At 40.3% G+C, this 144,179-nt stretch overlaps 1 protein-coding gene across 1 annotated transcript; it reads left to right on the top strand.

The window, feature by feature from the left end:
• The first annotated feature begins 49,481 nt into the window (after positions 1-49,481).
• On the top strand, positions 49,482-143,300 carry LOC126419329 (uncharacterized). The gene is made up of 6 exons (XM_050086514.1): positions 49,482-49,604; positions 65,422-65,641; positions 99,174-99,303; positions 117,183-117,318; positions 140,311-140,367; positions 141,589-143,300. The coding sequence occupies exons 1-6, from the start codon at positions 49,602-49,604 to the stop codon at positions 141,730-141,732; spliced, it is 690 nt and encodes a 229-aa protein (XP_049942471.1). The 5' UTR covers positions 49,482-49,601; the 3' UTR covers positions 141,733-143,300.
• The last annotated feature ends 879 nt before the right edge of the window (positions 143,301-144,179 follow it).

The raw sequence follows: 144,179 nt of genomic DNA, 5'->3' as shown, positions 1-144,179 counted from the left end.
TTTCGTGAGTGAATATATGTATTGCGGAGGTACTGTGAATATCCTGAGTTCCTTAGATAAATATCTGCAAGGTGATCTTGGTTGTGCTCCAGCTATTATTTTGATTACAGACTTCTATGCAATGAATACTTTCCCTCTTAATGACGAAATATCCCAAAATATGATGCCATATGAAAGCAGTGAATGAGAACAGGCATAGTAGGCTAATTTAATGATATGTTCATCACCAAAATTTGCAATAACCTAATAGTGCAAGTAGCTGAACTTAACCATTTCAGCAGATCATCGATGTGTTTCTCGAAATTCAATTTCTCATCAATGCACACACCCAGAAATTTTTAGTATTCTGCCTTAGCAACAGATTTTCGTTCATAGTCTGTATTTATCAACGATGTTTTGCCATTTACTGTACAGAATAGTATAAACTGTGTTTTCTCCAAATTTAGTGATGGTCCATTTGGAGAAAACCACTTAATAATTTTCTGAAAGACATTATTTACAATTTCCTCAGCTGATTCTTGCTTCTTGGGTGTGACTACTATACTTGTATAATCAGCAAAAGAACTAGCTTTGCATCTTCATGAATATAGAGTGGCAAGTCGTTAATATATATTAAGAACAATAAGGGACCCAACACTGAACCCCCTGGAACACCATTCTTGATACCTCCCCAGTTGGAGGGCTCTGCAGGTTTTTGCAGACTATTTGTACTGTTAATTTCAATCTTCTGCATTCTTCCAGTAAGTATGAATTAAACCATTTGTGCACTGTCCCCCTCATACCACAACACTTAAACTTATCTAGAAGAATTTCATGATTCACATAATCAAAAGTCCTTGAGAGATCACAAAATATCCTAATAGGTGATGTTCAGTTCTTCAATGCATTTGATATTTGATCAGTGAAAGCATATATAGCATTTTCTGTTGAAAAGCCTTTCTGAAAACCAAACTGACATATTGTTAGTAGGCCTACTTCATTTTATACAAATATGTGATGCTACTCCTAAATACATTACCTTTTCAAGAATTTTGGATAAAGCTGTCAGAAGTGAGATTTGGTGGTAGTTGTTAGCATCAGATCCATCCCCTTTTTATGCAATGGTTTGACAATAGTTTATTTCAGTCTGTCTGGAAAAATACCCTGTTTCAGTGAGCTACTACATATGTGGGTGAGAAACCTACTTATTTGTTGGAAACAAGCTTTTGGTACTCTGTTGCAAATGCCATCAATCCTGTATAAGTTTTTACTTTTGAGTGAATTTATTTTTTCCTAATTGCAGTAGGATACATGGGTTGAGTTTCAGTTTTATCAAATTGCATAGGTACTGCCTCTTCCATACACTGCCTTGCATTTTCTAACGAAGAGCTAGATCTTATTTTCTCTACAACATTTGAAAAATGACAAAATGTTTTCTACTTCTGACTACTTGTTAACAAACTTTTCATTGTGTTTGATAGAAATACAGTCTTCCTGTGCTCTCTGTTGCCCTGTTTCCCTTTAAACAATATTCCAAATTGTTTTAATTTTATTATCAGATGTGCTACTCTCAGACATAATGCACATACTTCTGGACTTCTTAATAAATCTTCTTAATAAATTGCAGTAGTTTTTACAATGTTTCACTGTTTTGGGGTCATTACTCCTCCTAGCTATAAGATACATTTCCATTTTCTGTTTACAACATAATTTTATCCCTTTAGTAAGCCATGGCTGTTTACATGGTTTCTTACAATTATATTTCACTGTTTTCTTAGGGAAATTGTTTTCAAATATACTCACAAAGGTATCATGAAATAGGTTAAATTTCAAATTAGCATCATGTTCCCTGCATACCTCATCCCAGTCTAACTGTTGCAAGCTTTCCCTAAAATTTTGAATTGTTCAATCATTAATGGAATGCACTATTTTGGAGGACTGTTTTTAATTAGTGTATGGAGCTATATCATATACTGTAACTAGCTGTGCATCATGATCAGACAGATCATTCTTAAGAGGAAAAGTTTTTCTATGATCAAATTTATCTTGGTCTGTGAAAACGTTATATATCAGTGTGCTGCTTTCCTGTACCACCCGAGTAGGCAAATCAATAACTGTTGTCAAATAGAAAGAACAAAGTAATACTTCAAGGTCAAGCTTTCTATCGGTCTCTTCCAGAAAATCGACATTGAAATCCCCACAAACAATAATTTGCTTTCCTTTGTCTGACAGGTAGCACAACAAAGAATCCAATAGGGACTTGTACATGGCTACAATTATAAAGGTGTCATTGTTTAGTTTAAGCTCACATGAACATGCTTCTATACATTGCTCCACGGAAAATTTTTTAGTTTCCAAATTTTTCACACTATGACTGATTTTAACAAATATGGCAACTCCTCCTCTCTCCATAGTGCTCTACTTACATGTGCTGAAAGCTTATATCCACCTACTTTTATCATTTCCATACCTGTGACTATGTGATGTTCAGACAGGCATAGTACATCTATTCCACCCTCAGTTTCTAAATCTTCTAAATAAACAATAAGCTCATCTACTTTGGTTTATAATCCCCTGATATTCTGATGCAATAAATCAACGATATATTTCACTGTGCTTTTATACAAATCTTATGACATACTAACATTATTTTTCGCCGTACTGTTATGAGAATCTTGTGATATTATCACATCTCTAGTACCTGCCTGTCTGAACTACTCATTAAGCTTAAATTCAATCAGTGTAGGATGACTGGACACTGATCTTATCCTAAACAAGTACTCCCATGACTTTCAGTGCTACCCCTTAAAGATTTTGCTATCATACCAACAAATTTACCCTTCCCTTTCCTTTTGAGATGAAGGCCATGTCTTGTGAAGTCCCATCAATAAGAACCAAACCTGGCCCTGATGAAGTAGCCACCCAAAGCAATTGATCTAGCTCTATATTGACCCTCCTGACAGAGCTCTTCAATTGGGGCTGGTCATACCACATGAAAGCAGGAACCAAGCCAACATTTGTATGGTTCGTTGCAGATGCTATTTTTATCAGGTCACACTCAATATTGTTGCCCTGATCCCTTTCAATACTGTTTCCCTCTCTATCCACTACCACAACATGATCCTGCTTTGTAAAACCCTTCCACAATGATCCTACATCCTCTGTCACTTGGCTAAGACATGCATGGGCTTTAAAATACTTGTGACATGTTACCTGTCACCTAATTTTTCCTTCTTGGTCAGCATGTTGGTTGTGTTACGAAGTTGTGTGCTGTTGTTGTTTTACATAATACTTAATTCTTAATCTTTCCAAATTACTAGTTTGGTTCTTATAGTTAAGTAGTGACATTTGTAATGAAACCTACATAACGATATTTTAATTTTTTTGCAGACCCATGTGATAAGGAGAAGGGACAGGATGATAGGACATCTGCTAAGACGTGAGGAAATGACTTCCATGGTACTAGAGGGAGCTGTAGAGGGCAAAAACTGTAGAGGAAGACAGAGATCGGAATACGTCAAGCAAATAATTGAGGACATAGGTTGCAAGTGCTACTCTGAGATGAAGAGGTTAGCACAGGAAAGGAATTTGTGCTGGGCCGCATCAAACCAGTCAGTAGACTGATGACCAGAAAAAAAAAGTGGACATTCTAACTTCTTCCACATTTTTCCATATTGTCTGATGTTTGTTCCATATCAGTTTCTGTTTGGCCTATGTGCAGTAACTTAAGGGGACCTTGTATGTCCTATGCCACCATTGTTAAATTATCGAATTTTGTGACGATTATCTTGGAAACTTTTTGAGACACCAACTTACAATTTTCCATAATTAAGGAATGCACCTTTCTAGACACTGAACTAGAATTATTACTAAAATTGTATTATGGGGCATGTTATTTTTTTTCAAACACTCAATTTTTTGACAGAATTTTGTAAATAAATGAACATAAAAACAATACGACTCAGGATACTTTAATTATTCTAGTTCCATATGTGTTGAATCTCACACTTGGCATGCTGTGAAAATTTCATGTCTCTACCATCAGTACTTTTTTAGAAAACGGGTCATTTACTGCAAAAAATGTAGTTCAGTGATACTGAGGTTAAAACCCTTTTTATTAGAAATTGTTATACAGACTTACATTTTGCATCTTTTATGCACTAGAATTGCCTTGGTACATAGTGTGTGTCTTCTTCAGAGTCACAACAGCCCAATGCTTGCCTCCGCTTTTCTTTCTTGCTTCTCTTTTCATTCGCCAAACAGCTAATTCTACTTCACATACACGAAACTAATTCAGTTCCCACAGTCCTTTAGCTGTGTTATGTCCAGACCTTACCCCTAACTTCTCCAGAACCTTAAGTCCTTCATAGTTCCCACCATTAAAAATTATTACAGCATCAGACACTGCTAACTTTAGAGTCATGAGGACAACAAATACCTTTTTAGGCACACGGCACCACACAAAGTTTAACTTCACCACCACAAAGACAGCAAGAGGCATTTTCAGAAAGAACTTGTGCAAGGATTTGCAGATCAAAAATGACGTTGTCCATAATATCATTACTCTTACCACTTTCACCGATTTCTAAAGTTACTGTCCTTTTCAATGCACTAGGGGGCGCGGTCACTTCAGAAACATTATCGTGGTTTCCATCACTGCTAGTACACATGTTTTCAAGTACTTCAGAAGAAAATGCAGGTCTCACGTATCTGTTACCCGCAAATTTGCGTTTCTTGAAGTTACTTTTACGCTTAGTCACTTTATTTAGCTATAAAAAACAGTAGAAGTTAGCTTACCACAAAAATACCCGATAATCACCCTACATTCAACTAAAGCTAGTATCAGACACAAAGGACTGACTTGTTTATTCTTAACGCCAACTTCTGAGACATAGCAGTAGGCACAAAACAAAGCAATTCGCGGCCTTCTACGCCGTGTACTTCCCAAAATATGACTGCTCAACTGCGGCAGTATATGCGAAGCTGCGAAATTTGACAGTCACATGCTAACACTTAAAATATTATTTCAAGGTCTCACAATTGTCTGATTTTAACGTATTATATACCAAAATATTCAGGAAAGTCAAAAGTACATTATGGAGTAGAAAACAGAAATGTCAAATTTCAACGAATTTCACATAAAATGTCCCAGCTTTATTTGTTGATCGGATTGTGCTTCAGCAATACATGGGTAAATATCTGACTGTGAGCCATGTGTGTTATGACTAGTGATGTATGTTGGACCCCTGTTATCACAATTCGAGAATACACACAGAATTAATCATAGAGGCCGATTCATGTTACGCATCAATAGAACAGAATGGACCATCAGTCATCATCAGCGTCATCGATTGTCAAGATCATCATTATCAATATTAATGACTTGCCACTCTGTATTCATGAAGATGCAAAGCTAGATCTTTTTGCTCATGATACAAGTATATAGTCTGCAGCATGTTGGAAGGCAACCCAATTTTCAGTCATTCTACGTATTCGACTCTACTAGCCACTGGCAGCCAATAATATTCATTATCTTTCCGAGCTGGTAGCAGCGAGTTATAGCTAAACAGCGAAAATCTCGCTCCTGCATGTCGCACTGTTGCCGTACTTCGCGACAGCCGAATTATTCATTCAACTGTTAGTTTTTTTGTATTCGTTTCTTTCCTGTAGCAGTACAGGCGTGAATGTGTTTCTGTATCTGTAACATTAAGTTCGATTTTTAAAAAGAGCGAGGTGATGGCAATAAATGTGAAGTCCTTTTCAAGCAGGCGAGGAGGATTACTTACCGCATTTATAATTTTTTCAAATATGTATTTAAAACATGGTGTCCTGCTATTGGCGTTTGAAAGCAAAAGAATGGACTCCAGAATCATGTGGTGTTAGCAAGAGAGCTGTAAAGAGAATTGCAAACTAAAGTGTCAAAGCTGTAGGAACCACAGAAAAAGTTGGTTTCGTGTCGCCTGCAAAACATCGAAATAGCAAGGAACCTGTAACACAAATTGATGGCTTTAAAAACGATGTTTTAAAGTGCTCCTTGTGACTGATGAATACCTGACATCACAAAAACGTGTTGCAACTATGCATGAAAAAATTAGCTTGAATGATAAGTGCTTTGTCAATATAAATAATTTTAAAAGACGTTGGTTCCTGATGTGTTAAGAAGAGATTTTTTAGTTCGAAGAAGTGACACAGGTGCAGCACAAATTATATCTCATATAAAGGTTCACAATATAGAAGAAGGAGGTAGTTCGACAGTGTATTACCTTGATGAAACATGGGTGAATTAGAATCATTCCAGAAAGACCTGCTGGAAAATGAGTGATGGTACTGGCGGTCTTAAAGTTTTCATAGAAATAGGTTCTCGTATAACTATTCTGCATGCTGACTCTTTGTCTGGTTTTGTGTCTGAGAGTAAACTTGTATTTTCGTGTAAGAAAAACAGCAGTGACTACCATTCGGAAATGAACGCTGACGTGATTCATACCTTGCTTCGAAGTCGGCCATTTGCAATTATAATTCAACTGTAATGGAGAAAATACAAAGGATAAACACCAGAAAAGGGGATATTTTTCCCTGGCTTAAAGATAAAAATATTAAGCACAGTATAAACCAGGCTATTGCCACTCTCCTGCACCTCGTTAATTTATACAAGTCATGTGACAGAATGTACAAACTTGACTTCCTTGCACGTGAATGGGGCACACAGTTTTACGCTTACCACCATGTCACTGCCAGTGTAGCCCTATGGAATTAATTTGGCCAAAGGATAAAGCTGTGTGGGAGAAAAAACACATTCAAGATAACATTCACTGAATTGCTTGTGCATGAGGCAATATACATCATCCCACCTGTAGAATGGGCAAAGTCTGTGTGGCATGCTGAAAAGCTTCAGAAAGAAGCATTTGACAGGGGTGTGATATGGATATAAGCCTTGAACCTATCATTGTAAATTTACAATTCGGTTGTTTGGAAACAGATTCAGATAGAATTGACAGTGGTATTCCTATGTAGACTTTAGAACAAAGTAACAATATTTCTTAAAGACTTGTGGTCCAAAAAATGTGTTTGTCATCATATCAGTTGCGTATATAGTGATGAGAACTTCCTAACCTTTTTAATTAGGACTTTGTGTCCTTTGAATTATGCAGGCTATAACGTTCAACATATTTTCCCAAGGAGATGTTAAACTTCTCCAACCATGTTGTATGTTCTAATAACATGCGAGAATGTAGCTGAATAAATTCGTCAAAAGTCTGATATTTCCACATGTAAACTCCTGCCATTTTCAAGGCACGAATTAGATAAGGCCCTAAAATGATAGTAACTGTAACCTGCGGAGATATCAGTCGTTTTCGATGTTATCGGTCACCATTCCCTGGAGTTATTAGCAGATGATGGCTAATTGTTTGTTTGTTCAATGGATTAGAAATGCAGTCTCAAACTATAATGTTGAACGAGTTAGTTTACAATCATAATACCCATTAACCGCGAAAAATATGACAACTTACTGACCATTTCTATGCCAGTCTTTTCATTTGTCTTTTCTACAGCTAATTCTTTTTTATGTACAGTAATTACACTTAACTACACTCAAACACATCAACACACACACCTTAGACTCATTTTTAAAAATTCTATTGAGTAGAAGCAGTTGCCAAGCAAATGTAATGATTTAGGTTTGTGCTTGAAGTTAATTTTCTTGTGTATTAAATTTTTACTTATAATACAATTAAAATCTCAAAAATGATAATTACTGCAACCAGTTTCAATGATCTTGTCGTTGGATAATTGCCATGGCCACCATTACCGAACTGCATTGCAGTGGACAACAGTCAGGCTTATCTGCCTACGGTGCATCGTATTATACATTCAAATCTATAAGGGAAATATTAAATTTGAAAACCAATTTCGATCAGCTCTGTAGATTTACTCCGTGTGACATCGGGAGGAGAGAACAACTGGCGCAGCTTTGTGATTTAGTATTCCTCTTGTGACAGCTGATCGAAATTGGTTTTCAAATTTAATATTTCCCTTATAGATTTGAATGTATAATACGATGCACCGTGGGCAGATAAACCTGACTGTTGTCCACTGCAATGCAGTTCGGTAATGGTGGACTTTGTTTGCCCTCTCTCTGCTACCACAAATTCGCAGTTCTCATCCCTCTGCTGCTCCACCCCTATGCTTGGTAGCGCTGTCTTACGTGATGCGAACTGTAGTAATCACACACAACTAACAGGACTCAGCTGAGGATATTGTAAATAATATCTTTTAGAAAATTATTAAATGGGTCTCTGCAAATGGACTCTCAATGAATATCGAGAATACACATTATACAAATTCTGAACAGTAAATGGCATAACATCATCGATAAATATAGACTTTGAACAGGGTCTGTAGCTAAGGCCGAATATTCAAAATTTCTGGATGTGTGCACTGATGAGAAATTGAATTGGAAGAAGCACATTCATGATCTGTTGAAATGGTTAGGTTCAGCTACTTACGCTAAATTTTGGTGGTAAACATATTAATAAATTAGCCTTCTATGCCTACTTTCAATCGCTACTTTCATATGGTATCATATTTTGGGGCATTTCGTCATTAAGAGAGAAAGTGCTCATTGCACAAAAGCGTGGAATCAGAATAATAGCTGGAGCCCACCCAAGATCACCTTGCAGACATTTATTTAAGGAACTCAGGATATTCACAGTACCTTTCCAATACATGTATTCACTTACGAAATTAGTTATTAATAACCCATCCCAGTTCAAAAATAACAGCGAAGTGCATAGGTAGATTACTAGAAGAATGGATGATATTCACTATTCTGTTCAAATGGTTCAAATGGCTCTGAGCACTATGGGACTTAACATCTGTGGTCATCAGTCCCCTAGAACTTAGAACTACTTAAACCTAACTAACCTACGGACATCACACACATCCATGCCCGAGGCAGGATTCGAACCTGCGACCGTAGCAGTCTCGCGGTTCCGGACTGCGCGCCTAGAACCGCGAGACCACCGCGGCCGGCCACTATTCTGTGTTAAATCTGATTTTGGCATGGAAAATTCAGCCACTAAAATCTTTGGACTTTGCCAAATAGCATTAAAAGTCTGTCAAATAGCCAACCAACATTTAAAAGCAAATTAAAAGAATTTCTCAATAACAACTCCTTCTACTCAACAGATGACTTTTTAGATATTAAGTACCACCTACAACAAAAATTAATTATATTGTGTAAATTGTGTAAAGAAAACAATGTTGTATACATGATCTATGGAACATGTATTAATGAAATGGAATGCAATGGTGGAGGGTTCACACTAGACAGAACAGACAAGAAAACTTCAGTTGACCTAGCCCAGTACTGAAAGGTGAAAGTGAAGTTACGGTACAAAAAATGATAAAAAGTAGGAGTACAGTGTTGGACTTAAGAAACTAACAACAAATGAAGTTTATTAATAGCCAGAGCAAACTTCACAATACATCTACTTGATCAGTTTTGTACAAAAAAATTCTGAAAAATGAAACAATAATTCAGAAGATGGACATTTATTTGCTAGCGAAAATATTAACATTTGAACACATCAAACAAAATTTATTTTAAAATTTAAAGAGCTTGTTTACTTTATCCATTATTTTTTCTACTTAGCAAGTAACATAAGAAAACTACTCTATTTTTCGCCTTCAAAAGAGAGTACTTTTTCACTTAATCAAAGGTTATTTAAGGAAAAAACGCTTCATCAATTTATGTTCTTATTTATACACAGTGCAGACATCAGCTCTGTTCAGTTATTATAAAACCGAAATCATTTTTCGCTTTCAGATATCTGGCCTACCCTACGGATGAACACTCAGTGAAAAAACTCTGCAAATCGTTATGGAATATCTGTATTTTACCGCGAAAGCAAAGAAAAGAATAAAATAGACCAGAAAGAAGAAAAAGCACCAAATCCACTACTATAAAATATTTGATCAGGTTTACATCCACAACTAACCAACAAATTTATAGACCAAAAATCCTCTTCATTTGTTTGTAATGTTCTTAATTTATTCCACTACCGGTTTCTAAGGTTTAAACTTCATATTCAGATGCTACCAAACAATTAATAAAACATGAATGTGAGGCAGTTGGGACAGTCAGACATTGGGGACCACGCAAACAAACACATGGAAGCGTAGGACCAGTAACAACATCATCCACCTAGACTGTACAGCATGGAAGACTTGTTTTATCTGAGGAGACTTACTGCATTTTCCATGGGATAGACACAGATACTAGCCTGGTATTTGTTTTATCTGTACTGTTTTCGTCCTATGCACAGCACAGTACTCAGGGCCAGTTTCTCAGGGTTCACGTCATATCTCCTTCTGTTGACATGGGACAGGGTGTTGCCTGGTCATGAGCTAGACAGTGTAGGCAGCAGGACCAGTGAGTAATATTTTAGTTTGTGTTGTTGCTGTTGTGGTCTTCAATCTACACACTACGCTGTTCTGTTAGAACCTCCTCCCCCCCTCCCCCCACACACACACGCTTTCACCAATTGCCTTAATGTATCAGAATGTGTCTCATCAGCCTATCCCTCCTTTAATCAAGTTATGCCACAGATTTCTTTTCCCCTCAGTTCTATTCAGTACCTCTTCATTTCCTACTCTGCTGTAGCACCAGATTTCAAAATATGCATTACATTGGGCTATTTGTCACCTTGGCATGTCTTACTGGGCATTGTAATGTATGTTTTTGGTTCAAATGTGCCTAACTGTGTATGAATCTAATTTAAAGGTGCCTAACTCGATAAGGTTGCAACATAGCATGGATTGCTGTGACCATGTGTGATGCAGATTATTTTTGTTTTCAGATATGTTGTATATTGACCTCATTTGCCAGCACAGCAGAGGACAAGAGTTTTGGGTGGGATGTGGTGCCTTGTCGAACAGCATGGTCGATTCCCCCACCACCAGAGATTCTTTCAAGTTGAGTGTTGTGTTGTTTTTATTATGTATATTTTGTTCCATTCTGTACATCTAGTGGCTCATTGAAATGAATGATTTGTAGGCACACATGGAGTTACACATCAAATGACACCAAAATGACATCTTATCATGGGCAAATTACAATTTTTTATCAAAATATTATTTGAAGGTTTATAAAGAGCGGTTTGAAGCACCGTGCTACTCTGTATGTTAACCAAACATCTCATGTTCTTATTGCACTGCAATTTCTTTGAAATTAGTTCTACTTTGATGTCATTGGTTCGAGTAGATAAGTCTTATTGTGTGGCATATTTATCACTGATTGTTTCAGAGTAAGTTAATCTCTGTGAATTTATATGACAGAAATAAAAGATAGCCATTATGTGACAAGCGCAAGAACACAATAAAAACTGCTATTAATCTTTGCAAATAAATTAAAATGAAGCTGGAGTTAAATAATATCATTAAAATGCAAACGTTTTGAGTTATTGCTGCAGCTCTGTGTTATTTAGTATTGGCAGTATTCAAGTAAGACGTTGCATCTCTGCAACTGCCTGACAACAATCAACCTTAGGCTCATGCTGTATTGCACGTTCTGATATTCTGAAAAAATAAATTATTAGCCTCCTAACATGTAGTGGTGGTAAAGATACACAAATAAAGATTTTAAGAGCAAATAAACATGTATGCAATGTAAGACCAGAGTAAGTAATTGCATAAAATCATTCGACTGTTTCACAGTTATTAATATTTTTAACATAGAACAAAGTAATGATATACATAATAAATCGATATTGTTTTTACATACAATTACATTCAATGATAAATTTTTATGTACATTTTAATGTACATGTCTTTTATGAACCATAGGAGTATTAATTCCTTGCACTGTCTGTAGTTGTATATGAATAAATATTGTTCTCCCCAGGGCAACTAGTTCAATGACCCCCTGGAATTATTCTTGCACGAGTGCACATCGTTTTTGTGGACAGTAATTTCACTAGTACTGGTTCTGCTCTGTCACAATTGATCACCTTTTTTGCATTTGTGAAAGACACTTTACATTAGCCTCATTTCATTATTGCAGTTTGTATTGTCTGCTTTTCAGATCGTTGATGATTGGCCAAAACTGATTATATTAATTGAGTGTCCAAAGTTTTTGAAATTTTTTAGATATCAGATGACATTGGATATTATTGATTATATACATTCTTTGCAGAGTAATTTTGTTTATATGGTCACTGTATTCTTGACTTCTGACTCCCTTATACATTACAATTACCGAAAACAGTTTGGCAAATTTACATGCCACAGAAAGATATTGACTGACTCCCCCATTCAGGTTACAAGCAATGGTAAATACCGGTTGCTACTAAAAACCCTGCCTGGAGTCTTCAGACGGTGAATGACTGAACTTTAAATAATAATGACCAAGTCCTTTACAGATTACGTTACTCCAGTTATTACAAATGAGTTAAGAAATCAACATTGTTCCATTGTGGTTACGAAAACACATTTGTTTCATCCAGAACATTGCAACATTTCTTTGCAAAATTGTCTTTTGTATACCAGATACATGAATGAATTAAAAAATCTTTGCCAAAAAAAGGTTTGGTAAACAATTCATACCGAAAATGTTTGTGGGAGTACAAAGTTTTTACCATCTTAATTCCTAAATACATAAATTATTCTTCGTTAGTTCTGTGTGAGTACAGTGTAGTGCAACAGAAGTCCATGGTTCGACATGTGTTCGGTCAGTGCAGTGAGATGGCTGGACAACAAGAGCATGCACTCCCTCGGCAATCAGCTGTTGAGGATGGCTCTGCCTTCAGAGATGATCGGCCTGTCTGGTTCCACACGCTTCGTCTTTTGCTGTGATTGTTGCTGTGAATACACAAATTAGCACCAAACCAACATTACAGGATTGACATTTTATTAGGAATAGTGGTTTAACAGTAAATAAGTTTGGTTAGGCTGCATTCATTCGACAGTTATTCTTGTGTGTGAATAAATGTTTTCGTATTTAATATGAAGATGTATTTCAGTCCAAGTTTTGCACATGTTTAGGTCATAGGAACTCATTGTTTTCAAGAACCTACACAAAGCATCACTTTTTGTTTTGGCACAGCACTTCTAACATTCCACATCGTCTGGAGACACTGCGGTGATGGTTCATAGCAGACTTGTAGGGTTGTAGTGCTTTAGGTTTTCATGGTTGGTGAACCTGTCGTTGCAGCGTTCAGATGCATTATTTTTAACTGACATTGTCCACCTCTCGAGTAAATACAGCTTGTTTCCACTTGCATGACACATTTCCAGTCACTTTTCCGTCATGCATAATTCTTCAGGTATAGACATGTAAGATGAATCATTACTCAACTAAACACTTAGCTGGATAATTGAAATCACTGATAATTATATCAGTCACTTGATTTCTGTGGATACGCAGTTTTTGTCTGTTTGCATCACACTCAGTCTAGCACTTGAATGGATTGTTCTTGCAATAAGTATATAAATTTCTGCATACGTGAACATATACACAAAATATGACATACACTGCCTTGTTACATTTTTTCATTTACAATGCTTTGAGCTTTTGTTATCTATGATCACATGAGTAGTAATGTAGCAACCCTTCACGCCGAAAACTTGAGCATTTGGTTATTCTGGTCTAATTCTCATTGTTTTACACTCATTTGTACTGGTTTATTCTGCAAAATACTATCACATACAGGACATGGCTACACCCTGCAAAGCTTCGCTGTAATGTACAGAAAAGTCTTGAGCCTGAATGAACAGTTAAGAATATACATACAAAGCATACAAATGTTCACAATTAGGTCAAGTCTCATCCTGGATGAAACATAATTACAAGGAAACTGAAAATCAGAACAGTGTGATTAGTAAGTCTAAATCATAAACAAAAAATGTCCTCAGACCATGTGATAGTTGCTTACCAAGGGCTCATATTAGCTTAAAATTGTTGATATTGTTCCCATACCATTGTGACTCCTGTGTCAAAAACATTGAGATATCTGTGGTTTTAATTACCACCTCAAAGTTAAAATAAACATTACACACAAACAATCACATAAACATAGAAAAAACTTAAAACCACTGACGAATATACATAGATACTAATTAATAAAACACAGAAATCATACTACTACTATTTAAAAGAGTAAAAATTTTGCTTCTTCTGTCAAACGACATGGTATATTGATGTTCATTTCTTCAGCAGTATTGAAAGGTTTCAAATCACAGCGCAGGTATAATCCTTTCACCATTACAGTTCTTGAGTTTGTAAGAAGGTAGCAAGCTTCATGTGGTATCTTTACAATCAAGCATGGTCCTGTGTATAACATCTCCCACTTTTTGTTGACTCTTTTTAGACTAGAGACTTTTGACTTGGGGACTGCAAGCAACAGGCTGCTACAAGGGGATAAGAAGATCTCTGTTATCCACCACTTTATCGTCCATTGTACCTCTTTGGATATAACCTCTTTCTTGCTCCAAGGGACAGAACAGATAACTCGAAAATATGCCTCATGTGGTTTAACTTGCATGTCATAAATGTATCCGTTTATTTTTCACGGTTTCTCCGAGAATAACGCTGCTGCATAATGTTTTAGTAGTTGTGTGAGATGGTGTCACTGACTTTGGTTGAGACAATTCGACTCAGTGACCTTAGAATCGATATCCTCTTTTATGACGTCTATCTGATTCTCGCTGTTCTTGGTAATCCTGCATGTATTCATAGGTGATGGGCATAAGTAACATATAACCCCTTAAAATACTGTCGTTGCAAGGTGGTTGTCTTTATCATTGCCAGAACTACAATGCATCCTTCATTCTTTAGTGAACAGACAGCACGAGATAGTTCTATTTTTGCATCCGTTTCTCTCAAAAATTCCCATCCCAAGATACAGTGAACCTCCAAATTCTTTACAATTAGGAGCGAGCGTTTGATTGCTTCATTTCCTCTTGTATAACAGCTACACCTGTTTCTGGATTCATTGCATTCGTCCATGTATGGGTCGGACAATTTTGCAGTTTTGCACCAGCAATGATGGTAACTTACGTACCTGGTTTATGCACCTGAATAAGTCATAATCCATCACGGATCCACTCGCACCAGTGTCGATAATGATATTCATGGTCATTCCATGAATAGTTTCCTTCGTTATATATAGCACCAGTTCGTATTCACTTACTACAGTTGCATGTATCAGTACGCAATTCCTCCTTCATGTCCAACTCCTAGTTGTACCTGGGCATAGATACATTTATTCGACAATTGCTTGACACTTGTGATGTGTTGCGTTGGTGTTCTTCAACAACATCAACAATCTTAACACTATGAGATTGCTGCTGCATGTGCAGTGGCATCTCGTTTCGTGACGGTAACCACTGTTGTTTCTGGTTAGGAGATGGCATTGGTATAGTTACAGCATAAAGTCAGGCGCCGACATGCCAGTCGGGAACAAACGAGAAGAGACAGCTGTGACAAGAGATCAGCCAATTGCAAGCTGACCAGACCTCCCTCCAGAACAGCTACGCGACAGCAGTTGCATCTATGTGAAGAGGTCATAAGGATCAAGACCGACTGGGGCGGCCCAGTTCAACAGTAGCTTCAATATTAGAGACCTCAAGAGCGTGTCAACTCTCGTCACTTGCTTGTACTGTACGTGTGGCACAGACTTAGGATTTTCCATAAGTACTGAAGAAGATTGATTATTTTATATGTCGCCCTTTGCTTGCAACACATCTGCGTAGTTGCCAAAGTTAAGTATTGTTATTTTCTTTTTGTAATAAAACTCATTAATACGACTGGTTTGACTGTTTGTCTAGCGATCCGAGTATGCAGGCTTCCTAGACACTGCATATTTGGTAACGAGGTGAACGAACACCATAGTGACAACCTGTTACCAGAGACGAAGGCCGCCACAGATACTCTTTTGTTTTGTCATGGGCTTTTGTGTTCTCTGGCGCCTTAATTCTACCTTGTCTTCCTCTGCAGGGGTGTGTTTACCTGTTTTAACAGTGTCTCTTACAGTGTTTTTTCTAGTTACAGTTTTCAGGTAGGTGTTGCAGAAATTTCTTTGCTTGTGTGCTTATTTTTATTGCTTGCATTGTCTGTTTATAGCATTTGTCTATTCCAAAATGAGAAACCCACCTCTCCCACTCCTTGCAACGCAGCTAACATAGATGTTTCAGTTTCAGATGCAGCAGATCGCAACTCTTCTTAACATAGTACAGTAGTTACTGAGGAACCAAACCACTAACACTGCGCAACAAGCAACTGAAGCTCCGAGTGCCGTACTGACATTTCGCCATCTTAATGAAAAAGAAGAGTAGTGGTTGCAGCGGTATGAAACCCACATCATTGCTCACAAAGTGCTGTGAAAGTGCATTACTTTTTGTCAACGGTAGGATGTGCGGTCTTACGCCTCGTTCAGAAATTGTTCCCTAATGCCCCTCGGAGTGAACTGGTATGAAACTTCCTGGCACATTAAAACTGTTTGTCAGACCTAGACCCAAACTCAGGACCTTTGCAACAGAGTGTGTGCTGCAGAGTGAAATCTCATTCTGGAAACATCCCCCAGGCTGTGGCTACACCATGTTTCCGCAATATCCTTTCTTTCAGGAGTGCTAGTTCTGCAAGGCACACAGAAGAACTTCTGTGAAGTTTGGAGGGTAGGAGACGAGGTACTGGCATAACTGAAACTGTGAGAACAAGTCCTGACTCGTGCTTGGATAGCTCAGTTGGTAGAGCACTTGCCCACCAAAGGTAGAGGTCCTGAGTTCGAGTCTCAGTCCGGCACACAATTTTAATCTGCCAGGAAGTCTCAGGTTGTAGATTTTTTAACTATTATGACCAACAAGCGAATGTGGTGGCAACTAGGTACCAATTCTTCCATTGCAAGCAAAGGTCAGAACAAACTTATAGTGAGTGGATAACAGATTTGCAGGGTATGACTAGGAAACGCGAATTCAGATGTATTTGTGGTGCTTTACATTCAGATGTGATGTTGCATGATGCGATCATGTACTGTGTACCTGATGTCAACCTTGGAGAACAGATTTTGAAACAGTCACATCCATCATTTCAGCATTCTCGATCAGTATGATTCAGGTGCCATAGCAGCCGATATATTTGAGCAGCCAACAATTTGTCAGGTTGAGTCGTCCCTTGCTCACGACCAGCCCAGTAGGCAACAACAACTCATGGGCACCACCCCGCATAAACAATTCTCTAAATGGGCGATCAAAATTAAGTCATGCCCTTGGTAATAATCATGTCTCAAACGCCAAGACTGCCTGTCCAGACAAGCACAGTGTTATACTTGTGGAAAGAAAGGTCACGTGCAGTCCATATGTTTGCAATGGAGCAAATGTAAAATGTAAGTATCTGCCCACTCACAAAAATCTACTCAAAAGGCCCATGTAATCAATGCAGTGCATTCAAAATCTACTGCTGTCATTAGCAAAACTAGCAAGCAAACAGTTTCTTCAGTGCTATACCAGCTCAACAGACTTTTTGTTCATTTGCATATTAGCGCAAAATTTGTGAAATTTAAGTTTGACATGGGTGCCTCTGCTGCATTGCTAAATCTTAATACATATGAACTCCCCATGCCTGTGTAAAACTAGCATTCCCTGATGGCTTATAATATACAAGACATTCTCGTTCTTGGAAAATATACTTTGCCTGCCATGTATCGCTCTCATATGTGGACTGTGACTTCCCTTGTGCTACGCCGGCTGGGGTGGCCGCCCGGTTCTAAGCGCTACAGTCTGGAACGGCGCGACCGCTACGGTCGCAGTTTCGAATCCTGCCTCGGGCATGGGTGTATGTGATGTTCTTAGGTTAGTTAGGTTTAAGTAGTTCTAAGTCCTAGGGGACTGATGACCTCAGAAGTTAAGTCCCATAGTGCTCAGAGCCATTTGAACCTTGTGCTACAGTCACGCTATTGCGGGAACAAATTTGGGGTTCATTCGTTTAATTTGTTTGGCTTTCAAATTCAGGAAATTGTGTTGTCAGTGGCTGCACTCAATGCCAAAGACAATGTAGCTCGCTTGCTGAAAGAATTCCCTGAACTCTTTTCTGGAGGTTTACGCAAGGCTAACAGTTTTGTTGCACATATTATTATGAAAGAAAATGCTCAGTCGAAATTTTTCCGGGCCAGAACTGTTCCCAATGCATTACAGGAACATGTAGTTGCAGAATTTAAAGAATTGTAAGATAGCAGAGTTATTGCGCCCATACAAGCTAGTCAATGGGCAAGTCCACACGTTTTGCTCCCCAAACCTTCAGGTCACATTCGCCTCTGTGTTGACTTTAAGTCTACCGTCAATCTGGAAACTGTAACTGACACTTATCCATTGCCATGCCCAGAGGATATCATGGACAGATTAGGCGCTGGACGCTACTTTCCTAAAATTCATCTATGCGACCCATATCTTCAAATACTGCTCGGTGAAGAATCTCAAAAAGAGTGAGTTGTGAACATTCATTTGGGCTTGTTTAAATATTTGTGTTTGCCTTTTGGCAGTGCTTCCGCACCCACTATTTCCCAACGGTATTTGGAACAGCTTTCGGCTCAAGTTGTAACACCATAGCTCTAATGCTGTACTGATTTATTTTGCTTTTATTTCATTTAATGTTACATTGCTGTGCTTCTGTAAATGTGTTTGTTTGTATAGATAACACAAAACTGTATACTCCTTTCTTTGTAAAAACTTTGAGTCATGGTGTGATTCTATGCAGTGTAGTATATTGTCATTTAAATGCTTTGTCCCATTTGGAGGGAACAAAACTTACTGTATATGATTGTAATTTTGAATGAATAATTTTTGGTAGAAATGTCAATATGTGCAAATGTTCTGTTTTATTTAATGTATTTGGTTGCTGTTATGTAAACTGCTGATCCTCACTTAGGATTCTTAGTTATTCTGTATGTAAAAGTTGTTGTGGTTCCCCTCGGGAACGGAACTGTGTAGCGCGCACAAATTGTGGCTGGCCTATGTAGAAAAGGTGGAACTGATAGTCAGTCAGGGACAAGCTACAAGTCGGGGACGAGCTACCAAACTGTGCACTGTCATGTAAATGTTGCATATCGTGATGGTTCCGAGAGAGGCTTTTCCTGCCGCTTTCCAATGCCTCGGATGGATGGATAAATAGCTGGAACTATTCTGAAATTTGTAACTGTCGTCGCCACCAAGAAATGACAGAATCCAGCAATTCTGTCTGCGAATCCACCTACCAACAAGCAGTTGCCATCACATTGCACAATCACTGTAACGTAATACTATAATGATGTACAGTGAAGGATCAGCTTAATGGATGTGCTAATGTACTCAAATATAAGGTAATTTATATCTGAATTTATGTACCTACCTTGATTTTTCTCCTTATCGCAACACCTCTCAGGTTCCTCTCCGTTTGAACTAAAGTAATTACCGAGTATCCCTACTGAAAGAACATTTATGACCAATGTTATGCTAATTAATGCCTCTTGAACTTAGTAAAAAGGAAGTTAAAGTTAATGTGGCAAGAGAGTGAGTTAAAGTAAACGTTGTTTGCTGAAAATAATTTTCCTATTAAAACTGCTTATTAAAGTGCTGTAGCCAAATGCAAGATTAAAAGTCCTTAAGACTGAGGCTTCTAAAGTTTTGCTTAGCAAATGATCACCTTGATATCTGTAGTAAATTAAGAAAGGTGAGTCAGTTTTTTGCAATTTTGTCAACATTGTGTTTCGCTGTAGTAAAAGTGGAAAACTGCAGTTGTGAAACGTTATATACTCATGTTTGTTAAGTGTATGTCTCTCTTGTGTATAGCAAGTGCATATTAATAATATAACAGGATCCACAGTTTGTCTATTGTATTAATGCTGGGTAACAAGTAATGGGAAGACCACTAATTATCAAAACCATAATTTCTTTAAAGCCCGAAAGTAATAAGGTGTTTCGGTATCTCTTATAATTTTGCAAATAGTTTGTGCTGCTCCAGTTGTTAGCTTCAATCCTAAAACATATGTATGTGTCAGAGTTCATTGCACTTGCGTGTGACAAAGTATAGGTTGTGTTTATCCATTAAAGTTACTAATAACTATTTTCTTGAACGAGAATGTTAATCATTCTCTTGCCTAGTTAGGCTAGCGACCGTTTTCTTTATCAGTTAAACAGTGCAGATAGGCAAAATTTTGTTTGTTACTGTTCAAATATTTACGTAATTCTGACTTTCTTTTCTGATAAGCCACCTCCGTTAGATGCAACACGGTCAACATAACAAAATTCCTCCCAGAGGGTAACACTGCTCTGTTGCTTTATACCATAATTGCTCTAACTAAATAGTTCTGTTTTGCATACTGCCTCCAGCTTCGAGGTTATGGTATAGCAGTAGCGGACGATAGTGTTATACGTGGCTTTTCCGTGACAGGACTATTTGTTCTGTTGGGGCATGCTACGTAATAAACCAAACTTTGTATTTGATCGAATAAGCTACGTAAATGCTGTTGTAGTGTTATAAAGTAGCAAACTGTTCAAGCTATTTGGACGATATCGTCGTGGCAGGTCGTACACATGAAGAACACATTGCAAATTTGCGTGCTTTGTTTCGTGTGTTATCTGATGCACGACTAAAGTGCAGAATGGACAAGTGTGATTTTTTTGGACCTGGGTTGCAATATCTCGGTCATGTCATAAACAATCAAGATGTAAATCCTCTTTAGTCACATTTGTTAGCCCTATGTGACCTGCCAGTTCCTCGCAATGTCACAGAATTACAGTCAGTCTTAAGGAAAATGAACTATTATATTCGTTCATACCGAGTGCTGCACAAATCGCAGTTCCATTGCATCGCAAGAACGTCCCCTCTGTTTGGACAGATGAGTGCCAAGAAGCTTTTCAAAACCTTAAAGATTCACTGCTCAGTGTTCGATGCTTGGTTCACTTTGATCCTGACAAACTAGTTGTGTTGCAAGTTGACGCTTCCTCTTATTGAATCGGTGCAGTGGTTTTGCACAGAATTGGTCATAAAAACAGGCCTATTGCTTTCACATCAAAAGCGTTGTCCAAAGCTCAGTGTAACTATTCAGAATATTTCAAATGGCTCTAAGCACTATGGGACTTAACATCTGAGGTCATCAGTCCCCTAGAATTAGAACTACTTAAACCTAACTAACCTAAGGACAACACACACATCCATGCCCAAGGCAGGATTCGAACCTGCGACCATAGCAGCAGCGCAGTTACGGACTGAAGCGCCTAGAACCGCTCGGCAATAACGGCCGGGTGTAACTATTCAGAGAAAGAGGCATTAGCTACTGTGTATGGTATCACCAAATTCCACCACTATTTGTATGGCAGAAAATTCTACTTAGTGACGGACCACAAGCCATTGCAGTCCATGTTTTATCCGAAGAAGCCGGTTCCTGTACGGACAGCCCAAAAATTGCAAAGATGGGCTTTATTGTTGTCTCAATACCAGTACGAGACTGTGTATCGTCCGGCGCTCAGTATGGTAATGCGGACGTACTTTCACGTCTTCCGATTGGCCCTGATACGGACTTTGGCGCTTCTGCTGGATCTTATTGTCACATCGATACTCCTGATTCTGAACTGCTTCACTCCTTTCCTCTGATCTATTGGAAAATTGCACAGGCCGCGGAAGCTGATTCAGATTTGAACATTTTGCTAAAATATATTCGCACATCTTGGCCTCGCTCACTGCGTAGCATAAAGAACTCTGTAGTGCGCCGACACTTTGCACGTCGGCATAGCCTCCTATGCAGCAAAGCGTGATTCTTGTTCAAAATGACAATGGACCGTCGCGTGTGTGGATCCCCAAATCTTTGGAAAAGAAGTGTTGCAGTTACTTCACCAAGGACACTGGGGGATTGTTCGTACGAAACCGATAGCACGTCGACACTGTACTTGTCAGGTTATGGATACCCAAAAAGAACAGGTGACGTTACAGTGTCAGGTATGTGCGGCAAATCAATCCACTCCGCCACAAAAATTCTCTGCTTGGCCTAAGTCGCAATCACTATGGCAACGTGTGCACGTAGACTTTGCAGGACCTTTTTTGAACACTCGTTGGTTGATTATAGTAGACTCTTATATCATGTTTCCTTTTGCTGTGTCAATTAACTCGACAACGTCACGTAGCACAGTTCAGGCGTTGTCTTCTATTTTTTGCCCGAAGGTTTGCCTGAAGTCATAGTGTCGGGAAACGGCCCTCGGTTCACGCCAAGTGAACCTGAAACATCGGTGAATGCAATGGCATACAGCATCTGACTAGTGCACTGTTCCATCCACACAGTCTAACGGCGAAGCGGAACGCTTTGACAGAACCTTCAAGCAGCAGATGGCCAAATTTCGCTCCAGACACACCAGGGATCAAGCATTGCAACTATTTCTCGTCTCCTATCGCTCGCATCCACGAAATGGACCACCGCCGGCGGAATTGCTTCACAGCCGACACCATCGGACACTGCTCCACTGCTCCACCCTCCTCCCCATCCAGCGCCGAAGGAGGGCCGCAAGTATCGCTTCGCGCCGCATGATATTGTGTTTTCAGTGTTTTTCAGCAGCAGCAGACGGTGGGCGCGAGGCGAGATCCTTCATCGACTTTGTGCTTTCACGTATATCATTTCAGGCCCAGACGGATTGCAGCGCCGACATCACAATCAAATTCGCCACTGTAATTTGCCCTACTGTAACTCTTCCGCCAGATTCACGGATCCCAAGGACAGCGTGGCCACAGCAGCCGCCAGAGGGTGTCGTCACGACACCGCGGGACGACCCCATGGAAACAGAGCCTTCGTTTCCTCCGCCTTCTCTCGTCCTACCGATGGATCTGGACCCGCCCACGCCGCAGCGGCCGACACCTTCTACATCTTCGTATGGAACTCAGTAGGTGGACGCATACCCTTCTGGGCGTTTTCCGTGGGACATTTCCATCAGAGTACAGGCCGGATGGCGGGGTACGACCGGAAGTCTGACATCCCCTGCAGCCACAGTTTCCGGTCCATCAGAGCGTCCACGCTCCTACCCCTCCTCCCGTTGTCGTGCCCCATATAAGACGACCGTCCGTCACTTGGGGGGGGGGGAGGGGGGGAGAGTAGGAAAGTTATTGTGTAAAGGTCAATCGCCGACACACCAGGCGAGATTAGGCAATAGCACACTGAGAGGACCTTCATCCAGGATGACAACGTGACAGCAGCAGCCCCTGTGTGAAGAGGATATAAGTGCCGCGACCGACTGGTGGCAGCCCAGCTCAGTAGCAGCTTCAAGATTAGCGACTTTGAGAGCAGCGTCAACACCAGTCACTTGCTTGTACTCTCTATGTAGCACAGACTTGGGATCTTCTGTACTGAAGAAGACTGATTGTTTTCTATATCGCCCTTTGCTTGCGACACATCTGTTTCATTGCTAAAGTTAAGCATTGTAATTTTCTTTTTGTAATAAAACTCATTAATACGACTGGTTTGATTGATTGTCTAGCGATTCGGTATGCAGGCTTCCTAGACGCTATAGTTATTACACTGACATTATTTACAGCATGTTTTTCTGTCCTATGGTGGATTCGACAACCAGTTTACTGGATCGCTTCTCTGTCTGGGGTCATTCATCTCATGCATGTTTTTAGCTTGGTATTGGGCATTACAACCATCTTAATTCCACCTTTTTATGTCAATATTACCGTTTCCATTGCGAAACTGATTACAGTCCAATCGGTTGTTCTGATTGTTGTTATAGTGAGGTTGATTTACATGCCTGTTTGGTTGATTACCGTTCCATGTACAGTAATCATTACCTCTCTTTTGACTGTTCTCATGTGCACTGTTGGCATTCTGGTTTTTGTTTTTATTGTAGTAGTTTTGACCGTTATTCACTGTGTCGCTTTCTCTTGGATAAGATCGACCAAGTTATCAATGGCCATAAACAATTCCAGATCCATATCAGGCAAGTAGAATAGTTTCCCACATATAGCAATCGGTAATATACCTTTTAAAATTCTTAAAACGTCACGCAAAGACATGGGGTTATCCCAGTACCGTGTTTAGTTCAAGTACTTTTCAGAGTTCTTGCACAGGTTTCCCCGCTTCAGGTTGTACGGCTCAGGATTATAAACTTGTTTTCTTAAGTAATCTTGTGCATACTTCGACCAGTTGTGACCCAAAAATTCCTTCTCAAATTCGAAAAATGTTTGGCAGCTATCGGTGATCTCCATAGCCCACAGAGCTTCGTCGCCAGTTATAAATCAGATCACGAACTGGAACATTTGCCTTTCAGTCTGTGATGTAGGCAGTACATTCCAGAAACTCTTAATAAATATCATCGGATGCACAGCTTTCTTCTCTCCCAAGAAGATTTGGAACTGGCGTTGTTTTGTTAAAGATTCCTCATGTTTCTTATATGTTGGCACCACAGCTCCAGCGCTCGAAGCGCCGACAATGCGTTCTTCGTTACACAGGTTGTACCTAACAGCAGCATTGCGATTTAAATTCTCGCAACGCGTAACATTGATCGGACTATTTCCACACTGATCACTCCTATGTGGAGTCTCAGTAATTTCTCGATATCTACTGTCATTGTTCTCACGCTCTTCCCCAGGCATAAGCTACGGTATTTCATGCCCATCATGTGGCAGTCGTGTACTATGTTCGTTTTCCTCGCAACTCGCTGCGGTATTCATATGTTGCAGAGTCGCGGCTACTTCGGTTTCAATTTTTCTATGTAAGGTGATAGACAAATAATCAACAGTCGTCATATTATATTTAACCTGTTCTTCAAGCGTTTGATGCGCTCCCCCTGAGGTAATGACTAGTAAGTCTAGTTCGCTAGCTTCGTTAGACAAATCTTTGTTTTGTGTAACATGTTCTTTGACCTGGGTGCCCATTTTACCTACTTCATCTTTAATATGGTCAAAGATCCGCTTATCAAGCGCATCGAGTTCCTTATTGATCTGTACTGCTAAACTCTTGTCTCTTTCCATTTCTCTTAACCTTTCGTTTTATTCGCATTCTAGCTCCTTAATCCTTTCCCTCTATTCTCTTTACCTTTATTTCGCCTTCTCTTTCACCTTGCATGCTTGTTCTTTATCAATTAGCATTTCCTTTAGAGAATGGATTAACGTCGAGAAGAAGTCGTTCTGTACAACTGTAGGCGGTATCGCATTTCCTGCCGATCCTGTGTGTTCGGCATTGACCTTGGCGTCAGCTGATCTGGCGCCTCTCTGTGTTTCTGAAGTCTCCAATTTTGAAGCAGACAGACATTCAGTTCCCTAATGCAGACGCTTCAGTTTCCAAAACTTGGGATTCCAGGCTAATATCATCTGTATCAGTACATGGTAACTCCCTGATACTCTCACTCTCCTCTAAATCTGTAGTATTGTCACCTTCCACTCTACACTTTCCCTTACACCTACTCATCTTTGATGACTAAGTACAAAGCACACAGTACATATGCACAAACATAAAACAGAAAACACAAAAAATAGTGTGACACCGGAATTGTTGCAATAAACTGAATAAAAACTTTTCCCCCCTTTCTAAACCCACTCCCACAGCACTGCACTATTTGCAGCAAAAAGAAATGCTTTTAGGAAATACGTACAAACACAAATCACTTATTGCATGCCCTCCCACACACTAGCTGCATATATCCGTGAAGCTTGGTGGGCATACAACTTTCTCCTTACCTTGAACTGCTGTGTTGCAAATTTTCTCTGAATCTGGATTAGCAATCCCTCCACTCTCTTGTATAATCCTCACCAGTCAGTAATTATCTCATTGTTGTAGTTGACCAGATACATGAAAGAAAGTACAATAACATTACAATAAAGTACAAAGATTATGTAATCTAACCACAAAAATATTTCGACCCCAACGTTGGCTGCCAATGTGGTTTTTTTTTTATTATGTATGTTGTGCTCCATTCTGTGTGTCAAGTGGTGTGCTTTAATAGTGTGCATATGATTTTTAGGCACATATACGAACAGCTACACAGCAAATGACGCCACAAACACTAAAGCGACAATGCAACTTGTCACAGGCAAGTTACACAGTCTTCTTTTTTATGGAAATGTTATTTGGAGGTTTAGTGCCTGCAATATGAACACATAAGGAGCAGTGTGAAGCACTATACTAGCTTGTCTGTTAACAAAACTTTCAGGTACTTTTTTCATTGCAGTTTAATTGAAATTAACAGTGTTTTCATGTCACAGGTTCACACAGAGAAACTTTATTGTGTGGCATATTTATCACCGATCATTTCAGAGTAAGTTAATTTCTGTGAATTTACGTAGCTCAGATATAAGATGTGGCGAGCACAATAATTTAACAAAAACTACTATTAGTGTCTGCCAATAAATTAAAATGACACTGGAGTTACATAGTGTGATTAAAATGCAAACTTTTTTAGTAATTTCTGCAACTCTGTGCCATTTAATATTGGCAATATTCAGATCAGACGCTGCAGCCATGCAAATAGCTGACAACAATCAATCATAGGTTCACACTGTATTGCGGATTTTGATAGTCTGAGAAGGTAAGTTATTAGTCCTCTAATATATAGGGATGCTAAAGACACATAAATAAAGCTTTTAAGGGCAAGCAAACACATGTATTCAACCAAAATGCAATATAAGTACACTTACAATGCCTCTCACGTCTATCCTCATCCAAGACCAATGCTAGAGTAATAATTACACAAAATCATTCAACTGTTTCAGTTAATATTTTTAACATAGAACATAGAAGGATATACATAATATATCGATATTGTTTTTAAATACAATTAGGTTGAATGATAAACGTTTTTGTGTACATTTTTATGAACATCTTTCAAGAATCATAAAACTCTTAATTCATTGCACTGTTTGTAATTTCATATGAATAAATATTGTTCACCCCAGGGCAATCACTACAGTGTGTCACTCATAATGTGAGAGGGCAGAGGGAAGTGAGCACTACCATGGCCAAGATGGGAACTTCTATGGAAGGTGCTGGTCAGTCAACTGGAGAAATCAAAAGTAGCACCATCTTCCAGAACCCTGTGCCAGATCCATGGTCATAACATGTGGCGCATCATTGGTAATCTGTGATGGACATGGGTGTCTGTGACAATGGCTGAACTTGGTGGTTCAGGTTGTGCGTGGAGATGGGCAGCTAAGTGGAAGTCTGGAACTGTACTAAACACAAGCCAGAAGAGACCATAGTGTACCAATTGCCGGAATGACACAAAGCAGCGAGTTTTGGGCAAAGCCAACAGCAAGTGCAGCAGTGACTCTTAGGCAGAGCCCATAACACCCATAACACATAGTTCAGCTTAATGCAGAAATAACATTCATTACTTTGAGGCTCAAGAGTAGAAAATTTAGTCAATGGCTAAATAATCATTACATAACCACTGCACATTTCGTAAAAGAAGACCATAGAATGACAGATATTGATCATTAGGCATGTGCAGTTTGTATTAGCGATTAGTATTTATCTTGCAAAGAGGTATTTTATTCCATCTGTGTTTTATCTATATGTTAGCTGCATTATGATAAGTAATAGATTTAACAAATTGTATACTATGGTAATATGGTGATATCCCATCAGCATTTCAGGGTATGAATTTTTCACTGGGTATAATAAGATGCCAGAGTGCGAATTCACGACTAAGGGGTTAAATAACATGATAGTTGTGATGAGTGAAATTGCGTCACTGGCCATAGACAACAGGTCCTATTACATTAATTTCACAAAAACCAGGTACTGTGCTTGATGACATGGCCACTGAAACAACAATGAGATGTTGTTGTTGTTGTTGTGTTCCTCAGTCCAAAGACTGGTTTGATGCAGTTCTCCATGATACTCTGTCCTGTGCAAGCCTCTTCACCTCTGAGTAATTAGTGCAACCTATATTCTTCTGAATCTGTTTACTTTATTCATCTATTGGTCTCCTTCTACGATTTTCACCACCCCCCCCCCTTCCATGGTACTAAATTAGTGATCCCTTGATGCCTCAGAATGTGTCCTACCAACTGATCATGTCTTCTAGTCAGATTGTATCTCAAATTCCTCTTCTCCCCAATTCTATTCAGTACCTTGTCATCAGTTACATGATCTACCCATCTAATCTTCAGCATTCTTCTGTAGCACCATGTTCTCAAAGCTTCTATCCTTCTCTTTTCTAAACAGTTTATTGTCTATGTTTCACTTCCATACAAGGCTACACTCCATACAAAGTCTTTTAAAAAGGACTCCCTGACACTTATATCTATACTCTATGTTAACAAATTTCTCTTCTTCAGAAAAGCTTTCTTGTCATTGCCGGTCTACATTTTATATCTTCCCTACTTCAACCATTGTCAGTTATTTTGCTTCCCAAATAACAAAACTCATTTACTACTTTAAGTGTCTCATTTCCTAATCTAATTCCCTCAACATCATCTGATTTAATTCGACTACAATCCATTATCCTCTTTCTACTTTTGTTGACATTCATCTTACATGCTCCCTTCAAGATACTGCTCATTCTGTTCAGCTGCCCTTCCAAGTCCTTTGCTGTCTCTGACAGAATTACAAAGTCATCAGCAAATCTCCAAGTTTTTATTTTTTTCTCCCTGGACTTTAATTCCTACTCCAAATTTTTCTTTGGTTTCCTTTACTGGTTGCTCAAAATACAGATTGAATAACATCAGGGATAGGCTACAACCGTGTCTTGCTCCCTTTCCCATCACAGCTTCCCTTTTGTACCCCTCAACTCTTATAACTGCCATTTGGTTTCTAGCTTATCTAAAAGTCAGCTTGCGCAAATTGCAGATCAGGTCAAAAATCAGTCTGTGCAGTTAAAAACCGAGGTTGCCACTCACATGATACAAGAGTTGCGAGATGATCTGGAGACCACAACTAACACGATCTCAGACATTAAAACCACCTGTAGAGGTATTCCTGAATCTCTAGAGAAACTGACTTAAAGCTTTACTACTTTGTAATTAGAGGAAGAAACTTTAAAATCCACACTTCAGCAGGTAGTAACCCAAACAGAGGCTCCTTCCATTAATAACGAAAGAAAATTATACGAATTTTTAAAGGAAAAGGACAAACAGATTGTAGAAAGATTAGGATCAGAAATGCAGAAAGCCTTGCAGCAGACTATTACGAAAGTGTATTCTGAACAGAGTATTTCTGCAGAGGCAGTTAAAGATGAATTAGGATTAATACAAAGACTTTGAGATAAGATTTGCTTAAATGGCAAGAAGATGTCTAAATTCACCTTAATGATCAGACAAGGAACATAGAGAAAGCATTAAATGCAGTAAAGCAACAGGTTAGGGATGACACATCCCAGGTAGGTCAGGTAACAGAGGTCTATGATGATTATCATAGTCCACAGTCCAATTAAAGTACTTACTTTGATTAACTGCACTCTAGTAATCTGTCGCCACATACCCATACAGTAAGAGTATGGCGGTAAAGCCCACTCTTTTTTCTGATTTACTGGAAGAGAGTCGCCCTAAACACAGGCAATTTCAGGTGTTCATAGTGGAAAAGAAAATTGTACAACGTGTTACTTTTATTAAATCTTTTAAATATTTATTGCCCAAGTCGTGCTCCAAGCACCGAAACATACAATCAATCTATCGTAGGTTTTGTGTAGGGTGGATCCATCCCCCAGGCAGTTGCAAGTGGAGAATACTTTAACTCATGTGAACAGTTTGAAAATGCGTTTCTCGTCGAAATATTGGTCTAAATGTATTCAGGAGAGACTGCAAAAAGAATTATTCGATCTAGAACCATGTAACACCAAACAAGGAAGCCTAAAGAGGTAATGAAATACCTAAATAAAACTTGCTTCTTGGATGAAGCAATATCCTACCAAAATGTATTGCATATTTTGAAAGGTAAATCACCGATCAGCATCAGAGAAAAACTAACCCACGACCTTGAAGCTAATATTTCTTGTCTGTGCTATACTCGACTGATTTAATAAATGAAATTGTTAGCTGTATCAGTAACAACAATAATAATTATTGAAAAGGAAATGGCATGAGTCATGCCATACCTTGGTGACAGTAGTACACCAATAACTATGGGAGAGTAGCTGACAGTCACACTCACTTTGTCACTGCTGCCAGCTCAAGTGTCAGATGGTATTGGATGTGTTAACGAAAGTTCTCCAAATAATATACAGAGGAGGCGATCTGATGATAGATATCATCCTGGCTATCAGAATAACGATCCCTGGAATAACCGCAATAGCAATAATCAGTGGTGTTCTGGTGCATAAAATCAATAATTGTTTCTGTAGGTCACAAAAATTCAAGCAACCAATGGCATCCTAGTCAGAGAAGGCAGTCACCTATTAATGTAAATGACATTTACCAACAACCGAATACTGGGTCATTCACAATGTTGATATGCTCTGGCGAAATCAGAATCCAGCAATCATTGTTGTTGAGATCACAGAGGAGATATTTCCTGTGACTATAAGTCTAACAAACTAGACATGGCCTCATTTAGCCCCCCAATAATGCCCATGGAATGGAGTGAGGGTAAAGTCAGTCCATTGAATAACCTGTTAAGATACAATGATGACATAGTTAACGAAAAAGTATTGACAGGTACTTGTCATAGACGTTCTGCAAATTAGATAGGTAGTGCAAGCCTACATTTGTTTGTGTTGTGAGAACTATTCCTACTATTATTTTGATAGAGGCAAGAATTATGACTGTGATATCTCTAACTTTATTTAATGAAATAATTAGTGTAGAAATTACCCACCTACCCTGTGCAATATTGTAGAGTGGTTAGTGCAGCAAGTGGCAAATCAAAGCTAGTAAAGATACAAATACAGACTGATGCGAGAATTGGAAATGTTATGATGAAATGTATCTTTCTTGTGGTTAAGGATTAAATAGAAACGTGTATCTTTGGACTTCAATTTCTTGGAGAGCAAACTCTCAAGACAGTCAGGAACATGCCACAAATAGATGGAAAAATTACTGCAGATCTGATTGAAAGAGCTGGATGTCATAACAAATAACAGTTAAAGATTATACAGACAAAACATAACGTAACCAACAATTTTTCTGAGTCTAATTTTTCAGCTTGGGAAAATGATAATGCTATTTACAAATAAGTTTTAGAATGCAGTGAAATTTCACAACAGCAATAGCAACTTAAAGAATTGTGCTGAAATATGCATGAGTGTTTGATTAACAAAAAGCAGGTGTGGTTAACATTTATGAATACCTTATGGAAGTTAATCCACATGAAACATTTTGTAAAAACAATTATTCTATCCCAGTGTCAAAGGGGCAGGCAGTAAACAAGAAAATTAGACACATGTCAGAGTGGCAAGTCATTGGACCTTCACTCTCTCCCTATTGTAGCCCACTTTTCACAGTAGATAAGTCAGATGGAAGGTACACTTCATCCTAGATGCTAGTGGAATTAATCAAATTGCTATCCCTGTACAGAGGTGACCAGAAAACTTGAGGAAAATCTAGAGAAATTTCATGGTGTTATGTTTTCGTCTAGCATCGATATGCGATCTTCATACTGCAAAGTCCACTTTCAAAATATTTCCTGAAGGATACCGCCATCATATTTGGTGAAAGATCCTATCAGTATTGTATACTAACATTTGGCCTTAATGTTAGTTCTGGGGTTTTATTACTGCACTTGATACAGTGCTTGGACCTGACGTATTGAATAAAATTGCAGTCTGTGTTGATGACAACCACATAGCCATGCATACTTGGGAGGAACACCTTGTACTGTTGGTTTTCTGGCCTCACTTCCAACCTACCAAAATCAAAGTTTGTCCATAGCGACATTAAGGTACCAAAACCTTATTTCATCTGTCAAAAGGTCAAACCCTAAAATCAAGGTAGTAGAACAGAACTCCATCCAATATTACTTACAGGACCACTAAAAATATTTTGTATTGACCTTACAGAATCCTTGGCCTCTGCTCATAGAGGTATCAAATATATAGATTGGGTGAATTATATATTTTCTAATTATATCAAATTCTATCAAGTGAAATACACTGCTGATACACCAATAATTAAGTATAACAAACGACTATATTTCCATGGTGGAAAAACCTACAGTTACATTATCAGGCACTGTGTCGAATTTTACCGGTAAAAAGTGGGAGTAAGTTTTCAGAGATTAACAGGTTATGCAGATTTTAATATCAAAATTTAACGCCCAAACCAACCCTTTAGCCAAAACCTTTCGATAGTTTAATCAGTTCATGGAGATATATGCACCCAATAAACATACCAAGTGGATAGAATTCCTGGGAGTTTTTGAAGAGATAGTAAACCACCTACCCTTACATTGTGTACCATATACCTCTCCTGATGTGAGGGGTAAAGAAAAAGAAAGAAATTAATGGCTAGATCTTATATCACATTTGCCTCAAACTGAAATCACCTGGGACGAGAAAGTGAAAAAAGTGTTAACCTGTATTGTGAAAAGTGCAGAATTAAGAGAAAAACCAGTATGATATGAAACTAGAAGGAATACATAGTTACTCTGCAGGAGAAAGTTCGTTATTGAAAACTCTTTACAAATCTTCACTATTTCTAAAGAAGGACAAGAAATGATAGAAGATGTATACAGAACCTTTTCACATAGTTCAGATTGTATATGATAACAGTTATTTGTATCACACTAGCAAAAGGATTAAAAGCCTTTAATCATGCTGAAACCTTAAAAAAATACTTTCCTTTAGTATATGTAAGCCATCAAAAGGTGAAAAGCAAATGATAGGCTCAGGATTGCGCTTTATCAGCTCACTTACTCATCATTAAATAGGTTTTGAACTATGACAAGTAAGGTAAAATAAATGTGAACAGCAAATGTCTAACTGGTATAAAATGAACAATCTCCTATTTTTCTCCGAGATACTCTGGTTATATTTGGGGTATGTTAGTAATAATATTATTTTATAAGTAACTAGGGCACATTAGTGGCTAGTTACTGCTACTCAGGAGGTACTCACTTGTTGTGGTAAGCAAAGATTTGTATTGCGACCGCTGTAGTTTCAGGGTAGATTCATGATAGGGAATTGGAGTCAAATGACATGGCCCAAGTAAGTAATTAGATGCAGTTTGGTCGAAAGTATGGAATTTTTTGAGGAGATGAAAGTGTCAACCCTCCATAAGAAATGTAATTTAATTGGTGGAGTGGATGCCACACTATCTAAAAAAAGAGAGAGAAGAGTAATATTGTCTACATTAGCTAAAAAATAAGTAGCAGCGTTGTTAGATATCTGAATGAATGAGAAATGCAGTGGCAAATACCTGTGAAAATAGGAAATTAACTGTGTTAAGTAAAAGAATAAGTATGTATACTCTTGCCTGATGCCTTAGTTATACACGTTGGAGCAAAGTTTAGTCATAGTTCTTGTGTGAAAATATTCCATTGATATTCTATAGTTAATTTGCCCATAATAATAGTAAGGGAATAGAACTAAGCACTATGGAAAACGTTTAACTTACAAAATACAATCAAATGAGGTATTTGGCGGTTTATTTCTAATCAAGTAACTACCTCAGGTTAATGAATGGAACCTGTAAAGGCAATAATAAAGAAATTTCACAACAGACTATTTGTATCAGTAATATAATTAAAATTAAAGAGATTTTTAGTCATCAAAATTACTGAAAATGAGCTGTACTCTTTGTAGAAGGATAATATAACAGGACAACAGAACTCTATACCACGAACTTAAAATGATCACATTCCAGTGAAAATCTTGGCCACAGAATGGGCTGATGAAATACAATCCTTAGACGGGTAATCTTGCCTTGAGTCTTATATATAGGAGGTGATAAGAAATGGTCAATTCGTGTTATTCAGTAAATAAAATAAGATATTTGGTATATTGCACGTATGCTTCTGAATGACATTTAAAGAAAGTGTTTTTCACACATTAGCAATCTCTTACTTACTTTTTCTGCCTCTCAATAAATGAATGAGTGGCGTTTCTTGCTAAGTGTGGTTGACAAGAACACTATATGTATTAAGTTGTGCTCCTGTCTGCGTGAAATGAGACACAAAAATCATCACTTAAGTTAATCGAATCATCTCCTCACACAGAGAAAGAAAGTAATAATTAACCAAAAAATTTGCAACACAGTGTAAAGTCATCGTATGAATCCTTAGATAAATATTAAATTAAACTAAAAATGCGTGAGGTGTAATTCAAATAAAGTGTTCTGAAAGTACAGCAAGGAGGAAAGAATTAACTTATTTTACCCATTCTAAGCAGTTATTTACAGTCTGTGGTGAATAACAGGTGAAACAGTAGTAGTTGGTGATGCAAAGTATCTGTGTTGCATACTGAATAAACTACATGACAGCAAAAGTGCGTTCCACTTACCAGTGCTGATGTGTTATGGAGGTGGATAGCAATTCCAGTCACAATAGGAGTCATCACATCATCCAGAGAATTGTGACAAATGCTGTAAAATCCCTGATACCCACCCGCTCACCCCCCCCCCCCCCCCACACACCCACACCCACCCACACACACACACACACACACACACACACACACACACACAAACATACACACACACATCCAGAATATTCACTGAACTGATGCTATATGTGAGCACCAGTCACAGTCACTCTGGCAGCACTGCACCATTCAAACTGTGCAAGCCCATTTTCGTGGGGATGCTGCATCTGATTCCTACGTTCTCAACATTCCACAGACTGACAAGAAGAGTTTTTAAAGCTGATAAAATAATGCAAACAATGGCCAGACACATTGTATACTGTCCCTGTGTTTAATTATTCCTAGGATGGTCCACAACTAATAAAGAAGATTTAAAAACCTGAAGACCTTGAGGTACGTTTTCCACATGTTTCGAGTAATCTGTCTGGATGATCCTGGCTTTGATGACCAGTTCTGGGACATCATGACGTCATGTCTGCAGTCCTATGGACTTGGTCCATCACCTGCAGTGACCTTGTCGCCAGTCCTACTCATTTGAAACCCCTAATTAAAATTTTACTAAACGATGTGACTGACCCAAGTCTGTCCAGTTGTATTTTGATCTTACATGTTAACTAATCAAAAGAAGTGAGTCTAATGTATAATTGTTGTTTGTCCGGTTGCCTGACTGTTGTGACTTTACGAAATAAGAATATTGAAGATAATGATGCAATGTAGTAAAAGTAGTCTTTCCTTTTATCTACATGCATCTTAACCATGTGTGGATTTGATAACAAAAACAATCAAAAACTTAATTTCTACCCATGGATATGCATTCACTTGAACTTTTTGTTTGTTTAATGTACTAAATATTTATCTGTCCTGGACAAATGGAATTAGTGATAGACTTTTAAGTTTGATATCGACACTTAAATATAATTTCCTTGCCTCAGTCAGAGGGGGCAGCATAATGATATATCAGTATTTTTTCTTGTCTTTCTTGTGCTAGTAAAATTACTAATATAATAAATTCATTATGCACTGAGCCATTAGTCACAAAGAAAGGTGTCAAATCTATAAAATAAGATTCCATAGAATTCCAGAATCTGGAGGAGTGCATTTAAATTACGATGTCTTTGTGATATGACCTCTGCCTTTTTCCTTCAGTCATTTCCTTCATTATCTTTCCTCCTACTGACCTTCGTCTCTGTAAACACATATAAGTGGGAATAATTATTTATTTTGTTCAATTAATGACTCTTGTTTTATCATTTCTTGACAGTAATTTCTTTAGTATGTTGCTGACATGTTCGCAAGTGGAAATGTGGGTGACTCTTGTTGCATGTGAGCGAATAACTGGCTTGGATGATATTTGTTAAGCCATCATTGCAGCCATCTCATGGAGATAAACGAACTGTAGGTTAGAGCCTGCATATCATTTGATCAAAAAAAGTCTTATTGCCCAGTGCAGATCAAATTAGCCTAGTTGGGATGGTCCAAATCTTCATGGTCACGAAAATATGGACCCCAGCAAATTATTCCGAAAGACCAATATTTTGTGTCTCACAAATGTTAATCCATAGGTTTTTCGTCAGTTTAACCTTTCCCCTGCTAATTAATGTATGTTAAACAATCTGTCAAAAAATATCATACAAGGCAGTCACATACTTCTGTAACTTTTCTCTCTTTGATTTGTATCTTGGTAGAACCTTATTCTCTGATCTAAAGACATAGAATATTCTCATATGAGCTGTATGGCTGAATACTTGCAGACTAAGGGCACTGCACAGACAAATCGAAGATTTTTAACTTAATAAAGACAGTGAAACAAATGCCAAGACTGTATTTGCACACACTAATTTCTCATTTCATTTATTATTATCCTTTGCTTCATTTACATGATATGGGAATTGTCATAATACTGTCCAGAATTTGCACAGCAGAATATTACAAATTTCTATTAAATACATATAATTTACATTACATTGAAAATTAAAACAGTGAATTAAAACACATAAAATTAACATTATATAATATGTTGAAAATTAAAACATAGAATTAATGGGTTGTTATTTTACCATTTTAACATGTACCATATGTGATGGATTTATATATACTTAGTACATTTTGGAAAAAAACATATTACACATAATTTAGAGTTAAAAGAGTATAAATGAGACATAGAACTGACAATGAGAACAACATGATATTGACAATACAACTATCAATTAGTGATTTAAGGATTCAAAATATTCCTCTATGCTATAAAAACATTTATTTATCAGAAACTTTTTTAATTCTGACTTAAATTTTCTTCATCTTCTGTTCCCCTGATGCAAAGTGGCGGAGAATTATAAAGCTTTATTCCATAGTGGCTCACATGTTTTTGAGTTTTTGTTTTTCTTGTTCTTTCTACATGCTGGCTCTTACCGACATGTGTATTGTAGTCATGAAGATCTGAATTTACATGTAAACTACCCAAGTGTGTTCTTGATTGCAGCATGCTTTTTAATATGTACAAAGATGGTATTGTAAGTATGTTTAGCTGCATGAACAAGGGCTTGCAGTGTGTTTGTGGAGAGCTGTGTGTAATAATTCTAATGGCCCTTTTCTGTAATTTAAAAACATCTCTCAAGCGACATTTAATTGCACCCCAGAATGTTACTCCATAGGATATAATAGAATCGAAATAAGTCATATAAACTAATCTTGTAAACTCTGCACTGCAAACTCTAGAAATTATTCGCAGTGCCAAACATGCTGAATTGAGTTTTTTTGGATATGTATGTGACATGGTCTTTACAGCTCAAGTGTTGATCATTGTACATGCCCAAAAATTTTGTAGACCAGACTTCCTCTATTTTATGGTCACTCAATGACAAATGGTGATCATCTTTCTCTTTTACTTTACCATACTGTACGTAATTTGTTTTATTTGAATTGAGTGTTAACTTATTATGGTAAAACCACTGTTGCACACTCTTCAGAACCTTTTCAGCTGTAGTGAATAAGGATTTGCTGTCATTACCTATAATTATGCTTGTATCATCTGCAAATAACATAATTTTTGATGATCTGTTGGGCCTTTCAGTGTCATTTATATGATTAGGAATAATAGGGGGCCAAAAACACTACCCTGAGGGACAGCTACTGCTACTTTCTTAGCATCAGATACTCACTTTATTTTTTGCTTATTATGAGATAAGGTGAGGTCCACAACATGAGTTCTATCTTGGAGATAGGATTCAAACCATTTCCTCCCAATTCCTCTGATGCCTATTGCCTCCAGTTTGTCAAGGAGAATGTGATGATCTACTGTATCAAAGGCCTTGGAAAGATCTAGGTTGATTCCTACCACACATTTGTTACTATCTAAATTTCTAATAATTTCTTCCATATAGGCCTGTATAGCTGTATCTGTGCTGTGACCTGTAGGAAACCATGTTGATTAGAATTTAAAAGATTGAAGGTGTCAAGGTAGCTTATGAGTCTAATTTTCATGAGTTTCTCAAAAATTTTTGATAAAGATGAAAGGTGGGATATAGGTCTATAGTTTTCTACCTTATGCATATCCCCACTTTTTAATAATGGTTAAACCTTAGAAATTTTCAGCCTTTGGGGGAACACAGCTTTATTGAATGATAAATTGGCAATATGTACCAGTGGTTTCAAGACTTGTGAGGCGACTTTTTTTATTATTTTCGCTGGCACTTCACCCAGTCCTGCAGACATTTTGGGTTTCATACTGTTAATTACTTTCAGTATTTCATATTTATTAGTGGGACTCATTATCATGCTACTGACTACTTTTGGTGCTGTTGTTTTCTCTTCTTCGATAAAGCTCTTGTGTTGAGTGGTACTTAAGTAAATAAATTAGTGAAATCAAAGTGATGTAGAAATTAGAATATAAATGAAAAACTTGGTTTAGTTTAGAGAGTTACATACTGGCAAACAGCGGGCAGAACAGCAGAACAGAAGAGACAATGACTGTGAAGTCAGCAAGCTCCACATAAGCGGGCACTGTCGATTCAGCCGTCAGGGTATCGCCCGACCGGCTCACGTGTTTCTCAGTTGTCGCATGTGAGCAAAGGCCCTCGCCTACATCCCAAGAGCCAATGACCGACGTTAAGAAGATTCTTCGAGAAGCTTTTCAACGTGACAGAAGAGGCAATGACCATGAAGTCGTTCACCTCCAGTAAACTGAAGTGAATAAATACGCGAGACGCAGTGGGCCTGACAGACAAGAGACGAAGAAGACAGTGAAGAAGCGTAGCAGTAGTTTTCCGTCAGTTTCGGTGCTCAAGACCATCAAGCAAAAAGAGGCTGCATCATGCACAGACGCACCAAGTCCACCGCTGTAATGGAATAGCAAGCAGCAGCCTCGGCGCCAGAAGACAGAAGTTAAAAGGTATTTGAAGTCTGATTTTTACATACCCGGGTGACTCGTGAGGATGGGAAGGAGACGGCCTCACATCATCAGTCACCTGTGAGCTGGGATGAACATCTGACAGCCGAAGACTGGCAAGCGGGAGTCCATTTTTCGAGTCCAGGACACTGGCCTTCCCCCTCCACGCCGTTCCGCTGGCCGACGCACAACACACGCGGCCACTTAGAGAAGAGAAACACTGGGACGCCACATCCAAGGTATCACCATCCGATGCACGACTTCGCTCGCAATAATTAAACGGGCCACCTCGCGCTGCGTGTCTCCAGTCAGCTGGGCGAGACGGCGACAAGAGATACACACCGCTACCCATAATCAGACGCCGCCGCCGCTGCCGCAGCAGAAGGCTACGCAAACGACACAGCTGCTGTTCTCCGAACCAGAACATCCAGTAAGATACAGTTGTACGAAACTTTCAATAAAAGTTATCTTATGTAAAAATGCTGTTTCATTCTACCTCATACCCGAGCCAAGGAAGAACCCACCCTGCCCACATGTTGTTAAGAGAGAAAAATTGATTAATTTAATATTTTCACCCTGACATAATGCTTTAGAATGCTCATCCTGACAATTGACTAGCATCAAAAGAGAAAACCCAGTTACATTTAGTAGCAGAAGTGCTACATTTAGTGTCACAACTGTTACATTTGTTGTCAGAGAAAAAACCCTTGGCTCAATATGAGGTGTGAATGACAGTCACTAAAGGTCCACAGTTAGTATCGTTTAATGTGTGAAAGAATAGGGGTTCGCATAGAAGTCTTAAAATTTTCTTTATTTAGAGGTGTATTCTCTCTCATAATTTGAAGAGTTTGTCGAAAATTTTTAAACATCTTTTTCATTCAGTGTAGTAAGATTGTGTAACTAATAGTTTGTAAAATGATGACACGAAATCGTACAAAGTCAGAGTTAGCACCACAAGCGGTTTCTACTAAGGAAGCTATTCAGAGCTTAGTTAATCAGATAGCACAGCTTAGAAGTGATAATAATGCATTATTTAAACAGTTCAGTGAGGTTAGGCAAACCAGTTCAATCCCTCCCACCCTAGATTCCTCAGCAGCAGCCTTGGAAACTCCTTTTTCAGGTAACCCTGGCGAAGACATAACAGCCTTTTTTGATGATTTAGTAGCAGCTGCAAAGTTAGGATCATGGTCAAATGAACAGCTCTTACAAATGACAAAGTTAAGATTGCTGGGTGAGGCTAAAGCACGCGTATTATACCATGAAGAATTACGGAATGCTCCAACATTTGAGGAATTGAAGAAAGGATTGCTTAAACGTTTTCAAAAACAGAACAGCTGTAGATTTTATAGGGAACAGTTAAACACTATCACTCAGCGGCAAAACGAGTCGTTAGAAAGCTTTGTAGATAGGACTAGAAAAGTTAATATTAACACCTATCAGTTGACAACTAGTGATGAAGCAAATAAATTTATTTTACAAGAGGCAGAAAATAGAGCTCTGGATACATTTTTACGTGGGTTGCCTCCTGAAACATCCCGTCGTGTCAGGGCAGAGTTCCCAAAAAATTTTGCGGAAGCTGTATCTGTGGCGACGGCTTTTGAAGAAATTGACATTGCCACCAGATACAAGGAGAAGCGAAATGTATTTTCAGCAGGAGTATGATGTTTTAGGTGCGATCGACAGGGCCATATAGCAAAAAACTGCAGACAACCTCAATGCACTAATTGTCACAGAATAGGTCACACATTCAAGGAATGCAGGTCTAAGAAAGTTTTTGGAAATAGAAATCAGTTAAACTCAAACGGGAATTCGGAGCCGCCGCCAGGCGTTCCCAATAAAATTTCATGCCATTAAGGCGAATGTGAAGGAGGAATGCTGGTTATCTGCTGCCTTACAGGATAAAGAGGCAAGGATACTGGTGGATACAGGCGCAAACGTATCAATAGTGAGTAATGAATGCATTGGAGAAAAGAAATATGACCCTCCAAGGTATAGATTGAGTGGAGTAGGAGGAGGTACAGTGAAGTCATTAGGATGTACATCACTGATTTTCTATATTCACAGTGTACAATTTCAAGAAGATGTAGAAGTGGTAACAAAGGTAATGCCGCAAGATTTCCCTAACCAGAAGGCGAAATCAACTACACAGCATGCAACGTCCTTGAAGGTTGATTCGCGGGATAAGATACCATCTGGTTCAGGAAAACTTTTCTGAATGACCGTTGACCTCGAGGTACCTACAGATACAATATGTCTAATAGAGCCCTTAGAGGAAAATGAGGAATTAGAGGTATCACATTGTTTTGTACGTAGAAGTGTTGTACGGGTTCAAGACGTTGAGGGAGAAAGAAAAGTACTGGTACATATTGACAACTTCGGAGTGGAGGACAAAGAGTTGCATAAGGGAATATCAGCAGCTACAGTCAGTACTTTTGAAGAAGAAGATTTCATTTGGTCAGATATTGATAATGGTCAGAAACCAGACGCCTATAAAACCGCATTACGCCACAAGATTGAGCATTTGAAAGGAAATGATAGAGACACGACAGAAGCAGTTTTAGTTGAGTTCCAAGATTTATTTAATGCAGAAGGTCCATTGCCAGCAACAGATATCACACAGCATAGGATCCCAACAGGAAATAGCCCCCCAGTTTATAGGAAGCCTTATAGAGTTCTGCATCACTTACAGCCAGTACTGGATGAATTTTTAGAACAGCATCTAAAAGATGGAATTATAGAATATTCTGATTCGCCTTATAATTCAAATATCGTGATTATTCCAAAGAAGTCTCCCAACGGTACGAATCGATATAGATTTTGTTGTGACTACAGGCACCTTAACAAACAAACTATCTCAGATGTTTATCCTCTTCCAAACATTACAGATATCATTGACAGTTTGGGTAACAGTAAATACTTTTCAACAATCGATTTACGTAGCGGATATCATCAATTGGAAGTTGCACCTGAAGATAGGCATAAAACAGCATTTTCTACCCCTGGAGGCCACTGGCAATTTAAAAGAATGCCTTTCGGTTTGAAAAATGCACCAGCATGTTTTCAAAGACTACTCAATGGAGTATTCCGAGGACTCAAAACTCAGCAATCTTGTGTATATTTAGACGATATTATTGTATTCTCCAGAGACATTAATGAACATGCTGTACGTTTGTGTAATGTTTTTCAGAGACTTAGAAAACCTAAATTAACACTAAATATGGAAAAATGTAGTTTTGCATTAACAGAGGTTACATACCTAGAGCATGTCATTAGTAAAAAAGGTATTAGAACAGATCCTCGATTAATTTCGGCAGTCAAGGACTTCCCAATACCACAACGCGTTAAGGAAGTACAAAGATTCATTGGTCTCTCATCGTATTACCGAAAATATGTACAAAATTTTGCTGAAATTGCCCAACCCTTAACCCAATTATTGAAAAAGGGTGCAAAATTTCATTGGTCTGAAGATTGTGAATCTGCATTTCAAACCCTTAAAGATAAGTTAACACACAGTCCAGTATTAGCCTACCCAGATTATAATAAAGAATTTATTTTATCCTGTGACGCAAGTGGTCATTCAGTAGGAGTTGTTTTGAGTCAGAATATTAATGGCGCGGAACACCCCATAGCTTACGCTTTGAGACAACTAACAACAGCAGAAAGAAATTATTCCACAATGGAGAAAGAATTGTTAAGTGTTATTTATGGCATCAAATACTTTAAATGCTACTTGTATGGTAGGAAATTCAAGGTTATTACAGACCACGCAGCTTTAAAATGGTTGCTTGGGTTAAAGGATCCATCTATTCGCCTCACCCGTTGGGTCCTATGTCTTTCCGAAATGGATTTCGAAGTTATCCATAAACCAGGCAAAAAACACATGAATGCAGATTGTCTAAATCGGAAAATAGCACTTTTGGGAGCAACAGGCCGAGATACTGAGGACTGGAGAAAGGCACAAGATGAGGATACAGAATGCAAAAAATACGCAACTCAAAAGCAATTTTGCTTTGAAGATGGTGTATTATGCCGTAAAACAAAACTTGGACCCCGAATTGTTGTTCCCCAACACCTTAGACAAGAAATAATGGCAGAGGCCCACGATCATATCCTTGCAGGACATGGTGGACAGCAGACAACCGAAAGTCGTGTAGCAGAGCGATTTTGGTGGCGAACCAGAAAGCAGGATGTTGCGCAGTACGTTCGTAATTGTATTGCGTGCGCACAACGATCTGAACTTTCTCGTTCAAAAATACCCTTACAGAGGCTCCCCGAGGCTTCATGTCCATTTCAAATCTGTGGACTGGATCTCTACGGGCCATATCATAAAACACCTGCTGGTAATAAGTATGTTCTTACAATTATAGATCACTTTTCACGCTATCTAGCTATGGTGAGTCTCCCAGATCAGCAAGCAAATACAGTTGCCCAAGCTTTAGTTAACAACTGGATACTTAAATTTGGCATACCTGAAGCTATTATCACAGATCAGGGATCTAATTTTACGTCTGAATTAATGAAACAGCTATGCCACTTACTAAAAATCCGTAAATTACGCACAACTCCGTTACACCCTCAGTGCAACGGACGCACAGAAAGAGTTCATCGGACAATTGGCAAGATGCTTAGTTATTATATTAACGAACAACATTCTAATTGGATACATATTTACCAATAATTGTGTCGGTATACAACGCCAAAACGCATGAAGCAACTGGCATGTCACATTATGAAGTAGTCTATGGGAGAAAAATGCCGTCCCCTTTTGATGTAATCAGGCAGAAAAACGGAAAAGTCGGCGAAACAGTAAGATATTTCAGTCGAATGATGAAGGATGTATGGAAAAAGGTTCAAAAATCTAATACAAAGGCTTTGGAACGACAGGAAAGATTAGGTAATGTCCAAGCTAAATATCCAAATTACAAAATCGGTCAGTGGGTGATGCTGTCAGCCCCATACATTGCGAAAAGAAAAACGAAGAAATTTGTAACAAACTACAGAGGTCCTTATCAAATTATTGAGATCACATCACCAGTCAACGTTAAATTTCAACTGCACACCCGAACTACTATTGTCCATGCAAGTCGGTTAAAACCTTTTAAGGGCGCTCCAGATGTAATTCCTTCAACAATAGTGTCTGCTTTTCCGAAGGGTGGAGGAAGTGTCCGAAAAGGAAAAAGAGTGGCCACGCTAGCACAACATACAGACATGGCACCATACAATCTTTGACCAAGGGTGCGAATGTCCTAGTGGAATCATAGTAGACTGTGGATAATATACAAATGTAATTAATAAATAAATGGTAATGGTTTATTTTTTAAGAAAAAAAAGTTGATTATAGAAACATGTTGATCTTGTAGTTAACAATGTATTTCTTCTTTTCTTTGTTTTTGTTTTTACTAGGTTGATAGGTCCATAACCACATTGTTTGCTTTATTCAGAAAACGCCATGCAAGCATTTCCTACACAAAACCTATCCTACCTCAATGACTCCCTTGACAGTTCCCTTCTGAAGTCATTAGATATGTTCATAAACTCGCACAGCAAGGCAAAATTGATACCATTGTTATGATGCAACATGTCTTAAAATTAAAAAGTGAACACAAAACTAAAATTATAATGCTAGGAACGGGTATATCTGGAACCTTTGTGTTGGTGTTTCTGCTTTCTACAGTTTTCTTTTATTTAAGACGAAAAAATAAGCCAAATAATAATATACCACTTCATCAAATCCCTGTTAACTGGATACCACACTCTTAACTGGTGTACTTCAGTGGTTACTTTTGAGCATTAGTGTATTAATTTTGTTTATTGTACTTAACTCTTTACTAAACAGTCTTATGTTAAAGTAAACAATACTGTAGAATAGATATTCTTGCATTAATATAGGTAGATTAAACAGGTGTTGCTATGTAATTTTCTAAGTGAAAAATCTATTCTTGTTTATTCATTGTCATCAAGATTTGTTACACTTATTATAACCATTTATGTGTGAACTACGTGATTCATGAGCATACAGTGCTTTAGTAAAGTGATAAATTATTTTCAACATACTTAATGTGAAGCGTGTGTAATCTTCTAAGTCGAGAGTTTTCATTGCTTCTGTTAGTGCTTTTGCCGTATGAAGAGTGGAGGAATGTTGAGTGGTAAATTCGAGGGCGAATTTCTCCGAAGGGTGGAGGAATGTTGAGTGGTACTTAAGTAAATAAATTAGTGAAATCAAAGTGAAGTAGAAATTAGAATATAAATGAAAAACTTGGTTTAGTTTAGAGAGCTACATACTGGCAAACAGCGGGCAGAACAGCAGAACAGAAGAGACAGTGACCGTGAAGTCAGCAAGTTCCACATAAGCGGACACTGTCGATTCAGCTGTGAGGGCATCGCCCGACCAGCTCACGTGTTTCTCAGTTGTCGCATGTGAGCAAAGGCCCTCGCCTACATCCCAAGAGCCAATGACCGACGTTAAGAAGATTCTTCGAGAAGCTTTTCAACGTGACAGAAGAGGCAATGACCGTGAAGTCGTTCACCTCCAGTAAACTGAAGTGAATAAATACGCGAGACGCAGTGGGCCCAACAGATGAGAGACGAAGAAGACGAAGGAGTGAAGAAGCATAGCAGTAGTTTTCAGTCAGTTTCGGTGCTGAAGACCATCAGCAAGAAGAGACTGCATCATGCACAGATGCACCAAGTCCGCCGCTGTAATGGAGTAGCAAGCAGCAGCCTCGGCGCCAGAAGACAGAAGTTAAAAGGTATTTGAAGTCTGATTTTTACGTACCCGGGTGACTCGTGAGGACGGGAAGGAGACGGCCTCACATCATCAGTCACCTGTGAGCTGGGATGAACATCTGACAGCTGAAGACTGGCAAGCGGGAGTCCATTGTTCGAGTCCGGGACACTGGCCTTCCCCAGCCGCGCCGCTCCGCTGGCCGACGCACAACACACGCGGCCGCTTAGAGAAGAGAAACACTGGGACGCCACATCCAAAGTATCACCATCCGATGCACGACTTCGCTCGCAATAATTAAACGAGCCACCTCGCGCTGCGCGTCTCCAGTCAGCTGGGCGAGACGGCGACAAGAGATGCACACCGCTACGCGTAATCAGACGCCGCCGCCGCCGCCGCCGCTGCCGCAGCAGAAGGCTACGCAAACGACACAGCTGCCGTTCTCCGAACCAGAACATCCAGTAAGATACAGTTGTACGAAACTTTCAATAAAAGTTATCTTATGTAAAAATGCTGTTTCATTCTACCTCATACCCGAGCCAAGGAAGAACCCACCCTGCCCACATGTTGTTAAGAGAGAAAAATTGATTAATTTAATATTTTCACTCTGACATAATACTTTAGAATGCTCATCCTGACAATTGACTAGCATCAAAAGAGAAAACCCAGTTACATTTAGTAGCAGAAGTGCTACATTTAGTACCAGGAACTGTCAGGTACACTTAGAAAGTAGTTGTTAATGTAATTGGGCTAGACTTCCTTCTTTGTTCCAATGTTATCACTAGATTTAAGCACAATATCCTGGTCTTTAGAGCCTTTTCCTATTTCTCTTTTAACAATTTCCCATGTGGTCCTTGGTTTATTGTCTGACTTCCTTATTAGTCTATCGTTACTTAATACTTTTGCTAGATTAATTACCCTTGTATATACCTTTTTGTAGTTACTAACATATTTTTGAAATTGGGGTCAGTATTAGTTTTCATATCAGAGTTTAGTCTTTTCATAGTCTAGGAAGAGTTGTTAATGCCAGATGTGATCCAAGAATTTGTGTGTCTATGGATGGATGAGCTGATTTTAACGAATCTTTTTGGAAAGCATATTTCAAAATTCGTCGTGAAAAGAGAGGAGAAAACATTGTATGCAGCATCTGTATCAGTTTGTGCCAATACTTCTCCCCAAGACTGGTTAGTCAGTGTGATACCAAACTGGTTGCAGTTTTTGGGAGAGAAAATTCGCTCATACATATGATGTACTGTTTTTGTATGTATTGGAACTGTGAGCACTTTAATAATAAATGCATTATCATCAGATATTCCTAGATCAATATTCAAAACTTCTGTATCTGGGCTTTCTATATTTAAAAATATATTATCTATAAGTCTTTTTGAAGTGTTTGTTACCCTTGTAGGACTGTTTATATTAGAATATAGGTTGAAACTGTGTAGAGTATGGAGGAATTTAATTTTAAATGAACTATCTATCAACATATTGACATTAAAGTCCACACATACAATTATTGATGACTTCTCATCGCGTAAGATGCTCAGTAGTTCTTCAATCTTATTTTAAAAAATTTCTGGGTCTATACACTCACATGAGTGTTATTTTCCTATTTTTTACATTCGTTTGCACTGCCGTTGTCTCAAAATGTTTTTCTATACTCAGGAGTTCAGCTTCAGGCCTGTTTTTAACTTTAATATCTGATTTTACATAAATGCAGACACCCCCATTCTTTGCTACCTTCCTATAAAAATGAATAACTAAGGTATATGGTGAAATATTAATATAATTTTTCCACCAATGCTCTTGAATACAAATACAATCAACACAATATTCACTGGCCTCAATCTCGAGATCTAGAATTTTATTTTTGAGTCACTGTATATTAAGGCTAAGTAATTTTAAGCTGTTGCAACTCGGTTGAGGGGAACTCTTACTTGTATTGTCTGGTGTCAACGGTTTCTTCGTGTTGAGGCTGGGTTCCAAAAATCCTTTAGGGACACAGGTTTCCTGCATCTTGTATTTCTTTCTTCTGGATGTGCTGCAACTTTTGATGCTGGAATTCCTGTTGTATTTGATGACTCGCTGGCCATAAGCACATTTCTTGCTAATGATGCCGCTGCATAGTCTGTAGCTGTTTCTGATACTGTTGGAGCTGTTGTGGAGGCTTCATTTGCTTCAGCTACTTTTGTGGCAAATGAAGATTCTACTGTTGGATCTGTTGCCGGTGAATCAGTTTCATTTTTATTTTGGTGAATTTCAGTTGCTGTGATGGGTGGGGGTAGTAGTATGGTATGGCAATTCTTGTCTTCAACTACTAACACTGCATTAAGTATTTTTCGACTAATGAATGCTTTTTCAAGTTTATTTCTGTGTAACGCATGCCTGGTAAAATGATTTCTTTCTGAAGATGGTACATTCACATACGTGGCATTCAGGAAGCTTCTGCATATTTTTTCAAATTTTCTGTTAGTAACAGCGATTTCTTTTTTGACACAAGATTTTTCCATCAGATCATGTATTTGTGGTATACTTGCAACATAGAAGTTCACATTTGTAATTTTCTGTAGTGTGCTTCTTAGCGCTCTTGTGGCGAGTTTACCCTCATTCCTATAAATGTCATTAGCACCCCTGATTATTAAACAGTTTCTTCCAAGCTCCAAAAAATGTTCCCAGTTTTTTAGAATTTCACTCAAGGGAGAGCCTTGTTTCGTTATTCCATGACTGTCCGAGAGCATGTAAATATCTTCTTTGTTCTTCTTACTTGTGGTTGTCATGTTCTCATGATACGTGTGTTCCCTGCTATTTATAGTACCGGCTTTAGACTCATCACAGGTTAAAAGTTCAAAATTATTTGCTACTGGGAGACTGAAGTTGTTCTCGTTATGGATAATACGATGGAACTTTATAGGCCATATGAAGTTATTATTTTGCCCATTTACAACAGTTTCACTACACCCTGAATTGACTTCTATCACTTTTTCAAGGTTCTGTAGATACGGTTTGGCTAACGTAAGGTCGTATTTTAATGAAGCAGTCACAGAGTCTTCTCGATATTCCTTTTGTAAACACAATATATCACGGTAACTACAGTGCACATTTCCACTGTAACGAGTCATGTTTCTTTCTTCTAAAGTATTTAAACACTGTCGATGGATCCATTTTTGAGACCATGGGAATAATTTAACACCATTTTGCATCGTCTTACTACATTTTACACACAAAGGTTGTAAAAATCGTAATTTTCCGCGGATCTGTGATGTAGTATCTCTCTACGCGCCACCGCCATCTTGGTGTTAACAAAATGTTGTACCTCTTGGGCAATGAAGGGATGGAAGTGTGCATGCACGTTTTCATTGCATACTGCAGTCAGCTTAGAATATTGCAGATGGAAAACAAATGAGATAAATAAATGTACATCCGATTAGTTGAGGTTCCCTCGATATGCAATATACACAAAAAAATTAAATGACAAATTGTGATGATTTCAAGATGTTGGTATTAATTTTTCTATCATCAGCAGTTTATTGTTGTTGTAGCCTTCCGTCAAATTAGTTTGATTATGTTATCCGCGCTAGTCTACCTACGCAAACCTCTAATTTCTGTATAGGGTAACTGCTGCATCGTTCTCACTATGGTGAAGCCTTTCCCACACTCACATCACACCTCCTCTTTTAGCCAAGTTGTGCAATAAAGGTCTTTCCTCTCCAATTCAATGCAGTACGTCTTCGTTAGTTATTCCATCAAGCATCTGAGCACAGCGTGTTGTATATAAGGTAGAAAAGTCTAGATAGGTTTTATTGGTAGTCAGATACTTCCCTTAAAAACGTAGATTATTAGTTAGCAACATATGAGTGTAAAGAGTAGCTGTCACGAAAAAAATTGTGACATGTGATGGGATGCAAAGAATTCCAATGATAATCAGAACGAAGGAAGAGAATATCCTTGATAATAACTCTTTGCAAAAACACCTTCATCACGTGTCGTAATTTCAAATATTTCGCGGGTGTTGCTGTTTATGTTCGTAGTGTCTGCTAGATATTGACAGTTTTGAATATGGTGAGTTATATAAATACATTTTGTGCAGAAAAGTGCATCTAACGTACACCTTTCGGGAAGTGTGTTGCTGGTTGCTTAGTAATACATGCCTCAAGAATTTTTTTTACTGTAGATGTTAACAGATGTGAATTTGATTACATGTAAAGTATATGAATTCGATTATGCATACAATATTGGTACATTGGTCAATAGAAGCAACTGTTATATATCGCTTCCAGATGTATTTGTGTGCAAACGAGTGAGAAATTCTGCATTTTCATTAGCGACTTATCCTAGATTGATGTGGTGTCCTTTTGCATATCATCGTAATGATATATGAGAAATGTAAATATTAGATTTTTAATTTAGTAGTTTTCGTGGTGTGATAGATTGAAAGTAGTGTACGCATATTGCATGAAGCTTTGCTTTTTTGCGCCTCTTATGTCGAGCATCACTTGCCATAAACTAGGAACTCGGTATCCGAAATATTGTGGATAAAAATCTCATTATGTGCATGTAGTTACAACACACACAGTTTCATTTATATGCGTACATGCCAACTGTTCTAGCCTCCCCTATTTAGCTTGTCAGATTTTGTTGAAATTCGGGGTAGTAGAGAGTCCAATACTTACCATTGGATGTAATTTCACAATTTTTTAGCTACTGATATGTAATACTTGTGCCGTTGCACTCAAGTTATGGTGGTCAGAATGGCGTGCGCAACACTGATTTTTTTTCTTTGTTATTTTTGACGAAAGAGCCCATTGTATTTGAGGATTATTTCCCTGTGAAACATTTTGCATCATTTGATTTAGTAATTATCTGTAAAAACAATTGCGGAATTCGAGGTTGAGTAGCCTGGTTACAACAGCCACTCAAAGCTGAGTAAACATTGGTCAGATCCTATAGCTTCCAAATTTCCGTCTTTAATTTTTTGTAAACAAAAAGCGATACGTAGAAATGCAAATTACTTCGCTGTTAACAAAACACAGCATTCTAGACATTACAGTAACATAGTTTCAAAACTAGTCCTATTTAAGGTCAGAAGGGTTCCAAAAACATTCACATCAAATTTTACTTCCTTTTGAAGTCCTGTATCTCAATAGGAACATCTGTTGTTATAGCTTTAATGTCAGTTTTAAGCAGCTCCTTTTTTGTATCAGAATGTGTAATTTGTTTAAAGTGGAAGCTTTGGGAATAGTCCTTAAATGACAGTAATGCTTGCAGAAATGCATTTGAGAGTCAAGATCTAACTTATAGTGGTATATGAACTTTTTTCAAGACTGTTTCATGTTGCTTTCCAAGGTAGGCTTGTATGTAAGTTATTGTTTGGATAGAAAATAAAGTTGGTGTGTCGTGTCATTCTCCACTCAATCTTTTTTTTTTTTTAAAAAGCTTTGCATTCCCATTCCCAAAGGCCACATCTATTATCCAGACATGTTCAGTTATGGATGGGGCACTATACTCAGGCTCCCAAGCATGCAATGGATGGCTTAAGTGAGGAGCTTTAGCCTCTGGTGGGTATCTTACTGGTTCCCAAGCCTGCATGGCCACAACCTGATATGAAAATGATTATTACAACAAATTAAGCTTGGTTACCGACTATTGTACAACAGCATCTAAAAAAACTGCACTGACAACTTGCTGGTAGTGGCGAATGCAGTAAGAGTTGTGCCACTATTTCACCAGGTTCCAGGTTTTCTTTCATCACTTTCAGGTATTAAGTTTAGTACTCTGGTACAAAATATTGGGTTGGAATATCTGCAACTCTTCCTGACAATTTGTCAACATATCTTCAATAGAGAGCTGCTGTACTATTAGTGTAACTCAGTTATTTTAATCCAGAATTTAAATTAAGTGATTCCCCAGGATCTACATCCCCACACACTGAAGGAAGGTAAATTTCTATTCATACTTCCCCTGGGCATTTGTCACAGCACTGGAGCATTCTACACTGCAGTGCTGAAAGACCCACTAAAATTTATGGTCTGTTTTGTCAATGATACTAGATAGTATCGTTCTACATTTTGGTGAATGTTGCACACACAAACTGAATACATCCTGGCAGAGCCAGCAGTGAAACACCATTTTGTTTTATAGAAGGTTGGGGTACACTCTTGTTGTTGGTGGCAGGTTGGGGTGAGGCAGAAGAAACTTGGTAGCTGTGAAGTTACTTTATCACACCCAGCTGTTCATAGTGCAACGGGGCACACATTAGGTAATGCTGGGCGGTGAACTTCGGCTCACCTGCCCTGACAGTGTATCATGGAAGTAGGATTGTGGCTGCTATTATGCTTAGCATGACCCAGGTTTTACATGACCTTGCATAGTCAATGGTCCCAGTCATGTCTGAGCAGTGTCAGGGCTGATACTGTAGACTGGTGTGGCCTGCTGAGTCCCATCTCACAATGGCAAGTAATCAGTGCAGGAGTCCAAGGAGCATGGATGGCTGGCAGCACCTCAGTGGCTTTGTGGGCCACAGTTTGACCCTTGACTTATCAGGCCACAGCTGGACCCCCGTGGCAGGTAGCTGCATCAGAAAGGAGGCAGAGTGGTGGCAACCATACAGCAAAGGCTGACACTGATGGTTACTGCTTGACAACTCTCCACTTACACACATGCCCAGCCTGGTCAGACAGCCAGTAGGCCTACTTATTCACACCCAAACGGTATTTTTATTGTTTTGCAGCTGCATGTCAAATTGTCCTGGGTTGTGGTAGCTGACCTGCAAGTAGACAGTGATACAGTCAGTAGTGTGGCACAACAGTGGGTCAGCGTATTGCCATAAGTGCCCCACTTTCATAAGTGCCCCACTTTATGGTACCAAGCCCATATGCCTACACTTGTCCCGTTACCATTCTAATGTCACAAAATTTTGTAAAAGTTATTTCTGCACCAAACTTGTGCATATGACAGTTCCATTATATTGGCCAAGAGTAGGCCTAGCCTCATCTGCTTCTGAATTTCTTTGCTACCAGTTATGACATAGTCTTTCATGTTGTGGAAAAGTTGACAGAATTTGTCATCCTTAAAAAACCGATGACTGGATTCTTAATTACCTCAGAAAGAGCACCCACCTTTGTTATTATCTGGCTTTGTTTGAAAGTCTGTGTGATTTTTAACTTTTTGTGTAGGCCTATTCTTTTTGAGACACTGAACTTGCTTCACATCTTGTTGACAGATCAGCTTGGTGAAATCAAAGAAAGAATCTGCAGCTTTGAACATTTATTTAAAATCCTCATCTTTTTCCGTCAATTCTCCAAGCCAATCTGTGAAATCCTCCAGTTTTGGCAACTGTGCAGCTCAGAAGGATTCCAGCTACCAACTGAAAAAATTTCTCTCATTGGTTTGTCCACATGCCTGAGTTTATAATTTGCATAATTTATTGAATCTGGAATGTATACTTCCTGAAACTTCATTGGTGAGGCACCAAAATAAATTGAGCCAGCATTAAATGTTTGTGTACTGGTTTTCATTTAGACATTATCATCACAGTCAGACAAAGATTACAAACAGTCACCAATTTTCTGTTGACTGTTTTGCCACAGATGGTGCACAATTTCAAGCCAGAAGCAACCGTATGGTATCTGAAAATATGCAAAACTTATCAACTGTGTGCTGGCTAGTTAGCCTAAAATTTTTTGAAACTTGATCTGGTTTCAGAAGGGAATTGCAATAAGTGTCTTCGAGAAACGTAATCATTGTCAAAGGCATAGTAGTGATTCATCATCAGATTTCAAATTTGTATGAGTTTCCAGTATTAGCTTTTCATAATCATTGAAACTTCGAACAAATTTCAGTTTCTTTTCCAAAGTAAAAGGGTGATTTGATAACTCAGATAAAAAAGCAACAAAAAGTGTTTGTTTCATAAACAACACGCCTTACTTCTTGATGTAGTTTCCTCTGAGGGTTATATGCCGGGTTGCAGCGATCCTCCTGCTGTTTCATCCCATTGGAAAAATAGATTCTGTAAAATTCTGCTAAATATTCGTTGACCGCAACTATTACTTCCTCATTTGATGAACATTTCTTCCCAGACAGCCAAAGTTTCAAGTTAGGGCATAGGAAGAAGTCACTTGGGGCTAAGTCTAGTGATTAGGGTGGATGAGAAATCAATTCAAATCCCAATTCACACACTTCACCATTGTCATTGCTGATTTGTAGGATGATGTGTTAGCTTGGTGAAAGAGCACATTTTTGTGTGCCAGCCTTATTCGTTTTCCAGCTAGTGCAAATTTTAAATGATTCAACTCTGAAGCATAATAGGGTCCAGTTATGGTCCAGGCTATTCTGTGTAGCCTGTGAGGATTATGCCATAGGAATCCCGTAAAATAGTGGCCATCATCTCACATGTTGACAATATGGTCTTTGCTTTCTTCAGAGCATTTTAAGGCTTTTTAAAGTGTATTGACTCTGATGTGTAGTGATGGATCCAGGTTTCAACAACAGTCACAAATGAGCGCAACAGTTTTTCCAGATTGTGATTAAACGTCTCTAGAAATTGTATTGAAAGGTTAGGCTGGATGCGCTTTTGGTCAACTGTGAGCAGTCGTGGCACCCACCTCGCACACAGCTTCTTCGTAGCCAGCTCTCCATGCAGGATATTGTGCACTGCTTCTTTTGAGATGCCGACAATCACGGCAGTCTCTTGAATTTTAATTGGGCAGTCTTGCATTACTATATCACTGATTTTGTCAAGGGTTTCATTTGTGGTGTCCTCAGGTGGACAACTGGAGCGCAGTTTGTCTTTGGTGCTTGCCTGACCATGTTTAAATTCATTACGGCATTCCAAAAGTAAATGGAATTCAGTGACGGTGAGTCTGTGTGAACTTCATTGAATTCTGTTTTAATTTGTGTGGCAGTCCAACCCTTAAAATGAAAATATTTAGTAACAGCGTGAAACTCGGTTTTCTCCATTTTCAGTTGCAGTCGACACACTAACCAATTGAGACACTGCTGCACACTGTTGAAATTTTTTATAGGATCTTTCAGATAATCAAGCTTACTAACCATGAAGGGCAACAGAAATGTTCCATTCATTAACGGCAATTTACCAGACTTATCAAACCACCCTGTATGTGTTAGCAGATGACATACAGCATTGTTATGAATTCCAACAATGCAATTTGATAGTTCATGAGTATCAGTATTACCTGTCTCATCGTGGAAGTTCCTTTGCTTTATCCACAAAAGGAAGCAGTTAAACAGCAGTCCTATGTTAACAGTGCTTCAACTTGTGGTAGTTATTAACATTTGTTATGCTTCACAATGTCTTTGATGGAAAGATAGTCACAAATGTGCGTGGTTGTTCCATGTCAATTTAGCCTGAAAAAAAGGTTTTTCTCACCCCCCCCCCCCCCCCCCATCTTGGATTCGGGTGAAACTTGACTTACTTGTTCTATGCGAGATAAGTAACTACATGAAATCGTAAACAATGTGAAGACCAGGCTGGAATAACAATGATGTTGTGAAAGATAAATGTCCACGCCTCATATAGAGGAGGCTTAGAGTCGCAGACAGACACAGCATCTCTTCCGTATGGTGAGCCCCTTTTCATGATCCAGACAAATTTTAGCATTTCACCTCTCATTGTTCCCATTTTGTGGCATTTCAAAGTTCAGAAGTTTTGTAATCTATAACATTGTGATGACACAAAACTATCATTGCTAAGTTTTTGAAAATAAATTACTGGTTACTTACTTCCTGTCCAGTCTGTGTGAAATTTGACGATCGTGTGGTCTGTGGCAATAAGGATTCTAGAAGAAAATCTCATGCCTTTAAGTAAGACAGGAAAAAAATGTATATATGCATTTTTGAAGAAAAATAAGTTCTCGTACTTTGCGAGTAAAGGTACCTGTGGGTGCCGAGGATGGCGGAAACCTTTCCAATTCAGTGAGTGAACATGCTCTTTGTGGCCTCCCAGCCATTCATGTCACATGACTTTAGTTAGTTACGAAAAATAAATAAAAACCTGGTTCACCATTACATCAAAAATCACAACTGTTTTGCAAAGTAATATTCTGAGTATGGGTTGTCACTTGGGGAAATAAAATCAGTGGGGTTTCTGTTCCTTTTTTTTATTGTTTGTTTTTGTAAAAATAATACGTTTTAATTGTTTTCTTGAGAATCTAAAATAAATGACTGAAATTCCAAGGGTCCTGGATAATATACTTCTAACCTAACTGAATCAGTCTTACCGATGACCACTCCTCCTCCCATTTCTTTGCATTTTCTCTGCAGCCATTTTGCTTTAGCTTCACTCAACTTCCTATTTATTTCAATCCTACGTAACTAATTTTGCTGTATTCCTACAGGTCAGTTCTTTGTATCTATATTTGTTTGCCCATCTTCTGGAATCTTGGATGTGGTGACACAGTGCTTTAGTGCAGCCCAAGGTGAAGGTTAAGTTGGAAGGTGACAATTTGGCTGTGAGTTCACAAAGCCAATATGTGTGAAAGAAGAAAATATGGTTGTGGTAACAAATTAACCAGTAGCAAAACCTAATGTTTACATCCATGCTGTATTCGAAAATGAAAGAGGGGTCCAATAAACAGTTTTGGCCATTTTCTGACTGCTCTTTTTTATGTCCATTCCTCTTCTACTGAACTGCCTGTTTTGGTGTTCTTTATTACACATTTAAGTGCCGTCAATGAGTTTACTCAAAAAATATGCTATACATTAGAGTAGAGTAAAAAGGTCACAGGAATATTCTGTAGTCTGGCAAATCTGTAAATCTTGATATGACTCTTTCTGATTTGGTAAATGCAAAATAACTGTAGTCTTGGCTTACTGTTGCCCAACTGAAGCTGGGTTTATTGTGCAGTTTCACTCCGTTTGATTCTAATGAAGCCGGCCAGTACTCTTAAACCTAGAATGGTCAGACTGTGCTTTTGAGATCCACTAGTTTTTGTTTTTCAGAATTTATATCGTAACAAATCTTACTCCCATTATACAATTTTCTGCTGCTATTGGCATTATATTATACTCGTCTGACCAGAAATCCTTGCGTTCTTTCCCTTCCACTTCACTGACCTGCACTACATGTAGATTGAGCCTTAGGATTTCCCTTTTCTGATTTTCTAACTTCCCTACCATGGTCAAACTTCTGACATTTCACACTCAGACTCAGAACATTCCCCTTTTCTTGGTTATTCAATCTATTTCCCATAATCACTTCGTTTTTCGCAGCCTCCTCTTGGAGATCTGAATGGGGGTAAGGCTGTGATGGCTGATGATTTTTATTCAAAATCTAAATAGTGGCAGGATTTGAACGTGGGACCTAGGATGTTTTGATTACTAGTCAAAGAAGCTATTCTTAGACTGCGGGGAAGCAGACTGTGTCTTCTGAATGGTGTCAGGGTTCATTCTCCCACTCCTCCATCTTTCCATTTGTTACACTAAAAGATTTATTGAAGCAGCTGGAAGTTACTGAATGGTGTGTGACTATTTCTATGTTTCAAAAAATGGCTCTAAGCACTATGGGACTTAACATCTGAGGTCATCAGTCCCCTAGAGCTTAGAACTACTTAAACCTAACTAACCTAAGGACGTCACGCATGTCCACGCCTGAGGCAGGATTCGAACCTGCGATTGTAGCAGTCGCGCGGTTTCAGACTGAAGCACCTAGAACCGCTCGGCCACACCGGCCGGCATTTCTATGTTTACTACACCTACTATACCGGTGTGTGATTCTGGATAGCATCAAGGAATTCAGTTATTTCTGGTTTTGAGCTGGTGTGTCCTTTCTGCTGCCAGCTCCATTGTAACCAGCCAGCTAGAAGAGGCTCTGTATCCTTCTGGGCGGTGCGTCGAACAGCCTTTTGCTGGCAGTGCACCACCGTATAAAGCCCGTTGGCAGATGTATGTGCCGGAACTATTCGCGATCACATGCATGGCACAGCAAAGTAGTTCCTATGTTAGCTGCGTCCTCTGAAGCTGTTCTGCAGGCTCCACTAACTGGTAGCAGTCCCTGGCCATCGTTGGTGGAGACCTGGTGGTGTGTTGCCTTGTGGCCGCCGGTAAGTCTTTGTTTTGACAACACAGATGACGTAGGTACTCCCATCACTGTTGCCCCCACACCACCTACTTCAGGAGCAACACCCCATCAACCATAGGGGATATCAGTCCCCACTCCTGAGCCGGAGAAGCATAAATCTTCTCCAGCTCCTCTCACTGGGAAGGGGTCCCTTAGGTCATTCCCTTCCCAGGTTTCTGCTAGTGGGAAAGATGACACCCGCTATAGGCTGAAGAGCCCAAAAGTAGCTGGTCATAGGGCTTCACGCTCATCCTCAGTCCTGGAGACTAAATCAGTGAACTCCTCCCAGCCTGGGTAACCCAAGGAGCAGTGAGAGAAATGCAAAAAGAAGGTACCTAAGACCAAGGGAATGGCAGTGGCACCCACACCACCGCTACCTACAAGCTCTGCGCCTGCGGGTGAGGTGGAGATTCTGGTGTCCAATGAGGACATAGAACTCACTGGACCCCAAGACACAATGGATATAGACTTCTCGGGCAAAATGTCAGTGGCAGCAGGTGACACTGAGACATAAACTGCCTTATTGAATGTTCCATTCCTTCCCAGTCTCACGATGATGTCATCGTCCAGTGGAATTGGGGTGGTTTTTTCCACCGCCTATCTGAGCTACGACTGTTAAGCTTCGCACCTGCCTTCTGCATTGCCCTCCAGGAAACCTGGTTCCCGGCAATGCGAGCCCCTGCCCTCTGAAGCTATAAGGAATATTACAGGAACCATAGCGACTGTAGTTGAGTGGAGTTTGTGCCTATGTCCTGAACCCAGTATGCAGTAAACCTGTGCCACTTCAAACCCTTCTTGAAGAGCTGTCAGGATAAGGATGACACAGGAAATAACTGTCTGCACTGTGTACCTTCCTCCAAATGGTGCTGTATCCCTGAATGTATTAACTGCACTGATTGATCAACTCCCTAAACCTTACCTACTTCTGGGAGATTTTAACCCTCATCACCCCTTGTGGGGTGGACCGTGCTTGCTGGCAGAGGCAGAGATGTCGAAAATTTATTGTCTCAGTTCAACCTCAGCCTCTTAAATACTGGGTCCACAACACATACCACTGTGGGTCATGCTAGTTACTCGGCCATTGATTTATCAATTTGCAGCCCAGAACTTCTCCCATCTATCCACTGGAGACCACGTGACGGACTGTGTGGCAGTGACCACTTCCCTATCTTCCCGTCTCTGCCCCGGCTTCAGGTCCAAGGGCGCCTGCCCAGATGGGCTTTAAACAAGGTGGACTGGCAAACTTTCACCTCTGCTGTCACCGTTGAATCTCCCTCACATGGTAACATCAATGTAATGGTTGAGCAGGTGACTACAACAATAGTTTCTGTGGCAGAAAACACGATCCCTCGCTCTCTAGGGTGCCCCTGGTGAAAGGCAGTCCCTTGGTGGTCACTGGAAGTCACCGAAGCAATTGAGGATCATCAGTGAGCTCTAAGCGGCACCCTTCCCTAGAGCACCTCATACCCTTTAAACGGCTCCGTGCCCGCGTTCACCAACTTATCAAACAACGGAAGCATGAGTGTTGGGAGAGATAAGTCTCGACCATTGGGTGCCCTACACCACCTTCCCAAATCTGGGCAGAGATCAAATGTGTTTTCGGGTACCAGACCCCAACAGGCGTTCCCGGTGTTAACATAAATGGCATGTTATCTACTGACCCAAACGTGATTGCTGAGCACTATGCTCGAGGCTCTGCATCAGAGAACGATCCCCACTCCTCCACCCTTTCGCACTATCAAACAGCGGCCGGATGGGAAAGTCCTATCATTCACTACAACGCCCCATTTACAGAGTGGGACCTCCTCAGTGCCCTTGAACGTTGCCCCGACACAGCTCGTGGGCCAGACAGGATACAGTCAGATGGCCAAACATATCTCATCTGACTACAAGCGACATCTCTTCATCATCTTCGACTGGACCTGGTGCAATGGCGTCTTCCCATCGCAATGGCAGGAGAGCACCATCATTCCAGTGCTCAAACCCGGTAAAAGCCCGCTTGATGTGGATAGCTATAAGCTCATCAGCCTCACCAACATTCTTTGTAAGCTGCTGGAATGTATTGTCTGTCGGAGGTTGGGTTGGGTCTTGGTCACGTGGCCTGCTAGCTCAATGTCAGAGCAGCTTCTGCCAGGGTCACTCTACCACTGATAATCTTGTCCCTCAAGTCTGCCATCTGAACAGTCTTTTCCAGATGCCAACACCTGGTTGCTGTCTTTTTTTATTTACAAAAAGCATATGACATGACCTGGCGACATCATATCCTTGCCACATTATACGAGTGGGGTCTCCGAGGCCCGCTTCAGATTTCTATCCAAAATTTCCTGTTGCGCCGTACTTTCTATGTCCCAAGTTGGTGCCTCCATAGTTCCCCCCCCATATCCAGGAGAATGGGGTCCCACAGGGCTCTGTATTGACTGTCTCTATTTTTAGTGGTCATTAATGGTCTAGCAGCAGCTGTAGAGCCATCTGTCTCGCCCTCTCTGTATCCAGACGACTTCTGCATTTCATACTGCTCCACCAGTACTGGTGTTCCTGAGCGTTGCCTGCAGGGAGCCATCCACAAGGCGCAGTCATGGGCTGTAGCCCACGGCTTTCAGTTTTTGGCTGCAAAGTCTTTTATGCACTTCTGTTGGCATTGTACCGTTCATCCAGAACCAGAACTTTACCTTAATGACGATCCCCTCACTGTAGTGGAGACATATCGATTTTTAGGACTGGTTTTCGAAGCCTGATTTACTTGGCTTCTGCACCTTCGTCAGCTTAAGCGGAAGTGCTGGCAGCACCTCACTGTCCTCCACTGCCTGAGCAACACCACCTGGGCAGATCGCTCTACGCTGCTGTAGCTCTACAGAGCCCTTGTTCAATCCCGCCTTGACTATGGGAGTCTGGTTTATGATTCAGTGGCGCCCTCAGTGTTGCGTTTACTCGATCCAGTGCACCACTGTTGCGTTCGCTTAACAACAGGAGCTTTTAGGATGAGTCCAGTGTCCTTGCAGACACTGGAGTCCCTCTATTGCAGGTTAGGTGTGCACAACTCCTTGCCAGTTAAGTTGCAAACGTTCATTGTTCTGTGCATATGAATCACAGTCTCCTTTTCCCCATCCATGGTGGTTCATCTCCTGCATCGACGGCCCAGGTCTGGGCTTCCAATTGCAGTTTGTGTCCTATCCTTTCTTTCCAAACTGGAGTCCTTGCCTTTACGACCTATACTTGAGGTCCATTCACATACAACTCCATGATGTACACCTTGTCCGCGGCTTCGTTTAGACCTTTCACATGTCCCTAAGGACTCAGCTAACCCCACGGCTCTCCGCTGCCACTTCCTCTTGATGACATGTACTGAGGCCTTGAAGTGGTTTACACCGACAGCTCAATGGCTGATGGTCACAACAGCTTTGCGTATGTTCGTGGAGGACATATTGAACAGCATTCCTTTCCTGCTGGCTGCAGTGTTTTCACTGTCCAGCTGGTGGCTATATCTTGTGCTCTTGAGCACATCCGTTGATGCCGTTTCTTTTGTGTACTGACTTCTTGAGCAACCTACAAGCTACCAACCAGTGCTACCCTCATCATCCTTTGGTAGCGACCATCCAGGAGTCCATCTATGCTCTGGAGCAGTCCGGTCTTTCAGTGGTGTTTGTCTGGGCCCCAGGACATGTCGCAATCCCAGGTAATGAACTTGCTGACAGGCTGGCCAAGCAGGCTACACGGAAACCGCTTATGGAGATCAGCATTCCAATAACTGACCTGCGTTAATTTTTACGCCCCCAGGGTTTTCGGCGTTGGGAGAAGGAATGGCATGGTCTCAGTAAGCACAACAAACTGCGTGCAATTAAGGAGCCTATGAATGTATGGCAATCCTCCATCCAGGCCTCTCGCAGGGACTCTTGTGGTTCTCTGGCTCCGCATTGGCCACCCTTGGGTGACCCACTGCTACCTCCTGCGCCGTGAAGACGCCCCTCAGTGTCGATGCAGCACCCAGTTGACAGTGGACCTTATTCTGGTGCACTGTCCCACTTTCACTGTCCTGCTACAAGATCTTCGGTTAGTAGACCCGTTGCCACTAATTTTATCTGACAACGCTTCATCGGCTGATTTAGTTCTACGTTTTATTCGTGAGGGTGGGTTTTATCGTTTGTAAGTTTTAGCGCATGTCCTTTGTCTCTCAGTGTCCTCCACCCTAGTGCTTTTAGGGTGGAGGTTTTAATGTGTTGCAGAGCAGCTGGCTTCTCCTTTTTATTCTCATGGTCAGCCAGCCATGGTAATCTGCTCTCTTGTTCTAATCTCTTCTACATGTTTCTTGTGTTTATGTGGATTTCTTCTCCCCTTTTGTCCATTTAAGTGTTTGTTGCCCTTGCGTCGTTCTTGTAGTTTTTCCTTCTCTCCGTTTTGTGTTGTCAGGCTCGCTTGTTTTATTCTCACCCTTGTGGCATTGTTTTATTCGGAACAAGGGACCAATGACCTAGCAGTTCGGTCCCTTCCTCCTCTCTTTTAAACAAACAAACAAACCATCCAACCAACCATCTGTGTGCACGCCCAAATGGCAGCTTACTAAGGCTGACTGGCAGCCTTACTCCTCCATGGCGACCTTCGAAAAACAAGATTTCCTGAATAGTGATGACCAAGTGTACTATCTCACCAATGTTATCCTTACTGCTGCAGAACATTTCATTCCTCTCATTTCTTCTGTACCACGTTGTGTCCTAGTCCCTTGGTGGACTGAGACATGCCACGGTGCAATTCGCACACAGAGATGTGCTTTCCGCTTTTTTGACTGTCATCCTACGATGGCAAACTGCATTCATTATAAACAGATGCATGCAAAGTGTCGTCACGTTCTTCGAGATACAAAAGGACTAGCTGGATTTCATTCGCTAGTTCATTTAACAGTTCCACCCCTTTCTCTGTCTTTTGGGCCAACCTACGACGGCTCTCTGGGACCAAGATCCGTTCCTCCGTTTCCAGTCTCACAGTCGCAGACAATGTTCTCATGGACCCTATTGCTATCTCCAACACCTTGGGCCACCATTTTGCAGAAGTTTCGAGCTCTTCCCACTATCACCCTGCTTTTCTCAATCGGTAACGAGTGGAGGAGGCCCGGCAGATACCCTTTTCTTCTCTGAATCATGAGTGCTACAATGCTGCCTTTACTAGGAGAGAGCTAGATCATACTCTCACTTCATCTCGATCCTCCACTCCAGGGCTGGATGCCATCCACATTCAGGAGTAGCAGCACCTTTCTCATGCAGGCAAGCACTTTCTGCTTAACACGTACAACCGCATCTGGGCAGAGGGCAAATTTCCTGGAAGCTGGAGTGAAGCCACCATCATACCCACCCTAATCCCAGTAAGGACAGGAACCTTCCGTCTATCCGTCACCCCATCTCTCTTACCAGTTGCGTATGCAAGGTGATGAAACATATGATTCATGCCCGGCTGGTATGGTGGCTCGAGAGTCGCAGTGTACTGACAAATGCACAGTGTGGATTTTGAGCACAGCGTTCTGCAGTTGACCATTCTGTTACTTTGTCCACCCATGTTATGAATGGTTTTCTGCGGAAATCAGTGTGTGGCCGTGTTTTTCGATTTGAAGAAGATCTATGACACCTGCTGGAGAAGTGGTATCCTCCAAACTCTTTACATGTGGGGCTTCTGTGGTTGCCTGCCCTGTTTCCTTCAGGCATTTTTACAAGATTGAGTTTTCAAGGTGCGTGTGGGTTCTGCCTTGTCGGACACCTTTATCCAGGTAATCGGTGTGCTTTAGGGTTCCATCCTGTGTGTCGTCCTCTTTGCTATCTCCATTAACCCTGTCATGGCATGTCTCCTACCAGGCACCTCCATCTCCATTTTTGTTGACGATTTTGCCATCTATTGCAGTTCTCCATGGACCTGCCCACTGAGCGGTGTCTTCAGCAGTGTCATGATTGCCTTTACTCCTGGAGCATCGACAATAGCTGGCAGCCCGCTGTACGTGGCTCCTCAGTGTCCTATGTGTCCTCAGCGGTACTTCCTAAGGAGTGGACCGGACTACCCTCCTCTGTTTGTACCAGTTGCTTGTCCATTTGAAACACGACTATGGGTGCTTCGTTTGTACGTCTGTATGTCTAACCCTCTTATGCCGTCTCAGCACTATCCACCATTGTGGCATCCGTTAGGCAACTGGCATTTTTACACTAGCCCGGTTGAGAGTCTGTATCCTGAAGCTGCTGAACTACCACTGTCCTACTGCTGTGACTTTCTCCTCAGCAGGTATGCATGCCGTTTGTCTGCCATGCGTGGCCACCCATTCTATGCTGCCTCCTTTGATGATTCCTTTGATCATCAGTATGGGGCTTGTCCTTCTTCCCTGTTTCCTCCTGGAGTCTGCTTTCAGCACTTTATACGGCGACTTAACTTCACACTACCTGCACCTTTCCCGGCGGGTGTGAACGTCATCACCTTGGCTTCGTGAAGTGGCCAATGTTGACCTTGGCCTTCATTTGCTTCCTAAGGACACTACTCCAGCCTCAGACTGACAGTGGGATCGCATGTGCCTTCGTCATTGGCACCTGTGTCTTTCGCTGTCAGCTTCCGGCACACTCCTCAGTATTTACAGCTGAGTCTTCGCCTTGTATCAGACCACGGAGTACATCCGGCGACAGAGCCTTTTCAATTGTGTCCTCTGCTCAGACTCACTTAGTGCCCTTCAAAGTCTATGTGCGCTGTACACCGTCCATCCGTTAGTGCAGTGGGGTCCAGGAAAACTGTCAACTACTCTTTCTCGGTGGAGCCATTGTCATGTTTCTGTGGGTTCCTGGTCATGTCAGCTTGCCAGGAAATGAGGCTGCCAGAGTTGCAGTCTTCATACCTCAGCCCGCGAGTACCTATATTCCCTCGAATGGTCTGTGTTGCCGTCTGTCAAGAGGTGGTGTCCCTTTGGCATCGCCAATGGTCATCCCTTCACGGGAATAAGCTCAGGCTTACTAAGCCTCTCCCAGCAGCATGGACGACCTCCTTTCGGCCGTCCCACCAAGGGGCGAGGGGGGGGGGGGGGGGAGGTGTTATTTTAACTCGGCTGTGTATTAGGCACTGCCTTTTTAGCCATCGTCATTTGGTAAGTGGAGCTACCCCACCACTTTGTCCACATTACACTCAAGTTTTAACTGTCTGCCACTTCCTGACAGTGTGTCCATTTTTTAACCTTTTACATTCCTGTATGGGTTTGCCGTCTGAGTTATCGGCTGTTTTAGCAAATGACGTGTGGGCTGTCGATTGCGTCTTACTTTTTATCTGCCAAAGCAATATGGTGAAGGCCATTTAATTTTTCGTTTTGCACTTCTTTTTCTGTGTGGTGTCTTTAACCCTTTTTCCACATGCCTGTTTTTAGATGTCTTCTGTTCTGTCAATTGGGATTGACTTGTAGTTGTTTCACCACTCTGTGTTCATGTTCTACAGTTTTGACTTGGGCGCATATGACCCCAGCTGTTTTTGCGCCCTAAAATAATACAAAACCAACAACCAAATCATCATCATAATCTACAACAAGAAGCTGAGATTTTGTCATTTAAGCTGTCTCTTAAGTTTTCTGCTGTTTCTCTTCATTGTTCTTCCTGTCTCACTTTGTTACCTTTACAACTCACGGAAGAAATCACATTTCAGAGGTTTGGACTGTACTTCTGAGTGAGGACCGTTGTTTCAGCCCCCATTAAATCTGTTAGTACTGCCATAGCCAAAGGAATGCTGATAGATTTACTTGATTATCATTAGTAAATAGCTTGTACTTCTTGTCTCATTACGTGTACATCAATGATTTTTTTCCAGGCTACATGGAATCCCAATGTACCACAGACCTCTCAACAAGAATTGGAGGGAATAAAAGTATTACTTGAATCAAAGCTCTCAGATATACAAACAGAGCTCCAGCAACTTCGTGACACTGAAGACAATAATCGACTTGGCCGGCTGCCAAGTGAAAATTTAAAGCAGACTAAGAAGCTTTTGATTCAGTATTTGATAGAGAGACTAACACCTCAATCTCCAGGTAAAATATAGCTTATTATGGCACCAGTGTGACCAAAACTCCTTAATAGTTGAAATGCTGCTTGTTTATGTGAAATGTAGTACAGTTGTGGAAAGATGTGTTTTGAAAGACAGTATTTATGCTAAATGTAATCTGATTCTTGATATGCAAACTAATCTGTTAACACCTTACTTTAGTTAGCATTCTATTTACGACAGCAGAGGGATTGTGCAACAGACAGGCACATTTAAAAGTAGCCTGAACTGCTGAGGCACAGCTAGTGTGAGTAGCAATCTTGTCTGGAGTAAGTAGTGGGAGATACAGAAGAGACATGGGTTGGATGGGGGAGGGTTGGCAGAGTAGGGGGAGGGAAGATGTGGTTTTCTGTCTGTGTGAACATGTAGCGACATGGTGGGGACATCATGGTGGATTGCTAGCCAGGGAAAGTAGGGGGGGGGGGGGGGGGAGTCTTTGCAGTTATGCTAGAGGATAGAAGATAATAGTTGAGGCTGGAGTGGGAGTACGGAATAGTATAGAAGCAGGTGGAGGACGGGGATTAGTGAATATCAAGGACTGAAGGGTTAGTAGAGATTTCCCACCTGTCCAATTCGGAAAAACTAGTGTGGATTGCAAGAATTTAGAAGGGCCAGGCTATGAAGCAGTAATTGATGTCAGGCACACCATTTTGGGCAGCATGCGTAGCAATTGGGTGGTGCAGATGTCTCTTTGGCCACAGTTTAGTGCGGGCCATTCATTCAGGTGGACAACTTGTTGGTGGTCATGCCCATGTGGAATGCCACAAAGTGGTTGCAGATAGGTTTGTTGACCACATGGGTGCTTTTCACAAGTAGGAAACACCTGTGATAAGATTAGAGTGGGTGGGAGCAGGGGGATGCATGGGATAGTTCTTGTGTCTTGGTCTTTTGTAGGGATGTGAACCATGGGCAAGGGTGTTATATCGGTGTGGAGAACGTAGGACAACATAGTTACACCAGTCTGGGTTTGCCATCGTTTGGTTAATATTTTGTATTATTATGTACGAGGGCATTTTGAAAAGTAAAGATACAATGGCTCGCAGTCCTTAAATAGAACATTTATTTAGAAAACATCATTTACATCTTATTAACTGGATTATTTGTTATTTTTCGACCCCCCATTATCCAAACATGTGTTAAGTCAGTGCACAAGCTTTTGTAACCCACAGTCATAGAAGGTTGCCACCTGTTGTCGGAACCACATTTCTACTTCATCTTTGATCTCTTCATTGTCGAGGAATGATTTTCCACCAAGATGTGACTTCACGTAACGGAAGACATGGAAGCCGGTGTGCACAAGTACCAGGCTGTATGGCGGATGGTCCAATACTTCCCATTTGAATTGTTTCAGTAGTGCTTTGGTTACGTGCGCTGTGTGAGGCCGAGTGTTGTCATGAAGCAAGCGGACTCCACTTGTCAGCATTCCCCTGCGTTTGTTTTGAATTGCCCTTCAAAGATGTTTCAAAGTCTGGCAATATGCAGCAACATTGTCGTTCCAGGAGGCATAAATTCCAACAGAAGAATCCCTTGTCTGTCCCAAAAACCAGAAGCCATGATTTTCTTTGCTGAAATCGACGTTTTGCATTTCTTGGCTTTTGGTGAATTCGAATGGCGTCATTGCATTGATTGTTGCTTGGATTCAGGTGTATGGTGATAAACCCACGTCTCGTCACCTGTCGTAATGTGATCAAGAAACTCGTCACCTGCTTCAGCATAGCATGTGAGGAAGTCGAGTGCAAAGCCCATCCTTTTCTTTTTGTGTTCTTCCATTAACAGTTTTGGAACCCAGCACGCACACAATTTCCTGTACCCTAACTTGACCGTCACATCATCATAAAGAGTTGTCATTGATATGTCCAGTATGATCTGAAGCAATTCTTTCAATGTGAGATGTCTATTCGCACGAAGTGCTTCCTCCATTCTCCGAAAAAGGGCATCAGAGATCACAGATGGCCGACCTGTGCTTTGTTTCTCATGAACATCGGTCCTATCTTCAGAGAAATGATGGCACAATTTCACTACATTTTGTCGATTCATAATGTTCCCATAAACAGAAACAATTTCTTTGTGAATATCTGCTGCTTGCTGACCTTTTGCATGAAGAAAATGTATGACGGAGTGCACTTCGCATTTGGCGGGATTCTGAATCGGCGCAGTCATTTTAAACACGACCTACTCCAACCAGAAGCAACGTTCAACTACCGAACGACCGCGAGGAGAAAGCTAACGGTTCAAGGTTAACTTCAGTGTAGCCAACTTGCTCGCCAAAACTCTTCTGTTCCTCTGGTGTGCGGTGTATCTTTACTTTCCAAAATACCCTCGTAGTTCCTGAATGGTGGGCATAATGCTTGAATTATGTTGTAAGACATGAAAATAGATATTAAACTTCCTGGCAGATTAAAACTGTGTGCCAGACCGAGACTCGAACTCGGGACCTTTGCTTTTCGCGGGCAAGTGCTGTACCAACTGAGCTACCCAAGCACGACTCATGCCCCGTCGTCCTCACAGCTTTACTTCTGCCAGTACCTCGTCTCCTACCTTCCAAACTTTACAGAAGCTCTCCTGCGAACCCTGCAGAACTAGCACTCCTGAAAGAAAGGATGTTGCGGAGACATGGCTTAGCCACAGCCTGGGGGAAAATAGATATTGTTTGAAATAAGTAGTTTCAAATACTTAATGGTAACCAACACATTTTATGTCTGTAAAATGCCTTTTTATGCTAAAAGTAATTTTCTTTACTCATTTGCCTAGAACATTGTTTCAGCATCATCATAGACACTATTTGCTGGACGTCCTTCTATCCAAGCAGTATATCTTTGCAAATCTGTTCAGATGTTGTCAGTTACTTATTTCCCAAATTTTGGTCTTGATCTTTACTTTTCTTTTGGGCTTCACTTTAAATTCCCCTCAGATCCTCAGCATTTGTTAGCTGAGTACAGGCTTGGCGACCCCGGGGTTCCTGAGCTGGGGACTGATAAGTGCCACCAGTCCTCTGTCACCGTAAGCTCTGGTCATACTTCAGGGACCACTGTGCAGCGCAGTGGTGGAATGTTGTGTGTTTCGGAGAACAGGGGTCTTGGCTTCACCTCCTGGACCGCGAGGAAGGTACAAAACTCCACACAGAAAACCTCAACCTCAAGTTGTGCTACGTGCTGAGGAGGTGAGTGGCTGTTGAGGTAAAACAGTCTTTAGCGTGCAACCTCTGGGGCACCTGCGGCCCCCCCCCCCCCACCCCCCGCTCTCCCCCCAGTTTTGTAAGGCTTGCTCAGGCATGTAGGGCTCTGCCTGGGTTGACGTTTGTTTCCCTAGCGTCTTGTGGGATCCCTATGGATATATCTCATGAAATTACTACTCGTGATGGGACAGGTGTACCATAAGGCAGCACCTACACCCACTCCTCAAAGAGAGCTTAGTTGGTGAGTCCTCCCGAAAAGAAATCTCACAGTAACAGTGACAGGGCATTAGTGTGCCATAACACTTTCATTGTAATCAAGCGAAATGGGGGAAGCTTTGAGAAGATACCCCCTTCCGATATTCACAAAGCATTGGAAGGTCTTGCTGGGTCTCTGAAAAGTGTCCAATGGCTTTGTAATGGAACACTTTCAGTTGAAACTGTTCATTCCAACCAAATAACTTAAGATTCTGGGATATTAGGCCTTAGGTGACTACCCAGTAGAGGCTGAGTTTCATAACACCCTTAACTTTAGTAAGGGCATGGTTACCTGCTCTGATATAATGGAGGTGGGTCCTGCGGAGTTACGTGAAGAGTGGAAGAATGTGGGTGTCACGAAAGTGCAGAATTATATGAGGAGAGTCAATGCCAAATTGGAAAAATCAGCAACATTTATTGTAACGTTTAGTACTCCAGAATTACCGGAACATATCCTTGCAGGCTATATCCACCTTAAGGTTTGCCCTTTTGTTCCAAATCCCATTTTATGCTATAAATGTCAAAGATTTGGCCATACCACTATGAGATGTAACGGGAAGGCTACGTGTGGCAATTGTGGAGGCTCTGCTCACGAGTCAGGGTCTTTTTGTACACTTCTTCCGAAATGTGTAAACTGCTCTGGGGATCGCCCAGTGTGGAGCAGAAAGTATGGGGTTTACAACGAGGAAAGGAAAATTCAAGAGTTGAAAGTAAAGAGATGCGAACCCTATGGTGAAGCTAAAAAGGCTTTCAAAGCCATGCAACCACCGGCTTTTGCTGCTACTTTTGCATCAGCCCTTAAGGCACCAATCGCTAAGTGTGATGCCTCCACGCAAACTCGGTCCACAGATTCAAGTACGAGCACATGCACTTGTCGATGTACCTGTGGGGAAAACACTCCACTTGCAACTGACTTCGTTCGGAAGCAATCAGCAGTAGGTGTACTACCTACACCACATACCATTCCCCAACATCAGAAACCAACTAAGCCGTCCCTGCAAACCAGGCACCGCCTCCTCCTGTCAGTAAAGAAAAACGTCCTTTGAAAAGTAGTTCTAAGTCCAAGAAAACGGTAGCTAAACTTTTGGATCGACAAACTCTCTCATCTTCTGATGGAGACTATGCTCTTGAAGATATGGACTTCCAATCGGAGGAACCAGAGAGCATGGAACCGGCTAATATTCCCCCTGATCCCCCTGGTAAATCACCACCTCTCACTAACCAGTGTCTTCCACAGGGCCTTCTGTGTTGCAGTGGAATTTGAATGGATATCGCTCACATCTGGAAGAATTGCAGCTGCTGGTCCAGGATACAAGAAACACATCTTAGTCACAGACACATCTTCATTACGGTGCTACCACATATACAGGGAGGACGATACTACTGGAGACAGGGCAAAAAGTGGATGACAGATACCAATCCTCTTCTGTCCCTCTTACACGACCACACAAGAAATTGCTGTGAAAGTTCTGGCACCTTTTACTATCACAGTGTTCTTTGTACCTGCCCCCCCCCCCCCCCCCCCCCCCCAATGAAGCTTTGGATGCAGACGCACTGGCAGACCTCTTCCAGGCACTCCCACACCCATTCGTCCTTGTGGGGGACTTCAATGCCCACAATGTGCTGTGGGGCTCAGCTACTACTTGCTCCAGAGGTCGGATGATCGAGCGACTCGTCCATTGTGAGAATATTTACCTTCTGAACACAGGTCAGACGGCTCAGTTTTACACAGCTACAGGGTATTTTTCAGCTATTGACCTTTGTTTTTGTTCCCCAGCTATTGCAGACACAGTTCAGTGGGAAGTGGCTCCAGATTTACATTCTAGTGACCACTTCCCAGTGTGGATCTGTCTGCTGACTAGGACGGTGGCCAACAGTAGTCCATGCATATGGATGGTACAAAGGGCAAATTGGTTACAGTTCAATTGACAGGCTATTTTTGAACAAAAGGATTGTGCACAGGAGGCCCATATCACTCTTGAGATTGGAAGGGCTGCCGTAGAGTCCATCCCCTGGTCTAGTAACCACCTCAGGTGACGGCCTGTACCTTGGTGGAATGACGATTGTTGATTAGCCATTAGGGCCAAACGGACAGCCCTGTGGAACTTCACTGTCTGACTACAGACAATCGTCGTGCCTTCAGGTTGTAAGATCACATGCAAAGCGAGTAATCAAAGAACGGAAGAGGGCTTCCTGGAGGGAATTCACGACTTCCATTACTCGGTCCATTTCTGCTGTGCACATTCGGGAATCAATAAGACAGATTTCAGGCAAGGGTAATCCACATCGCCTTATGGACTTGTCAAATAATGGGGTCTTGGTGGACACGCAAGAAGACATGGCTCATGTTTCAGCTGGACACTTCTTTACTGTTACTAAGTCATCCAGACAAGCTCCTGGCGTTCTGCTATTCCGTTGGACAGCAGAAATGAGGAAGCTCAATTTCTTCTCACATAATGAGGAAGCCTACAACCTTCCATTCTCCATGTGGGAACTGGAATCATCTTTATCTGCAGCCAGACACACTGTGCTAGGACCTGACCTGATGAGATCCATTATACCATGCTTTGTCAACTGTACCCTGAAGCAAAAGGTCAGCTCCTCTCGTTTAATCAGATCTGGTTTGATGGACAGCACCCCATGACTTGGAAGGAGGCAATATTAATTCCATTCTGGATACCAGGCAAGCACCGTAGCAACCCTAACAGTTATTGGAGTGTCGCGCTTACCAGTTGTATGGGTAAGAGTCTTGAACGCATGGTCAACCGCCGCCTCGTCTGGCTGCTCGAGTCCCGAGGTCACCTGAGCTGCTCCCAGTGCAGTTTCAGGCGCTACTGTTCCACTCTTGACAACTTAATTCTACTGAAGATGGTGATACAGGAGTCCTCCTTACATCGAAACCATTTAGTTCGTGTGCTTTTTGACCTCGAAACAGCATCTGATGACACTGCTTGGAGGTACAACCACCTTCACCAACTTCATGAATGGGAACTACACGTACGCCTGCCACTTCTGATCCAATCCTTTTATGAGTACTGGCGTTTTCGGCATCACATTGGCGATGCCATGTCTGATTGCTATGTTCAGGAGAATGGTGTGCCCCAGGGCGGTGTCCTTAGTGTCTTGTTTGACTTGAAATTAACACGGATCCCACACCTGAAAGACCTACGAACAAAGGGCTTCCAGTTGTTGAACATTTTGAAATGTCTTGGCAGAAAAACATGGGGAGCTCTTAGGTCCCGCCTCCTGCAGTTTTATGGGGCATTTGTTCGATCCCACTTAAACTATGGCAGCGTGCCCTACAGATCGGTCCATCCTTCCTACTTCTGGATGTTAGATGCTGTCCACCATGAGGGAATTCGGATAGCAACTGGAGCCTTTTGGACCAGCCCAGTTCAGAGTCCGTGTGCAGAGGCTGGTGAACCACCACTCTGGATTCGGCTATGTATCCTTTTGGCTCAACAGGTGGTGAAAATCACAGCGTCACCTCAGTCATTGGCATTTAGTGATCCCACCCACCTTCGAACGACTGCTCAGGAATTGGCCCTAAGCGACCCAGCCATTTGGTATACATGCTACAGACTGTCTCAAGGATGGTTTTATTGTTATTTATACAGACAGATCCCAGCAGGGGAATGCTCTCGGTTGTTCTGCAGTTTTCCCTGATAGAATTTTTAGTGTGTGTCTTCCAAAACAGTTTACAAATTATGGTGCGGAGTTATTCTGATGGTACTGGAGAGGGTTCACAGACATCACCATATGAGTTTTCTTGTCTGTTCCTGCTCTCTTAGTGTGCTGCAGGTACTTCACCAAATGTATCCGGTAGACCCGCTGATTCAGCTCATCCACGACTCCTTACAGCAGCTCCAACACCATGGCAAGGAGGTGATCTTTTTCTTGGTACCTGCCCAAATTTGGATACAGGGTAACGACGTGGCTGACAAAGCTGCCAAGGAAGCATGTCGGGATGGTGCTGTCCATCAATGTCCCATCCCATTGCACGCCATTATCTCATTTTCTGACAGATGCATCATGCGTCAGTGGGAGACTGAATGGTTGCTTGTGACAGACAAAAAACTGTGGTCGCTCAAATCGACCACAAAGGCTTGGCGGCCTTCACGTCAGCCTCACCGCTGGAAGAAGGTTTTGCTTACCAGACTGCGCATCGGGCATAGCCCTTTCACACGTCTTCCTCTTCCAGTGGAAGGATCCACCTTTCTGTGAAGTTCGTGGCATGCCTCTTTCAGTTCAGCATATTGTGGCTACATGTGTCCTGTATAATGATATTAGGGCAGACCTCGGTTTCGCTGTAGATGTGCCCACCATCCTTGAAGGTACCAATACGAGTGTTACAAGAGTGGTGAAATTTTGTGAACTGTCAGGCCTCATCCCTAAACTGGTAGGGAAGGGTGGCAGACTTTAACACATTATAAACTGCTCCGAATGTGGGGACAGCCTTTGTCCCCACCCATGAGATTTGCATGTTTACTTTTCGTCAGGGCGCTGATGACCATGATGTCGAGCATCCCCTCAACCCCAAATCATCATCATCATCATCATCACTTTAAATTGATTTTTTTCATATGGACAAATTTTTGGTCTGTCCAACTGCGTAACTGTTCGTCGTGGTTCTCAAATGTATAAGGGCATTATCATAAGTAAGGTGGATATACAGTAAGTTGTTCTAGTCCCTTCTAAAGGATTGTGCCCATTTAGAAAAGCTCTGGATAGTAACTTCAGGGAGGCACTTACCAGTACTTATCACCTGGGAGCCAATGACAATGAGATTTACTATTGAGTGTGGCTGGTGAGTCGCTTTCAGAGAGGGCTTGCCAACATGCTTTCCACATTAACAGCTAGGAAGCTTCCTCGCTCACCATTGGACAGTTGTAGCAGTGTTTTGACTAAATGGAAAATTGCTGCTGTTGAGGTAAACTGTGGGCTAGTTCAGAGGACTGCTAATTGAATGTGCATAGCAATGTTGAGTGTTTTGCCAAGTAGCGAGTTGTGATATTTGTGTATATCCCGCACGTCCAGGGCCTCGCTGCGATGGAGCACTTCCTTTCACGCCGATCACCTGCCAAACTACCTAAAACCTCTTTCCTCATTACCATAGCCAGCTTCTTCCTGACCCACAACTTCTTCACTTTTGAAGGCCAGACATACCAACAATTAAAGGGAACAGCCATGGGCACCAGGATGGCTCCCTAGTACGCCAACCTATTCATGGGTCGCTTAGAGGAAGCCTTCTTGGTTACCCAAGCCTGCCAATCCAAAGTTTGGTACAGATTTATTGATGACATCTTCATGATCTGGACTCACAGTGAAGAAGAACTCCAGAATTTCCTCTCCAACCTCAACTCCTTTGGTTCCATCAGATTCACCTGGTCCCACTCCAAATCCCATGCCACTTTCCTTGATGTTGACCTCCACCTGTCCAATGGCCATCTTCACACGTCCGTCCACATCAAACCCACCAACAAGCAACAGTACCTCCATTATGACAGCTGCCACCCATTCCACATCAAAAGGTCCCTTCCCTACAGCCTAGGTCTTCATGGCAAATGAATCTGCTCCAGTCCGGAATCCCTGAACCATTACACCAACAACCTGACAACAGCTTTCGCATCCCGCAACTACCCTCCCGACCTGGTACAGAAGCAAATAACCAGAGCCACTTCCTCATCCTCTCAAACCCAGAACCTCCCACAGAAGAAACACAAAAGTGCCCCACTTGTGACAGGATACTTTCCAGGACTGGATCAGACTCTGAATGTGGCTCTCCAGCAGGGATACGACTTCCTCAAATCCTGCCCTGAAATGAGATCCATCCTTCGTGAAATCCTCCCCACTCCACCAAGAGTGTCTTTCCGCCGTCCACCTATCCTTCGTAACCTCTTAGTTCATCCCTAAGAAATCCCCAAACCACCTTCCCTACCCTCTGGATCCTACCCTTGTAACCGCCCCCAGTGTAAAACCTGTCCCATGCACCCTCCCACCACCACCTACTCCAGTCCTGTAACCCGGAAGCTGTACACGATCAAAGGCAGAGCCACGTGTGAAAGCACCCACGTGATTTACCAACTGACCTGCCTACACTGTGACACATTCTATGTGGGAATGACCAGCAGTAAACTGTCCATTCGCATGTATGGACACAGGCAGACAGTGTTTGTTGGTAATGAGGATCACCCTGTGGCTAAACATGCCTTGGTGCACGACCAGCACATCTTGGCACAGTCCGGGTTATCTGGATACTTCCCACTAACACCAACCTATCCGAACTCCGGAGATGGGAACTTGCTCTTCAATATATCCTCTCTTCCCGTTATCCACCAGGCCTCAATCTCCGCTAATTTCGAGTTGCCGTCACTCATACCTCACCTGTCATTCAACAACATCTTTGCCTCTGCACTTCCGCCTCGACTGACATCTCTGCCCAAACTCTTTGCCTCTGTATATGTCTGCTTGTGTCTGTATATGTGTGGATGGATATGTGTGTGTGTGCGAGTGTATACCCGTCCTTTTTTCCCCCTAAGGTAAGTCTTTCCGCTCCCGGGATTGGAATGACTCCTTACCCTCTCCCTTAAAACCCACTTCCTTTCGTCTTCCCCTCTCCTTCCCTCTTTCCTGATGAGGCAACAGTTTGTTGCGAAAGCTTGAATTTTGTGTGTATGTTTGTGTTTGTTTGTGTGTCTATCGACCTGCCAGCGCTTTCGTTCGGTAAGTCACCTCATCTTTGTTTTTATATATAATTTTTCCCACGTGGAATGTTTTTTTTCCCCCAGGAAATTTGACCTTGTGCTTCATTACCTCTTTTTGTATTGCTGTAGGCACAATTGCAGGATAATTAAACTAGTCATCCCACCTATTCATAATTCCTATAAAGAAAAATATTTATTTATAAGAATGGGTGTAGCTATAAAGACAATTATGTTTAATTTAGTAGTCTTAAGAGAAATACCATATTTTACAAGGTGTAAAACTTTGCTTCTGCCGTTTTTTCCCCAACATTTGAGACTTTAATGAAACAAATTGATTACACATGTATCATTCAAAGTATTTTTCATCACTGGCCACTACTTTCTCTCATCTTTCGGGCAGTGTACGAATCCCGCGTCAAAAAAATTGTTCATCTTTTGAATCTATCCAATTTGTGACTTCTTCATGTGATCGGAAGTGTTGGTCAGCCAGGCCATGCGCCATTGATCAAAACAGGTGATAATCAGAGGGAGCAATATCTGGATAATACGGCAGGTAGGATAGGACTTCCCATTTTAATGTTTCCAAGTATGTTTTGACCTCCTTTGCAACGTGGGGTCGAATGTTGTCATGCTGCAAAATCATTTTATTGTGCCTCTCACTGTATAGCGGCTGTTTGTCTTTTAATGCTCTGCTCATATGCATTAATTGCATTCGATAACTAGCACTTGTGATTGCTTCACTTGGTATTAACACCTCATAGTACACGACGCCAAACTGATCCCACCAAATGCAGAACATGATCTCGGAGCCGTGAATATTCGGTTTGGCCGTCGACTTGGAAGCATGGCCGGGATATCCCTACGATTTTTTGCATTTAGGGTTATCGTAATGAACCCATTTTTCGTCCCCGTTCACAATGCGATGCAGAAATCCCTTCCGTTTTTGCCTCTGAAGCAACTGTTCACAAACACACAAGTGCTGTTCAATGTCTCTTGGTTTCAGCTCACACGGGACCCAAGTTCCTTCTTTCTGACTCATGCCCATAGCCTTGAGACATTTTGAAATGACTTGCTGTGTCACTCCCACTAATTGCGCCAATTCTTCTTGAGTTTGACGCGAGTCTTCACTCAGCAATGTCTCCAATTCTGCTTCTTCGAAAAAATTCTCTCTTCTACTACTATGCCGGTCTAAGACGTTAAAATCACCATTCTTGAAGTGTTGAAACCACTCATGACACATTCTTTCACTAATAGCGTCCTTACCATACATACTTGACAGCATTCGATTTGACTCGGCCGCTGTTTTCTTCATATTGAAACAAAACAGTAACACTTCCCACAAATGACGAGAATTAGGCCCATAAACTGACATTTTCAATCAAGAACAACTTTATGATGCAGACACAAATCGACTAACGTTTGAATGAAGTTATGTTGACCGAGGTCCAAGCTAACTGCCTGGCATCTGCGATCTGTTTCTTTCGACCGCTGCTTACCGTCGTCGCCACCTATCGGCAAATGGTGGAAGCAAATTTGTACACCTTATACATCAACTAGGTAATCTTACTTTTTAAAGCTAGACTGTAGCAGTTATGTACTCTCAAAGAAATGTTACATTTTGTCGTCGACAGTGGTAGTTTGATGGCCATAGTGCAACTATACAAATAATATTGCTTTCCTCAGTTGTTTCATTATTTGGACATATTTCCATCTATTAAAAAATTGTGTGTTGTAAATAATTAAAGCAGAAAGGTAACAACTCACCATATAGTTTAGCTGTTGAGTCATTGACAGGAACATAAACAGGAATGAGAACATTGCTAGCTTTTGAACAAATTCTTCTTCAGAACTCGGCACCCGCCGAACCTAGAGGACACACAGAAGAGCAGCAGCAGCAGCACTTGGGTGTTACACTCAGGGTGTATACGACCTGGGACAACCGGGAAATCCGGGAAAAACCCGGGAATTTTTTCATCTGGGAGAAAACTGGGAAAAACCCGGGAATTTTTCGGAATTCTGGGAATTTTTCATTGTTTTAGCTTTCAGTTAAATTTTTGCAATTTTGACTGCAGAATTGATTCTCTAGCAAAGAATGTTATTGTATCCTGCTACTGGAGAATGATACTGCAGCAATAAAATATAAACGAGAGGGAAAAAATAAAACTTTAGTGGCAAAGGAAATGTGCAATTTACAACAACAAAACACCGTGCACGCACAAGCGTCTGCAAATAGCAAAAATATCTCAAAGGCCATAGGGCGCAGACTGTAATTCTTCGTAACAATAAATTGCTTGCTATGAGCATGATGTCACAACTGGTGACATTAGGTTCGTTTGACCAATTGCCAGCGGTCTGTTGTGCGTGCGCATTTGACTTGGGTATAAGCAGTACCTCCTCCCGCTACTTGAAGTTTGGCTGTTAGCTGTATCGGTAGTAGCAGCAAGCAGCCAGATGCAAACGAGAAAATTTTTTCTCTCGCGCCCTAGCTGCCAGATTCGCTCTTGCACAGAGTTGTCTGAGTTGTAGTGGGGAGGAGGTTAACCTCCACGTGACTCGTGTTTACGAAAGCTTAATATCAGATGGGACCTACTTCATTGTGAATCTGGAAAAAGCCAATTTGCACTTCAAGATTAATTATGCATTTTAGTGTGGTTTACAAAATTCCGATGCTCTTTGGAGTATCCTCTGATGCCCTGTTTCTTTTATGGTGTAATGTAAGCCCTGTTAGTGCTTTATACACCCGAAAATGCGGGCTTTCTACACCACTAGAGTTCCACACGCACAATAATGCCTGTTTCCTGGTGCTCTCTGGCAACTGGTAAATCGAACTTATTTCTAACAGTATCCGGATAGTATTGCGAACTGTGGTTAGAAAAGTGTTACTTTCAAAGAAAATTTCTTTTTACGCAACATGAATTTTGTTACGTGTGAGAAAGTGGGATGGATATCTAAATCACAGAGCGTTCGAAACTGAACAGTTTGAGGACCACCCACTTACAAGAATTTCCAGCCGAGACATTTATGTCAGAATTTTAAATTTACTGGCACATTTGTGTGATGTATCTTAAAGTATAACACGCGCAAAAAAAAAAAAAAAATCAATATTACATGTGAAAGCTTAGCTTCTGTTGTAGCGTGTTAATCTTAGAGACCAAAATTTTATGTGAAAGCTTAGCTTTTCTTGTAGATATACGGTACTGTGTACATTAATGTAAACCGTTAACTTTTCCTCTTGCGTGTTTGCGCTATGTAACCAGTGATCTTGCTATTGGCTGACTATAACAGGTGTCCTATGCTCTGAATAGCTGCTGTCATCGGCTAGCGAGATCTCGTGGCTTGAGATACGACTCGCTTACAAAAGGACATCACAACCTCAGTTTCAACGCTCCGGAAACTAACGCGCTGTGTTTAGTGCAATTCAAATTTATACTTTCGTAATATGAAAATATGCAGCGTATATGCTGCTGCAAATCAAAGGTCTTTCCAAAACTTCTCTCCTTTTTTTAAAATTAAAAGTCTCTCCAAAACTTCTCTGGCCTGTCTTTTCTTTTTTTTTTCCCCCGGGAAGTTCTACGCGATTGTATAAAATGTTAAGCATTCAAAGGATTGATAAGTTTTACAGTTCCAAGGGAAAATCTATGGAAAACCTACTGTCACTTAGCACAGAAAAAGTGTATTTTCAACTGGGAAAAAGCATATTCCTTAAACAGGATTTCCAGGAGAAATCCGGGAATAATCCGGGAATTTTTTTTCCTTGTCCCCGTATACACCCTGTACACTGTAAATTAATTTAGTCTTTGTTTTTTGTTCATGTGCTTCTGCAAAGAAGTGAACTGTACGTGTGTATTTTACTGTATAGACTAGTGGTTAGAAAATTAATCGTAGTTTTTGTTTTTGAATAAGTCTTGTGAATATCCTTCCTAGTGTAAATTTTCCTTGCAGAGAAACTTATTTCTGTTTAATAGCTTGTGGTCTCAGAGTTAAGCGAGAAATCTGCACACCAACTTTTAGTGTTACTTTATTCTCCTTTGGCGTATTTTGAAACTCAGTAACGCCATTCGAGACCTCGTATCTATCTTATACACAGTACGATATGGCTAGGGACTGTGCTTGTTGGGAGCGGACACAAGGAGAGTTGGCTGCAGTCCGTAAACTGCTGGAAGCTGCGTTGACTACCATCGACAAGCTTCTAGCTAATGCTCAAGTTGCGGTGACGTCGGGGCGCCAGTGACGAGATCTGCGACACCTTTGGTGTCACTGGAATCCCCTGGTGGCCTGGACATCACTGCGGCTTCTGATACTCAACATTTTACCGGTTCATCCTCACTCCATAGTGGGTGGCAGGCAGTGGTGAGTTCATGTGTCACTGGGCAGAAGGCGAAAGAGGGAGCAGGCCATGCAGCCGGCTCCCTACATATTAGCGACAGGTACGAGGTGCTTTCCAGTGTAGATGATAACTCTGAGCCAGTGCGGGATGCCTCTCCTGTTGGGCCAGCAGTCAATTTAACTGCCCAGTCCGGACAAGTACAGAGGTGGTATGCTAGTCATTGGGAGCTCCAGTGTTAGGCGGGTGATGGAGCCGCTGAGGGAGATAGCAGGCAAGGCAAGAAACAGTTCCAGTGTGCATTCGGTATGTTTGCTGGGGGGTCTCGTCTGTGATGTGCAGGAGGCCCTGTCGGTGGCTACCGAGCGCACTGGGTGCAACTGGCTGCATGTAGTAGCAGGTCGACACGAATGACGCCTGCCTCTTGGGTTCTGAGGCCATCTTCAGCTCCTGTCGGCAGCTGACTGATTTGGTGAAGGCAACTAGCAACGCACGTGGGGTGCAGGCTAAGCTGTCTGTTTGTAGCATCGTACCAAGGGTTGATTGCAGTCCTTTGAGTTTGGAGCAGAGTGGAAGGTCTAAACCAGAGGCTCAGACTGCTCTGCGACTGCATTGGATGAGAATTTCTCAACCTCCACTATCGGGTGCAGAATTGTAGGGTTTCCCTTAATAGGACAGGTGTACACTACATGCAGGAAGCGGCTGCTAGGGTAACGGAGTATGTGTGGTGTTCACATGGGGCTTCTTTAGGTTAGAGGACCCCTCTCGTGGGAGCAAACACGATTTGCCTGTTACATCAGCCACAGTGACCTCAGAGTATCTTGATCCTCCCAGATTAAAAATAGGAAAGATTAATGTGATTTTAATAAACTGCAGGAGCATCCAAGGAAAGCTCCCAGAATTAATATCGCTTATTGAAGGTTATAATGCACAGATAGTATTCGGAACAGAAAGCTGGTTGAAGCCAGACGTCAGTGACAATGAAATCCAAAGTTCAGACTGGAATGTTTATCGTGAGGATAGGTTAGTCGCCAGTGTTGGCGGCGTGTTTATTGCAGTAAAAAATTCTATAAAATCTAGCAAGGTTATCATGAATTCTGAATGTGACTTAATCTACGTGAAATTGAATACCATAGAACGGTTAAAAATGGTGATCAGATGCATTTATAGACCACTTGAATCAGGATCTGTAGTTGTAGAGTGCTTCAGACAGAGCTTGCAGAATATCGTTAGTAATTTTCCTGATCACGCCATTGTGGTAGGAGGTGACCTCAACTTACCAGGTATAGATTCGGAGTGTTATGCCATCAAAACTGGTGCCAGAGACAGGGAATCGTGTGGCATTGTTCTGGGTGTCTTGTCCGAAAATTACTTTGAGCAGATACTTAGAGAATCAACTCGTGAGGGTAACATCTTAGACCTCATGGCATCAGACAGACCTGAACTTATCAAATCAGTTAACGTATAGGAAGGTATCAGTGTTCATAAGGCTGTGACAGCACCTATGATGGTGGGTCCTACAAGGAATGTTAGAAAGGTATTTCCTCAGAAAGGGTGACAGGATACAAATTTCAGACTATTTCAGCAATCAGCATTAAATATGTGGAGAACAAATGGAAAAAAGTCAAAGACATCATTCAATATGCCCTTGACATGTATGTTTTGAGTAAGGTTTTAAGGGATGAGAAAGATCCACCGTGGTTTAATAGCCGTGTTAGTAAAGCTCTACGTAAACAAAGAGCACTTCATCTCAGATTCAAGAGAAGTAAAAACCTAGCTGACAAAGAACGGCTGAACGAAGCGAAAATGAGCGTAAGGAGAGCAATGAGAGAAGCGTTCAATGATTTGGAAAGTAAGACGTTGCTAACTGACATGAGTAAAAACCCTAACAGATTTTGGCCTTATGTAATATCAGTAAGTGTGTCAGTCATCTATTCATTCTCTCAGCGACCACACCAGCACCGAAATGGAAGATAACAGAGAGAAGGCCGAAACACTGAATTCGCTGTCACCTTGTGAATGTCAAAATGGCAGATATTGAGATAACTGATCATGGAATTGAAAAGCAGCTATAACTGCTAGTAGTGGAAAGGCTTCAGGACCAGATGAGATACCTATAAGAGTCTATAAAGATTGTGCAAAAGAACTTGCTCCCCATCTAGCAGTAATTTATCATAGATCGCTTGAGCAATGAAAAGTACCTGACAACTGGAAAAAAGTGCAGGTCATTCCTGTTTTTAGAAAGCCCCTAAGACAGATCCACACAATTATAGACCTATATTGTTGATGTCAAACTGTTGTAGAATTATGGAACATGTTTTGTGTTCAATAATTATGACGTTCTTGGAAAATGAACAACTCCTCTATAAAAATCAACATGGATTCCACAAACAGAGATCCTGCAAAACTCGGCTCGCTCTGTTCCTCCGTGAGATCCACTGCGTAGTGGACAATGGCACTCAGGTTGATGGCGTGTTCCTTGATTTCAGTAAGGCAGTTGACACCATCCTGCATTGCTGTTTAATGAAAAAAAATACATGCTTACGGTGTATTGGAGCAGACCTGCCATTGGATTCAAGACTTTCTTGCAAATAGAACTCTTTACGGAACTAAATCGACAGATGCAAAGGTAGTATCCGGAGTATCACAGGGAAGTGTGGTAGGATCGTTGCTGTTCACAATATATTTAAATGATCTAGTAGAAAGTGTTGGATGCTCTTTAACACTAGTCACTGATGATGCAGTTGTTTATACCAAAGTAGCAACACCAGAAGATGGTAAGAATTTGCAGAATGACCTGCAGAGAATTGATGAATGGTGCAGACTCCGGCAGTTGACCCTGAGCGTAAATTAATGCAACATATGGCGCATACATAGGAAAAGAAATCCACTACTGTACAGCTACACTATTGATGACAAACAGCAGGAGACAGTGTCTGCCGTAAAATATGTAGGCGTAACTATCCAGAGTGACCTTAAGTGGAATGACCATATAAAACAGATAGTGGGAAAAGCAGAAACGAAACTCAGATTCATCGGAAGAATCCTAAGGAAATGTAACCCATCCACGAAAGAAATAAAGCGCTTGTTCGTCCGATTCTTGAGTATTGTCAATCTATCTGGGATTCCTATCAGGTAGGACTGATAGAGGAGACAGAAAAGATCCAACGAAGATCAGCGCGTTTCATCATGGGATTGTTTAACTGGTGAGAGAGCGATACAGAGAAGCGGGACAAACTCCACTGGCAGCCGTTAAAAGAGAGACATTGTGCATCACGGAGGGATTTACTTATGAAATTTCGGGACAGCACTCTTGAGGAGGAGTCAGACAACATATTACTTCCCCACATACATCTTGCATATTGACCACGAGGAGAAAATTCGAGAGATTAGAGCCAATACAGAGGCTTACCGACACTCATTCTTCCCACACACTATTCGTGAGTGGAACAGGGTTGGAGGGATCAGATAGTGGTACCAAAAGTACCCTCCGCCACACACCATGAGATGACTTGCGGAGTATGATGTAGGTGTAGGAGTAGATGAATTGAATACACATACAACAGCACGGTAACATTGTAACTCCTGATGACCTTGTGCCGGCACTGCATATCTCCTGGTGAGGGTCTGTATTGTGTGGAGGGTGTGGAGGAAGGAAGGAGGTGGAGTCTAGAGGGAAGATTGCAGTGGCTAGAAGTAGTGGGAGTTGTATGCATCGCACAAGGATGTGGCAGAGTGAATTGGGAGAATGAAATAAAACCTAGCAAGAGGGAGACTACTGAGAGTAGAGGATGTGTCCAGGATGAGTGAAGTTAGGTTTCTTGGGGCCAGAGTGGTGATGGGTAGGAACTAGCAGAAAGAGACCAGGATGATTACGAGATCAAAGGATATAATATCAGTTTATTTAATTCAAATATAATAGTGTATGGGGTGAGGGGGGCAGTAGGTGACGTTAGTTGTTAAACAGCCATTACAATTCAGAAGATTATACCCAGCAGCATGTTCCGGCAGTGGATGGTCACTCTGCTTTTAGTCAAAGTTTGGTACTGATTGTTCACTTGAGTGGGCAGTTGGTGATCATGTTCACATACAATGCTGTGCAATAGTAACAGCAACTGTTATATGATAAGACTGCTTTCAGAGGTGGCGTGCCACTAATAAGAAAGGCTGTGCCTCTGATGGGACTAGCGTAGGATGTTTTGGATGGTTGTATTGGACATGACTTGGACCTGAGTCTTCCACAGGTGTGTCACCCATGTGGCAAGGAGGAGGAAATGTGGGGTGTAAGGATAGACTCGGACATTTCAAAGACACAGACCATTTCTTTCACTGTCTCTCAACCATCCCCATCCCATTACCACCTGAATAACTATGTGTCACTGTTAGCACAACTACCTAGACATCAACATTCCCCCTTTTTCCTACCTTATCATCTCGTTTCATCCCAAAGTGAAATAACTTATCTGGGCTCTGACTGTTTATCATCACTCTTTGAAATGTGGACTGTCAGTATCCACAATCCTCCTCACTTTGCCCAAAGTGGTCATACAGTGACACACATTCTATGGATGACCCAATGATAGACTTGTCCAGTGCACCCACACATCACATCCTACTCCACTTCTGTCAAAGGCAGACACTCATCTCTACCTCTATCATATGATCCTAACTTTTCACTCTGTACTCAGACCCACCTCTCGCAGTCTCCCTCTTCCTCTGTTCTATCTCCTACTTAGAATCCTCTCTTTTATGCCATTGTGCATTGAACACAAATTCCCCTGCATGTGACCACTTCACCAGTGCCACATTCCTATCCTGTACGCCTACTGCCTCTGCCTCCCATTTGTCAGGCGCTCTTTCCCAGTGAATCTTTGTATGGGGAAAGTATGATCATACTCTTCACCTTTGCATGCTGCCATCTGCATTTCTCGATTGGCTGAAGTCACATCAAGTGACACTTACAACCATTTTCTGGAACTTCTTATTATATGTGTAGCATAGGACATGTTATATCAATGAAAATAATCATTTTTTGGAAGTATAATGTAATTGGATAGATGAAGTCTACTCACCAAGTGACAGCACTAGTAACCACACAAGCTCTCAGGGCCACTGTCTCCTCCTGACAGCAAAGTTGATGGGGAAGGAAGAGGGGTGAAGGAAAAGGACTAGTGAGATTTACAAAATGGGGAGTTTATAAAAGTTCTTACTGGGTGGGATGAGAAGGAAAGACTACACTGGCAGAGATTTGAAAACCTGAGAGCCTAGAAGTGGAAGATAGGAAAGTAAGCAAGACAGATTGTACATACATATCGCCAGGACCTGCCAACATTTTCTACAAGTTTCCTCCGTGTAAAAGAACGTCCTACCTTGCTCTCTTAATTTCCTTACTTACATAAAGTATTTGCATCTCCAATCAATTACATCAATAATCTCAACCAGACTCCTTTTGCTACAGATCTATTCCAGATAAATCCTACTTCATGGAGTGGCTTGAAACTGGGTTTTTTGTTTTATTGCAGTAAGTAGTTAGTGCAGTGTTGGCGAAGCTTCTTGTCCCCCCCCCCCCCCCCCCCCCCCTGTAAAAGTCCTCTGGTGGTGTTGAAATTTCAATTTTGTAAACCTACCCATAACAATTGGTTTTCACCCAAAATTCTTAGTGTTCTTTCATGGTGATTCCAGTAAGCCATATGATTTATTTTTGCCTTCTTTTCTGATGCACCCTATTGTGGCACAACTGCATTTTGTATAAATTGCAGCCCTTGGATTGGAACTAAAGATTTTAGCCAATACTTCTTTCTGTGTTAATTCTCTAGTACAAGCTGCACGTACGTTACAGATGACTGAACTCTGATTACTTTGGAAATACCTTTTCTTCATATCATGCACATTTTCTTGTGATCTAATAGGCTTGTCTATCACTTCCCAGTAACTAAATATATATACAAACTAAACTGATTGCACTGTTAACTAAACTCACATGAGTAGAATCAGTGTAAGTCACCATACACTGCACTACACTACTAGGCAAGAAATGGAATAAGGTTATTTTTGATGTGCATGTAGGGCAGTTGCAGGGTTCTTCCGAGAAAGGCAACCTCCCCCACAAAGAGACCTGCTCACTCATGAGCTGACAACAAAGAACATGTAGATGCCATAGTCCATATCAATTCTGACAGGCTAGGAAAAAATCTTACTTCATAGTCTCAGATGTTATTGACTTGAGCATATGTTAAAATGAAGGACTAAGTAAGGAACACACATTTTTTTGTTTCCTCCAAAAAAATTTCTGCTCCGAGAAACAGCACTCTGGAGAGGACACTACGCATACCGTTTTGAAGATGCAAATTTTGGAAAAATTTTTTAAATGCTGTATCTCTGTAACAGTTCTAGATATTTTGTTGGTTTGTTTTTATTTGAAAGATAATTGCTTTATGATTACAAAGAAATCCTTCATTTGGACTTGCCTGTCAAAGTTTTTAATATAGTGTTGTGAACTTTTTATAATTTATGGATTTTTTTTAAAATGCCAATCCATATAATTTTGATTTTTTTTCTGTTGATTAGTACCATTCGTTCTACATTCCCTGAAAAGGAGAGCTTCCACTTTTAGGTTGATCAGGTTGTATAAATGACAAATTTTTGTCATACATAAAACCTGTTTTATTACCACATTATCACATACCAGGCTCATAAAAATCAAAACCTAGTCTTATTTAACATAATTTTAGTTTTGAAAGATGACTAAGAGATCTTTTTCAAGCATTTTAAATGGTTCCAAAATGTTTGTGAAAGGTCCAAAGACTTAAAGGTTTCCATTTATACGATTTCTGTGCACTCTGTTTTGTACTGAAATTAGACAATCAATGAACAAAAAACGTGTCCCACTGCTTCAGTAACTTCCTTTGATATAGAGTGATGCCGTCCTGTTGAATCAGCAGGAACTGAAACATTGTGAACAGGAAGTGAGCACTGATGGTGTTGTTTCTGTCCTGCAGCTGGAAACCTATATGCAGCAGCTGGTCCATGTGGTAGCATAAAGTTCACTACAATTTCGTTTAACTCATAACTGGTGTCTATAATCTCTGAAATCCACCAGTCAGGCATACACACATGCCACAAACATCCCTAATCTCAGGTTGTGAATCTTAATATTATCGTGCTGTTTCTGAGGTGTTGGCCGAACGAACCAAATTTCTTCTTTCTTGCTCTTTAAAGTGCGTGCAATATGAGTTTGCCCATCACTTTGAATCCAAAAATGTGTCTTCCGGAATCCTTTCACAGGAGTAGTTTGTTTCGACCATTCTTCTTTTTTCTGCTCACGGAATTCTTCGATTTCCTCTTTGGACAAAAGAATGAGGGCTGTGGATGTGTAAGATTTCACAACTCTCGTAAAATCCTCAGCATTCTGAATGACATCTGTATTTGGTCTGGAAAGATTGTTTTGTAGCATGGTGCTTCAGCAGGCCTCCCACACCATCACAAGGTCCCTTCCTGAGACCAGTAGCACTGTATACCCAGTTAGTTGGCACAAGCGACTTACTCAATTCAAACAGCTGACAACAATTTTTAAAATGACTAGAAGCGCCATTAGAAATGATGATCTTCTCTGTCCCTGTTTGCTGTTGAAGAATTTTCCACTTTGCTAGCAAAGCATGTGCTGAGTAATGTTCTGTGTCATCACTTACAACTGCAACACTTGTGGTTTTGTTTTGAAAATGTCACTCCTGTAAAAATTGAAACCTGGTCATTACTCAAATAATACCCTTATATTTCTTGTGGGAGAATTACAGAACAATTCTCAGCCAAATCACAGTGAAGCACTAAACATAGTTCTTCGGCCTGTACACACCCTTTCACTTCTGGAATGTGTTGTTGCAATTTCTTCAGATTCTGGTGTGTTACTGCTTTCACTGACCACTTATGAAGGTCTCTAAAAACTGTTGAAGGCAACAGTTTTCTTAATTAGTTTGTGTTCCAGGGTGCCACCATCTTTTACACGGATCGTTCTAAGACTACTGATTGCGAAAACATTCTGTTGCCACCCACCTATATAGGGAGAAATAATTATCACGATAAAATAAGAAAAATCAGGGCTCGCACGGAAAAATTTAAGTGCTCGTTTTTCCCGTATGCTGTTCGAGAGTGGAACGGTAGAGAGACAGCTTGAATGTGGTTCATTGAACCCTCTGCCAGGCATTTTATTGTGAATAGCAGAGTAATCACGTAGATGTAGATGTGGGATATGCTTTCAAGTCTCCTACCGCCTATGAGTACCATTTGTTGCCAGGATCATGTAGTGCATTTACAGCATAACTTCTAGCCGTTCACAGGGCCCTCCTTTTTGTTTCTCAGGCCTCCCTCCATAGTGTTTTAATTTGTTCCGACTCCATGAGTAGCCTGCAGGCTATCGATTGATGCTACTCTCGTCACCCCTTGATCTCTGCCATCCATGACCACCTCTCTACCCTTGAGTGTGCTGCCTGTTCAGTCATCTTTCTCTGGGTCCCAAGTCATGTGGGAATCCCTGCGAGTGAATTGGCTGATTGTTTGGCTAGAGAAGCAGATACTTACCCCCATTTCCTTTCACGATTCCAGCTGCGGATTGCAGATGTATGTCAAATCTCTCTTTGCCCAACATTGGAATGCCATCTGGAGTGCTATGGCTCATAATAATAAACTCCACACAATCAGAAGTCTACTGTAGTTTGGGTCACTCCTTTCTGCCCCTCTCGGGAGTCCACTGTTTTATGCCGTTAATGCATTGGCCGTACCCGGCTCACCCATTGTTTCCTCCTATGCAACGACCCACCCCTACAATGTAGCTGTGGCGCCAGACTGGCGATATCTCACGTTTTGGTGGCATGTCCCCTTCTTTCACCCCTTTGTGCTAAGTATGTCTTCCTGCTTCCTTAAATTTAATGTTAGCAGATGATCCACAGATGGTTTCCTCCGTGAAAGTGGTGTTTATTTCCAGGTATAAGGTTCTCCTTTAGTCTTGGAGCAAGGGCGGGTTGGTTGTGGTTGGGTCTCCTTTTGCAGTCTTTACGGTCTGTGACCCCATGACCACCCCCTTTTTTCCCCCCCAGTTTTTATATTTGATCTCTTCTTTTATGTTTTTACTGTGTATGTTTAATGTTCATTCTTTTACAATTTGACTCCTCTGACTGAATCCGTCCACTTTTAGCAGGCCCTCTTTCTTATGTAATCCACTTCGGAATGGCGGGACTGATGACCTCGCCATTTGACCCCATAGTCTCTCAATCAATCAATCGATGTAGAACCCACACTGGTTAGCCCGACATGATAGTGAGTACACAAGAATTTTACTGCAGCAATTTAATTTTGCTATCTTATTTTTTATGGCAAATGCAGCATCAGACAACATTGATAATGATATAGCATGTGTAGCAATGTAAACATATGGTCTTTTGCAAGTGGAATCCCAATTTATTACCGCAAATATTAGCAATGAGATGACAAAGTATCATTATGTTTTGGAATTGCTGGATAACTAAGTTGCTGAGCTAACTTCAGATTACCTGCCCAAGCCATTATCAGCTTCCCTGTATACAGACATGCCTCACCACATTAAAGACATGTCTCACCACAGAATTTGAAGAATCAGTCATGCGATGTTAAAGAATTGCTAACCAGTGATTTTTTAAGAACTGTATTTCAACAACTACTACCAACCAATGCACATTGTACACTAGCAGCTACTCAAGATGTAAATCTTGAAGCAGTGGCTTTTATAGGCAGCAGAATCATAGAGATTACGACACCCTGTCAATTTGTGTATAGTATAGAAACTGTTTCCTCTGCATCTCACTATGACAGACTTACCCATCTGAAAAGACAGCTTTCTTAATTAATGATCCAGATTCAGGAAGTAAAAACTGGGAGGGACACAGTCAAGAAGCAGATCAAAATTACTGTGACATGCACAGAAAATTCTATGTGCTGGTATCATTATAAATTAAAACAGGATGTGAAGAAAAGAACATCACATTACTCATTTATTTCTGAAGATGCCACTAGTGGTCAAACTGAAAACCATTACACAATTCACTTGGCACAGTACAGGATGAGGAGGCTGAATCAGCTTGCTTCCTATTCACAATAAATTATGGCACACATGTTTGATTTTTTTGTCTATTCTGAAGTAGATCTTTCTGTGCTGCCAGCAACAGTATCAGGCCAAAGAAACTTTCAGAAACAGCAACTCTACGTTGCAAATGGTTCCATAATACAAGTGTATCATGAACAACCACTGAACTTACAAATAGGCTTTGAGGCCTTCGATGAAGCAGCCCAAGGCCATTTGTTTTTATAGGTGTTCGCCACCCACTTATTGGTGCCAATTTCTTGAGACATTATGGTGTGTTGTTTGACGTTAACTCAAAGTTACTCGATCGAGAAACTTCAGCCACTAGTACAGACTCTGTAGATGTATCTATTGACAATTTCGTTTTTGTTATTGGCCCACAGAATAAATATAGACACTTGCTAAAAAGATATAACAATCTTACAGAGAAACCTAATTATGATTTTCCTGAAATTAATATGCAGCACACAGTTACAGTGAGACTTCCAATGCATGCATGTGCCAGATGCTCGTCACCAGAAAAATTCGCGGAAACAAAATTTTAATTTCAAGAGATGATCAACTTTGGCATACGTTGTCCTGTTAAAAGGCGTTGGTCTAGTTCTCTGCATTTTGTTCCAAAGAAAGATTGAGCTTGGCTTCCCTGTGAAGACTATAGAGCTTTAAATGCTGTCACAGTGCCAGACCTCTATCCAGTTCCGCAGTTAAAAGATTTCAGCTTTCAACTCTTCGACAGAAAGATATTCTCTAATATTGACTTTATCTGAGATTACCATTCATTCCTGTTCTGACACAAGATATGCCTAAAACAGCTGTTTCACAGTGTTTGGATTTTTCAAATGTTTGAAGATGCCATTTGGTTGATGCACGCAGTGCAAACATTCCAATGATTTATTCATAGCATTTCGAATGATTTTCCTTTTGTGTACTCCTATTTGGATGATATTCTTGTTGCTTCAGCATCAGAACAACAACATATAACATATCTGCAACAGGTGGATAATCATTAATGTAGGAAAATGTGTTTTTGAAGGGGGGGAGAGAGAGAGAGAGAGATCATTCTGGAGTTACGGTGTGTCACTTCAAGGAATTTCACCATTGATAGAAAAAGTGAAAATAGTCAAGGACTTCCCACATACTAAAACAGCAGCAGAACTATGTCATTTTTTAGGAATGGTGAATTTCTACAGACATATGCTGTCACATATATTGCAGGAATCCAATCACATTTATTTAACTTGAGCAAAAAGACCAAGGGGAAGGATAATCACCCTGTTACACGGAATGATGAAGCAGATAATAATTCAAGAAGTTTAAAGAACAAGCTAATGCAATGCGGCTTACACATCCCTCAACAGATCTTCCCATAGTATTGATGGTTGATGCTTTGGATTATTCTACAGGTGCTTCTTTACACTAGTCGCAAGAAAGAACACCTGAACCATGTCGGTTTTCCTGCAGGTCTCTCATTGACACAAAACATAACTGTAGTACCTATGACCATGGGTTGTTGGCAACATATTCGGCATTCAAACGTTACCATTATGTTTTGGAAGGCAGAAAATTTAAATATTCTCGGACCACAAGTCATTAACATGTGCCATTAAACAGCACCCAGAAAAGGTAATGCCCTATCAACTGTGCCATCTGGAATTTCTCAGTCTGTTCACCACAGATATTCAATACCTTCTGGAGGACAGAACATTGCTGCTGATATGTGTTTCAGAGTGGTGGAAATTGTTACCAGCCAGAATTTTGCATGAAGATATTGCATAGATGCAAAGCAGAAACCCAGGAACTGACCAAAGTGAAAAATTCGGACTTCCGTTCCTTAATGTTTGTAACAGTAATGTTGCCAGATGAATCACAACTACCTCATGATAATTCTACACCTAGACTCAGGCCATATGTTCCTCTGTCCTACCAACAAGAAGTCTTCCATGACTACATGTCTTGGCACATTGTGGCATCAAAGTTATGGTAGACCTGATCAGACAGCATTTCATTTGGCCTTAATTGAAACAAGATATAAAACTTCAGACAAAAACATATGTCGCTGTCAATTAGCAAAAATTTCAAAACCTACATCCTCGCTCTGATGTGAGCCAAAAATTGCATGCTTCAGGCTTCCAAAAGCATATAGAAGTTTAATTTTTATATACATATTATGCATGGATCTAGACACAAATTTCATCAGCTTTCCAATGCTGCTCATAATTTTCTGTGACTTTAATGGTTTGGTCACAAATAGTGTATTAGTGGACACTGATGCTATTTTGTATTACGTCATTAATGCATATAAGACAAGCAAATTAATTACAGTCATACATTCCTAATTACATATATTTACTATTGATACCACTACTTTCACTATTTCATGTTATATTTATGAAAAAATCATTTTTTCATATGCGGAATATATATACTGAATTGTTACTTAAAATACTAAGTATTCACAAAACCATAACAATTTGGCAGTACTCACTGAATCTGTCCATTGACACTATGAATGAATTGATCAAGGTGTTACTGGCTTATTAACTTTTAAAAATCTTTTGTGTCTAAAACATTTAACATTAGATAACTTGAGGGCACTTCTTTACTCATGCAGCCTGTTTCATTTAGTTTTTGTTTAGAGTTTACATTTTTTAATATTTACTTCATTCACTCAGTTCAGCCATGGTAGCTACCTTCGTAGTTCCATTCAAATTGCCTAGTTTTCCCACCGTGTGTTCAGAGCCTCCAGCTAGCTCACGTGAACTCAAGATTTCTAACACATTGAGGTCATCACACCACAAAAGTGCTGCCACCTATTGTCACTGCCACAGAGCTCAGTCGGCCCAGCATGGCCTTGCAGCTCTCAAAACACGCTCTCTTGGCTGTCACAATACTCGCTGATTCAAAGTCTGTTTAATCATTATGCGGATGACATCACTGCCATAAAGAAGTCTTTCTGATGGCTGAGTGAAAAGCATTATGCTACATTGATCTTGTGCATCAGTCAACAAATTGAGATTTACTCAGATGATTACTCCCAATTCCTCCAGTCAGTCAATCGCTCTTAAACTATTTCTTTAAGGATGTAATGAGAAACTGTTACGTCATTGAGCATAGTGTGAAAGAGTGACATACAGGAAGTGTCAACAGTACAGGGGTCACAGAAATTGTTGTGTCTAGACAAGACAGCCTAGACACAATGAGAGGAAGCCGAAAGGCACGCGCTAAGCTAAAGCAGGAAGGCGTGAGATCTGAAACAGGATACGTAATGAATGCTATAAAGAAAAGTACGTAGCTTCTGGAATACTTAACTTTAATCCATCCTTTTGGTACATCTGGAGATGGTGGCGATACAAGTGAGACTCTTTAGATACATGCAATGTTACTAATGGCGCCTTGCTAGGTCGTAGCCATTGACTTAGCTGAAGGCTATTCAAACTATCTGCTCGGCAAATGAGCGAGACTTCGTCAGTGTATTCGCTAGCAAAGTCGTCCGTACAACTGGGACGAGTGCTAGTCCATATCTCGAGACCTGCCTTGTGGTGGCGCTCGGTCTGCGATCACACAGTGGCGACACGCGGGTCCGACATGTACTAATAGACCGCGGCCAATTTAAAACTACCACCTAGCAAGTGTGGTGTCTGGCGGTGACACCACAGAAATAAAGGCCAGTACTTGTGAATACGCCCATTTTTTGAAATGTGACAAATGTTCAACAGCACATTTTGGGACTACATTATCCCATTAACAAGGCTGTAAACAAGGAAACAAATCGTCACTCCACTATACTCCATATATTGACAGTCAAGTGAATCTGTCTATATTGTCCTCTGGTATTATTTATTACATAGTCTAAAGTTACTTTATCATTAGGCATCATCCAAAGTAAAAATCCAGCACCAAACATTGCTTGTCAAAAATGCAACATGCTTCCTTGAACATCTCGTGTTGCCTCATAACACTTAAGAAAATTCACTTATACACTAAAGGTAATCGCCTTCATGTGCCAAAGATAGTACTTTTAACTAATTCCCTTCACCTGAATTTTCCTCTTGTTGCTGGCGTCTCTTCTCTCGATCACTGTAACGGGCTGAAAACAGCAGGTGGCAGAAGGATAGTAATAATATGGCCCACATAGTACATAATATCCCAGATTACTGTAGTCACTTTCAATATTGCTTTTGAGATAATAGCAGTTGATGGCCAGTGTAGGTTTCATAATTAAATTCTGATGGCAGGTAATTAAACATTACATTCTGCACTTGGTTACAGTTCTTTCTATCCAGTTTTATAGCAGTAGACCTACATTCGCTGAGAAAATGAGCAAATGTTTAGTATGGCAAAAGGACAATTGACATAACAATTGCAGTATTAGTCACTGCATTGGTGGCAGAATAATTTCACCGCAGCAACAGACTATTTTTTAGACTTAGCAAAAAACACCACAGTTAATTAAGATTGTACAGTGGAAGTAAGTTTGCACTCATTAACACCGTCTCTAGTGGACTAGCCTACGGCAAACTTTCCCATATCAACCGACATTGGTTGCACATTTGAATACTAACTGCAGACGTTTTACATGAAATGTTGTGTCATTAGAGGTTGGGAAGGGAAAAAAAGCCAAACAATTGCAAAACAAAGGTTTATGAGCCCATGACCTAGATTTCAATATTTCTAAAAATATCTTCTTCAGAAGGAGTGGGCCTTGTTACACCACTTAGTGGTAAATTACATTAGATGAAGCTGAGTGGCTCTTGTCATACATAAAATGTCATAGTTCTGCTGCTGTTTTAGTATGTGGGAAGTCCTTGACTATTTTCACTTTTTCTATCAATGGTGAAATTTCTTGAAATGACACACCTTAACTAAAGAATGATATATATATCTCCGAAAACACATTTTCCCACATTAATTGCAAGATGATGATTATCCATCTGTTGCAGATATGTTATATGTTGTTGTTCTGATGCAGAAGCAACAAGAATATCATCCAAACAGGAGTACACAGAAGGAAAATCATTCGAAATGCTATGAATAAATCATTGGAATGTTTGCACTGCGTGCATAGACCAAATGAGATCACATGCCATGGCTTAAGACAACAGCCAGATTACATTCGACGTACATCAGAACAAATGCAGAAATCTGTTTGGCCACTGGTCAAGGCTCTTGCCAACATAAAATCATAAAAAGCATCAAATGGATGAAGTATTTGCATAAATTAAGTATACACCATGCCAGAGACAACAGCCTCTGTCTCTGGCATGGTGTATAATTAAATTATGCAAGTATTGTTTGACTCCTGTTATAATATTAGTTTGACAAGAGTCATTAGCAGTGGGCGAATAGAATTGTGCATTTATTCTGACGTGTGCTGAATGTAATCTGGCTGCTGTCTTAAGCCATGGCATGTGGTGTTTCTGGTTTTTATATCAATTTTACGTATGACAAGAGCTGCTTGGCTTCAGCTAACATAATTTACCACTATGTAATGTAACAAGGCCCACTCCTTCTGACAAAGATATTTTTAGAAGTATGGAAACCTAGATCAAAGGCTAATAAACCTTTGCTTTGCAACTAGTTGGCTGAATTTTTCTTTCAGCCTCTTCAGATTTATACAGTTGCTGATTTGCAGCTATGTTTCAGATTTTGTTGCATCATTACTAGCTCACCCAAAATTCTTAAATACATAGATGTTAGTTATTCAATACTGCGCCCGGGACTGACAATTTTAGAGTGAGATGGACCAGTTACAGACTTGCGCAAGACCGTAATGTGATTTTGGGAAATACATAATGTTTTGATATTTGGCTAGTTTAGATTTTGCTGTTTTCAGTGGACTATGTTACTTAACTGTTTTCTGATTTATGAAAAATGTTGAAGGTAAGTAAATTATAAAAGTATATGGAACACTGTTTTGCTTCTGTGTTGGGAATAACTTAACTACAAGGATGACATCCATCTTCAAAATAATTTTATGTTATGATAAATTATGCAACATCTTAACTAAAGGCCTAATCAATTAATAACGGGTATTATCAGATTTGGAAAAAAATATAGTAACAAAACTACAGCATTAGTTCAGAATCTAGGAAGCACTGAGGCAAAAAAATGCAACAGAAATTGAGGGTCCAAACTTTCAAGTCAGCTATGAAATAAGTTAGTAAGCTCCAGGTAATGTAAAGTATGTTCTCAGAACGAGTAAAATGTCTACTTTCAAATGAATGATAACACATCATATTTTTCCTGTTAACTAGAAATAGAAATTACATACTATAGCATGATTTTTTAGTTAGCCATAACTTTTACTTAAGTTCATAGTAAAATTTAATTGCATTATTGAAATCAGTAAGTCCATTATAATCAACCAGATAATAAATTTAAATGGACCTTTACTTCAATAACATCTTGACATATTCCTATACTTTTCTTGCCACATATACACCTGTATTGCAAATATGAGGGGTATTCAATAAATAATGCAACAATTTTTTCTGAAAGCGGGTTGGTTTTATTTAGGATTCCAGTTCACCATGTTATTCCCCATCCTTTTGGCTACAAATTTCTTTTTTTCAACATAATTTCCATTCAGTATGACAGCCTTATGCCACCTTACTAGGAGGGCGTGTATACCTGCATGGTACCACTCTAATTGTTGATGACAGTGCCAATGTCTAGCTGCATCAATAAGCTCCCTACGATCCATGTATTGCTCCCTGTGGAGTGCATCCTTTGTTGGGCCAAAAAGGTGGAAGCTCCTTATGGTCTTCCATTAGGCGGTGAGGAACCCAGTGGTCACACACCTTTGAATATCCCAACTGGTGGACAAGTGTGTCAGCACCACCAACAGAGGTGTTTGATTGTGATCCATGGACCATCTTGTATGAGTGTGTCCTTGCAGGAGTTTCTGCTGTGTGCTGCTGGCCGGCACATAGGAGATTTGACAGGTTTGTATGACCTTGTTGCATTGATGTCAGATGCCTCACCATGTTTTATTTTTTCACTGCCGGGTCTCTGTAAACGTTCTGGAAGAACCTGTTAATATCTATGATGCTCTGGTTTTACGCCAAAAGAATCTCAGTGACAGCTCTCTGCTAGGAACGCATCTCCACCACAGAATCCATTTTGAAGGCTACGTATAGTGCCACCGTCTATTGGAACTTCATGAAACTGTAGGAGCTGAATATTCCACAGTGTTCCACAAGAAATTCCACATTTTTCAATCAGAATTGGCCAAGAAAAAAGTGTTACATTATTTATTTACTGCCCCTCGTAGAACGAAAAATCAGGGAAAAAATTGTTGTTCATTGGGAGTATAAAACATAACAGAGGGGGTAGTTTCCATCTAGTTAAATCCCATATTGTACTGGAATGTATGTATCCCATCTGTCACTGGTGTTACTGTTTTCAGTAAAATCTTTCAATGTTTTTATGTGAAGCCCTACCAGTCTTAAAAATGAATATTGTGCATTAAAGACTTATGTCGACCAAGCAGATTAGGTTGGTGCCTGCTTCTCAATGAGGTGGTCACTAAAATGGGCTCAGAAATGGACCTTGCACACTTCAGTCACTTTATTTAACATGCTGATTCACTTCTCTCATAAAGTGCAAGCACTGTATTTTCTCAAAATTAGACAGCAATCACATTTTTTCTTCGAAGTGTTTTGCATTGAGGCTGTCTGTGATGCTTCCTAATGAATGCTGTTCAATTCTTGGGATGCTTCACCACTGCTGATGAATCCAGACATTATGCTCTTTAAACCTTAGTTTAAGTTCTTTCTGTTTAACCCACATACTTCATCTCACAGTCCTGACAATTTATTTTGTGAAGTGCTTTCCCTATCTAGTTCCCACTTGTGCCAGTCTGATGCTTCAATCTCAGCTGTAGTTGGTTGTCAGTCCTGAATACAATATTAACTGCTTTGTTGTTAAATGTATGAGATAACTTCCTAATAAGGCATCACTGTATTTCACTGTACCAGTGTAGTGCTCCTTGATGACACCATTTGAGCAGAGTTTCAACAATCATATTCAGGCCCCCACAAGGTGCTCAGATGGGGGGGGGGGGGACAAACATTCTCTACCCTATTTAATGGTAAACCAACAACAATCTCTGTCCAGCACCTCAAGATAACTTGGAAGCTGCAATACCAGGAAGAGGAGGGCAACTTGCCATCACTAGAAGATTCTACATCTGCATGTACTACAACTGACATGGGTCTTTGGTCTGACTGTTCTTCCCTCTGAGAAGAATTCTACTTCGATGCCCTGTCACAATCACCACATATCGCCAATGGCAGACCACTCTATTCTCGCTAAGACCTACCTCTTGCCCCCCCCCCCCCCCCAAAAAAAAAATCCCTCTTTCCTACGATATTATGTTCAGCAGTAGTGACCCATACCTGTCCTATCCCCTGTGTTCAACACTTAAAGGGGGGAGGGGCAGGGGCTCTCTGGCAAGATCTCAATATGGATATACAAAATTGATACTAAGAACAATTTAAAAATATATACGTTTGTACTTTGAATGTCTTTGTTCTCCTCTCTTCATTAATGTCGTGCCATTTTCTTGTGTTGCTAAAGCCTGTGTCACATTGTGGATTCACTTACGTAAGAGAATGGTACAATTTGTGGTAACAGTGCCCGCAAATTAGTCTGTGTACTCACCACTACAAATTACCTCACATATTTTATCAGTTGCTAGTCCAAAAACTTTCTTTCCAGAAATAACTGTGTGAGGTTTCAGATTATTAACCTACAGAAGATACTTCAAACATAATTAGATATGAGGTAAATTTCATATTGTGTTCTGTTGTGAGGGATTTTAAATTCTTGATCTAAATGCAATGTCCCTACGATTCCTTCTCTTCTGTATGTGAATTCTGCCACTGTTCATTGTGTGTTACTCATGGTACGAACCTCACTGGTATGTAATGCATATTTCCCATTCCTCAGATTTTTTCAGATCTGGAGAACTCATGTTTAAAGCAGTACTTGAAAAATTGGAAATCCAACTAAAACAAACTACCAGGATGATTGACAGTGAGAAGAGAGCATTGAATAAATTAAATAAAAAACTACAAAGGTATTTGGTTATTACATATTAGAGGATTAACTCCATGCTACCTGAGTGTAATTATGCTTTATGTAATTTCACTCTTTTATTATTGCCATCTTTCTGTTTGTTCTTAATACAGCTGAATCCATTGTTCAGTGTTGTTGTGATTTGGCTGTATATAATGTCTGTGCATCTTACTTTGCAATCTTAAGTGTATAGCAACAGAGTAGATTTCAATTTAACACATATAAAAGAAACATGTCACATTTTTCTGGTTTAAATGTCAGTCTTTATTGCATTTTTACTGTTATGTTGCAACAGTTTGTAATGCAGGAAATGTCATAACTAGAGACCAGATTATGTGCATCATAAAAACCTTAAAATATGCATGAAAAGTGTCAAAATATGAAAGGTCAAATAATAAAAACATGATAATTACTGCTTGTATTATGCCAGTCGAACCTTTGCATATCAGTTATGAGGAAGAGCACCGGCCATGCGAAAAATCAGTACATATATAACGCTGATATCATTTTTGGAATACTTTCTGGTTGAGGTTAGGAAGGAGGGCTTTCTGAGATTATTTTCTAAAAATTTGCGAAATGGGGATGCATACCACATTTAAAGAATTATTCCTTCATTGCGGTTTGTGTTGGTAATAAGCAGATGCAATGCGAGGGAGTTGCAACAAAACAATATATACGTACAGGACGAACTTTGAGATTTATCACAGGCAGAGCGGCATGCTCAAAAACTCTGTAATATTTTATTTAAAAGGCAACATACAATCATGAATTTTTTTGAACAGCATTGACTTTTAATTAATACTATTGAACCAAAGCATCATTTACAAATTATTTTACATTTTTTCTACTATTGTAAACATAAACGACGCAATACTGTTTTAAATGTTCGGTAGTAAGATTGTGTGTTAGATCACTCAGAACATTTTTATAAGCAGAAAAGGACCATTCTACATCAACTGAGGTAACTGGGCAGTATTTGAATTTGGGTGCTATGTTGGCACTTATTACTTCCGCTAAAAGTTCCCCCGTCCCATTAATAAAACTATCAATCTGGCATAAGGGTTCAAAGCCTGGGTTCTTGTTTAAAATGTTTCAAAACTTTTCTTTCAGCTTTGTTGGGAATACTTCTGGAAATGAGTAGTTCACTAGAATAATTTTATTCATTAATTGGTTAGATACATTCGACGCCAGACCTTGAGTTTCAAGCTTTTTAATACTTGCAGGAATATGGGATAAATGAGTGCTAATCACAGCAACATCTTTTTTAATACCAGAATCATTAAACGCTTCCTTGCACTGGCAAACTGCCAAAGCCTCTGCACTATCGAAGTCGTTTAGTACCGCTCTAATGGCTTCAAAATGTTCATTTTAAAACAACATACCCCAATAAGCTACTACTGATTTAGGAGTTAAAGGTGCATTTTGTAGTTTTTCTTGTAGTCTTGATATGAGTATAAGCCTTTAGAAACATTTTTTTTGTGGATGAACTCAGTTCATTTACATTCACAAACATGGAATGTACTTCTTCAGCAAGGCAATGTACTCAATGAGCAAAGCATGTCACATGAATCAAATTGGGATAAAATACTCAGAGGGATTTTGGTGCTTTGAATGTATAGGGATCAGCATTTGAAATAAACACAAACATCCTTTCATCTGCAGAAGATTCTGGAAATATTTTTCTAATGCTCTCATTCACAAATGTGGCTATCGTAGAGTGATCTACTTTTTCAAGCTCTTTGCTTGCCACTAAATAGGAAGGAGGCGTTCTTCTTTTAAAGCACCAACTATTAAATTTGCAATGTAACGGCCACAAGTGTCTGTAGTTTTGTCAACTGAAATCCAGAAGTGCTTTCTTTGAGTTCATTGCGTATTTCTTCCGCAACAATTACATAAATTGCCTATGTAATTTTTACGCAGTGTTGATTCATCTGATTTTAAGTTTGTGAAGAGGAATATTGCTTGCAGAGAATGATTCACATAGATCCATCTTAAACTGACTTTTTGGTTACCTTTGGACAAATCCATGCTACTGTAACTTGCTACTGTCGGAAGTCATTATCATAGTCCTTTCTTACGCATTCCTGTGATATGAAGACTTGTCTTGACATGCTTGTCTCTTTGAAACTTTTTTTTTTGCACAAAACATTTTTCTCACAAACTCAACAATACAGAAAAATTCTGTCGTATATAAACGTTCCATGATGATCAGCTGTCCACGAAATGACATTTCATTTTTCGGGCAGCATGGTGCACGACACGTTACACACTACATGTCATAAACACGTTCAGTTGTGTACAAGTAATGGAAAGCTAAGCTGATACAATGGAGGTGTGACTAAAGGCTTGCATAGTTTAATTTAATTGTTGCCGACTTGTATGGTATGTCTGTGGAGGGGGGGGGGGGGGGGGGGGGCGGAGGCGGAGATTAACCGGGGGATGCGGGTACAGCAGCATTGACTTTGTCTGCCTGTTCCTGCTTCTCTTCTGTAATGATTTCACTAGGCAGTGACATCTCTGTTAGCGATTTGACACAGTTCTAGGTCATTGTCAGCCTGTGAGACATCAAAGCTAAATTGATCTAGAGGCTGCCAGTCTAAATTTTTGAAATATTGTAAACATAGAGGGAAAATATGCATTGTCTCTAGCTTTTAGTTAAAGCAGTAACTGCTGGAAAGGAGCCAAATATGCAATCTGCAAATGCATATAATCTGGTCTCCAGTCATAACAGTATCCGTATGCAGTCATCCCGGTTCCAGCATTATGGTACACCCACTCTCTCAGCCAGAATGTCCATTACAATGTATGCACAATGTTTCCAGCGCGTCTTGCTTCCTGTTTTGGCTATGTCAACAGGCCACCCTGTTATTTGATTTATTGACTTGTGACTCTCTTCTATGGGGATTTCTGAAATCCAAAGTGTGTGCTAAAAGGGCAAAAACTATTAAGGACTTGACAAACAACATTCATGCCACATAACGAGACCACTCTTCACAAGGTTATGATGACTGTGTGTCTTTATGCTGGAAATAACATCACCAACAGTGATGGACACCAAAAGGACATAATTTATAAAAAATAAAAAAAAAGACATGTCTAATGAAATGCCATGAAGTGTTCTTTAGAATAGTGCACACTAATAATGTTCAAATAAGGTGTTTATTTGTGCCGCACTGTGTGGTTTAGAGAATGGTGGTTCAAATCCCCGTTCAGCCTTCTAGACTTAGGTTTACTATGATTCTCCTAAATCACTTAAGGTGAATGCCAGGATGATATTTTTAAAAGGACAAGCCAATTTCCTCCCCAGTCTAGCTCGGGCTGTGCCCCCACTCACCCTGACCTCCCCTGCCCCCAAGGGATTATGAGTGCTTGCAAGGGTGCGACTGACTATTTCTTTCGGTTTGACTTAATCTCCATCAGGCATCCTATTCTATGGCAACTTGTCTGTACTTCAAGTTATTAAATTTCACTTTTTTACAATTCTGCACTCTTTTGTTTATTTGCAAATGGTCTCCATAGCCAGCTTTAACCTCCACTTTATTTTTAAAAGTCTTGGTATGCAAGCCATGTGGAAAGGGCCATCCAATAATCAGTATGGTAGCCCGTCCATGTGGGTTTTCATGCACTCACATGAGGATAGCCTCCTGATTATACAATGAGTATCTGCACACTTTCTTCCTGAAGAATGTCTAGATTTGTGTGTGTTTCTTGTTCGGGACATGAGGACACCAGGCAGAATCTTCCATACCAAGTTGTTGTTGTTTAGGTGGGGTGCCGGCACCCATGGAGAGGGCCCCCACAGTGTGGGACACAATGGCAGACTAATCACAGTTAAGAAAATTAAACTGAACCATTATCATCAAAGGCATTCAATTACTTCAACATCGAAGGATATAAGCCCCAATATGTTTCTATCACTAGGTACAAATCAATTGCGGGCCGAAAGCTTATTTTCGCAAGTACTTTTTTTGTGCTTATCTGCAACTTAGCATCTCTGCTTTATGGTGAGTAGCAACTTTCCTTTCTTAAAATTGTTACATTCCATCCTGGATTTTCCATTGTTTGATAAATGTAGAAATAATTCATGTTTGCTTCAGTAAGCTGCAACAAACTTGGTGAAATCCTAGTAGCAATTACCCCTCACAAAAACCTAAAAATTTTGGAGGGAATAATCTTACACAGGGACCTTATATTTCAAACAAATGATGATTTATCTGCTAGTTGGGAATGCCATGGTGTCCATTGTTTAGGTGCAGTGATGACCTGTTGTTGCTATTGGCTGCTGTCCCAGGACAGGTTTGATGCTGGTCTATTCTGTGCAAGACTTTTCACCTCTGCATAACTACCACAACCCTCCCAACAGTCCTTCACCCCGCCTACCACCACCACCACCACCACCACCACCACCATATCCCTTCAATACAAAACTGACAACTCCTTGTTCCCCTAGGATGTTTCCTTCTGTTAGTCTGGTTTTGCTGTAAAGTTCCAAAATTCTAATCAGTATCTCTTAATTAGTTATTCAGTCTACCCATCCAATCTTGAGAATTCTTCTGCAGAACCACATTTCAAAAACTTTCGTTCGCTTCTTATCTGCTTATCATCTGTGTTCCATATCTGTGCAAAGCTACTACTCTTCAGAAACAGTTCCTAACACTTGAGTTTATATTTGCTGTCAACAAGTTTCTCTTTTTCAGAAATGCTTATTTCTGTTGCCGGTCTGCATTTTGATCCTCTCTACTTCAGTCAGTGATTTTACTACCTAAGTAGCAGAACTAATGTATTAATTTTGCTGTTTCATCTCGTAATATAATTCTTTCCATATCACCTTATTTATTTTGACTGAACTCTATTTCCCTTGCTTTACTTCTGCTGGTGTTCCTATCACAATCTCATTTCAACACTTCGTCCATTCTATTCAACTAATCTTCCAACTTCTTTGCTGTGTCTGACACAATTACAATGCCATCAGCGAACCTCAAAGTTTTTATTTCTTCTCTCCTTTCCGAACTTTTTCTGGGTTTCCTTTACTGCTTGCTTATTGTGCAGATTGAATAACACTGGGGAAAGGCTATACCCCTATCTCAATCCCTCCTCAATTAGCACTTCCCTTTCATGTCCGTCGACTCTTCTAACTATTGCCTGATTTCTGTAGAAGTTGTATATAACCTTTCATCCCCTGTATTTTATCCTTGATACCTTCAGAACTTTACAGAGAGTGTTTCAGTGAACACCGTGAAAAGCTTTCTGTAAATCCAAATCTTGAGAAATATAGATTTGCATTTCCATAACCCTTCTTCTAAGTCGTAGGATCAATAATGCCTCATATCAGCATTTTCTGAACCCATACTATCTCCCCTGAGGTCACCATCTACCAGTTTTTCCATTCTTCTGTAATTCCCTTTAATATTTTTCAGCCATGACTTACTAACCCTTTCACTGCTGTAGAGTTGTATACACAAGCTGCTTGAGTTTTCCTGCAGTGCTGTGGATATCTGAATGCGTCCTGAGCCTCCGAACTCTGTGCTGCAGATAAGGTACTTGCATAGCTCTGTGAACAAGAGAGTTGAGTATTTATCAGCCAGCATATCTGTCTCACTGTATGCTATCATTTGCAAAAAACCTCATTTAAAATCTACAAAAAGAAATTGTTTACATTACTTTTTATCTTTATTTCCTGTGTAGCTTACTATCTAAACTACTCATCTCTGATGTCACCATTTCTAATCATCATCATCATCATCATCATCATCTTTTTCTGGGGAGTCATTCCACAACCAATAGCCTAATTTCGGAACATTGTCCCCCTCAACCATCACTGATATCAATGAAATTTTATGTGAAAATTTGCACGTGTCCAAAATGAACGTTGGTGTAGTTTAACATTCACTTGTTTGACTTCATGTGAGAGTTTCCGCAGAGCAAGCTTTAATTTTTGGCACATTTGAGCTGTTATATCTTGGACAATATTTTGTTCGAAGAAATGAAATATAGCCATGTTTTACAACTTTATGCGTTCTCTCAAGAACAAGAATGAAAAGAATTGTATGATCCATATTCAGCCAGAAACTTTTAGGCAAAATCTCCCAAAAAAATACGAAGTTTGGCTTTTTATGTCTTGCAGGCTTACAGTATGACGAATGTGGAACATCACTTGTAGAAAAGTAACATTGCAAGGTTTCAAAATATAAAGTTTGATTTATGTACCTCTTTCAAATACTGAATAAATTGAGTACCAATCCAAATATTTTTAAAAGGTCAGAAATGTAGTATTTTTGGTCTGATTTTGTAAAAGTCTGCCATATGTTCCATACCACTTTTTGAACTGGGCTCATTAAAAAAGACCAGGGTTCACAATGAAAAAAATTGTAATTGAACAGAGGAAAATTCAGGATGGAATGTGACATTATGAAAAGTCAAACTATGGAAACCCAAGGTAGGAATATCATCAATGTAGGAAAAGACAGATTGCTACTTACCATAAATAAGACATGTCCAGACACTTTAAGACACCTACGTGCAGCTACAGGCCACACCCTTCATCAGTAAGAGAGACACGATTCACACACACAAGTAAGCTCACCTCATGCACACACGACCACCAACACCAACATCTCGGGCCAGAATGCAACTATCACGTCAGATGCAACCACCAATCTCGAGGGGGTGGTGAGGGAAAGGGATAGTAGTGTACGGGTGGGGAGAGATGAACACTGTCCGGTGAAGTGTGCAGCGACTAGACTGTCAACAGGCGCAGTGTCGGGAAGTTGTGGAGCAGGGAGGTAAGGAAAAAAGGAGAGTAATGCATAAAGACAGGTAGATGCATTGGCAAAGGGCTGCAAATAAACAGGGTGGGAGCTGAGAATGGGGAGGAGATGATATGACACAGGGGGTCGAAGGAGTTGGGTGGAGGGTGTGGGGACGGTATTTTACCATAGGTTGAGGCCAGCATAGTTCTGGGAGAAGAGAATGTGTTGTAACGATAACTCCCATTTGCACATTTGAAGCAGCCATTGAAATCAAATGTGATATGTTCAGCTGCACGTTGTGCCACAGGGTGGTCCACTTTGCTCTTGGCCACTGTTGGTGGTGGCTGTTCATCCTGGTAGCCGTCTGGTTGGTAGTCATACCAATACAAAAAGCTGTGCAGTGATTGCAGCAGAGCTAGTGACACATAGCTGCTTTCACAGGTGGCTTGGCCCCTGATGGGGTGGGATAAACCTGTGACAGGACTGGAGTAGGAAGTCCACCAGGATGAACGGCTACCACCAAACTGTGGCCAAGAGCGAAGTGGACCATCATGTGTCAGAACATGCAACTGAACATAACGCACTTGATTTCCAGGATTGTCACGAGTTCTGGAAATCAGGGAATTTCAAACATATCAGGGAAATATCAGGAAAATTTGGAAAAAAACACTGGAAAAATCTCGTTTTTGTCTCAGTAGCATGAAATTGTTTACTGAGATGTCGTGCTTTGTCGCTGGCTGCGCGCAGCTGAGTATGTGTGCTGCTTCCCGACTCTCTCATTCTTACTGCTTCTCCACTTCCCACCCCACCCCACCCTTCCTTTCAGCTTGCAGCCAGTGCTGCCACCACTGCTTGCTTCTAGCCTAGCAGTTGCCATTGGGAGGCAGGGCAGTGTGAGGAGTGATTTGTTTAGATGTGATTCTCAGAGCTTGTTGACGAAGCAGCCGGAGACAACGGCCATACCTGCATGTGTTGTGTGAGTGACTGTGTGAATTTATGTGCGCTCTCTCTTTCTGACAAAGGCTATGGCCAATAATTTAGTTGTGAGAGTGTGATTGTCTTTTCTATGTGCCTGTCTGTGGCTCAGTGATCATCTTCATGGTGAGTTGCTACCTATCCTCATTAGTATTGTTTCTCATAGTATTTGCGCAAGTTATCTGTTGCGTGGGTGATCACCGTGGTCTCATTTCATCAACATGGTGTCTGTGACACGTGAATAGCTGGCCACATGAGTGTACTTCCATGAGGGGCCAAAACCACAGGCCATTTCTGAGGGTGTGTCTAACAGATTGGTCTGCCGATATGAAGCCCATAGTTTCCCACTAATGTGCAGGCCCTGCCTGTCGGATCGAGTCTCACCGATCTGCTTGCAGGCTGAGACTGTCTGTTGTGGCATAATGCGACAAATTTTCGTGGTTTATCCATAAACTCAGGACTGTGGTGCCCCTCAGCAGGCCAGAGACTGTGGGCAATGGATTGCTGGAATTGCGACTGTCTCATCACAAGTACATTGCATAGTGTGGCGTTTTATAGACATTTTATTTATTCTTGTACATTTTGGCTCTTCGAAAGTAGTTTATGTATTAGAAAGCATGGACGACAAGAAGAAGAAAACTGCGGCAGTTGCTGGCTGTTTGTACACTAAGTACTCACATATTTCTTGAAAGAAGAATCACACAATACCTGCAGAACAATAGACATAGCACAGTGGGTAATAACAGACAGTAACGGACATAGTAGAACCAAAATTTTATTGGTGGTCACCTACAGTGTTTATTTACACAACTCTTCCCAAGTTACACATTTCTTTCAAGAGGCCTACTTTTTTCTGAGGTTATTTCTGAAACCAGTGAAGATTTTAAAACTGTCTTGCAGCTCCAACAAAATGTATATTTTCACCATCAAATGTGTTTCGCTTTATTGAAATTGAATAACATCAGTGGTCTTAATGAAACATATATACCATTTGGCTTGCTTTCTCCATCTAAAAGCAGCTCATCGCACAAGATGTTGATATTAGAACTTATGATTTTTGCTAACACGTTTAGAAATACAGAAGTCCTTACATTTTTTCTCAACTTATGTCTTTACTTACCCTTGAGATCTCAAAATTTGTCAGGGAAAACCCTGGCATCTGCTCCTGGGTACACCTTACAATCCAGAATCCGATTTCGGAATCTCTGTCTGGCCATGATGTAATCTAACTGAAATCTTCTCGTATTACCTGGCCTTTTCTAAGCACACCTCCCCCTTTTGTGATTCCTGAACAGAGTATTTGCTATTACTAACTGAAACTTGTTACAGAACTCAATAAGTCTTTCTCCTCTCCCATTCCTTGTCCCAAACCCATATTCTCCTGTAACCGTTCATTCTACTCGTTCCCCTACAACTGCATTCCAGTCCCCCATGACTATTAGATTTTTATCTCACTTTGCGTATTGTATTATCCTTTCAATATTCTCATACACTTTCTGCTGTTGATTCTGATAAGAGTAACCCTATCGCTGCACTGTTCACTGTAACACTCTCTCTGCCTTATCTTCCTATTCATAACGAATCCTACTCCTGTTACACCATTTTCTGCTGCTGTCGATATTACCCTATACTCATCTGAACAGAAACCCTTGTCTTTTTTTCCATTTCACTTCACTGACCCCTACTATATCTAGATTGAGCCTTTTTATGTCCCTTTTCAAATTTTCTAGCTCCCCTACCACATTAAAGCTTCTCACATTCCACGCCCCTACCCATAGAACGTTATTCTTTGGTTGATTATTCAATCTTTTTCTCATGGTCACCTCCCCTTTGGCAGTCCCCTCCCAGAGATACGAATGGGGACAATTCTGGAATCTTATGCCAATGGAAAGACAATTGTGACACTTTTTCAATTACAGGCCACATGTCCTGTGGATACACATTGTGTCTTTAATTCAGTGGTTTCCATTGCCTTCTGTGTCCTCATGCTGTTGATCATTGTTGATTCTTCTGATTTGAGGGGCAGTTTCCCACCCCAAGGGCAAGAGAGTGCCCTAAACCTTTGTCCGCTCCTCGCCCTCTTTGACAAGGCTATGGCAGAATGAGGGTGACTTCTTATGCCGGAAGTCTCCGATTGCCAATGCTGATTATTAGAAACCAGATTATTTGCCTTTGCATGTTACATATGCATTTGCGTATTTGGCTGCTTTTCTCCAGTTATTGTATATTTTAACTAAAAACTACTGACAATGCATGTTTTCGCTCTATGTTTATAATAATTTAAAAATTTAGATGAGCGATCTCTAGCTCGATTCAGTTTTGATGTCTCACAGATTGACCGTGACCAGGAACTGAATGGTTAACTGAGAGGCCACAGTGTAGCGAAATCATTACACAAGATAAACAAGAACAGGCAGAGTCAATGCTCCTGAGCCTTCACCCCTGGTTAATCCCCTCCACTGTCATACTGTATGCATCAGCGACAATTAAATCAAACTATGCAAGATTTTAGTCGCAGGTCAATTGTTTCAGTTTAGCTTTCTATTTACTTGTATGCAGTTTAATGTGTTGACGACATTTTTGTGTGTTACGTGTTGTGCGCCACACTGCCCGAAAAGAGAATCATCATTTTGTGGATAGCTGACCATCCTGGAACATTTACATATGGCGGAATTGTTTTATTATATTGTCGAGTTTGTGAGAAAAATGTTTTGTGCAAAAAAAAAAAAGTTTTGAATAGACCAGCCTGTCAAGACAAGTCTTCATATCACAGGAATGCAGAAGAAAGGACAACAACTACTACTTCTGACAGCAGCAAGTTGCAGTAGCAGGAATTTGTCCAAAGGATGGCAAAAAAATTAGTTTAAGATAGACGTATGTGAAGCATTCATTACAAGCAATATTCCTCTTCACAGACTTAAAAACCCTATCCTCAAAGGCTTCCTGTGCAAATATTGCTTAAATCAAAATATCAGATCAATCAACACTGCGTAAAAATTACATACCGACAATTTACGTAAATGTTCTGGAAGAAATACGCAATGAACTCGAGGACAGCATTTCTGGATTTCATTTGATGAAACCCAGACACTTGAGGCCGTTACATTGCAAATTTAATAGTAGGTGCTTTAAAAGAAGAGCCGCCTCCTTCCTATTTTGTGGCATGCAAAGAGCTTGAAGATCATTCTACGATAGCCATATTTGTGAATGAGAGCATTAGAAAAATATTTCCAGAATCTTCTGCAGATGAAAGGATGTTTGTGTTTATTTCAAATGCTGATCCCTATACGTTAAAGCAGCAAAATTCCTCTAAGTATTTTATCCCAATTTGATTCATGTGACATGCTTTGCTCATGGAGTACATCGCCTTGCTGAAGTACATTCCATGTTTGTGAATGTAAATGAACTGATTTCATCCACAAAAAATTTGTTTCTAATGGCTTATACTCACATCAAGACTACAAGAAAAACTACAAAATGCGCCTTTAACTCCTAAATCAGTAGTAGCTTATTGGGGTATGTGGGGCGAAGCTGTGTTGTTTTAAAATGAACATTTTGAGGCCATTAGAGCAGTACTAAATGACTTCAATAGTGCAGAGACTTTGGCAGTTTGCCAGTGCAAGGGAGCTTTTAATGATTCTGGGATTAAAAAAGATGTTGCTGTGATTAGCACTCATTTATCCCATATTCCTGCAAGTATTAAAAAGCTTGAAACTCAAGGTCTGGCGTTGAATGTATCTAATCAGTTAATGAATAAAACTACTCTAGTGAACTACTTATTGCCTGAAGTATTCCCAACAAAGCTGAAAGAAAAGTTTTGAAACATTTTAAACAAGAACCCAGGCTTTGAACCCTTATGCCAGATTGATAGTTTTATTAATGGGACGGGGGAACTTATAGCGGAAGTAATAAGTGCCAACATAGCACCCAAATTCAAATACTGCCCAGTTACCTCAGTTGTTGTAGAATGGTCCTTTTCTGCTTATAAAAATGTTCTGAGTGATCTAACACACAATCTTACTACCGAACATTTGGAACAGTATTGCATCGTTTATGTTTACAATAGTAGAAAAATGTAAAATAATTTGTAAATGATGCTTTGGTTCAATAGTATTAATTAAAAGTCAATGCTGTTCAAAAAAATTCATGATTGTATGTTGCCTTTTAAATAGCATGCTGCTCTGCCTGTGATAAATCTCGAAGCTCGTCCTGTATGTATAGATTGTTTCGTTGTGACTCCCTCGCATCGCATCTGCTTGTTACCAACACAAACCGCAACGAAGGAATAATTCTTTAAATGTGGTACGCATCCCCATTTCGCAAATTTTTAGAAAATAATCTCAGAAAGGCCTCCTTCCTAACCTCAACCAGAAAGTATTCCAAAAATGATATCTGCGTTATATATGTAGTGATTTTTTGCGTGGCCGGTGCTCTTCCTCATAACTGATATGCAAAGGTTCGACTGACGTATAATACACACAGTAGCTATCGTGTTTTTATTATTTGATCGCGCATATTTTGACACTTTTCGTGCATTTTTAAGCGTTTTAGTGCATATTTGTATGCATTTTTTAAGGTTTTTATGATGCTTATTATCCGGTCTCTACTGATAATCAATCAAAATTTAAGCGGTAGCGGGTTTCAGACCCGGGATCGAGAACGTTTTGATTCTGAATCAAGGACGCTACCTCTAAACCATGGGTGCAATTCTTCTGAAATGCATAAGCAAATAGTCATGGATTTTTCTGTCTGCATTCAGTGTTTGCCGAACAAAATGGAATGTAGTTCCCGATTCAAAGAGCCTCCCAGCTGCAGTACAGTTCGTCATGATTCGCTGTACTAAAGACACTCAGTCCTTTGCAATGGTAAATCCATTTCTTATTCAGAAAGGTGTTGATGCAGTTGCTGGCCCTGTAAAATCCTCCTCTCGTTCATACAATGGCACTTTGCTTTTGGAGACTACTTCTGATTCTCAAGCACAACAATTGCTTACCGCTTCACTCCTCCATGACTATCCTGTTTGTGTAAATGCATAGAACTCTGAATTCTTCTCATGGTGTTATTTGCACTACTCTGCTTGATGGTCTGACTGAGGTAGAAATCCAAACCCACCACTCTCATCAGGGTGTCATTGCAATGAAAAAGATAGATGCATCCTTTGTGCTGACACGCACTCTTTTTCTCAATTTTCGTAGAATGGTACTCCCGTCCAAGATCAAAGCAGCTTATGAAGTTATCGCAGTCAGACTTTACATTCCAAACCCGATGTACTGTTATCAGTGTCATTGTTTCGACGACACTCGAATGTCCTGTCAACACCTGGCCAGATGTGTAATCTGTCGATTGTCAACCTCCTTCTCCCTGCTGTATCAACTGCAACTCCAACTGCAACAGCAACCATGCTCCCTCCACTCGAGATTGCCCTATCTATCACAATGAGTGGGCTTGAAGGAGATACAGTTACAGGAGACAATGCCTTACCTGGTTGCTCGCAAATTATTGGACAGTTGCAAACCCTGTGTTCTACCATTTGGCACTTACAGTACCGTTCTTGCTAAATGAAGGACATGGCCATGCAGACATGCGACCTCAAATGCAGCACTACGGTTGAAAATTGTCTAGTGTCATGGTAGCATCCATGTCTCCTCCTCCAGCTGTGCAACAAGTCACCAAACTTTCGACACAAGGAGTGATGTCACCTGCTACACAACCATCAGGGCAGAAAGGACAGAAGGAATACTCCTCCAAAGACGTTTTACATCCCTCCAGCCAACATACATCTGAGTCTTGCTCCAAGAAGTCAAGCAAAGGCCAGACAGTCTTCTCCTTCGACATTGTCCCCATGTGATACACTTGCCCGGCTGACCTCTGTTTCGCCGGTGCGCACCTCCTACTGCTTTTCTGCCCTGGACTTGTAGACTGAAATAAGGTGAATGCCAACACCTATGTAGATCTCGGGTAGCAGGATCCTCCAGGTTCTGCACTCTGTGGCAGAGTGTCTTCGAAGGCTGGCACTCGGCAGTTGCTGAGGTGACACCCCTTCATTCCCCCCCCCCCCCTCACACACACACACACACACACACACACACACACACACACACACACACACACACACACACACACACACACACACCACTTTCCTCAGCGTACTCTCTTCCAATGGAACATTTGCAGCCTACAATCCAGCAAAGAGGACTTATGGCTGCTCTTAGAATCGTAGCATCCAACTTGGTCTCTGCCTCCAGGAAACAAAATAAAATTGCGTCCTCACGATCGCTCTGAGCTCTCGCATTTCTTCGCGGACCGCTTTGACCTTCTCCCCCCCTCTCCCGGGAGGGCATTCCATATCGTGGGGCAGTCATGCTGCACATCCAGGATGACATTCATAGTCAACCCGTCTCTCTGCCTACCCGGCTTCAAGCTATTGAAGTCCACATTTTCCTTCCTCGCTTGACCTTTTCCCTTTGTACCATTTACATCCCTCCATCATCCGATGTCACCAGGGCAGACTTCCTCCAGCTTATTGGGCAACTCCCTATCCCTTTTCTGTTAGTCACTGACTATAATGTGTGTTACCCACTTTGGGATTCTCCCAGAACCTGCCTGAGAGGTGCCCTCTTGGCTGACCTTGTCAGTCCACTTAACATTATCTGCCTTAAGACGGGAGCACTCACATTCCTTCCACACTCCACACACACCTATTTCCTTTTTGACCAATCCTTCTGCACTGCACAGCATGTCCATCGTCTCGAGTGGCCTGTTCTCTCTAACACATACTTGGGCAACCTGTGTGCTATCCATTGCTGACTCCTACCCCACCTGTGTACAGAACCAAATAAGAGCTTTCCAAGGCCAACTGGAGACTTTACTCCTACCTGGCTGCCTTCAATGAACATTTCCCCATTGATGACCACGCAGAATATCTGAGAAATGTTATTCTTACCACTGCAGAACATTCCATTTTTCGCACTTCCTCTTAATCATGCTGTGCGCTGGTCCCTCAGTGGACTGAGGCGTGCTGCGATGCAGTTCACATGCGGAGACGTGCTCTTCACATTTTTTATCTTTATTCTTTGATTGCAAACTGCATTTGTTATAAACAGTTGTGTGCACATTGTCGTTGTGTTCCTCAGGATTGCAAAAAATGTAGCTGGATTTCATTTACTAGCTCTACTAACAGTTCCACTCCCTCTACTGTAGTGTGGGCCGACCTCTGACAGCTCTCTGGGATCGAGGTCCATTCCTCAACTTCCGGCCCTACAGTAGCAGATGATGTCACAGTGGACACTATTGTTGTCTCTGGCACCTTGGGCCGCCATTTTGCGGGGATTTTGACCTCCTCCCACTGTCACCCTGGCCTCCTCCATCGGAAACGAGGGAAGGAGGCTCAGCTGATACCCTTCTCTTCTCAGATTAGTGAGTGCTACATTGCCACCTTTACCTTGAGGGAATTAGATAATGCTCTCACATCGTCCCAATCCTCTGCCCCAGGGCCAGATGATGTTCACATTGATATGTTGCAGCACCTTTCTCTCGCAGGCAAACACTTTCTCTTTTGTGCGTACAACCCCATCTGGGCAAAGAGCATGTTTCCCAAATGCTGGTGTGAAGCCACTGTCGTACACATACCTAAGCCCGGTAAGGACAAACACCTTCCTTCTAGCTACCGCCACATTTCTCTCACCATCTGTATTTGCAAGGTGATGGAATGTACGATTCATGCCCGGCTAGTATGGTTGCTAGAGTCTTGAAATTTACTAACAACTGCACAGTGTGGGTTTCGAGCGCTCCTTTCTGCAGTTGACTAACCTGCCACTTTGTCCACCCATGTCACAAGTAGTTTTCTGTGGAAATCCAAGACTGTGGCTGTGTTTTTTGATAGGTGAAAGCCAACAACACGTGCTGGAGGAATGGTATCCTCCATACCCTGTACACGTGTGGTGTCCATGGTCACATGCCCTGTTTCCTTCAGGAATTTTTAAAAGATCGAGTTTTCAAGGTACGTGTGGGATTTGCCTTGTCGGACACCTTTATTCAGGAGAACGGTGTGCCTCAGGGTTCAAACTGGAATGTCGCCTTCTTTGCTATCGGCTATTATCCCTATAATGGCCTGTCTCCCACCGGGCATTTCCAGCTCCCTTTTTGTAGATGATTTTGCCATCTGTTGCAGTTCTTCACGGACTTGTCTCATTGAGCATCATCTGCAGTCATGTCTCGATCATCTTTACTCATCATGGATAGTTTAAAGAAATGGTAACATTTGGTCACTGAGAATAAAGTAATAAAACATGCTCGTTCATGTCTACATTACTCTGATTTTGTATTTTGTGTTATTGTTTTGTTTTAGCGCGCAAAAACAGCTAGGGTCATACACACCCAAGTCGGAACTGTAGAACATGAAGACAAAGAGAGGAGTTAAAGGCAACTACATGTTAATCCCAATCGATGGAAGAGAAGACAGCTAAAAACAGGGATGTGGAAGGAGGTCTGTAAAATATCCACAGGGAAATGGAGGTAGTCAACTAAAGATTAAATGTCCTTCACCATATTGCTAGGACGGATAAAAAGTAAAATGCGGTCGATAGCCCGCACGTCGTTTCCTAAAATGGCTGATAACTCCAATGGCAAATGCAAATGAGAACGTAAGTGGTTAAAAAGGGTATCCCGTCAGGAAATCGCGGACCGGCAATGGTTGAGGGCAATGAGCACAAAATGGTGGGGGAGCACCTCTTAACAAATGGCGATGGTTAGAAAAAACAGTGCCCAATACGCAACCTAGCTAAAATGATCTTGTGAAGATAGGGCCAAGAGGAGGTTGTCCAAGCTGCTGGTAGAGGCTTAATAACCTGGAGCTTGTTCCCATGAAGGGAGGACCAGTGGTAATGCCAAACCAAAGTGACACCACAGTGACAGATGGAAACACAGGGATCATCAGAGGGAATTTAAGAACTGGGGGGCTTAGGTACAAGGACTGCAGCCTTGACAACAGTGCCAGTGGCTTCGTTTCCTGTCAACCGACATGACCAGGGAGCCACATAAACATGCACTAAGGGATGGATGGTGTATAGCACACAGAGGCTTTGAAGGGCACAGAGAGTCAGAGCAGATGATGCATTTGGAAAGCCTATTTCGGCACATGTACTGAGTGGCCTGATACAGGGTGAGGAGCTCTGCTGTAAATACTGAGCAGTGTTCCAGAAGCCGATAACAAAGAAAATATCAGTGCCAATAATGAAGGTACACCTGACACCATGGTCGTTCCGAGAGTCATCAGTGTACACAAAGGAACTATTGCAAAGTTCTGTGTGAAGGTTGTGAAACTGAAGGCGATAGAGTGAGGCTGGAGTAGTGTCCTTAGGAAGCAAATAAAGGACAAGGTGATCATGGGTCACCGCATGAAGCCACGATGGTAAGGGTTCACACCCATCAGGACAGTGGCAGGTAGCCTGAAGTTAAGCTACTGGAGCAAGAGCCGAAAGTGAACTCCGGAAGGTAACACAGAAGAGGCATGTGCTCCATGCTGGCGATCAAAGAAATCATTGTAGAAGCAGGCACATGATGGGTGGCCACACAGACACAAGTCTGTGTATGTGCTGTTGGATATGGGTGTGTGTGCGAGTGTATACCTGTCCTTTTTTCCTCCTATGGTAAGTCTTTCCGCTCCCGGGATTGGAATGACTCCTTACCCTCTCCCTTAAAACCCACATCCTTTCGTCTTTCCCTCTCCTTCCCTCTTTCCTGATGAAGCAACCGTTGGTTGCGAAAGCTTGAATTTTGTGTGTATATTTGTGTTTGTTTGTGTGTCTATCGACCTGCCAGCACTTTCGTTTGGTAAGTCACATCATCTTTGTTTTGAGATATATTTTTCCCACGTGGAATGTTTCCCTCTATTATATCCATATCATAAAATTTATTTATTTATTTCTCCCTCTCTCCCCTCCCTGACACTCACCTGCCTGTGGCAGAGTGAGACTTTGGCTATGTTGGCAAGCTTTTAACTATCTAAAACAATGAGAAGAATTTTTTATTCACAAATGAATTTTGGCTATAATAAAATTTGGCTCTGTGGACACTATGTGAATAGTTATAGTTGCCATTTTATTTTTAGTATTACAATTTAACATCACTAAAATAATGCGAGCTAAATTATCTCTAGTTTGCAGGCACAATCTGAATCATTCGACAGCATCACGACTACAAGGCATGAATCAGGTGAAATGAGACAGGCAGAGAATCTTGATAAAATTGAAAAACATCTGAACTCAGAGTTACAGAAACACAGGAAGGCACTGGTAATATATTCTGAAAATACTTCATTAGTTATTTGAATCTGCCCTGAGTTATTTATAGATAAGGATAATATGGTGTATAATGCAGAGTAAAAGTAGAGTAGAAGCAATTTCATTAAGCAGTCAGTTGACAAAGAGGATTTCAATTCTGTCCAGTACCTATAATTCAATAACAATGATCAGTTTTGTATCATACCTAAAGTATTTGAGAGGGCCACGCACAGATTAACAATTTGGTGGTATATTGGTGCTCAGTTCCTATTTGAGCTAGAAATGCGGGATGAAAATTTGCAAAATACATACTATACAAAAAGACTTTGGAACATTAGCTTTCAGTCAACAACACCTTTGTCAAAAAATAAATAAATAAATAAAATAAACCACACACACACACACACACACACACACACACACACACACACACACACACACACACACACACACACAAACTTGCGCACACACTTGCGTGCGTGTTTTGTCTTGAGGCTTTCTGCGACTCAGCATCTTCACTATGGGATGGTGAATAGCAACTGTCCATTTCATTACATTGTTAATTTCCATCCTGAATTTCCCATTGTTTGATTTCACCCATAATGATTCTTTAGATGTGTCCAATTGTTGTTATATATTATCATATTTCTCAACAGACTTTTTTATTCTTTGACCAAAGCACATATTTATTGATTGTGTAACTGCTTTGAAGCAAGAGGAGTTACAGTAGTAGGCCAAATAGTAACATTTTGCAGCACTGTCTGCCATTCTCCTTTACTTGTTGTTATCTATATTAGGAACAGCACTCAACTTGGATACTCCTATCCTTATTATTCATTTATTAACCTAGTAATTAAACAGAACCACTAGTAAATCAGAGAGGTTCAAATTGTTTTGCGTCTTTGGAGTCAGTCAGAAAACGGTCAGCATTCTACTTGTGTAGAAACTATAAATTGCACCTCCTTCCTCACAAAGCTACTTCCTAACAACTATCCGCTTTTCACAGCAAGAGTGTCTGTATATATACTTGCATTTAAGTGTAGGTCTTCCTTCCTTTCTGCACCTACCCTATGCGTTACGCAGTATATGTGTAAGGGTACATCGTCTTGCTCACTGTTATCCCCCCCTCTTTCCTCCTATATTATGACTTAATTTACTCCTACATTATTGAAGATCTATACCTGATTATTAAATTCCTCACATGCTCCCTCTTAAGACATCGGATTCCACATAAGTAGTGATGGATGGTTTGCCGTCAAATGTGAGGCTCTGCTGTGGCCTCGTGACATTCGGTGTTTCATGCTCCTCTTCTTTTCACAAGCATTAACAAAGCATATTTTTGCCAATTTTAAGCATATTGTGTTGCTATGGTTCTTAATGACTATGTGGATCTCATCTCGATGTAAGCAGGTTATTCAACTCTTTAAATTTGATGCTTTTCACCCATCCTCTCTCTGCCACTCTTCAGCATGATAGTGCTAACATGCATCATCCATGTAGTTAGATTTGGACCAGGGGAAAAATTACTTGTAATGTATACTTTCTCTGGTTTCATAGTCACATTAACCATCCATATCTTAAAACCCATTTGTCCAAATACTGATTGCAGATGTTAACATTCTGCAGACTATGTATGCTAAGATTGATAATTATGAGAATGTCTCTGAGGAAAGGGCAGTCTCTCAGGTGTAAGTGGAATCTTATATCCTCATTATATTGCTACTTAAGAATATGCAGTGAAGTATTATTCAGAAAGTTATTACCTGCAAGTATTACACAGTTAAGTCCTTAGGAAGAAGTATGGTAACATCCTGTATTTGCATATATCTTTCATATAGGTATGATTACCTTAAAACAGAAACCAAATAATTTTGTTGTTGAGCTTACTCCGAAATTTTCCATTGTTGCAAGGGAACTGCAACAGCATTGGAAACTGTGCAAGTGTTGTTACACATGCATCAGTATGTAAAATTTCTTCACCTGACAAATATCTGTTGGTATTTTTTAAGCTCCAGTTCAGCTGACTGCTAATGTAATACATGTATGTACAGGGTAATCAGTTGTTAATACAACTGCTTTCGTGGCATGCGGTTGACTAGCGAGGCCAACTGCTGTGCCCGTGGTGCGGGTGACTGGAGCCCCGCACTAAATATAATATGATCTGTTGCATAAGTTACTTCTAATGTACGTAACAAAAACACAAACAGGAAAGATAAATTACTTAAGTATATTAAGCGGGGAGATGCTGGAACTGCCTCCAGAATTTGTCACCTGCTTAGGGTATTACTTTTTACACTCTGTAGTTGCCTCTGAAAAGCAGCAATTTCTTCAGAAATGTTAGTTTTAAATTTATCTAAAGTGTGTGGATCTGATTTGTGCACTTCCTCTTTTAATGCCCCCAGAGATAAAAATCGCAGGGACATTGAAGAGGCCTAGTTGTTAGTAATAACTCTACCGTGAAACATCTCATGAATTTCCTGTAATGAGACATTGGCTATATTTGTTGTCACATAATCCTTCTGAAAGATCATGAAAGTTCATTCCCTCTGTTAATTAGACAAAATAAGGCCACAAAGTGTTCATTTTCTTGGAAAAAAAAGGGGACTATTATTCTCTCACCGGTAATAGTGCACCACACGTACATTTTTTTGGCTGTGCAAGGGTTTCTCGTGTATTATGTCAGGCTTTACAGAACTCCAGTAACGGTTATTTTGTGAATTAACATTTCCACTTGGAGAGAACTATGATTTATCCAAAAAGAAAGTTAGGTGAGGGTCAATTTCTCCGTCATGAACCCTATTCAAGATTCATTCACCATTCCATAACCTTTTTGCATGGTCATCCAGTTTATGTTCTTGCACTGCTGTTATTTTATAGGACTATAACTTAGCCATTGGAAATTCCCATTTGGTGAGAAAAATGTCGAACTGATTTTCTAGGAAGCCTTTCAGAGAATGCCCAATGTTATCCCAAGTTTCTTGTGTGAGTACTGTATGTGGTTGTGTGTTTCCTGTCAAGAAAATTCCAATTTCACGAAATGTATTTATCAATGGATGAATCATACGAACAGGAACTTGAGCGTCAGGAAATTGCTCTTGAAGTAATCTCCTTACTGCATATACTGATTCTGTAGGTAGGTATGTATATATGTATGAATTCTACATGAACACTCTTTGGTGAACAGAATAAGTGTATTACTCACTGCACTGTATCACATCACCTAACAAACACATGGTACCTACGCAACAGTTCTACATAAAGGCCTCACAGTGAATGGGAAATCTACTCCCCACCAGCGCCACTGCTGGCTAGCTGCCAATGGGGCAAAATGTCCCTGAAAGTGGGTGCATGAAAGATTGATCACCCTGTATGATACCAGTACCTCAAACAGTTAATATGTTATTTATAACTATTTATTCTCATCGTGCACAGTGCTAATATATTATAAGAAATACTGTTCTGTTCATAACTTCATCAGTTATCATTACAGGCTGTTCGATTCATGATCACTAGTCCAACACCTAAATGTGACAGTGTCATTGATATTTAATATGTATATTGATATATGTGGAGTACGTTAACATCATCTGCAAGAGAGAACACAACAGCTTTGCATACTGGAGTGTTAACGAGTGTCCATTTATTTAACCATTTTAGTTCAGATAATGAAAGAAAGTATAATTTAAAGAAGATAGAGTAGCAGGAGAAGAAGTAATGTAAAGAACCTTTAAGGCCTTATACTTACTACCCAAAAAACATTCACATTTATTGTGAGCTCATCTGAGGTCTCGATGTTAAGTTACATACCTTTTTATCACGTGGTATATAACCCCTTTTCTTTACCATTTCGTGAGTCTATAAGAACTACTGCTTTTGCATGTGGGACACACGTTACCTTCTATAGACTTCCATATTGGTGAAAGTAGTTGTTGATCTCTTTCGTTATATTGGAACTAGAATGGTAAGCTTTGATGAAGACAGTATCATCCACTCGGAAAATAGGTGCAGCAGCATTTCATCCTAAATTGTGCTTGTTTCTTCAACTCATTCTGTGTACACACACACACATACACTGTCTTTGTCTCTTAACTCTGCTATAAGCCAGTTTATTAATTTTAGTAAAGGTTCTCCAACATTTTCCCATGCCATAAACTCTTTAAAACTATTACTGACATTGTTTTCCATTATCAGACAGCTACCTGTTTGGCATGCCTACATCCACAAAATATTCCCTTACACAGTTAATTACAGTGGCAGCGTTTACCACTGTTAAAGAACATAGTTTTACATATTTTGACCAACATTCAACTGCTAAATATACAGGATACTCCACCTCTACCCTCACTAAAGCTCTGAATACATCCGTTACTGTTAAATCATTTAAAGCTTTTGGTGTTACAGGACACCTTTGAGAACTCTCTTGACTATTATCTTCTTTAACCTTCTAACATAATTCACACATTCTTAAAACGCTTTTTACTTCTCTACTTAAATTCTTAAAGTTATAAAATTTTATCATACATTTAATGTTTTCGTATATTGAAATATCAATATCCCTCATGTAAAAACAGTCACATCCTGTTACACTATTCTGGGAATATGTAACTTCCAGTGAGATGACTCCTTGTTCACACTCTGAAACAAAGTATTTTCACTCACTAACCAACTCTTCTTATGTCTCCAATAATATTACGTATTCATAGAAACTGATGATACCTCCAAAATATTTACCAGCACTCAATCCTTGTTTTATATTTCTAGACAGTACCCTCATTTTATTATTAGTATAACTGACAACCATGGGAGTGTGTGTATGGGTGTCTGTGATTGTGAGCTTGAATGTGTGTACTTTTACTAGAAAAAGCCATTGTGAATACTGTTTCCTGTTACACGTTTCTGTGCTCCACACATCAGTTCTCTATATACTGAGGTGACAAAAACCATGGGTTACCTTCTAATATCGTGTCTGACCTTCTTGTGCGTGACGTAGTGCAGCAACTTGACATTGCATGGACTCAACAAGTCTTTGGAACTCCCTTGCAGAAACATTGAGCCATGCTGCCTCTATAGCTGACCATAATAAATTGTGAAGATGTTGCCGGTGCAGGATTTTGTGCACAAAGTGACCTCTCTATTATGTCCCAGAAATGTTCAATAGAATTAATGTCTGTTGACCTGGGTGGCCAAATGATTTGCTAGAATTTTCCAGAATGTTCTTCAAAAAAATCGCAAACAATTATTGCCCACTGACATGGCGCTGTGTCATCCATAGAAATGCCATCATTATCTTGGAACAAGAAGTCCATCAACATTTGCAAATGGTTTCCAAGAAGCTGGACATAGCCATGTAATCATAGCCCACACCACTATGGAGCCACCACCAGCTTGCATAGTGCCTTGTTAACAACTTGGGTTCATGGCTTTTCTGGGTCTGCACCACACTCAAAGACTACCATCAGCTCATACCAACTGAAATCAGGACTTGTCTGAACAGACCACAGTTTTCCAGTTGTCTAGGGTCTGACCATTGGGGTCACAAGCCCAGGAGAGGTACTGCAGGTGATGTGTTGTCAGCAGAGGCATTCGTGTTGTTGATCTGCTGCCATAGCCCATTAACACCAAATTTCACCAGTCTGTCCTAATTGATACATTCATTGTACGTCCCACATTGATTTGTGCAGTCGTTTCCTCAGTGTTGCTTGTCTGTTAGCACTGACAGCGCTGATAACCTCGCTGTTGGGCACTCACAAGATCCCAAAGCACACACACTGTTAGCATTGACAATTATGCAAACACCACTGGATTTGGTCAGAAAACGAAGTGTGTTGGCCAGTGCATTGTCCGTGGTGAGAAGTAATGCCTGAAATTTGATATTCTTGGCATGTTGACACTGTAGATCTTGGAGTATTGAATTCTCTAATGATTTCCAAAATGGAATGTCTTAGGCGTCTATCTCCAACTACCATTCTGTGTTCCAAGTCAGTTAATTCCTGCTGCGCAGCCATAATCATGTCGACAACCTTTTCAGATGAATCACCTGAGAAATGACAGCTCCACCAATGTACTGTTCTCTTGTACCTGTGTATGTGATACTACCTCAGTCTGTACATGTGCACATGGCTGTCCCATGACTTTTGTCACCTCAGTAGTGGTGAGTGACTGCCTATCCTTATTTTGCATTTATTAGTCTAAGTAATAGACAATAGGTTTAAATCTAGCTCTAGGGTCTACCATTCTGCTTTCCTTATTCATGCCTATATATAATTTAGAAGAAGCATCAAGCACTATATTCAGTAAAACTTTAACATAATGTATTTCTATCTTAAATTCCTGTAGAAAGGAGACCTATCACATCAGACTCTTGTACAGTAGCCTATTCTCCACCAAGAATGCAAATGCTTGGTGATCTGTATATATTATTATCTTTCAACTGCAGATTAAAGTTGGGAATTCTTGCAAACTCCAAACTATAGACAATAATTCCTTTTCAATAGCTGTATAATTTAGTTCCAGTTTGCTAAGGCCTCTACAGAGCAAAAGCTGTAGCTCTGTGTTCCTGTTCATGGCCCTTCTCTTTCAAATAATTCATAACCTAACTGATATTCTGATGCATCCGTGGGTGAATTAAAGGCTTAATGCATCTTTGGGCACATTAAAATCTTGGCATTGATAGGGCTTGCCATTTCCGCTGTGGCGTTATCCCAAATCCACTTAGACCTTAGTTTCAGTAGGCATAGTAGTCACAAATTGTTGATCGCTTCTTCACTTAAATAACGTGTATAGAAACTGGCTAAACCCAAAAACTAATATAATTGTTTCTCATTCCATGGGTAAGGGACTTTGTTTATTTCTTTGTTTCTTTCCGGATTGGGTTGAATCTCCTTTATACACACCATATACTCCAGCAACTTTGAATTCGTGTCTTCCTGCCAGCTTTGTTGTTATTTCTTTTCCTTGCAATCTTCTTAAAGCCCTAATCAATAATACACAATGATCCTTACAGGTTTTAGAAACTAGTAGTAAATCATCTGCATATATAATTAGTAGTTCTAGTAATTCACTACCTAAAGACTTGTCCAGAGTGTGGATAAAAACATGCTGCAGGCATGTTCAACCCGATAGGTATTACTTTAAACTGACAATATTTCCCTTCAAATGGGAATACCGTGTAAGGTCTGGATTCTTCATGTGAGAATACTAGCCAGTAGCTGCTGGTTAAGCCACTCAGCTAAAGAAATTTGATTCTTCAAATTTTGGTAATTCTTTTATACTGACAAGCTTATGCCACTTCACTTCAATATGATTATTATAGTCTGCTCGTCTGACACCACCCAAACACTTCTTGCAGATGTTTTCACCACTAATAACAACAAAGGATAATTTTATATGCTTGAGTTACCATTATTGATCATCATTTGTATCTCTTCTTGTATTGCAGATCAAAGAATTATGGATATTTGATATAGTGTACAAAAGAAAGGTTTTTGCTCTTTTACTTTAAACTTACAGACATACTCATTAATAACGCTTGATTTATCAGAAAGCCCCTTCTTTATGTGTTAGTAAGATGTTTTGCAATTTCGTCTTGTGCTCTTGTGTCAGTATGTTTGATTTTTGGGATTTTAATTTCATATGTATTAATAACTTCCCTTGTTGGGTTCTGATTCTCTAATTGGCTGTGTCCACTAGATGCTCCATTTCACCATTTTAAATTCTTTTTTAAAAACTATTATATTATTTTTAACTCTGTAGGTATTGTCTTCTCTTTTCTGTATTAGTCTATCACATTAAAATCTATTGACACTTATTGACAAGTAGTCAGTTTTTGCGCGCCACTATTTTTTCTGAACACTGGTTTACTTTGGTTAGTTGCATGTTGCGAACAAGTGAGATTAATTATTACTATACTAGAATTGAATTCTTATTAAATCAATAGTTTTGTTACTGTAACTCAATAGAATGCACCAAATATCCATCTCTGCTACAACTATCGTAAAAATGTTCTGACATTATTTCTGTTATCAAAAATAATGAAGTTACCGTAAGCAATGCTTAAAGAACCTTTAACCTTGCAGTGGATTTTTCGTCAACATTAATTATTAATCAGTGCCATGGCTAACACGAGAGCATGAGACTATCATTATTAACCAGAAAATGATTTTTCTATAACTTCTACCAGCCCATAATTTTTGCTTAGTGAGATCTCCTTTTGAAACAGGAAAATATTTTAACTTTGACAGTGTTAAAGTTTACAATATTAGCAGCCTGCATCTGCCTGTGAAACACATTGTAAAATCTGCTGCTTTGTACTCCAATCTCGAACTGCTGTAAGAAATAATTTTAAATTCACTTTTTACCTGACTGTTTATTGCGGTATGATTGCCCGCCATGTCGAAGCTCTGCATCACGAATACTGCTTAAAAAGCTGAAAATGTCTTAAATAAATGGGTACAATACCAGACAAGCTTTCTAATAATAACTTGCAAGTTCTCATTAAATAACTATATTTAAAACTAGAATAATAACAAGTTCTCACACCTTTCTTTATAATCAGCGGCTAATGGCGTCCTGCTTACAATCTAGACAAATGAAAGCTAACAATGCGTTAAACATAAAATCACAGTTTCCTCCTCTCCGTGACTCCAAGAAGATGACAACGACATTATTATTCTTACACTACTATTTATACAATGGCTGATTGTCATGAAATCTGTGAGTATTTCTTTACTAATTCTTTTCTGTAGTGGTTTCAGAACTAGCCGAAACAGATATTATTTCACAAATCCGGTACTTTACAAATACAAAATATAACATAATTGCCTGTATTATATTATTATTCAGAGTCCACAGACGTAATCAGTGTATGGTCCATTGATAGTGACCGGGCCAAATATCTCACGAAATAAGTGTCAAATGAAAAAACTACAAAGAACGAAACTTGTCTAGCTTGAAGGAGGAAACCAGATGGCGCTATGGTTGGCCCGCTAGATGGCGCTGCCATATGTCAAACGGATATCAACTGTGTTTTTTTAGATAGGAACCCCCATTTTTATTATGTATTCATGTAGTACGTAAAGAAATTTGATTGTCTTGGTTGGACAACTTTTTTCCCTTCGTGATACATGGCGCTATAATAGTCACAAACGTATAAGTACGTGGTATCACGTAACTTTCCGCCAGTGCGGACGGTATTTGCTTCGTGATACATTACCCATATTAAAATGGACCGTTAACCAATTGCGGAAAAGGTCAATATCGTGTTGATGTATGGCTGTTGTGGTCAAAATGCCCAACGGGCGTGTGCTGTGTACACTGCTCGGTATCCTGGACAACATCACAGTGTGTCCAGACCGTTCGGTGGATAGTTCCGTTATTTAAGGAAACAGGAAGTGTTCAGCCACATGTGAAACGTCAACCATGACCGGCAACAAATGATGATGCCCAAGTAGGTGCACATCAGTAGCAGACAAACTGCACGAGAATTGGGAATCTCAAAACCGTTGGTGTTGAGAATGCTACATTAACATCAGTTGCACCTGTACCATATTTCTATGCACCAGGAATTGCATGGCAACAACTTTGAATGTTGTGTACTGTTCTGCCGCTGGGCACAAGAGAAATTACGGGACGATGGTAGATTTTTTGCACACGTTCTATTTAGCGACGAAGCATCATTCACCAACAGCGGTAACGTAAACCGGCATAATATGCACTATTGGGCAACGGAAAATCCACGATGGCTGCCACAAGTGGAACATCAGCAACCTTGGCGAGTTAATGTATGGTACGGCATTATGGGAGGAAGGATAATTGTCCTCCATTTTATCGATGGCAATCTATATGGTGCAGTGTATGCTGATTTCCTACGTAATGTTCTACTGATGTTACTACAAGATGTTTCACTGGATGACAGAATGGCGATGTACTTTCAACAGGATGGATGTCCGGCACATAGTTCGCGTGCAGTTGAAGCGGTATTGAATAGAATATTTCATGACAGGTGGATTGGCCATCGAAGCACCATACCATGGCCCACACGTTACCCAGATCTGACGTCCCGGGATTTCTTTCTGTAGGGAAAGTTGAAGGATATTTGCTATCGTGATCCACCGACAACCCGTGGCAATCAAACTTCCTGGCAGATTAAAACTGTGTGCCAGACTGAGACTCGAACTCGGGACCTATGCCTTTCGCGGGCAAGTGCTCCACCAACAGAGCTACCCAAGCACTACACACGCCCCATTCTCACAGCTTTACTGCCGCCAGTACCTCGTCTCCTACCTTCCAAACTTTACAGAAGCTCTCCTGCTAACCATGCAGGACTAGCACTCCTGAAAGCAAGGATAATGCGGAGACATGGCTTAGCCACAGCCTAGGGATGTTTCCAGAATGAGATTTTTCACTCTGCAGCAGAGTGTGTGCTGATATGAAACTTCCTGGCAGATTAAAACCGTGTGCCGAACCGAGACTCAAACTCGGGACTTTGCCTTTCGTGGGCAAGTGCTCTGCTCTACCAGAGTTCGAGTCTCAGTCCGGCACACAGTTTTAATCTGCCAGGAAGTTCCATAGCAGCGCACACTCCGCTGCAGAGTGAAAATCTCATTTTGAACGCCTGACAATATGCGTCAGCGCTTTGTCAATGCATGTGCGAACATTACGGAAGGCGAACTGCTTGCTGTTGAGAGGAATGTTGTTACAAGTATTGCCAAATGCATTGAGGTTGACAGACATCATTTCGAGCATTTATTGCATTAATGTGGTATCACAGGTAATCACGCTGTAACAGCATGTGTTCTCAGAAATGACAAGTTCACAAAGGTACATGTATCACATTGGAACAACCAAAATAAAATGTTCAAACGTACCTACGTTCTGTATTTTAATTTAAAAAACCTACCTGTTACCAACTGTTCGTCTAAAATTGTGAGCCATATGTTTGCGGCTATTACAGCACCACCTATTACAAAGCGAAAAAAGTGGTCCAACTAAAACATTCATATCTCTTTACGTACTACGCAAATATGTAATAAAAAATGGGGGTTCCTATTTTTAAAAAACACAGTTGATATCCGTTTGACCTATGGCAGCGCCATCTAGCGGCCCAACCATAGCACCATCTGGTATCCCCCTTCAAGCTAGACGAGTTTCGATCTTTGTAGTTTTTTTGTTTGACACTTATTTCGTGAGATATTTAGCCCGGTCACAATCAATGGACCACCCTGCATGTATAAAAAATTGTAATTGTATAGTTATAAAGTGTGTTTTACAGGAAATGTTGTTATACCCCTGGCAGCATTTGACTAACGTTTAGAAATGTTCGGCAGTATGCTACCACCAACTTTCATAACATCATTGCTTGCCACTTTATTTTGGGAACATTTATCATTCACTTTGTCCACTCATTTGTACAATAGTTTGATTTACACTGTTTGTGTTCTGTAACACTTCGCGAGGTGTTCTCAATCTACTCCCAGGGTCATTATAGCTTTTCAGCTCCCCCATTTGGGCTCTGTGCGGACAGGAAACCTGGGAAAACTGCATCGGAGCCATGGTCGTCCCGCCTGGTTCGTAATTAAAAGCAGTCTGATTGTTTCATACAAATAAGTCTGATATATGTCAGATGTTCATAAATGTCACACACAAAAAAATTATTTGTTAAGAAATGTTGAAAATTTGGTCCTTTTGTCAAAATGCACCTTATACACTTTACTATATCAGTGATAACATTTGAGTTTGTGTTTTGTGCAACCTAAAGTCACTCATTAAATAGTTTTATAGTCACAAAATGGCTGACTTTAAGATTGTTCACTGTGAATGTTCTATCATAATGCAACATTCATTTCAATTTGTTTCACTAATGTGATAGAGATATATAACATACACTATAAATGTTCTGAATTTATGCATAACCGTAAGAAAATGTCTTACACGTATTTACGTGTTTAGAAAATTGTTTTTATGTTAGTTCATTGGAAACGTAGTTAAAAATGCCCAGCTGAATGTCTACAATGGCGGATTCAACAGTCATCATGAAGTAATTGTTGCGTGGCATCGGCTGGATTGCAGTGTGTGAACGCCCACTGGGGTCGATGTCCTGTGCATCATAACAGCAGCGGCACGGTGGGGTGTGGCGCCTGCGCGGCTGCACCCCGCACAGAAGCTGACAGCTATAGCATCGTTTTGCTGATGTTTCCCACGAACAGCAGACTGGCGGCACAGCATCCCAGCGTGGCTCTCTGCATGGAACTCCATCAAATACATGAAACAAATATTCCGCAACAATGTACTGCCTTTATTAGTACAGGTTGTTAGCTGTGGAAGGAATGCACTTGGTTTATGGTGTTTATTGTTCAGTAAGCCTTCGTTTAGCCGGACTGCACAGTATGGTTTGGTGTGATTAAAGGTTTTCCATGGCTTCACAACTATATTGCCCCGTGACACTACTGTGGAGTTCATCACACTTCATCACAGTTCATTTATCCCCACGGTCGATGCGCTTCCGAAGCGTCCCTCAACATGCGAAGATGTTTTGAATCACACACACTGCAAGGGATTCTGTCAAGCAATGATTGATTAGATCGTCTCTGAACAGATCACTTTTTCTCCCTTTTTTCTATACAGTAACTTTATTATCCGATGAGCACTGCACGAAAACAGTTGTTCACTCAACACTTGGGTGATCCTGACGTATGTTGATGTAGTCTCAACAGTCATTTCCTGTCCCAGCTACACAATATTCCATCTTTCCTAAATGTTTATGCCCACAGTTTACCCTTTTTAAATACATATCAATTGTTATTGCATAATCATTCTTATTCATACATTGTGTCCACTGGATTACAATATTCATTATACCAGTTTAGTACTGTTACAGCTGAAACATGACTGCAAATACAAAAAGGTGTGTGACTTTTGATAGATGGTTTACTTTTCTCCTTTTGGTGTAGCTTGCCCGGTTATCACCCTTTTAGTAAACAGATTTTACTATGTGCATGACGGCTGGACTTGGGCGTGTTGCTCAATAAACTTCAGCTGTTATCATAATTTCTCATGCGTAATCTTTCCTGTGGGACTACAGTGTAGCTTCAGTGTGGAGAGAGTTCGGTTGCTAACCCGGCTAGTCAATGGTACGTGTACCAATTACATGGGCTCCAATTGAAGCTTTATCACATACAGAGTGTATGTTGCTTGAAATGGGGTTTGTCTTTAATTAAATCGGCTCCAGTGTTGTGTTCAGATCACTACGGGTAACCACATGGCTATACGTCATTGTTGTGTGCTACATAGTCACTCGATTCATAGAGACTCTCTCAGGGTTCTTAATACTAACACAACTATATTTACTGTATTACTTCATGAAATTTCCGTACTAGCTACACATGTCCACAATAATAAATAAATAGATTCAGTAAATTATTTAGTTCTTTGCAAATGAAACATTGTTCATAGCTTGAAGAGCTGATTGTGGTTTACCTACAATAATTGTCTGTAAGTAAATACTCAAATGACACATTATTGCACATTTTATTGATTTTATCTTCATGCAGTTATTAATTATTAAATGTTTTGCTGTCCTCAAAATAAATAAAAAACATATAAATTCATTCTTAAAATTAAACACACTTACATTCTAACCCAAAATTGACATGATACTACATCTACTATTGACAAGTCATTGTATAAACAATTTTGCGTCTTTTCTTGGATACAATCCTTTCATTTTCACTCAAACATTTTCCTAATTTCTTTACTCAATAGAGGAAAGTCCACTGGACCTGATGGGATACCAATTCGATTCTACACAGAGTACGCGAAAGAACTTGCCCCCCTTCTAACAGCCGTGTACCGCAAGTCTCTAGAGGAACGGAGGGTTCCAAATGATTGGAAAAGAGCACAGATAGTCCCAGTCTTCAAAAAGGGTCATCGAGCAGATGCGCAAAACTATAGACCTATATCTCTGACGTCGATCTGTTGTAGAATTTTAGAACATGTTTTTTGCTCGAGTATCATGTCGTTTTTGGAAACCCAGAATCTACTATGTAGGAATCAACATGGATTCCGGAAACAGCGATCGTGTGAGACCCAACTCGCTTTATTTCTTCATGAGACCCAGAAAATATTAGATACAGGCTCCCAGGTAGATGCTATTTTTCTTGACTTCCGGAAGGCGTTCGACACAGTTCCGCACTGTCGCCTGATAAACAAAGTAAGAGCCTACGGAATATCAGACCAGCTGTGTGGCTGGATTGAAGAGTTTTTAGCAAACAGAACACAGCATGTTGTTATCAATGGAGAGATGTCTACAGACGTTAAAGTAACCTCTGGCGTGCCACAGGGGAGTGTTATGGGACCATTGCTTTTCACAATATATATAAATGACCTAGTAGATAGTGTCGGAAGTTCCATGCGGCTTTTCGCAGATGATGCTGTAGTATACGGAGAAGTTGCAGCATTAGAAAATTGTAGTGAAATGCAGGAAGATCTGCAGCGGATAGGCACTTGGTGCAGGGAATGGCAACTGACCCTTAACATAGACAAATGTAATGTATTGCGAATACATAGAAAGAAGGATCCTTTATTGTATGATTATATGATAGCGGAACAAACACTGGTAGCAGTTACTTCTGTAAAATATCTGGGAGTATGCGTGCGGAAAGATTTGAAGTGGAATGATCATATAAAATTAATTGTTGGTAAGGCGGGTACCAGGTTGAGATTCATTGGGAGAGTGCTTAGAAAATGTAGTCCATCAACAAAGGAGGTGGCTTACAAAACACTCGTTCGACCTATACTTGAGTATTGCTCATCAGTGTGGGATCCGTACCAGATCAGTCTGACGGAGGAGATAGAGAAGATCCAAAGAAGAGCGGCGCGTTTCGTCACAGGGTTATTTGGTAACCGTGATAGCATTACGGAGATGTTTAATAAACTCAAGTGGCAGACTCTGCAAGAGAGGCGCTCTGCATCACGGTGTAGCTTGCTCGCCAGGTTTCGAGAGGGTGCGTTGCTGGATGAGGTATCGAATATATTGCTTCCCCCTACTTATACCTCCCGAGGAGTTCACGAATGTAAAATTAGAGAGATTAGAGCGCGCACGGAGGCTTTCAGACAGTCGTTCTTCCCGCGAACCATACGCGACTGGAACAGGAAAGGGAGGTAATGACAGTGGCACGTAAAGTGCCCTCCGCCACACACCGTTGGGTGGCTTGCGGAGTATAAATGTAGATGTAGATGTAGATGTAGCCACTACTTCCCTCCTTGACCAAGGGATGGAGTATGATGTACGGCAATACGTTTCATGGTGCATCACCTCAATGTGATAGTGGTACCCCTTTATTATCCCTGGGCGATCGGAAAATTCCCTCGCATAATCCGATAGCAGCTGCATTAATTCCTGTTTATGTACATTGCTCAGTCTCTCGGATTGCTGTACTTTAGTCCGGAATGCTTCTACATTTGTATCGAAATCTTCATTTTCAACATTAGGATAATAGAGATGGTAAATAATCATCTAAATGTAGTACCCAAGGATTCCTATGTTTAATATTAATTCTACTGCAATACAGCACAAGTACTTCCTTTGATTTCAACATAAGTAATACAACTCTTCTACCTTCATTTAGTATACTCAGTTTGCCCGAAGAAAGGTCTATTATTGCATCCCTTTCTCGTAGAAAATCCACACCCAGAATGCAGGCCACTTTTAATCCTTTCACAATGAAAAACGAGCACACTATGGCTTCGCCCTCCTTCCTTATCTCCACCCACTCTGTGCACTAATGACTCCAGAAATCTTACAGTTATTAACAGTGGAAGTCGCCGAGCACTTTAAACAACTCAATACTCATAACACTTACTGAAGCACCTGTGTCGATAATCGCGTTCACCTTAATATCACTGATCTTAGTCCCTCTTATAGCCTGCACATTTTCATTATTTACTTTAGAGCACATGTGTGGTTCGGTAAGGAATTCTTTCTCCATACGGATCCCATCATTATATCGCCGCATATGAATTTCAGGTAAGTTGTTATTGTTCATGTTGCTCCTACTCCATCCGTCGGCCAGTGACAGAGAGCGTATCGTGGCCGCGTCTAGTTTGTTGGATGGCTTGCCTGTGAGGTGCTTGGACGGTTCGTGTCAGTGACCTCAATTGTATGCACATTCTGGTTCATCGGTCACCAAGGCTGTGCGATTGGCGCCTTCTGCGGTGGCGGCCTGGTGTAGTCATAATGGTCACTGCCTTGCCTCTCCGGGCTCGGTCTGCGATTTTGATTCCAGTTGCGATTTCCATTGTTGTAATTGTTATGCCATTGACCTCTCGGATTTTTCCATCGATTGGTCCCTACCAGTCCGGAGTCATACCTGTCATTGAACCTACGCTTTTTATTGTTAGATGGCTGACCATAGTCATTCTGACTCCTACCGTTATTGCCGTTATGTACGTACTTTTGTCGTTTGTTATTGCCCCTGCCATTACCATGGTTGTGGTTTGGCGTACTATTGTTTCTATCATTCTTATATCCTGACCCATTATTACGGGCATGATAAAATGCTGCCTTAGCGTCTTCCTGTATCAAGTTTATGGAATCGAGAACCGATAGGAAGTGTTCCATATTGTTCCCAGGTAGGTGTATCAGTTTTTCTTTGATATGGGTTGGCAGGTGAGATTTTAATAGCCTTATTACATTTCTGGGTGAGATTGGTTCAACAGGAACATGTCTTATTTATATATTTTTCTAAATACTGCCTCAGGTTCCCAAGACGGGCAGAGTACGGTTCCAGATTATACACTTCCTTTCTTAGTCATTCTTGTACGCACGGTGACCAGTACTTAGACAAGAATGCCTTCTCAAACTGATCATACGTAATGCAACTGTCGCCTACTTCCGTAGCCCACAGCACTGCATCGCCCTGAATGTACGACGTTACGCATTGGATCTTTTGTGCCTCGTTCCACACACTAGATAGGATATTTCTGAAGCTTTTTATAGATACTACGGGGTGTACTGATTTTCACTCGGTAGTAAAAGTTTGAAACTGCCTATTTTTAATTAAGCTCTCTTCAACCAATATTTTTGGATTGTACTTGTTTGCTCCTTGCATGTAGGATGTGTGCTCTGATCTGATACTACAGCTCTTCGCATTATTGCCTAAAGATTCACTATTGTTGTGTCACGGAAAAGCCTGTGAATTGCCAAAAACATTGGGTGTTGGTGACATCGCTTCATGTTCAGCAGCCTGCCACTCAGTGCTAATCCTTTCTCTAAATCGGATATTTGCTTCTTGATACTTACTTGCCACTTACTTGCCACTGCGGAATATCGTCATTGAGTATCTGTCTGATAGTTTGTATTTCATTTTGTACTTGACTACTTATTGCGGCATTGAGTGATTCAGAGTCTCTCTCTACCATAGCTGTTTGAACCCTGGAATCGATCTTTTTTGTCTATCTCACTATCTTTTGACTCTAACTAGGAGTTGAATTCAGTTTTGATCTTGGTAGCATCTTCATTTAACCTCCGTTCTACCAGTTGTGTAGCATCTATTTCGAGCTTTTCTAGTCGGTTTGTTAGAACACCTATTTCATCTACTACATTGGTATTCACCACTTACAGGTTGTTGACCTGTACACTTAGCTCCTGCGCGGCCATAGGTAGTGATTCGTAATTTTGCTTTATATAGGCAATCTCTCTCTGCATAATTTCTAGTGACTGCATAAGTTGCTGGTCACGTTCCATTCACTGACGTTCACGTTCAGCTTGTCGGACAAGGAAGTTTTTAATTTCCTCGTCTCTTTCCTTTTGTTGTCTTGCAAATTTTGCCTGGTAGTCAAGCATGCACTCTAATATTGCTTGCAGTGAATACCCACCAGACAGATTACCACTCTTTGGTTCATGCCCTTTTGGTGGTGGTACACTGTCTTCAGCTACCTCTATTTGAGCATTGGTAGACGGTGGCACTACTTCTTGTGCCGCCGCCCCCGTTTTTCACACTGTATATCCTCAAAGAGGCTGCTGGTGCTACTTAAAGCTCCTGCTCCTACATCGACATCACTAACTAATTGTTGTTATTCAGAATCCATATTGATAGTGCTTTGGCTATGCAATTTCACCATATTCAGAAACCAGTAACTAATATACTGTGCCTAGAGTTTTGAAAATTGAAATTTGCACACAAAATATGATAGTTTATCTACAATATGCTACACAATGAAAATGATTAACTACGTTCAACCTTGTCCTGTTATATACACTATTAACAAATCATGTGCACACTAGCAATATGAGGTCACTTCACTGGAGTTGAGCTTCTACAAACAGGACAACTACACCATAGTCTTACCTTGAACTGATTTGACTTGGGGTTCCACTGCCCCCAGCTTATATAGTTGTTACAGTTTCTTAGTAGTGCCAGGATCTTCTCGTGAAAAAGTTATTTACACTCATTAATACATGGCATAAATTATACAACACACACATACATTTATCACTAAATATACCCATACAACAATATGAAATCAAAGAAAATACATTAAATAGTTATTATGTCTCGTGGCCACTGCACGTTCTTGCCCCCACGCTTTTGGACGACAGTTTCGCGCTCCACTATTTTTTCTGTACACTGATTTACTTTGGTTAGTTGTATGTTGCGAACACGTGAGGTTAATTATTATTGTACTGGAATTGGCTTCTTATTAAATGAATAGTTTTGTTACCGTAACTCAATAGAACTATCATAAAAATGTTCTGAAATTATTTCTGTTATAAAAATAATGAAGTTACCGTACGCAATGCTTAAAGAACCTCTAACCTTGCAGTGGATTTTCCGTCAGCATTAATTATTAATCAGTGCCATGGCCAACACTAGAGCATGAGACTATCATTATTAACCAGAAAATGATTTTTATATAACTTTTACCAGTCCATAATTTTTGCTTAGCAAGTTTCCTTTTGAAACATGAAAGTATTTTAACTTTGACACTGTTAAAGTTTACAACATTAGCAGCCCGCGTCTGCCTGTGAAACACAATGTAAAATCTGCTGCTTTGTACTCCAGTCTCAACCTGCTGTAAGAAATAATTTTAAATTCACTGTTTATTGCAGTATGATTGCCCTTATCAGATTTGAATCTGCCGCGGCAGCGGCTCGTTCCGCCATGTCGAAGCTCTGCACCACGAACACTACTTAAAAAGCTGAAAATGTCTTAAATAAATGGGTACAATACCAGGCAAGCTTTCTAATAATAACATGTGAGGTCTCATTCAATAACTATATTTAAAACTAGAATAATAAAGTTCACACACCTTTCTTTATAATCTGTGACTAATGGCATCCTGCTTATAACCTAGACAAATGAAAGCTACCAATGCGTTAAACATAGCATCACAGGTTCCTCCTCTCTACGTGACTCCAAGAAGACGACGACGACTTTATTATTCTTACACTACTATTTATACAGTGGCTGATTGTCATGAAATCTCTCAGTTTTTCTTTGCTAATTCTTTTCTGTATCAGTTTCAGAACTCGCCGACACAGATATTATTTCACAAATCCAGTACTTAATCCTTTACAAATACAAAATATGACATAATTGTTTCTATTCTAGTAATTGCATAGTTATAAAGCATGTTTTACCAGGAAACGTTATACAGTCTACACCTAGAAGTTCATCTAAGTTAAGATACAGTATAATTAATAAAATCTGATAAAAGGTGAGAGTATGAATTGTTATTGATAATCTCATCTATTTGTTTTAGAGGCGTCTCTTTACTTTCTGTTGTACCTATGGCATAAACTCTGCTCGCAGGGAGTGTTGAGCACACCTACCAAATACTATGTTTTATTTGTTCTGTATTACTTCCAGTAGCCACTCACGTGCAGACATCGAATGTGTGAGGGCTACCACTTTTTCTACCTATGGACATATTATTCTGTTATGAAGTCGTGAAGCCTGGCCCCCTGCTCCAGAACGTGCAGAGTTTCCTGGGCTTCGATACACAAATTGATACTCCCCAGCTCTATATAACCCCCCTTTTCCTAATTAGAATTGTACACAACATTTTTATCCCTTCCATGATTAATCATTCTATTTTTATTATTTTGTCTTCATATTTTACAGTATTTTGATTCAGTCTTACATTGGAAACGAGAAGGATACTTGCATTGTTATTCTCAGATTAAGAGTTTTCCTCATGATTATAATCTCCTTTTTCTTTATTTAGTGTGTCTTACACTTTTATGGAAGTCCAGAGTTCTTTTACACATAACCACCCACGATAACATATTTCTTTTGTTACATGGTAGGGTAGCCCATGGACCAACACTGTCACCAAATGATTTTCGTCAGGGGAATTGTCCAAGTACTTAGATCTTGTGTAGTGACATTCATTACACATGTTACACCTAGGATTGAATAATGCAAGTGCTAACTTCTCATGCATACTTGATGGGCAGTGATTCTTTTTAAAGTCTTCAAAATCATTCCAAGAAGACAATTCGTCTGAATGAGCTGTAACCCATTCAGCTACGTCCATCAGTTTTCTTGAAATCATCCCAGTGCGCAGGCAGGAATATAGAAAACACCCTTAAAAAATAAGTAGGGTTAACATCTCCCTCAGGTTTAAATTTGGAAAATTGTTTGGAGAAGTTCGTTCCACTTTAAAGAAGAGTTTCCTTTGTTAATGCTACAGGGAACCAACTATTATCCCTAAGTCTTATTTTTTCCACCCCCTTTGTTTTGATTAGCTCATCCAACAGCTTTGTAAATCATCTTCTGCGCTATCTGTCTCAGCTGTTGAATGAGGTGTATTGACAGATAATTCAGTCTTTTCCTGTACTTTTTGTTCAGTTAATTCAGTAACATGCTCTTTAAAAGTTTCAAGGGTGGAGTCCGAGATTGCAGTTCCTTTCGAATCCTTATTTTGTTCTAAAACATTTAGCCTTTCTATAGTGTCTAACAATTACCTATGTACATCTGTAATTTCTTGTTCAGTAAAATATTTATTCTCTTGTAGATGCTTATTCAAGTCTCTGGACTCCTTGTTAACTTTGTTTCTGATTAAGTCATGTTGTTTAATAATCTCAGAAACTAACTATACTCTTAAAGTCATATTAGTGGATTGTAGTTCGCATATCATATTATTTACTTTTAACTACTCCTTTTATGGATCTTATATGTTCATACAATTGCTGATTAACTGCTTGTAGATGCCTTGCTTTCTAATTTTACGTTAGTATTAATTTTATCTATCTTACTGTTTAACTCAGAGATCATCTGAGCATTTACCTCATGTAGTACTTTTTCAAATCAAACACCTTTTGCATCTATTTTTGCATTTAGCTCATCGCCTTGAGCCTTTATATTTCTGTTAGAAGTGTCTAATATAACAGCTAAGACATCAATAGCTTTCCAAAGCTATATGATGTCGGCGGTTCTCACTGGCAAACTCTGCAATGACAGTTATTAACTTCTCCAATTACTAACAATTACATAGAGTGGGTAATTTTATTAACCAAATATTCTTCTGAGCATATACACTTAAATTACTCCACAATACACAGTCATGACAACCAAAAGAAAAGAAAAGAAAAGACAAGACATTCAAATTGGCTTTAATATAGCTCTCCAAACAATGCTTGTGTGTCTCAATGCCTTGCAACGATGCAGGAAACTGGATTGCTGTGCTGGCCGCACTGCGTTGCTGTAGGTTGATGAGCAGCAGATGTGATTGTTGGCTGCTACTGACAACATCACCAACACCATACATTAGCATTCTTTATTGATTACAAGCTTATTCTCATTGTGGTGTCACCGCCAGACACCACACTTGCTAGGTGGTAGCTTTAAATCGGCCGCGGTCCATTAGTACATGTCGGACCCGCTTGTCGCCACTGTTAGTGATCGCAGACCGAGCGCCACCACACGGCAGGTCTCGAGAGACGGACTAGCACTCGCCCCAGTTGTACGGACGACTTTGCTAGCGACTACACTGACGAAGCCTCGCTCCTTTGCCGAGCAGATAGTTAGAATAGCCTTCAGCTAAGTCCATGGCTACGACCTAGCAAGGCGCCATTAGCCTTACATAGCAATTGATACTTATCGTATAAAGCATGTCTCATCAAGAACGATGTATACAAGAAGGATGGATTAAAGTTAAGTATTCCAAAAGCTACGTACTTTTCTTTATAGCATTCATTACGTATCCTGTTTCAGACCTCACGCCATCCTTCGTGTGTTTATAGCGTGCATTGCGGTCCCCTCAAATCACACTGTGTCGGCACTTCTGTCGACACATCACTCATCATAATACATTTGCTTGTGTGGCCATCTTCCACAGCAGCAGTTAACACCTGTATTATAGGTTATCTGTCTTGAGCTGACTGCAGTCCAATTAAAAAGATTTACACCAGACACGTTCCACTTTTACAAAGCATCTTCTGTGGTATTCTATAAATTGGATATACACATTTGTACATTTTCTGCTTGTTTTAGGTTATAATCGATGTTTTCTTTTATAAAGTTGGTCTGCAAGCAACTTACGGTGTTTGTTTACATAATCTGCTCCATCCCTTCTTGCTAGCAGTGGTTGGTGTCAACAGGCTTTCTTTCACATCTGCCCTTGGCAGTTTTTGGCATTTTGCATTATTTCCTGCACTGCACTATTTACAGTTGACTTTCTTAACTGTTTTTCATTCGTCACTGCCACAGCGTTTCTGCCTATTCGTTTGTTTTTATTCACGTTGTGTGTGTTGTCAACATATTTGTGTGGAGTGTGAGTGTGAGTGTGTGTGTGTGTGTGTGTGTGTGAGAGAGATAAGAGGCACTGTGATAAGTGCAGGTAGCACACCCATAAAAAGGTGTTGCAAAACTGGACATAAATAACAGTAGAAATGATTGGTAAATATCCATATTTTTCCTTGTAAGTGAATGTTTACATTCCATACGAGTATCACACATGCCCTATAAGTCATAAATTACAATGTATGTGTGCAATCTGTTTCAGAAGTACGTGGTTGACATAAACTATCCTGGGGATCAGGACATGCGACGAATAATAACGGTATGTGACTCCCACTTTACCAGTTTCAGTAAATTTACACTGATAAGTCAAAACATTATAAGGACCTGCTTAATAGCCTGTTGGTTCACTTTTGGACCTCAGCTCAGCAGCAGCTCTGCATGGCATGGATTCAGGAAGTCCTTGGAAGATTTCCACAGGTATGTGGCACCAGTTCTCTATGCACTGGTCAGACGGTTCCCTTAAAGTACAGTGTGCTGGTTTGTGGGCTTGGAGTTGGTACCCTGTAATGTCCCGAATGTGTTCCATTGGGTTCAGATCAGGTGAATTTGGTGACGAAGACTTCAGTGTAAGTTCATTACAAACCTCATCAAAGCGACTGTAGCATGATTTCGGTCTTGTGATATGGACAGTTGTCCTGTTGGAAGATACGTCCTCACCATTAGAGAAGACATTAAGTTTGAACAGATGGAGGTGTTCCACAGTAACATTAACATAGTCCGTAAAGGGTGTTTTAGATTATTCCCACAGGTCCCATGGAAGTCTAGGGGGGAATGATAGCCATAGCATAATACTACCTCCACTGACCAACATCCATGGCACAGTGCACATTTTGAGCAGCTTTTCTAATATCCCACTGCTGTCGTAATTAACGTCACTGGGTGAGCATGGGAAAGTGTAGGGGCCATCTGCTTTGGAGACCCATGTTGAAGAAAGTGTGCTGAATGATGTGTTTCAGGACACTTGTGCCTTCACTGACACTGTACTGTGTCATCAGATCTGCCATAGATGACCAAATCACTGCTTTGCAGAGCAAGCCAGCCTCCAACCACCACATTCTGTGATGAGGCATGGATGCCCAACACTTCGTCACCTACTTGTGGTTTCCATAGATGCTGACTGTAGTACTATGTGAACAGCCAAGTGACTTTGCCATTTCTGAAAAGCTTATTCCTAGGTGCAGGGGCATAGCAATCTTATCTCTGTGAAAGTCACTTAAGTCAGTGGAGCTCCCCACTTGCAGCCTGTATAGTCTTTAAAATGATTCCCTGTTCATCTCAGCTTTGTTTATATACTTTCCTTACTGCATTGTGGCCCTGCATGGCCATCAGATAGCAGTCAGTCTTGTGGTAGGCAGTAGTCATAATGTTTTGGCTTGTCATTTAGAAGAACTGCAACATTAACAAGATTTTTGTTGTATTTTTGGTTGAAAACAACTTTGTGTAATCTGTTGCTAATGCTGTGCTCTTCAATTATTTCCAGAACTTGATGCAGTTGTACATTGATAACCCAAGCGAATATATTGAATTATCAGAGGAAGACCATGGCAGAATTTCAAGATTTTTTCAAATTGGAATGATTACTCGACATCCATATGATCCAATGAAAGTGAGATTGTCTTATTGACAGTAATTCACTTGCAAGTGACAAACACTGATAAGGTTTACAGGTATAAGAAAATTTCGACCTGCTGTTTCCAAAATAGGTCTTACACATCACATCCGTGTTGTGTGAAAGACAGTTTACTGTGTCCCTCTCAGAAAAGAAGTGAGGTTTCCTCATAAACATAATTAGTGATCACTTTTTTGAAAAGACAAGCTGATTACTGTGCATCTGTACTTGGATTGTAGCTGCTTCCGTTTTCTTTCAGGATGTAATAAGAGTATAATGTCAATGTATTAATGAATGCCCTATGGACACGAGATATCTTGTGTTTTAATAGAGGCCAAATCACAGTGGTTCAAACAATAGTTGATTTCATCTTTGATTTTTGTGAAATTGGGAATGTTAGTATTACTTTGTGCAAGCCTACCACAAAGGCCAACAGTTCTGTAAGAATTACAATGCGAAATGCACTGGTCATGTCACCTGTATAGTATTAACTTTTGCAGTTGTTCATATTAGTAAGTTATATTACTGAGTGTGATCAAATGCAAGATGATGAAACATAACTCATCTGTAACTTAATATATTACCATTTATGTAATTTCTTTAGTTGGCGGTATGAAAGTCCAACAACTTTCATGTAAAAACATTGCTTTGTGTTCCTATATGGTATAGTTCACCCTGTACTTACATAGTTAAGTTGCATTTATTTTTGTACCTGTTGTGCTGTTAAAAATGCTTTCCTCTATCTGAAGGCTTATATGACCACTAAAGTGCTTCACTAAGTATGGTTGTATTAGTGGTAACCTTCCTCCAGCCTTTGAATTGACTTAATCTGTCAGTTGTTGGCAGATATACAATTTAATGTAAATTTCAAACCAGAGTGCAACTGTGCATTTGTCACATTAACAGAGGTAAAAGAACGAAGCAGTAACTGAAAAAAAATCCAGGAACTGAGTATTTAACTGTGAAACTTTTAGACCTTTCTCTCACTGAACCACAGACAACCATACAAGAAGAATATTACTGTAAAATTAATGTCGAAAAATTGTTAGAGAGAGCAATTTATTCCAGTTCTTCATAACATTTTGTGTACTGCTGATGGTTTGTAATAATCCACATGCACTTCAGTAATTCATAGTTAATGTAGGTGTTCTGTAGACATAACAGAATCTCTCTTCTTTTTAATTTATTCTTTGAGTACCTTTAATGGAGTAAATTTTCCCAATTTTTTCAGTTTCAGTATCTTTACTACAGGACTAAATGCAGTTACGTGAACCTTTAGACACATCTGCACCTGTGCATATGTGCCTTCCATAATTTTCAGTGGCTTTGAACAGTTTACAAGCTGTAACTCATAGTTACCCATGGCACTGTGTGGTATGGGTATTGTGTGTTATGTCCTAAACAATTGTGGGAAATATTTCAAACTGAATAGTTTTTAAAATTAAATAATGTTTGATTTTTTATTGGAATTGTAAATAGAGTATTACATACTTGATTTTTAGTTTACTTTTTAAACATTAAAATATATTTAAAAAGACAGATGGAAAACTAGAAAGTAGGAATAAAGTGTAATTAAAAAGTCAGAGATGAATATCAAATACTACAGTAAGACAAACGTGTGGTTCCAAAAGAGGGGCAGCAGCCTGGATGATTGACTGATCTGGCCTTGTAACATCAACCAAAATGACCTTGCTGTACTAGTACTGTGATTGGCTGAAATCAAGGGGAAACTACAGCCGTAATTTTTCTTGAGGACATGCAGCTTTACTGTATGGCCAAATGATGATGGGTTGTCTTGGGTAAAATATTCCAGAGGTAAAATAGTCCCCCACTCAGATCTCCAGGCAGAGACCACTACTCATAAGGGCACTGCTATCAGGAGAAACAAAACTGCATTCTATGGATTGGAGCATGGAATGTCAGATTCCTTAATTGGGCAGGTAGAGTAGAAATTTAAAAAGGGAAGTGGATAGGTTAAAAATAAAGGAGGAATTAGTGAAGTTTGGTGGCAGGAGGAACAAGAGTTCTGCTCAGGTGAACACAAAATCAAATATGGGTAATTCAGGAGTAGGATTAATAAGGAATTTAAAAAATAGAAACAGGGATAAGGTACTATGAACGGCATAATGAACACATTATTGCAGCCAAGACAGACACAAAGCCCACACTTTCCACAGTAATAAAAGTTTATATGCCAACTAGTTCTGCAGATGATGAAGAAATTGGAGAAGTATATGGTGCAATGAAAGAAATTATTCAGATAGTTACGGGAGACGAAAATTTAGTAGTCATGGGGGACTTGAATTAGATTGTAGGTAAAGGCAGAGAAGGAAAAGTCATAGGTGAATATGGACAGAGGGTAAGGAATGAGACAAAGCCACCTGGTAGAATTTTGCACGGAGCTTAATTTAATCATAGCTAACATTTGGTTTAAGAATCATGAAAGAAGGCTGTATACATGG

Source organism: Schistocerca serialis, chromosome 9 (assembly GCF_023864345.2).
Source record: "Schistocerca serialis cubense isolate TAMUIC-IGC-003099 chromosome 9, iqSchSeri2.2, whole genome shotgun sequence".
Taxonomy (NCBI): domain Eukaryota; kingdom Metazoa; phylum Arthropoda; class Insecta; order Orthoptera; family Acrididae; genus Schistocerca; species Schistocerca serialis.
This window is presented reverse-complemented; position numbering and strand designations above follow the sequence as displayed.

Coding starts and splice junctions, on each gene's coding strand:
- LOC126419329 (XM_050086514.1), top strand. Junction 65,642..99,173: donor ACTAACACCTCAATCTCCAG/GTAAAATATAGC, acceptor CCCATTCCTCAG/ATTTTTTCAGATCTGGAGAA. Junction 117,319..140,310: donor AGAAACACAGGAAGGCACTG/GTAATATATTCT, acceptor AATCTGTTTCAG/AAGTACGTGGTTGACATAAA.